Genomic DNA, 144,179 nt, shown 5'->3' with positions numbered 1-144,179 from the left:
TCAATACCAGGGAGCCACCCAGCAGAGGGAAAGGAGAAACTTAGAAAGAAGACAGACACTTTCAAGGCTTCTGGAGGAAATCCGCTTAATACTAGTATGGATGGGGCATGGAAAAGTCGAAACATGGAAAGAGAGGAAAATTAAAACCCTTCGGTGTTTTGTTCCTTTCCTAAAATGAGGTACAACACTGAAAGAGTTTACAAGGTGAAAGCAAAGCATAAGTAACATAGGTTAGCATATGGCACATCTGAAAACATAACCCTCCTAAAATGAATCCCAGGAAAACACTTATGCAGCTTTTGGAAAGCAACATGAAGTGGCTAGAAAGCTTTATATATTTATGTACCTCCTATATCCAGGTAAAAATATGTATTGTTGGCTTAGTAAGAACTAACCTAGAGTTAGGCTCAGGTTAGCTATTTGTTTTTATGGGCTGCGAGGAGGTGAAGAAAGACAAAATCTATAACATTCACAATCCTGCTTGGTTGGCACTTCTGTGGCAGTGATAAGGCATGGCAATGCTGGTGGGAGAGGTAGGGAAGTAGGCAGGTGAAAGGAGAATGGTGGCTTCTGGGAATCAAAAGCCACGAAGCCCTAGGCTTTCTCTGATGGTAAACTAAATGTACATATGTATGTGTGTGTGAAATCCAATTTAGCATTTGGAAATTTTTAAAAAATGTTTTAAATTCCATTCCCATTTGCAAAGTCTGAAAATAAATTGGCAGGGTTGGTTCTGATCCTTAAGCCAGAGAAGGATCCAGTCTGGAAGTTTGCTGAGAAGTCCATCTTCAGTGTGCAGATGAGGAAAGTAAGTTGCTACTTGTTGCCTGACAGGCAACAGGATGAAGATCTGATGCACCATTAGCCCCTGGTGGCTGTCCAACTAACCACAGTAGAGATCCACGGAGACCAGAGAAGGACAGTTTTTCTCTGGTCAGGTCCTCATTTCAGTGACCCTCAAGCTGGATCAGATTCAGAGTCTGCTCAGAGCTCTTGACATTCCTAATGTCCAAATGACAAACTTCCAAACTGCTGAGTGGTTTTTTTTAGTGCTGCAGTGGTCCACAGCCTTGATCATTTTCATACCAAGCCACAATCCTTACAAAGGTAAAATCAGAGGCCCAAAGTGCATCATTAATGACTATGCAGTTGGCATCTGGTGGTTAAAAAGTGATTTGTGATAGTTACTCTTGAAATCATTTCCTTTGTGCCTGTTTTTTTTTTTTTTTTAAACCCTTGGAAAATTTGCTGCATTATCCTCCCTTTTGTTAAAACAAAGAAATACAAAATAACCATGAATTCAACTCCACTCTTTTCATATAGCCACTAAGAAAAAGTCTAGCATTCCCTTAAAAACTGTTAGTGGAGGCTGGTGACTTTGTCAATATCTTTGACAAACTGATGAGTTAAGCTCCATTTATTTCAGTCTTGACCTAATTTAATTCATTCAGCGATTCCTCATAATGGATGATAAATCTGATAAACTACTGATATTCAACAAGCATTTCTTCCTCCCATATGCAGTCTGTGTTACACTGGGAGCAGGACTTTGATATGCTGCCATCCTTGCTGTTGACTATGAGCACGGTGATTTACAGATGTAAACTCTTTACTTCTTACTATAACCATATGAAGTTCATTTCGTTATTCCTGGTTTGTAGATGAGGAAACTAGTGCTTAGGCAATGGTCCAAGTTTCCAAGCTAGTAAGTGACAGTCAGGAACGTAAACTTGAACAATCGGACCCTCTGCCCTGCCATTCTGTTCCAATTCACTCATTAACCAGCATCTCTTAACTTGGCAAGTGCCAAACAGAGTACATGGAAAGAAAAGACCTTAGATGCATCTGGTTGCTTATCCTATTCTTCTCAATGTGTTAGGGCCAGGATGTATAATGTAGATCAAGGTTATGTCCTTCAGGAAGACTTCTTCAGTAAACTCGCTTATTCTCCACTTGAAAAATCTATTTCTTATCCCTTCTTTTCTTGGTAGAATATAAATTTCTTTTAAAGTATCTTTTAGCTGATGGCATATAGTATGTCTTCTTTAAGGAAGTGATATGTTTTTCTTTAAACAGTGGAGAGTTTAGGGGGGAATCCCTGGATGGCTCAGCAGTTTGGCACTTGCCTTTGGCCCAGGGCATGATCCTGGAGTCCTGGGACCAAGTCCCATGTCGGGTTCCCTGCATGAAGCCTGCTTCTCCTCTGCCTGTGTCTCTGTATCTCTCTCTCTCTCTCTCTCTCTCTCTCTGTGTCTCACATGAATAAATTAAAAAAAAATCTTAAAAAAAAAAAAAAAACAGTGGAGAGTTTAGTAGTTAAAAAAATAAAAAATAAAAAGCTTGTTCAATGCCTTCAGATTGAGGCTTTAAGATAGGAAAGTGGATTCCAGAAGTACCAAGTACTAGATATGTTTTGGAGTTCAAGTTGAAGCATAGAAAAAGAGGGTGGATAGGTCAAAAACAGTAGTCAACCTTCTTTTATTATTTCTAAATAAAAATATACTATCATTCTTATCTTTGTCCCTCTGTTTAAAATGTGTTTTCTTTCACTGCTTGTAAGAATTTTCTCTTTATTAATTTTAAGAAAATTTTATCATGATGTTCATTGGTGTCATGATCTTCATAGTTTTATTCTTGTTTTGGATTCTTTGATCTCTTGGATCTATGGATTTACATCGTTCATCAAACTTGAAATGTTTTGACCATTATTTCAGAATTATTTCTTCAAAATGTTTTTCTGTCTCTTCCCTCCTCTTCTTTGGGTACTAGGATTATGTATCAATTAAGTTGCTTAAAGTTACACCACAACTTCCTGAAGATCTGTTTGTTCTTTCCTCAGTACCCTATTTTCCTCCCTGTGATGAATTGTGGATAGTTTCTATTGCTGTCTTCAAGTTCACTACTTCTTTCCTATGTGACATCTAATCTGCACTTAATCTTGTCCAGTGTATTTTTCATTTTTGACATTGTACTTTTCATTTTTTTTTTTTTTTTTTTTTTTTTGTACTTTTCATTTTTATAAGTGCAGTTTGGTTCTCTTTCACATCTTTCATGTCTCTACTTAACATATTCAATCTTTCCTTTAACTTCTTGAACATATATAATGTAGTTATAATTGTTTTAATGTCCTCATCTATTAATTCTATCATGTATCATTTATGATTTGAACTTATTAATTTTTTCCATATTATCAATCATAGTAGTTGCCTGCTTGATAATTTTCGATTGGATGACAGATGTTGTGAATTTTACATTGTTAGTGGCTCAAGAGTTTTTTGTTTGTTTCCTTTGATTGTTTTTACTTCTATAAATAATCTTGAGCTTTATTCTGGGACATTATTAAGTTATTTGGAAATTGATATTTTGGATCTTGCTTTTCTTTTTTTCTTATAAATTTATTTTTTATTGGTGTTCAATTTGCCAACATATAGATTAACACCCAGTGCTCATCCCATCAAGTGCCCACCTCAGTGCCTGTCACCCAGTGACCCCCATCCCCCGCCCACCTCCCCTTCCACCGCCCCGCCCCTAGTTCGTTTCCCAGAGTTAGGAGTCTTTCATGTTCTGTCTCCCTTTCTGTTATTTCCCACTCATTTTTCTCCTTTCCCCTTTATTCCCTTTCACTATTTTTTATATTCCCCAAATGAATGAGACCATATAAAGTTTGTCCTTCTCTGAGGATCTTGCTTTTAAGTTTCATTATACTAGAACCTGGCAACATTGAGTCAAGGACTGATTTTCCTTACCTTGAGACAACACCCTTTAGAATAATTAAAGCTCCATGCATTATAAAGCTTTCCATTCTGATTGGTGGGATTGTTTTCTCTGATCTTTTCAGGTTTTTTTTTTCCCCCTCTCTGTCTTGGGTATTTCATTAAATGGATGTGCTTATCAGTATTTAGCTACATTCTTGAGAAGAATGTTCATGGGTGTCTAGAATTTTCTTTTTTTTTTTTTAAGATTTTACTTATTTATTAGAAAGAGAAAAAGCAGGAAGAGGGGCAGAGGGGGAGAGAGAGATAGAGGGACTCTCAAGTAGACTTCACCCTGAGCAGAGTGTCCAACTGGGGCCTCCATCTCATGACCCTGAGATCGTGACCGGAGCTGAAACCAAGTTGGACGCTCAACCACTGGAGCCACCCAGGCACCCCTAGATGTCTAGAATTTTCTCTGTGCAGGTATCATTTCTGTAGTACTCTGCCTGTAAAATCTAGCCATACTGTACTCCCAGGATCCCGGTTCTGCTTCCTCAGCTTAGGGAGACTGCCACTATCCACCCAAATTGCTCCATCTGTGCCCTGGCTGGAAACTTTGGATTGTAAGCTAGGACAATCGTAGGACTCACCTTGTTTGTCTGCCATCTTTTAAGAATAATTTTCCTTCATTGCCTCATGCCTGGTGTCTTGAAAAGCAATTTTCATATATTTTCTTTGGTTACTTAGTTATTTTATGTGGGATGGTAATCCATTTTGATAAGAAATAGAAATCTCCTTATCTTGAGCAAAATATTACAATGGTCTAAAGCTGCTAGTTTCTTTGGCAATGTAGTTCCTTAAAATCTTGTTAGGGTTAACATTTTAAAAAATGTAGTGGGGTTCTCATCTACTTGCACAACTATATGTGCCAATAACCATATTCTAAATCTTTTTAGGCATAGTTTTCAGATCTGCTTTATGTTTTGCTTTCTTATCTCTACACTTGTCTTTTTCAGATTAACAGTAGCCACCTGGAGCCTTTCAGGCTTGAAGGTGAGATGCTAGAATGTGATCACTTTTGCCAACAGGGAGGTTTTATGGGAGATTTACTCTTAAATTTTTTTGTTTTTACTATCTCATTGAGTTACTACTCTTTGAGTTGATAAAAAGTCAGTTTTCCAACCCTGCATGATCTAAAATCTCTCTTCTCTCTGTAATTCTTTTAATTTATACTTTCAAATTGGCCAATTTTATTCTGAGTTCATCACTTTCTTGCTTTTTTGACAAAGGCAATTAGCAATAGCAATATTCATTTCTAATTATTATGTTTTCTAATCTCTTCAGCTATGCATGTGGTCTGGTCTAATGCTCAAGTTATCACAGATGATAGTCTTACATTTTCTTTTCTTTCTTCCTCTCTTTCTTTCTTTCTCTTTCTTTCTTTCTTTCTTTCTTTCTTTCTTTCTTTCTTTCTTTCTTTCTTTCTTCTTTCTTTTCTTTCCCACTGCATAATATCCATTTCTCTTTTTTTCCCTTGATGTCAGTTTTCTTACTGCTTGCTTCATACTAACAGAAGGCACATATTTTAGATTTTTCATTTCAGCAATACCTCATTTCAAAATATTAATCTCTGGATTAGGATAATTAATATAGCTGCCATAAGGGAGAAATGCCAAAATCTCAAAGGCTTAGTGAAATGGGTTTAATTTTCTCATACAAATCTTAATGTAGATTGGCAGTCTTCCTCTAACTTGTATCTATGCCATCTGGAACATGTGGCCTCCAAGTTTTCCAAGGCAAGGGAAGAGAGAAATGCAGGAGGTACATCATTTCTTAACTGCTTCATTTTTACTCACAATCCATTGGCCAGAACTTGTCATATGGTCCCAACCTAAGTGCAAAGATAGCTGGGAAATTTGGGGAGACACAAGGAAGAAATTGGGAGAAACAACAGAGACACAATTATTTACTAACTCCGCCATACCATTCTAATAACTTAGTACAGTATCATTTGCATCTTCCCTATGGTCATGTCTTCCTATATATAAGTATACATATTCATAGATATCCATATATATAGCATCTTATCATTGTTTGTTTTATAAATGGAATCATATACTTTTCTTTATCTTTCCTTTTATTCAAAACATCAAAACATTCAAAATATCTACTGGATATCTCTCCAAATTAACTTCTAAACCTCTAATTCATTCTTTAAAAAAATTATTTATTGAGAGTGGGGGAGAGCTTGTGAGTAGAGGGAGGAGCAGATGGAAAGGTAAGGAGAGAGAGAATCTCAAGAAGACTCCCCACTGAGCTCAGAGCCCTACACAGGACTCAATCCTGCAACCCTGAGATCATGACCTGAGCCAAGAGGCAGACACTTAAAGGACTGAGCACCCAGGCACCCCTAATTCATTCTTTTTAGTGACTCCCTCCATTATATCCCATGGTATATTTATACCATAATTTACTGTTTATTTGGTCAGGTATATTTATTTAATTTTTTATTTTTATTTGTATCAATTGTGCTTCAATATATAACCAATCATATAAAATCCACTTTTAAAAATTGACCTTTTTTTCTTCTGTGGGATAGATATCCAGGAATGGGATTTACTAGACTAAAGTATACATGTCTTGTTAATTTTAAGATTTTGCCAGATTAATGTCCAAAAAGCTGAACGTATTCACATTTCCACCTGCAATGTAGGAGAACCTATGTCTCCATGAACTTGACAACAATAAATATTTTGACACTTTTTAATTTTAATGAGAAATAAAGAGATTTAGGAAATATAAATTAAATGAGAAAGAGAGTTAGGAAATATAAATTAAAGTAAGAATATCTTCATATGATGGTTGGACATTTTGTTGACTTTTCCTTTGCTATTGGGATTCATGTCTCATTTTTGTCAATAAGTAAGAGCTTTTTATTATTGTAGTTAGTAAACTTCTGGTGATCTTCTGAATTGCAAGTTTTTCCCAAATAAATTCTATAAATGTGTTGGATATATTTATGTGTAAATATTTAATATTATAATATACAATAGATGATAGATAATATTTTATCATTCAAAAAGTTTAATTTTTGTATTGTCAAAATGATTTTTATGCTGCAGAATCTCTCCTGCCCCTGGATTGTTCTTGTTATATACTAGATTTTCTTCTTTGTGTTATTATTTTTTGTATACTTAAGGGTTTTAATCCATATGGACTTAATTTTTGTATAAAGTTGTTCCATTTTTTTCGGGTAGTTTTTTATGCCAGCACTATTTATGAAATAATCCATTAGTTTTCTCCCTTTTCATATATCAAATTGTGTATTTTCTGGGATTATCTATTCTGTTCTATTGGTTTATTTGTTTCTTCCCATGCCTATATCCATACTAATTCAATTTCAACTGTTTTAATAGTATGTTCTGATAAGGCAAGTCCCTATTCATGATTCATCTTTGTCAAAACTTGCTTGTCTATTCTCTAAAATGTTTGCTTCCTTGCAAAGTTTGAAATTTTTCTGTTCATTTCCCCAAAATTTCTGAAATGTTAAAACTGATATTATATTAAATGTAAGCAATAATTTTTGGCAAGTTGACATTTTTATTATACCAGATCTTTTAATCATAAAATGTGGAAAGACTTCATTTGTGAAAATTTTATTTTCTTTCAATTGATTTTGTTTTCTTCATGTAGGTTCTATTCCTTTAAAAAATTATCTACACATATTTAATGGTTTTTTCTAACTGATTTACTTACTAAAGCCTACGTCTACAATAATATTCCATTTTTTTTAAACATTACAAATATGTTCTTATTTGTTACCATTAAATGTCTGAATTTTAAACAGATTCTTGGACTGGTGGTTCATATCCATCAGCTCGTTCAATTTTAGCACCGGTCTCATCCCCTGTAGCTTTTCCAGAACTACTACCTTCACCATGAAGCTTCGTGAGTTTTCCCAATTCAAACTTGGGCTTCTTCAGCATTTTTACTTTTCTAACAAAGACATCATGGAGTGGATAATAGACTGGCAAGCTTTTTCTATATCTTTTCTGATGCTGTCTGGAATCAATTTATTTACCACTTTTTTCAAGTCGTTTGTCTGCGCCTCTCAGGTCATGATTTCCATCATCTTTTTCCGGATTTGGCGGACCTGTTGGTGCTGAGCGTAAGAGGTCTTCCGAATCTGATTATTGCATTTTTTAGTAAAACCAACACAAAATAGACGAAGCAAATAACCATCGGTAGTCTTTACATCCACATGAGCTTCAATCATGGTCTGCCATTTTTTGACCATGGAGCACATTTTGTCACAGATAAGATCCATGCCATGGAAATTAGTCAGGCAGTTTTTGCCCTGCACATCCTCAGTGATTAGCTTGAATTTCCTAAATGCAACTTCATCATTCTGCAGATCAGCAAGGCTAACTTCAAAAACGCGACCCTTGAGACCATTAGATGCAATTTTGGTTCCTTGAGTTCTTGTGACTAGTGTTTTTCCAATATTTCTTATATTGAACATAGCTGGCACTTACACATCATGCCAATCTTTCTTAGAAAATGGATCAACCACTTTCTTCTTGGCTCCCTTTTTTGCCGCCTTTTGTAAGGCACTTGTTCTTGCCGACCGCCATGGCGCTGCTCTCTAATATTCCATTGTTAACCAAGTTTGTACCCACCACTATCTTTTTCTTGATTTTATTGAAATTGCTCTAGTGCTTTGTCATTTAGGATAACCTTAGCTGCTAGGTTTGGATAAATACACTTTTTCAAAATTGGGAAATACTGCCAAATTTATTAAATGACTTCTGAACATCTAGAGATTTAATTATACGGTTTTTTAAAAAATATTTTATTTCTTTATTTGAGAGAGTGAGAGAGCACAATCAGGGGGAGGAACAGAGGGAGAGAAGGATAAGCAGAAGTAGACTCCCCCACTGAGTATGGAACCTGATGTGGAGGCTCGACCCCCTATGATATAGTCATATCACTATTATTTTTCTTTTTAAAAAATCTATTGACTTAATGACTTTTCTTATCAGTCTTTTTAATTTGCAAAATAGACTTTACTTGAACTTGAGGGAAATCTTCTATTATTTTGTTTTTATTGCATCTCCTCTTTTTGTGCCTTCTTCTTCCAGAACTTCTATCATTCACATGTGGGGCTCCTGCTCTATCCTCCAAGACTCTTGTGTGCGTGTATGTGTGTATGTGCACTTTCCATATTTTGGAGATACTATTTTGTGCTTTGAGATATTATCTTTACTTGATTTTTCAGGCCTAATTTGCATCTCAATGGTAACGAACCATTCCATCAACTCATTTACTAAATTGCCTAGTTGAGAAATTACGATTTTACACACAGGAGATATTTGAGGGCTACCTAAATCTTCATGGCTTGTTATCTCTCCATCAACACCTGTGTGGAGTGTACTATGTATTACAATCTATCATGTTCTTGTGAATAGTTGGGTTCTCCTCAACTGATTATTTTTCATTATGAACTCATTGCCTAGTTATTGGAGTATGTCAAGTGACTATAGGCACTTGAATTGTAGAAGGTGAAGCAGACTTTACAAATAAGAGGTTGAGTCCTGTTGAGAGACTATGATGCAGAAAACAAAACAAAACAAAACAAAACAAAAAACCCTGTGTGAGATTTCTCTTCTAGGTGTCCCACGAAACTTGGGTTTAATTAGCACATGAGTGTACATCCATCAGCTTCAGGGGTCTGAAGACTGAAAGCAGAACAGACTGAGGTTAAAATAAAAGGGAAACAGAATACATTCAGGTTACCACTTTCCTAGAAACTTCCTATCATTTTCTGAAAAAATTGTTGCAACTGGAAGAACACAATAACAGTATGATGCAGATTCTGAGAAACTGGGCACTCCATCCAATTATTGCCAAGTAAGAAGGAAGGCCCTGTGTTGCGACATCTTATTTTTAAAAGAGAAATCATAAATCCAGAATTTTATGTATCATCTTTCCATTTAAAATATTGATGATTTGTTAATTTTTTGATAAATATTTTATGAGACAAATCAACTATGTCTTTAGGTTGAATTTAGCCTGTAGGCTCCTAGTTTAGGATTTTCTGGAGCAGATGGTAGATCTCTGGATGATAGATGGCCATCTTGAACTTTGAAGTTCTGCTCATGAGGATAACAATCATGTCTTCTCTTTAGGCAAGCTTCTTGCAAACAGAGCCATGTCCTCTGCTTAGTTTTGTATTGTATTCCCCAAGGTTCCAAGTACAGCATAAGGTATACAGGGGACACAATATATATTTATGGAATGAAGAAAGACAATCATGATGTCACTGTCAGGAACTAGTGAATCATTGGTCTGGCTTTTGTGAATGCAAGCAATATACAGTAAAAGAAGCTGCTAATGTTGGCATTTGAAATGAAAGAGAGTTGAGACATGGGTCATGAAAAAAAATTCTCTGAAATTACTTTTAGTGGAGGTAAGTAGAACATACGCTTATGAATTGTCTAGACTTGATGTTTTTTGAAATCTCAACTGTTCAATTTTTCTGTGGCAAAGAGTTAGCTGGACAGTGAATACTACTTAATGAAAAAGACAGGAAGTTTTGTTCCAGCCATGTGAATTTGAAGATTTCATAGTCCATGACCACCTAAATGTGAAGTCTTATCTGAAAGATAGAGTCTGAGGGATGAACTCAGAACAGTAGATTTTTATTTTTGTCTATCTATCTGCTATACTTCTTTAAGGGAAAGAAAAACAATGAAGTCATTGTGAGGAATCTCTTATAATGCTGAAAAAATTATTGTCTGAGATGAGGACTCAAACATGATTTCAAAATTTAAGGGAGGAAGGCCAAAAATCAAGTTTTGAATTTCAATCCTACTTAACCTCTAATTGGGCTCTGATGATCCATCTCTTCACCACAGGGCTGTCTATAATAACCTGAGCCTTATTCCTAGTTATAACCTGCTTTTGGTGTTCTTAGACAACATCAAAATGTATGGGATTAATAGAGAGTACCATGAATGCTGAGTAACATTTGTGACAAAATACCATTTCCCTTAAGAGTAGGGAGAGAGGTCAAAATATTAATGTCTAGACTTTCAAGGCTGCTGTTACTGTTCTGGAAAAAAAAAAAAAGTGTCATTCTATTGAGTTAGTAAACTTGTCCCGGACTTATCATTGAACCCATCTCATTTTACTCTTTAATTTTAAATTTCTTTGTTAATTTTCTCTCCAAGTTTGAAACATGAGTTTCAAAACATATTATTATTAACCTCAGAGAGTATTGGGTCCACTTATACATGATAAGGAATGTAGAATGTATCATAATACTACTACACATTGATTTATAACCTATCTACTTTCAAAGAAAGTACTTGAGGTGTGCTATTCAGAGTGAATGAAAGAGATTCAATCAGCCCTTTCTGTCTGGGAATTTGAGAATCTGAGTGTACCCAAAGGATACCAAACATGGCAGTTTTCTCCAGGACTGTCACACTGCTGTACTTCCAAAGACTGTGATACCCAAAGAGTTCACAGCTGTGCTGTCATCACAAGTTTAAATTTGACACTGATGATATAATAAGCACAGAAAATAATTTTTTAAAAATATTACAGCTCAGTTTTTAGGTTTCATAAATTGTCATTAAGAAGTGAGCTCCGTATAGAGACTACTGACATTCAAGGATATACAATGAAGAGAATTTACTTTATTAAAGAATCTGCTGTGTCAAATTCTGTGCTAGCCTTTTCAAATCCATGATCTCATTTAGCCTCATCATAACCCTATTAACTAAGTACATTATTATCCTTATTCTATACATGAGCAACTGGAGGTTTGAAGAGGTTAAATACCTTCTCCGAGATCACACAGCTGGTAAGTGACAGAGTGAGGAAGCTTGCCCATGTCTACCTGATTCCAAAGCATGTGCTCTTCCCATTACAATTGGAATGCTTGGAATTCAAATTAAATTCTGTTTGGGCCTGAATTAAAGACCTGCTCTGTGGCATCTCTCAGGAACTGAATAAAATAGAAGCTAATGAAAATAGCTGATTCATCTCCCAGCAAAGCATAACACACCACAGTAGCAAGGGACAGGGTCTCACCACTGACATAAAATTATGCAGGAATGAAAACTCTCTCAGCTATCCCTTCCATAGAGGCCATGATACCTAAATGTCCACTGTGAGTTTTCCTTCCTTATGCCCTCTTTAACACACATACACACACACACACGCAACCTCAGTATTTCTCTGAAAAACAGGAAAGGCTTATACATGAAATAAATTCACATTCTGGTGTTTGCTCTCAGGTGTCAAATATGCCTTCTGTGAGAGGAGAAGAAAATTCAGTCAACATATTTGGTGTGTAGAAGGCAGTAGGGGCAGAAAAGAAGAATGGGAATCCTGAAATGAGAGAACACCATTTTATCTCCTGCTGAGGTCAAATCTCAGAGTACTTGGGAAAAAGGAGAAAATAAGATTCTGGTGTATTTTTCTTTGGGTGATCTAAAAACTTGTAATGGGTTTGAAATGTTTAGCTATGTCCTTTATTTTAAGGAAGCCTGCTGGAAGATAATCATAATTTTTATTCTATTCTAGTATTCACTGATGATTTGCATCATTTTAAAGGTCAAACACTGGCATCTAGATTTTTTTATGAATTATTTGCCTTTATAATTTTTATAATCCTGTACACTGTGAAAACTGAAGTTTCTTCTCCTCAGCCTTGTGAATTTGACCTTTGAACAGTCATTAAGTTTGAAGCACAAATTATGAATTTGACTAAGACAGGTACTACATAGCAAATTATGTAAAACTACAACAACTTTTTTTGTCTCACTGACTTTCCTACTCAACTGAACTTTGAGTACAATGTAACTAAACATAGAATGTACCACAGGCAATAAGGGTTAAAAGACAAGAGACAAATTCTGAGCACTGCCCATAGTTGGTAAAACACAAAGTTCCATTTTTAAACAACTTTTTTCAAAGCTTCTAAAAACTTACCCTACTCTTCATGAAGCTCTGCTGAGCCCTGTCATGATGAGACACAAGCTTATGGGGTTGGCAGCCATCTTGTGCAGTGAAAGACAAAGTATCTGGCTCTGAGCCAAGGAAAGCCAAAGTGATCAATATTACATTCTGAAAGCACCAATGGACCCTTTGTCCCAGGACTAACGCTTCTGGGAGATGTGCCAGAAGATTCACGTGTGCACATATGTGCACACACAGTAACATGATGATTCAGGAAATCCAGTCATATGGGAAGATCAAAAGCACAGCAGGATATTCCTGTGACTCTGGCATTGGTCAGCAATACTTCAATGTCCACATCCAAATATGAAGGCAGTTTAAAGAGTCTACAGATGGAAGATAAACAGAAACTTGAAAAAATGTACTAAGGCAGCTTATTTTTCTCCCGTTGTCCTTCCACCTACCATGAGCAGCCCTGGTGCATTGTCAATCACTCCTTTGCTCCACTTTGAAGTACGACTCTGTCCCTGAATCCTAGAGAGTGGATGCCAGCCTGGCCTGATCTCACCTCTTTAAGCCTTCTGCCCTCCAGTGTGCTCACAAGTGTTTGGAACATATATTGGGAATGGAAGGGAATATGATCCCAGACCCAAGTCCAGACAGCTACTAGAACATGTCATGTGTCTGGCACTGAATAAGATCACATTGCCAATTTAAAACCAACCTAAATGACCTCAGTTTTCTTGGGAAAGAAAAAGACCATGTGGCTGATGAGAGAATAATGAAAAGATATCTTAAACACATACAAAGATTATTTATCTGAAAAATCAAGGCCATATCTGTGGTTGGAAAATATTTATTTATTCATTTTAAAGATTTTATTTATTTATTCATGAGAGACAGAGGCAGAGACATCAACAGAGGGAGAAGCGGGCTCCTTGCAGAGAGCCTGATGTGGGACTTGATCCCGAGACTCGGGATCGTGCCCTGAGCTGAAGGCAGATGCTCAACTGTTGAGCCACCCAGGCATCCCAAAAAACACATATTTAATGGATGGCATTATCAGAAGAGCCTAATGAGACTCTCTTGCTACTGTTGTCCTTACAAATAAATTTTAAGGACACATGGAGCCAGGGAGGAAATGGATATTCAATTAAGAACTTTTTCATACCTTTAATATCTGCATCTCTCATCATGTTCACAATTTTTACAGTCTTTGTTATGAGTAGCTTCTCATCACATTTCTATGAGGGAGATCATCATAATTACAACCTTATGGGAGAGCAGAAAGAAGTGACTTGGCAAAGGTCACGTGGCAATGCAATGTCCTAGACAGGAAGGGAACTGATATATCTGGAAACCATTGTGAATTGCACATTCCAGGGTCCCTGGCAGAAAGCAATGCTCAGGTTGCCCCAGCCAAAGCTTTGAGTTTACTCAGAAACATGACTGCTTGATATGGATGTGATGTCACCAAGAAGAAGAAATCATATTTTAGTAGTAATAACTTGAGCAAAATCTCATTGGGAACAATTTCCAAAATTACCATTGTGAAGCATCAGAAATAAGACTGGGAAAGGATAACTGCCCTTTAAAATTGGGGCATTTGATCTGTCATTTAAATTGCTACAAAATCTACTCTTATCTAACAACTACCCTCTGCAAAATTGTTACATTAACTCTTGTAAGGGTGGGATCTCTTTCCTGAGACTCTCCAATGGGCTACTTGTGTAGTCCACATGACTATAGGATAAACCAAAACTTCACTCTTAAAATGCCCCTTAACAGTAGGGACTAGATGTTTAGTTTTAGAAGGGAAATGTGAAGTTCATAATTTCTGAATGGTGAATGAGCCTTTTTTTCAAATCTTACCAAAACTCATAGCTGTTATTTTCCTAGCAAAAACCTTAAATTAAAAAAAAAATCCCCAGGAAAACAACAACAAAAACAAACAAAAACCTCCCAAATCTCCCACACAACATAGAATAGAGTAAGATTGCAAATCCAAATGAGAGAAACATAAAGAGCCTTATAGTCATTATTGTTCGGAAAGTGCCTAAAAGAAACTGTTGTTAGGTAAGTAAATCTCTTTATAAATATAGTTGATATAAAAACTGCACTTCCTATATGAACTAAATGTTTAAAGTGGGAAAACAAAAATTTTCTATTAATATTAAAATTCTGATTATGGAAATAAACATTTAAATTATAAGGAACAGGACAAGAAGTTCATTGGATACAGAAAAAGTCTACTACAGGAAGATATGACTCAAATTGGATGCTAAACTCCTCTTTCTTGACCATATCTGACAAGCAGCTTTCTCCAGTTGTCTTGTCTTGTCCAAATGTTAATATTCCATACAGTTTGTGTTTCTATTATTTTTACAAATTGCCTATTAAATATTTCAAATAGTATATAGAAAATGGTACACTGTCATCAGCTGCCTTTTACAAACCTTAGCATCTTGACACATTTGCTTTAGATGTAATTTTTTTATAAGGAAGAGGACATAGAAGATACATTTGAACCCCATAATGGAATACCACTCTCCTCACACCACCCTACAACTCAATTTATTCTTCTCTCTCCTTAGCAGTAACCTGAAATTGGTGTGTATTTTTGTGGTTGTTCTCATACTTTATTTGGATGCATCAAAAATTATTATACAGTATCATTTGCACTTTTTTTCATTTGCACATTTTTAACTTTACTATACTATATACTATATACTAAATACTATAATGTTTATGTTCTTTCCTACTTTTCTTTTTTTACCTTCCCCGTTTTTTTTTTTTTAACATTTTTCCAAGTTGAGATATATATATATACAGTTTAACCATTACAGCCATTACAACTGGTCTACTTATGTATCCGTAGGGATGGGGGCAGGGAGATACCATTTAATGATTAGCTATTGTTACTTTTCTTCTGTATTGTACATTTTATTTTTCTCTTTTACTTCGTGTTTCCCTGATCATAATTATGCTGCTTTCTGTGATTTTTCTGTTCATATCCTTTGTCCATTTTTCCACTAGATTGTTTGATTCTTTGAAATCAATTCTTAGGAGTTCTTAATATATTCTAGGTATCAGTTCTTTAACAAGTATGTGCCTTGAAAATAATTTCCTTCTACTATGCCTTTTTCTGTACATAATGTTTAAATATTGGCATGCCCCACCTCTATTCTTTAAGACAGCCCCATCCACCAAAAAGAAATGTAGCAATTTCACTTTGCTTTCCTGTCAACTCCATTCTTGTTCAATTCCAGTTACATCTTGCTTTTGACTCTTGGCTCCATTTACTTTCTCTGGGCCTCAATCTGATCTTTTGTTTGACATTAGAAAAATATTTTGATATTCTATACCCCCTAAAAATGTTTTCCAGCACTTAAACTTTGTCATCTCAATTCTTTTTTTTTAAGGTTTTATTTATTTATTCATAAGGGACGCAGAGAAGCAGAGGTATAGGGAGATGGAGAAGAAGCAGGCTCCATGCAGGGAATCCGATGTGGGACTCAATCCAGGGACTCCAGGATCACGCCCTGAGCTGAAGGCAGATGCTCAACCACTGAGCCACCCAGGGGCCCCTGTCATCTCAATTCTTTTCCCCATTACAAACTTTCTGGATCTTCTGTAACCCGTGTACCATGCTTTCATGATTGTGGTAAGCCAAATCCTTTGGTCTAGCATTGAACTTCTAGAAAATGCTAAATGTTTATCAACCTGGTTTGTTTTCTTTAGAGATGTATCACTATCCTAAATCATCTTGTCCATGTATTATTTTGCTTCTTTATTATGTTTTATTACTCTCCATTCTTCTACCACCATATAAACTTCATGAGATCAAGGATTTAGTCTTTTCACAACCATATTCTCATTATTTGTGGAATGAATAAATGAATCCAGATGTTCTTTGCCCTACTTCTGAATTTTGGAAAGCCATCAGTCTTTCTAATTAAAGCTTTATATCATTCTTACACCATAATGTATAGCTAGGCAATGTTAGTTAATCATTTTTATTATTTTATTCTCACAACACCTTTAATAAGTATGGCACTTTTGAAAACATGGCTGTAAAGCCTTCGGTACTTCTCCCATAAGGAGTCTATGTTTCCTCCCCTTGATTTGAGTGAACTCATGATGTACATGACTTCTCAGGCTAGGTATGAAATTCTTACCTTGCTTGATGGAACACTTGCTCATGGAATCCTGAAACATCAAGAAGCCCTGCTACCCATGCTGTGAGGAAACCCAGGCCATATGGTCACCTAGAGGAGTTCTAGTTGACAGCCTCAACTGAGTCCAGCCTTTGAATTATCCCAGATGAGTTGCCAGACATGTAAGAAGCCCCTACATGATTATGTCCCCTGTCATTCAAGTCATTCCCAGTCATTTTGAATGTCTTCAGTTGAAGCCACATATACTATGGAGCAGAGACAAGCCATATCCACTGTGCTCTGCCTCAATGTCAAAAGATACCTGGATAAGAGGGATACCAAATTAGTTCTTGAGGTCAACATTCTGTTTTTAAAGTGGATAGACCAGATAAACAACATCTTAAATGAAGATTTCTAACCAAGTTGATGATCATGTCAATTTACCACAAATAAAAACTCCACCCCAATAGATCAATCATCCAAAAAAGAAATATTGCATTCAATACTTTTTTTTCTATTATCCTACTTCAGGAGGTATAAAAGGAAAAAATATTTTAAAACAAAAAACAAAAAAACTGAGAAGACTCCAGTAGATCTAGGTCTGCTTCTAAGATTCCTGATTTAAACAAATCACCCTGGAATAATACTTCATCGATTTGATCGACCTGACTATACCCTCCAGTCCAAAAGCACACTAAAGCTTACATAATTTAGGGATAAGAACTCATTATAATGATAGAAACTCACTGTTTATCGACATTAAAAATTCTCAGAAAATTTCCTTAATATATAAATGAATGAAGAGTCAGTATATATGAACCAATATTCAGGTTTTCCTGCTACCTATCTGGGTTATTTTAAGTCTTCTATGGGAAACTCCTTCCTACTCCAAGCCTCCAATGTCTACTCCAAGCACTATTCTCAGCCTTCTGTTTTTCATAAGGTCATTCACATGAGTAGCTTAATTTACCTCCTTTATGCTGATGGACTTCACTTTTCTACACATCCAATTCAGATTCCTCTTTAAGTCAGATACATAATCCAATTCTGGGTCTATTCTCCTAAGGATAGAATCTCTACCCTAGGAGTGACTCGCTGCATGGTTACTGGTCAGAGACCAGAGTCCAAGTTCTAGCCAACATCTGGCTCTGTGTATGAACTTGCCTAGACCGTAGGGATGGTGAATGGAGTCTGAGGCTTATTTCAGCGCTCAATTCTGGACTTGACTGGGCATCTAAAAAGAGGATAATCCTCCAATAAATTTTGGGAGAATCAGCAGGGAAAAAAAACCTATGTACAAAGTTTCTTCCTGGAAACATTTATATTCATGATCTATGGGTACTTCAAAACTTCCAAAAACTGAATTTGCTTTTAGACTATAAGGTGTATGAAAACTTTGTCTAATTTGCTCAGCATTGTATATGCAGCACTCAATAGAATCTCTGATCCAGGGTAGATTGTCAATATTGACTGAACAATTGAATGAATGAAATATTCTCAAAACAGTCTCTGTCCCAATTTTCCCTGTTTTCAGAACGGAGTCATCATCTCATTCAATTTTCCCAAGCCAAGAACCTAAGAGTATTCTAAATCATCCTCTTCTCCTTGTCCTACAATTGATGATCAATTCTGTCAATTCTGTTTTCTGAATATGAATATCTGCCCTTCCTTCCCATCTCCATTACATTGCCACCCCCTTCATCTTCTGCATGGCTGTCAGACTGGTAATTCTAAACATAAGTGTTACTGTGTCACACTTCTACCCAGCTCTGACACTGAGCTACACGACCATGGGCAAGTCATTTACCACATTGTGCCTTGTGGGATGTTGTGGGGCTTAAATGAATTAATAGGTATAAACCATTTAGAACTGAGCATCAAATACTATAATAGTCAGTAAATGTTACCTAGTATTTTGGTTATTATAATTCAGTATTCTGTAATGAACTTGCATTACCTGTAGAAAAACAAAAACAAAACAACATAAAACCCCTTTGCCAGGCAGGCAAGACCTTTCCTATCTGACACTGCCTTCTGGTCTAACCTCATTTCCCATTTTTCTCCTCATTCTGAATTCTAGTAATACCAAATCACTTTACTTTCTCTATACATTTAGTGCAATCTTTGTAACCGCACACACTATTGTCATCCCTTTGCAAAATCCTCTTACCATTAAAGTTTCAGCTTTAATGCTGTGTCCTCTCATGAACCTTGCTGGACAACTCTAGAAAAAGTCAAGCGCTTCCCAGAAAGTACCACTTAACTTTGTGAATATGCCACTTATAGTTATTATCTTACTGTATTATTAAATTTTAAGTAGTATTTCTCTATCTTCATTAAATTGTATACTTCTTTCAGGCAGAAATAGTTCTTTTGATCTTTTTTCCTTTTCTCTAGTACTAGGGTATGACATTTAGTATATGTTCAATAATTATTTGTTGAAGAAACAAATAAATCTCCAGGAATGACCTATAGTATTGATAGGAAATAATATTTTAAACAAAGGGAAAAATCTACTATAATCATTCATGATTCTCTGCTGAAACAAACTCCAGTTCTGCACATTTAGTGAGTTAAGAATATATCTGCATCCTTTGAAGAATCTCATATTTATGATGTAGTTTACCTCCGTATATTTCTTCTCTAACACTTTTCTTTATGTCTGTTTCTGACCTACATTATTTTCTTTTTTTTCTGAAGAATTTATTTTAATACTTCTTAAAAGGCAAGTCTCCTGGCAACAAATTCCCTCAATTTTTTGTTTATATCAGAAAATCTTTATTTCTCTTTCACTTTTGAAGGATAATTTTACTGGGTAAGATTTGTAGATCTTTTCTTTCAACACATTAAATATCCACTTCCACTCTACTTTCTTCTTGCTTGCATGACTTCTGAAGAGAAATTTGATTTAATTCCTACCATTGCTCCTCTGTAGGTAAGGTGGGTTTTTTCCCCCTCTGGTTTCTTTCAAGATTTTATCTTTGTCTATGATTTTCTACAGTTTGTATTAAGTGCTCCTGTATAAATTCTTGTTTTTTATCTTGTTTGGTGTTCTCTGAGCTTTCTGGATCTAAGTTCGATGTCTATTTTTAATTTTAGGAAATTATCAGTCACCATCACTTCAAAAGTTTCTCTATTCCTTTCTGTCTTTATTTTCCTTCTGGTATTCCCATTATCATATATTATATCTTTTACAGTTGCCCCATGGTTCTTGGGTATTCTGTTGTGGTTTTCATTCTTTTTTCTCTTTGCATTTCAGTTTTAGAAATTTCTTTTGACATTTCTTCAATCTCATTGATTCTTTCCTTGGTTATGTACAGTATATTGAAGAGCCCATCAAAGACATTATTCATTCCTGGTATAGTGTGTTTGCCTTCTAGTATTTTCTTTTGATTCTTTCTTCCCGTTCTTCCTTTCTTCCCAATAGAATTACCATTTCCCTGGTTACATCACCCAGCTGTTCTTGCATGTTGTCTACCTTTTACTATAGAGCTCTTTACATAGTAACCATAGTTTTGAATTTTCAGTCTGATGAATTCTAATATCCTTGCCATGTCTGACTCTGATTGTGATGCTTGCTCTGTCTCTTCAAACTGTGTTTTTTGTCTTTCAGTATGCCTCAAAATTTTTTTACTGAATGCAAGACATAATATAGTGGGTAAAAGGAACTGAAGTAAATAGGCCTTTTATGTGAGGTTTTACATTTACCTTACTAGAGTTAGGTTGTGTTTGCTGTATCTGTAGTTGTCAGAAGCTAAAATTTCCTCTGGCATCCTTGTGTTGGTCTCTGCTGCTGACCTTGGGTTTTCCTTATAGATCTTTTCTTAAATAAGGTCTGAGGAATGCTTTCTTTCAGTTGTATTCCCCAGTTATTATGCATGAACCTACTGATGTGGTAGTAAGTTGTGGGGAGAGTGGAAGGGTCTTGTAGTCCTGTGATTAGGTCTCAGCCTTTTAGTGAGGCTATGCCCTTGGGCTGTTACCTTCATAAGTATTTCTTAGTCAAACCCTCACTCTACTTAGGTAAGTCAGGAAATAAAAGTGGACTGGGGTTAGGCTATTTCCTTTCTCCCAGGTCATTTAGGCTCTGATAAAACCCCAGTCAATTAGGTTCTGGTAAAATGGTTTATTTTGAGAGCAAGCCTTTTTGAGAAGTATAGAGTACTCTGGGTAAATTTCAAAATGGTCAATTTTCTGCTCCCCCTCCTAAAAAAACAAAGACATTTTTACTGGATCTTCACTGTGAAAACCTGGTGGGGCTCCTGGAGGTAAAACCTCATGAAGTATGGGGAATCTCCTAAGATCAAGTCCGCTGGAGTTTTTAATGCTCAGACTTGTCCTCCAACACTGAGCCTTCAGCAGTTTGTCAATTACAACTTAAATCTTCTTACCCTACTTGTTCTCACAGAGGTTTTATGTTTCTGGGCTTCTGTTCTGGTAAGCTGTGATTCTCTGTATATACCTGTTTTTCCAATGTGGGGCACAGTGGTTTGCCCTGTGATGTCAGTTTTCTGATGGACCTAAAAAGAGTTGTTTTTTTCTAGTTTGTTCAGTTTTCTTCTTGCTGAGAGGATGGGAATCATGATCTCCAAGCTTCTTACATGTTGGACCAGAAACTGGAAGTCTAATTTGTGATACACAAAAGTGTAAATACATGCTTGTTGCAGCTGGCTAACTGTCCCCTAAGATAAAAGTGAGCACTTATTTGTCCATCTGTGGCTAGATGACATTGTTTCTGAGATGTGAATAGATAATAGTCTAATGTTATCTGCAATTTCTTGCTTAATATCAATTTACTATGTCAGATGAGCATTGTCTTATAGCATCCATGCTTATATTCATTGTGATGTCGTAACAGAGATTCTAAAGTCAGTAACTTCTTAACAATCTAAAAATGGTTTTCATTCTGGTGAGTCAAATGCCATGGGATGACTTTCTGGTAGGTAATGAAGCAGCTAAGGAAGGTGTGGCTTTTATGGGGAAAAGTATGGAAGAAATGAGTGTCCTTATAATGCTGGCATTTTTTCCTTAAAAAATAATATCTTTGAATAGGCACACCTTTCACAGAGTGACTACAATACATACTGAGACATGCAGGTCCCTGAAAAGAAACTATAGTTTCCAATTTACTTCTCTTCTTACTGGAAAATCCAATGCTTTGATAGAATGGAGAGTATTCCATCGGCCCATCCTTTGCAGACGCTATGACCAGGATTTCAGTGATATACAAGCTACTCATAGATACTCATGGATTCTAAAAAGCATTGGGAAATTCTGGAGGCACAAGATTCTAAACTGAAGGAGGTTGGCTCACACTAGTCTTAGAAGATGAAAATAGCTATTGGTAGGTTTTAATCAGGTCAGAGTTCATTGGTTCTTACCCCAGCAAGACAATAAAGAACTTGTTGGCTAACTTTGAATGTGGTCTCCTTGCATGATGTTAGCTTTAGTATTAGTCTTGGTTGTCAATGCATGTGACAACATAACTGGATCAAATAACCTATGCCTTAATTATGTACCTGGACTAATATTTTGTGGTATTAACTAAGTTTTTTTCTCTTTCCATTTTCCAACATTCCTTTCCTACATTCAATGTTGCTAGTCCTGTTCATATTAGTTTAGGGGAGATGACACAGGGCAGGGAAGGAACCAAAAATAAACCAAAAGGCATTTTGCCTATCGTTTTCTAAAAGCCTACACTTCAGCAGAATTAATTGGTTGTGGAGTTTGCTGAAGAGATTGAAAGAAGGAAATTCAATGGCATGGAACATCATGGAACAATGAATATGATTTTCACCAAATGGAAAATTATCTTCCACCCAGCCCACCCCCTGTAAGCTAGGGGATTGAAAAGAAGATAGAGATGTATGAGCTCACAGAGAAGAGACCTACATCCTGCTTCTCAGTAGCAGTACAGGGAATTTGCTGATATCACCAAGAGGAAATGGCTGAGTGAAAGAACAAGTCATGGACGACAAAAGCACAGCCAATCTCACCAAGAAAGGGTATGCCCCAAATATGTGTGGACACAGTAGAAATATGTTGGTACTTTCTGAAAAGGTCATGCAGACATTTTTCAGTGGCTATCAGTGAGGCAGAAAGATTGAAGACAAGATACCCCTCCACTCTATATAAAATTTAAGGACTAATATAACCAAGGATGGAGAAGTCTAGGAAGGACAGGGGCTTGTGTTTTCTGCTTCATGGATTAGAAGTTTAAAACATTAATTACACTAATTTATGTTGGGGAGAGAAGGAAATTGCAACATTTATTTCTGACCCGAATTTATAGACATATTCATACTTTTATTATGTCCTTATGCTCTTCTTTAAAATATAAGGTACACATCTAGCATGTTGCAAATGATTTCAGAAAATTGTTTCTCTAACTTTCTTTGAATAGGATTCACCATTTTTCAGAGTAGTAATAAATATGGAGCACAGAAGCCTTCAGCCAAATAGACCTTCTTGCTGCAAAATCCCCTTTGGATTTAACTCAACCTAAATTAACTCAGTATGAAACTATAGGAACTCAAAAGGAACAAGAGAAAAAATGACAAAATTATAACAAGGAACTGAGAAAGGTCAAACATGCTAATACTGAACAGTATTGTGGTCTCCTAACTATGAATAGCACCACAACTTGGCCTTGCTTATATCACTATTATCGCATTTCCTCCTCTAGTCTAGTGTCTCTCTCTGCCCTTTCAAATGCTCTTGATTCAGACGTTACAGCTGCTATGTGAATCACATTAGAAGTTGTTGTAATCTGACATTTCAACTTAGGAATTATTCCAAATTCTTGATCATTCTGAAATCCTTGAGCCCCCTCACAAATTGGTCATCTTAAATCTCAAATCTCCCCTCCCTTTGGATCTTGGATTTCTGGTCTGTTGGTGATCCAACCTCAAACCATTCTGACTGTTATGGGTTGAATTGTGTCTCAATGTTGCCCCCTCCCAAAGTTAGATTCGAATCTTACCTCCCAGTACCTCAGACAATGACTTTACTTGGAAAGAAAGTCTTTAGAGAGGTAATCAAGTCAAAATGACTGGGGTTGAATATGACTAGGGTTCCTGTAAAAAGGGGAAACTGGGACACAGAGGTGTCTAAAGGTGACACCACCTTTAGTCCAGAAGCTGTAGAAGGAAGTGGGAAGATGCCAAGAGATACAAGGAGAAGATACAGGGAGAAGATGCCATGAGCCAAGGAGAAGACTGGAACACCCATACCATGAGGCTGTGACCCTTCACTTTGTGGATCCTCAAACATGAGAGGAAGGATGATGTTGCTGATAGGAATCAACTATCCAAGGCCCAGACACCCATCAGGTGTATGTTTTAAAATAGTTTTATAGTGTAGCTAAGACAACACTCACCCATACATATGACAGTAATGATAGGCTTCTTATGAATTATTAATATGAAAACTCAGAAGCCTTATTAAACACCCAGAACAAACAAATAGCGTGCACCTGCTTCTGTAATCCTTACATAAGTGAGGGAAGAGCTGTGATTTAGACTGTTTTGTGGTTTCTTTGGCCTCCGTCTGCCCCAAAGAAAACAAATACACACACAGCTGTTATAGCACTTGCTTTCTGCTCCAGAAAAGGGTAAATGTGGAATAGAAATCTTGAGTGCCTGCAGACATTGCCTAATAACTAAAAAGTGACAAAAACAGCAGGTCTCTCCTGGTTCCCAGTAAGGAGGCAGTAATTCATTATAAAAGAATCTCTGCACCTGCAGTGATGGCTGTTTCATGTTCATTTGTGCAGCAGAAGCTATCCTTGCATAACTGTGTGAGCTTGATGCTGAGGAAATAACATCACTACTGTGGGCCTGGAGCATAGCACAATGATGATCCCAAAACTAAAAGAAAAAGGTGTGCCAAGAGTGTCTACAGTTCAGTGGTAGTGGGCAGAGATTAAATAAGTACAGCTTTTAAAAAAATAAATATAAGCCAAAGATTTGGGAATTCCAGACTATGCCCAATTTAAAAACTTTCAAAGGATCATACAACTACGATATGGTATGGTACTTGCCTGAGGTTGGTGATGTCAATAAATTAACCTTTATTTTGACTGTTCTTTCTAATTGTCATTTTTGGTGATATTGGCCAAAGACCATGGATGTTATTTTAACAAATCCCATTGATTTGGAGAAATGAAATGTCCTCTAAAGATTCCTTTGGAAAGCTCTTGTGTTTTTTTCCTACTATAAACTAAATAATCTTGCAGTCATTTTTAATAAGAATCATTTCACATAAAATGAAAGTGTGAATCACAAGTTCTACAAAGCATTTCAGAGAAACTAATTTATGCATTCATCCATTCAGTTCCAATCAATTTCCAAGGGCCAACTACATGTTGTGCTAAACACTGGGAAAATAGAAGTGAGTAAGAGCCAACCCCCACTCAATAGAAATGTACATTCTAGTAGGGCAATTGACATGTGAGCTACTAAAAGCAATCAAATAACAGATTCTGATAAGAGTGTGAACTCTGACTCAGCAGGGCACAAAGATATGTGCAGTCAACTCTACCAGGCTTTCTAAAATAAGTAAACTTGAACTGAGTCATGAAATAGCATATTCACCACATTTCCAGAGAAGAACATGAATGCTTCAGAGAGAGGAAGCCAAACATGTGAAGGTAGAGAGTGAAATAGCTTGGTACATTCAGAAAGCTCAAGCTAGTACCATTTGGAATAAGGGTTCATTCATATATTAATTTATTAAACAAACTCCTTAGAATAGTGAATGAGGTATGCTCAGTGCATACCTGCCCAAAGACTACTTTATAGTGATGGAGACAGATTTTCAAAGTACTGGGTAAACCAATATATAAAATAATTACTAATTATAAGTGCTTATAAAGAAAAAGAGTGAGGGCTAGATGGAGAGTAGAGAAAAGGAGATGAAGAACAGAAATATTTTTAAATTTCAGGAAGTGCTCTTGTGAGAGGTGACTTTGAAACTGATACCTGAAGAATGAGCAAAAGCTAATCTTAAGCAAAGTAGATGCTATCACCATTTTAGGCAAGTAAATGGCATAGGTCCTGATATGTGAAGCAGAAGGTGGAAGGTAAGGTTAATCTAGTTCATGAAACGAAGTGCATGCTATCACTTTACTAAGGTGTTTATCCTCTCTCATAGGCAATAAAGAACCACTGATAATATTAAAAAGGGCAAATATGATCATATTTGCAATTTAGGAAATCCACTTTCTTGGCAGAATAGAGAGGTATTGGTCACAAAATAACCAGTTTGGAAATTGCTGCAGGGGTCCAGGGAGTAGAGAAAAATGGAGGCAAGTGATATTAAGGCAAGAAAGGAAAACTGACACTACTTAGTTTCCTATTGCTATAGAATTATTTCTTTTTATTTACTTTATTTGACTTTTATTTATAGTTTATAATACAAGAAATATATGTAATTTTGAAGAAATAAACAACAACCAAACAAAAAAATAAGACAATTAAAATTGCTAAAAGATACCAAAATATAAAGATGGTGATTCAATATTTTGTGTGCTTTCTTCTGGTCTCATTTTTATGCAAGAAAATATATAGTTTATAAATATTTTTGCCTAATTTTTTTCTAAAACTACTACATGATGGAGAGAGGCTTGGGAAGATAGCAGAGTGGGAGGGCCCTAACCTCATTTCTTCCCATGATGTGAATTAGATACCACTCACATCTGAATAGATAAACCAGAGAGTGATCTGAAGACTGGAAGAACAAATGCCACAACTAAATGTAGAGAAGAAGTTGCATCAAAGAGTTTAAGAAAGACAGAAGTGGTAGTTGGGAGTTACCTGCAAGAGGAAGGGAGCCACAAGTGTGGAGGGAGGGAAGCACCAGGGAGCCCAAATGCAGAGAATGAATCCCTATAACATTTCGCCTTGGAAACCAGAGGGGTTGAATTTTGTGAGTTTGTATATCCAGTGGGACTTGGAGCCCGGAGCTTCTATAAGTCAGCTGACCTAGCCCTGGGTGAGCCAGGAGGGTGATAACTGGGTCCTGCCCATAAAGAGGCAACAGTTTGAGGAGAAGCAACATGGAAGCCACAGTTTGCATAATATGAGAAAGATCTGTTTATACTGATTTTGGACTGACTTAGGGAACTTCTCCAGGAACAAAGGAGCTGGCACGTGTCAGTTTCTCCCCCCACTCCCAACATAAACACAGAGTTGTCTGTGGGAGGTCATGTTACATAAACACTAGTAACCTGCTAACAGTGCACCCCATTTGTGAGTTCTCCCGAGGACTTGCCCACTTCAAGCTTATTTGCCTTGGCCCTGGGCTCAACACAAATTTTGTTAATGTTGTATATGCCCTGCCAAGCTGCTGCCTCTACATCATGCCTGTGGTGGCCACCTTCCTTCAGGGAATCCAGCCTAGAACTAGTGGCTAAGTGCAAATTTTGCTAGCTCACTACATGCACTTTGCTCAGCCACTGGGTGTACAGACAGATACTGCACATATCCCAGCACCAGTGGCCCTGACTGCCAACATTGCTGCTGCATACTGAGCCCCTGGAAACCACCAGCCTGTGAGGTATCTGACCTAGGACTAGGGGCTCAGTACAGTTTTTGTTACACTGCTACCCTGCCCCTGGGCCCTTCTGGTGTCACTCCACACCTCCCAACCCCCCCTCCCCGAGCCAGTCTGCCTGGGCTTCACAACACAGAAAGCAAGCACATCCCACAATAGGCAGATGTCTGGACTGAAAGGAAAAGTGACTCAGAGTGGACATGAGTAACACACATATGAGACACCCCTGACGTGCCAGGTTCTGATGAACAGGGAACACTGCACTGCAGGGCACTACAGGGACTCTTCTTTATGAAACCACTACTTTCAAGAGCAAAAGACATAGCTGAATTTCCTAACACAGAGAAATAGATACAGAGAAGTAGACAAAATGAGGAGATGGACAAATATGTTCCAAATGAAAGAACAGGACAAAATCAAACCAGGAGATCTAAGCAAAACAGAAATAAGTAATATGTCTGACACAGAATTTAAAGTAATGATCATAAAGATACTCACTGGACTTCATAAAAGGGTGGAGGACTTCACTGATATCCTTGACAAAGTGATAAAAAAATCATATAAGAGATGAAGAACTCAATAAATGAAATTAAAGGTACAATAGGTGGAATACATTGTGAGCTACAAGAAGCAAAGGAACATATCAGTGACCTGGAAGTTGGAGTAGTGGAAAGCAAGCTGAACAGATGAGAGACAAAGAAATATTGCATAATGATGATAGACACAGAGAACTCAGTGACTCTATGAATGGTAATAACATTTGTGTTATATAGATCCTGAAAGATGAAGAAAGAGAAAGGGAGGAAAAATGTATTTGAAGGAATACTAGCTGAAAACTTGCCAAATCTAGGGAGAGAAACAGATCTAGATTCAGGAGGCACAACGATCTACAAACAAATACAACCCAAGAAGGTCCACACCAAGACATAGAGTAATTAAATGGGAAAAAATTAGTGATAAAGGATTTGGAAGGTTATAAGAGAAAAGAAGATAGTTACATAAAAGGGAAACTCCATAAGGCTATCAGCTGATTTTTCAGCAGAAACTTTGTAGACCAGAGGAGAGTGGTATGATGTATTCAAAGTACAGAAAGGAAAATATCAGCAACCAAGAATATTTTATCCAGCAAGGCTATCATTCAGACTAGAAGGAAAGATAAAGAGTTTTCCAGACAAAACAAAAGAATTAATGACAACTAAACCAACCCTACAAGAAATGTTAAGGGGGAGTTTGTGAGTAGAAAACAAACCATAAGTAAGAGAAAAATAGGAAGCACAAAAGTAATAATAGGGGTGCCTGGATGGATCAGTCAGCTAAGTAAGCATCTGCCTTTGGCTCAGGTTATGACACCCGGGTCCTGAGATAAGCCCTGCCTGTGGCTTCCTGCTCAGCAGAGTCTGCTTGTCCCTCCCCCCACCCCATTATCTTTCTCTCTGACTCTCAATCTCAAATGAATGAAAAATAAAATATTTTCAAAAGTAACAATACAATAAGTATATCTGCAAAAACATATCAAGAGAAGCATAAAATAAAAGAATATAAAATATGATACCTGAATATCTGAAATGTGGAGGGTAGAAGAGTAAAGAATGAGTTCAAAATTAAGCCACCATCAGCTTACTATAGACTGCTAAATGCAGTTATATGCATCATATACTTTTGATGTTATATACAAACTAAATGATAACCACAAATCAAAAATCAATAACAGATATGCACAAAAAAAGAGTAAGGAATCCAAGCATATCATTAAAGAAAACTAGCAAACCATGAAAGAGAAAAAGAGATGAAAGGATCAGAGAAAACAGCCACAAAACAAGTAACAGCCACAAGACAGATAATTTATTATCTGAAAACAGCCACAAAACAAATAACAAAGTGGCAATAATATATATCTATCAATAATTACTTTGAATATAAATGGACTAAATGCTCCAATCAAAAAACATAGGGTGATAGTGGATTAAAAAACAAGATAGACCTACATGATGCCTACAAGAGACTAATTTCATACCTAAAGACATCTGCAGATTGAAAGGGAGGGGATGAAGAAACATCTATCATGCAAATGGGTGTCAGAAGAAAGCTGGAGTAGCAGTACTTATATTGAACAAAACAGACTTTAAGACAAAGGTCATAAAAAGAGACAAAGAAGGACACTACATAATAATAAAGGGGACAATCCAACAAGAAGTTAATAATGGTAAATATATATGCACCCAACATGGGAGCACCTAAATACATAAAATAGTTACTAACAAACATAACAGAACTAATCAATAATAATACAATAGTAGTAGAGGACATTATACCCCACTTACATCAAGGGACAGTTAATCCAAACAGAAAATCAACAAGGAAATGGTGTCTTTGAATGACATGTTGGACCATATGGATTTAACAGATATATTCAGAACATTCCATCCTAAAACAGCAGAATACACATTATTTTCAGGTGCACATGGAACATTCTCCAGAATAGATCACATGTTAGGCCACAAAGCAAGCTTTAACAAATTCAAAAAGATTAAAGTCATACCATGCATCTTTTCTGACCACATTATGAAATTAGTAATCACCCACAAGAAAAAATCTGGAAAAGCCACATATACATGGAGATTAAATAACATGCTACTAAACAATGAATGGATGAGCCAGGAAATCAAAGAAATCAAAAAAGTACATGGAAACAAATGAAAATGAAAATTCAATGGTCCAAAACCTTTGGAACATAGCAAAAGCAGTTCTAGGAGGGAAGTTTATAGCAATACAGGCCTAACTCAGGAAGCAAGAAAAATCTCAAACAACCTAACTTTACACATGTAAGAGCTAAAAAGGAACAATAAACAAACCCCAAACAAACAGAAGGAAGAGTAGAGCAGAAATAAATGATACAGAAAGTAAAAAAACCAATAGAACAGATTAATGAAACCAGGAGCTGGTTGTTTGAAAAGATCACAAAATTGATAAACCTCTAGCCAGACTCATAAAGAGAGAGAGAGAGATGACTCAAACAAAATCACCAATGAAAGAGGAGAAATAACCAACACCACAGTAATACAAAGTATTGCTAGAGAATATTATTAAAAATTATATAGCAATGGGGCAGCCCAGGTGGCTCAGCAGTTTAGCACCACCTTTAGTCCAGGGCCTGATCCTGGAGACCTGGGATTGAGTCCCACGTCAGGCTCCCTGCATGGAGCCTGCTTCTCCCTCTGCCTATATCTCTGCCTCTCTGTGTGTGTGTCTCTCATGCATAAATAAATAAAATCTTTTTAAAAAATTATATATCAACAAATTGGACAACCTAGAAGAAATGACTATAAATTCCTAGAAATCTATATAATCTACCAAAACTGAAGCAGAAAGAATTTGAACAGACCAGTTTTCAGCAGTGAAATTCAATCAGGAATCAAAAGACTCCCCAAAAAAACAAAAATCCAAGACCAGATGGCTTCACTGGCAAATTCTACCAAATATTTGTAAAAAAGATGATACCTATTCTACTCAAACTATTCCAAAAAACAGAAGAAGGAAAAGTTCCAAATTCATTCTAGGAGGCCAGTATCACCCTGATACCAGCCAAGCACCCTTGACTATATATGAAATGTAGGAAAACTATGGAACTTTTAATATTTAATTTCTAACTGGCTATATTATTGAACTCATTAATTCTAAGGGGTTTTTTTCTGTTGATTTTCACAGGCTATTCAGGTGGACAATCATATCATTTTATAACATTTGATAAATTTGCTTCCTCTTTCCAATATGATTAAATCATTACATAGTTTTCTTATTTAGTTGTGTTAGCTGGCATTTCCTGGACAGTCTTACACAATCTTTGTGATGATAGGCTCTTTTCATTATTCCTGACTTTGATGGGGATTTCTGTGGTGTTACATCATGAGGCATGAAATAATATTGTTCAAATATTTTAAGCTGTGCATATTATCATGTGAAAAAGTTACTCTTTAATCCTATTTTTAAAGCTTTATTGAGAATAGATGCCAAATTTTATTAAATATCTCTTCATTATCTCTTCTGATGCTTTTATTTTGAAGACTAATAGTAATGCATATCCTGATATCAAACCCCTCCTTTCTTAGAACAAATCTTGCTTAGTCATTATAGCTTAGTCTTTTAAGAAATATTTTAGGTTGTTTAGTTAATATTTATTTAGGAAATTGATTAGTCCTTTGGTTTTTGTGCTCTCTTTGTAAAACTTTGGTGACACAGTTAGCTATCAATATAATAAAAGAAATTGGAAATATTCTCTCTTTTTTTACGTTCTGCATGTTTGGGACAACTATTTAATAAATTTTTTGTTTATTGCATGAATTTTGATCTAGTAAATATTTCTACCTCTTTTAGGATTGATATATTTTATTTTTATTTTCCTGAAACATTGTTTACTTCTAGTTATTTGTGTAGAATTATAGGATGAATTATCTTATCTTACCTTTTACATTTTTCTTATCAATTACTATAAGTTCCTTTTATTGTTCTTTTTTTTAAATAAATTATATAATTGATATTATATATGTCTGGCACATAGAATGTACTATTTAATAATAACATACCTATTATTATTACTATTTATTAAATGGTGTTTTTCTAATTATATTTTTTACATTTTCTTATTTTTTGACAAAAAATAAAACACAAAGTTGAAGTTATCTTTGTTTCTTGTTTCATGATACTGTATCTCCTTCCTTTCACTGGGGCAACCATTATTGTGAATCTGATGTGACTCTGTCAATTCTACATTTTTAAATCTTACAAATCTACAAGCTAATGAACAATATACAGTATTATTTTATGTTTTTAAAGCACTTATTGAAGCACTTACTGATACCCTGCTCAGACTGCCACGTTTGCCACAAGTCTCTTACAAAAACTGTTTGAAAAGTTTTTATACTCAATTTTCAAAAACTATGCTAATGGACCTATAGCTAGATGGATATACTTATACATCTTGATATGCATTTGTTTTTAGCAGCTGTGTGGTATTTTGTCATGTGACTAGCCAGATTTTATTAAATCCCTTCCTATAGTAATATTTCCATCCTCTTGATTTTTAGTCTTTAGTTATAATTTACTCTTTGTTAAACTGAGATACAATTGACACATAACACTGTATTCATTTTAGAAATAAAACATAATGATTTGATATAGGTATATACTGTGAATGATCAAACTAAATTTAATTAACATTCATTACCATACTTCAGTTACAATTTTTTTCTTCTGATGGGAACTTTTGAAATTTACTCTTTCAGCAACTTTCAAATACAACATATAATATAATTAGCTATAGTCATCTTGCTACATTCTGTCCTCAGGACTTATTTATCTTGTTGGTATAGTTTGCTTTAAGTGGGTGGCAGGCACTGAGGAGGGCACTTGACGGGATGAGCACTGGGTGTTATTCTGTATGTTGGCAAATTGAACACCAATAAAAAATAAATTTATTATTACAAAAATAAATAAATAAATAAATATTAAAAAATAAAAAATAAATTAAAATAAACCTAAACCAAAAATTAAAAAGTGTATCTTTTGTTGTTATTGTATTTCTGGAGTTTTCCTTTAAATATTGTCTCACCAATTCTGACTTTTAATAATTAATTTAAATCTGTTTGTAATATTTGGAGTACTATATACTTGGTTTTGTGTTTTTATTTACCATGCTTCTCTACATTTTCTTGGGTTTTGTTTTTGTTTTTGCTTTCTATTATGTTATTGAATTTTCTTAATTCTTTATTTTCCTCTAGCGGTTTTGGAATTATACATCTATTTGTATTCTTTTAATGGTTAACCTCAAATTTATAACATGTAAACTCAATTTAGCAGTTTAAAATTAATCATTAACTATATCATCCTACCAAACAGTGCAAAAACATTGGATGATTGAACTCCAGACTCTGATTTTCCAGGTAATTTTTGTCTAGATTTTTGGTCAAGGCTTGATTTTTAATTACAATTTAGTGATTATTTTTGTATTTATTCATAATAACATCGCAAACATCAAAAATGAGCAAACTAACTTTACAGAAGTCATTGGGTGCACAATGGGAAATTTTTTTTTACCATAAAGAAAGATAATAAAGCAATCTAAGGGAGATTAAATAAATATGTTCAGAGTATTTAAAAAAAATAAAAGAGGTGATAGAAATCATTAGACAAGGACAAGAGACAGTGAGAAAGAATCAGTTAGCATAGGTAGTCATTGAAATGAAATCACTCAGTAGATAGGTTGGACAACAGATCAGATCTTGCTGAAGAAAGAACTCACAAAGTGGAAAATAGATCTGAGGAAGTCAAGTCACCCAAAAACACAATACATGGAGATAGATACAATATAGGATATAGAAGTTAGAAACATGAAGGATAGAATCACCAATTCCAATATATGTTGTTTAAAAAAATTCTAGACAGAGATCACATAAAGAATGGGAGAAAGACAATGGTAGAGATAATAACTAAAACTTTTCAGAACTGACAAAGATATGAAAAGGAACGTATCAAATTCTTAGCAGGTGCAAAAAATAAGGGCACACTTACTCAACCCATAATGAAATTTAGAAAATTTACAGCAGAGAGGATCAAAGCTCCAGAGGAAAACTCAGTGCAAGTTATTTTTCATGGGACTCCTTAGGACCTCCTTTCTGGCTCAGGCATTCCTTTTACTTGGTGTGGGGTTTCCCTGCTCAGACTGCCACGTTTGCCACAAGTCTCTATAAATTTCTAAATATTTTGTAATTAGGGTCATATATCCTTATAAATTTAAAATATTAATTTTCTAATAGTTGTAGTTTATTTTCATACTTTTAAAAAAGGTAATTTTTACCTGTGCTGTCTTATTGTCAGAAAAGATTTGTTTTCTTCTGCTTTTCTGTGACTTTCTGTTTTGCATAAACTATGTAATAAATAATTCCTGATTGTAATAACCACAACTAGTCCAAACTTTTGTTTGTTCAACCAATGACAGAAGCCAATGGAATAGTCTTTGACCATCTAAGACTCATCTGTCTTTTGTTAACAGAATAATATAGGCTTATTAACTAGTTCACTCCTGCCTGAAATACAGAGGCAGCTAAACTAAAAGAAAAATAGGCAACATTGTGTCTGTCTACAGTATCCATAAGTTTCAGAAATATTGTCTACCTTTTGGATACTCAACTTGTTTTATCAAAGAGATAGCATCAAAGAGAATTGAAAATTGAAAATCTATTCATGCAACAATGTTTAACCATCTAACTTTATTAGTCAAACTTCTTTCAGGGCAGTATGGTCGAATTGCTTCTTGCACCAAAAGGGAGAACATTGTCAGCTGGGCATAGGATGAGGTGTACAGGGAATCAAAGACTGAATGGGCCACTAGGCCCTACCTGGAATACCAGTCTGTAATCCTTCCCTAGGCCCTTTATGAATGTGTGTGCCTACATGTGTGCATGCACATGCAAACACAAATGTGCTTCTAAATATATTCCAAAATATTCAATGTTAATAATACTATTTGATTTGTGTTGACTTTATGGGTGATAAAAACTTTGTCCCATAGCCACTAAAGGGTCTTCATTAATTTAATTAAATTTGCATTTACGTCCCCATCTGGTTTTCCTTCAGTTTGAATGGTTTATTAGAATAGACTCTAGACATTTTCTGTGGAAAACCTGTGTTCTGTCAGTGAAAATCCTGAGAAATAATAATAGCAAGAAACTTAATTGTATCTCTTGTTCTAGTTTCCCAAAAGAAAATCAATTCTAACAATTTAATTAATGCTCTTTCTGCTTCTTTCACCCTAATCATCTATACAGTTATGTGTTCCTTCCTGGTATTTCCATTGTTGCTTATGGATTTAAAATGGAGATAATATATTTAAAATGTTATATAATAGCATGTAATATATTATAAAACTACAAATATGTAATCTATTTCAGATGTCAGGATATATAATAAATACACATAATATATAATAATTATAAAAATGTAAACCTTTCTTATACACTTCTATAAATGTGACTTTCTAGTTATTTAGAAATATCCATCTGACAGAGATGGCAAATGGGAATGGAAAAGAAAGTAGATGACATTCAACCACTGGTCACCAAAAATGGGATTTTTGAGTGACTTTTATGCTAATATTCTTAGAAGCCAGCCATTGTGGAGAGAGCAAAATAAATCTCTAACTTTTTCTACTCTTTTAAAAAGATCAAGAGTCAGGGCAGGCTGATCTGGGCATCAAATTCCTATGGACAGAGAAAATTCAGAAGACATATGTCCTTTCCACATAGGGAAGTGAAAAAGCCAACCTTTTGAAGTAAGAGACTGTGGAAAGAAAAGGAAAACAAAAGAGACTGGGAAAGGTAAATGGTCAGAATCAGTTTCTCAGGCATTCTCCCATTGAGCGCCCTAGAACTCCAGAAGGAGTTGACCTCACAGAGTTTTATCCTATATCAAGAAGAAAACAAGGGCATTTGGGTGGCTTGGTCAGTTGGGAGTCCAACTCTTGATTTAGGCTCAAGTCATAATCTCATGGTTGTGGGATTGAGCCCTGGGTCAGGCTCCACACTCAGTGAGGAATCTGTTTGAAATTCTCTCTCTCCTCTCTTTCTGCTCCCATACACACACACACTCCTCTCTCTCTCTCTCTCTCTCTCTCAAATAAATAAATAAATAAATAAATAAATAAATCTTAATAAAAAGAAAAAACAAGTAGCCACAAGATGGAAAGGCTTGGTTTGCTTATGAGGCCTGAGTGAGCCCTCTGAAGACTCCTTCCTCTCCTTTAGTGTGTAGAAGAGCTCCAGAAATTCACATGCTCCATTGTGTGGGGAGTAGGAAGTAAAGAAAGTAGTTGAGTTGAACCATTGGACCTGTATGGTATTGCTATGGCAAGGGATGAGGAGACTTGTAAAAAGGATCCCAGTACTGGAGAGCTGAACCCAGGGGGCTGAAACTGAGAGGGGTATACTGGATAGAGTCAAAGTGGGGCTTGGGGAACCAGGGTGAACATTGGCCTAACCATCTAATAGAAAGAAAGCATACCTTCACCAGTAATACTTGCCAAAGGGAGACCAGAAATTGGTCCCAACCAGAAGCCTTATCACAGAGGACCTAGAAATCAAAACAGGACCTATTTATGGATTGTGGATCTTATTTGTGGGTCTTAGAATCTCTCTCCCCAGTCTCTTTGAGACTTGAAACCCCTCCCTGATGTGCTCAGATGCTATCCTAGAGGGAAGCCAGGGAGATGGAAAACTAGTGGAAAGAGGAGCACCAGCATCCCCAAAGAGACTGAGTTATCTTGGAGAGACTATTTGTTCAGCAGGAGTCTGGGATACCATTAAATATTAATCTGAGTTTTTCTTTGCCCTGCTGGGTGAAGGGCTGGGGAACAGATTGATTTTAGAAATTAAAGAAATTACTTTTTTTATTTGAAAAATATGTTTCAATCATTGACTCTGCAAAATCATTTTCTAAATTTCAGTTTGTTTATCTCCTCTCTTAGACAGTGAGCACACCATGGAAAGACCTGGTTTATTGTTTGCCTGCATGCTTGCTTGCTTGTTTGTTTTAATCATGGTCAGTAGGCACTCAATACATATTGAGTGAGTAAGTGAATGAATGAGTATCTGATGCAGAAAGCCCTGAGAGATAAAAAGTGCATATTTTGCTAGTTAAGACTGAGAAAGACAGGCATGAAAAGTACAATGAAGACAGACGCCTTGTTGAGAGGTGAAGTTCTGAATGGAGAGGAAAATAGAATCCGCAAATACAGAAAATCAAGCCTTGCAAGGTCACTGTGTTGAATTCTATTGAACCTTTAATCTCAAATACCATTAAAAGCAATATGAGCAAAAAAGAATGCTGGAATCTTCACTTAATGTGCTGTCTGACTCACTATTCATGCTTTTTATTTGATCTTCAATAAAGCTCTCTTTGTTCTCATACATGAGTAATGGGTTCAAGGTTTTTATTAGTCCTCTTGCTACAGCAGGGTGCAGTAGCTGAAATTCTTCTTCAACCTGTGGAAGTATAGATTCATTTTTCAATGAAACTGTTATCTTCAGGAAGAACATATTTCACCGTCATAGTCCAAGGTCATGATAACAAGTGTTTCCTATGGTCTAAGAAGAGGAGTCTGACTCGTAGTCATGACCGGGGATCATGCTTCTGATAACATTTATGCCAATGTGACATGGCAAAGGAATCTTTCATTACATACAAAAAAAAAAAATGGAGCCTTTCAAACAAGGTCTGGGTAAAAAAATAAAAAGAAAAAATCTAAGTACAGGTGTGCCTTGGTTTAAAGGATATCTAAGCATATGCTTTATAATTCTTTTCCATTGTTCCACCAAGACAAATAGTAAGTCTGAATGCTACTGTACGATTCTTCTCTTTACTCCATTCCCAGGGGAAGAAAGGAAAGACAGAGTTCAAAATACTTAATAGCAACTCTATTTTGGGATATGGAGATAAGCAAAGGGATTAATGTTCTCTTCTTCCTTACGATGTTCCTAGTTTTTTAATTGCTGCTATAGAATACGCAAAAGGGTCAAGTGAGAGTAAAGTAGAGGCCAAGGGAAGGTAAACAGGGGCTCTTGGGGCTAAATTTGTACTAAAACTTACATTTACAGCTTCAGACTATTGAATTGGCACTTCTGTCACTGATGCACACCAGCATGATACACTATCTATCAAGGTCATTGACAGCACATGCCTAATTGTGGTCAAAGAGAATCAGATTCTAATCATGGCTGAGTGCCCTCTCCTACCCTGGGGAAATCACTTAACCTTATTAACAAAAGGGGATAATAAAACCTACTTTCTGGGATTATTGTGAAGATTAAATGAGGCAATGGATACAAAACCCTTAAAAGTATTTGACACATATACTCATCAAATGATAGCAATTATTACTATTATTGCAGTTCCAAAGTTACGACATTGAGGTTGATGTGAATAGCTATATAGCTAGGAGAAAATTTCATGGCCTGTATATTTCAGACATCTGTGTTCAGTGCTATATACTTAGTATAACACTTAACTGAACACACAAAAGTATAGGTAAGATCCTGCTACATAGCAGAAGGCAATTTGTAAAAATATTTGATATTGTTAAAGCAAGTAACATTCTAAATATTTTTTTAACATGCTGCTATTCATCCTCACATAAATTCTCTGTGGAAGGCAAATGGCAGATAAATGGCAAGAACTGAGCCTCCAATATCTTGCTTCAATTATAGTTTCTATAAGAAATATATTATGAGGGGACGCCTGGGTGGCTCAGCAATTGAACATCTGCCTTTAGCTCATGGCATGATCCCGGAGTTCCAGGATCAAGTCCCACATCAGGCTACCTGCATGGAGCCTGTTTCTCCCTCTGCCTATGTCTCTGCCTCTGTGTGTGTGTGTGTGTGTGTGTGTGTGTGTGTGTCATCAATAAATAAATAAAAATCTAAAAAAAAAGAATCATATTATGAGATGTCTTCAGTGTGGGAAGTGGAATATGAAGGGAACCATTTTTTTTTAAATCAAAGAAAGAAAATGTGTTCTTTGTGTCTGACATTTTTATATCAAGAGTATCTCTGTGAGACTCAATTATATTATTGCAAGTATCAGCAAGTAATATTCAATTATATCAACATAACACCATTTATTCAGAATATTGTTGAATAGTTGAGTTGTTTGCACTATAATTTTGTTACAAATAGTATTGCTTATTTAAGAGTCTGTTTATTTTTTAATAATAAATTTATTTTTTTATTGGTGTTCAATTTGCCAAGATACAGAATAACACCCAGTGCTCATCCCGTCAAGTGCCCCCCTCTGTGCCCGTCACCCATTCACCCCCACCCCCCACCCTCCTCCCCTTCCACCGCCCCTCTAAATGTGAGACAAGATTCCATCAAAATCCTAGAGGAGAACACAGGCAACACCCTTTTTGAACTCGGCCACAGTAACTTCTTGCAAGATACATCCATGAAGGCAAAAGAAACAAAAGCAAAAATGAACTATTGGGACTTCATCAAGATGAGAGGCTTTTGCACAGCAAAGGATACAGTCAGCAAAACTAAGACAACCTGCAGAATGGGAGAAGATATTTGCAAATGACTATATCAGATAAAGAGCTAGTTTCCAAGATCTATAAAGAGTCTGTTTAATTTGTGTATTTTTGTTTTACTTCTGTTATTGATTGCTAATTTCATCCTGTTGTGGTCAGAGAAATTTATTTGTATGATATCTGTCTTTTCAATCTACTGAGACTGAATTTGTGGTTAACACATGGTCTAACCTGGAAAATGCCCTATGTGCACTTGAGAAGCATGTGAGTGCTGTTGTGGTCAAGTAGAGTGTTCTGTGATGTTTGTTAGATCTAGCTGCTCTATGATATTGTTTAAGACCTCTGTTATCTCTGTCTCCTTTTTCTATCTGTTATTGAGAGTTAAGTATTAAAGTCTCCTACTATTGAAGGGCTGTCTATGTCTCTCTCTAACTGTCAATTGTTGCTTCCTGTATTTTGCTGGTCTGTCAGTAGGTATATAAATATTTATAATTGTTATATATTCTTGCTGTGTTGAAACTCTTAATATACAGTGTCTTTCTTCATCTCTTTTAACCTATATTGATATAAAGCCTATTTAGTCTAATATTCCTATAGCCACTTTGCTCTCTTTTTACTAATTGCTGGAATATCTTCTTCGGTCCTTTTGCTTTCAGTCTGTGTCTTTGGATTTATTTTTTTTAAATATTGTATTTATTTATTCATGAGAGAGACACACACACAGAGAGGCAGAGACACAGGCAGAGGGAGAAGCAGGCTTCACGCAGGAAGCCCAATGTGGGACTCAATCCTGGGACTCCAGGATCATACCCTGGGCCAAAGGCAGGCGCCAAACCACTGAGCCACCCAGGGATGCCCTATGTCTTTGGATTTAAAGTGAGTCTCTTGTAGACAGCATATGGTTTGAACATGTTTACATCCTTTGCTCCAAATTCCATCTTTTTGATTGGAGAGTGTAATCTGTTTACTGATAGGGAGGGACTTACTTCTGTCATTTTAATATTGTTTTTTCTATAGACTCTACAGCTTTTCATCTCTCATTTCTTCCATTACTATCTTCTTTTGTGTTTAATTGATTTTTTTTTTGTAGTGAAACATTTAAGTTTACTTCTCATTTCTTTTTGTATATATTCTGTAGCTATTTTCTTTGTGGTGACCATAGGGATCACATCTGACATCCTAAAGTTATCACACTTTAATCTGAATTTATACCAGCTTAACTTCAGTAACATAGACAAACATTGTTCCTTTACAATTCTGTCACTACCTCTCCTGGTGGTGGATGTCACAAAATTAGATCATTTACATTGTGTGCCCCAAAAGTTAAACTGATAATTATTTTAAATGCATTAGTCTCATAAATTATATATAAAACAGCATGTGGAGTTACAAACTAAAGTTACAGTGATACTAGCTTTTAGACAATAATCTTTAAAAATACATTAGTCTTTTAAATAATGTGGAACAGGAAAAGTGAAATTGCAAACCACCATTACAATAATACTAGTTTTATAACTGCCTTTGTATTTAACTTCATAAAGATATTTATTTCTGCAAATGGCTTCAATTTACTGTCCAGTTTCTTTTCATTTCACCCTGCAGGATTCCTGTGAGCATTTCTTATAAGGCAGTGCTAGTGAACTCCTTCAGCTTTAACTTATTTGGAAATGTCTTAATTTCTCCCTCACTTTTGAAGGATAGTTTTGCTAGGTGTAGGATCCATGGTTGACAGTGTTTTTGCTTTCCCCTTTGAGCACTTTGAATATGCTGACCCACTGCCTTCTGACCTCCAAAATTTCTGTTGAAAAAATTTACTGATCCTTGTATTGAGGATCCTTTGTATGTGATTAGTTGCTTCTCTTGTGCTGCTTCAAGATTATCGTTTTAGCTTTGGCTTTTGAAAGTTTGATTATAATATGTCCCAGTGTAAGTCTCTTTGAGTTCATCCTATTTGGAGAATGTTGAACTTCTTAGATATATATATATATTCATGTCTTTCCTCAAATTAGAGTGAGGTTTCCAGCCATTATTTCTTCAGATATTCTCTCTGGAACTCTCTTCTCCTAGAACTCTCACAACATGTAAATGGTACACTTGATAGTAACCCACAGGTTACTTAGGCTGTGTTCGGTTTCCTTTGATCTTTTTTTTTGTGTGTCTTCTTTACATTGGATAATTTCTACCATCCTACCTTCAAGTGTGTGGTTTCTTTCCTCTGCCTGCACAAGCCTCCCTTGGAATTTGTCTAGTGAATTTGTCATTTTAGTTACTGTACTTTTCATCTCCAGAATTTATTTTTGGTTCCTTTTTGTATTTTCTAACTCTTTGCTGATATTTCCACTGTATTCATACATCATTTTTTTTCTCCACATCTTCCTGTAGTTCTTTGAACATCTATAAGACAATGACAGTTTTAATGCCTTTTCTAATAGATCTTCTATCAGATCTTTTTCAGGAATATTTTGTTTATTTATTTTTTACTTTGAATAGGCTTTACTTTCTTGTTTCTTTGTATGCCTTAGGATTTGTTGTTGAAAGCCAGACATTTGAATCTAATAATAATGTGGTAACCTGGAAATCAGATATTTTTCCCTTCCTCAAAGTTTCAATTATTGTATTTATTTATTTGTTTGTTTGGTTGGTTGTTTATTATTGTTGCAGACTATCTCTGTTCCAAAGATCAGCCTGAGGTGCAAATTTAAGATCTTCTCAGCTATTTCCTGAGCCTGCACCTTTACTTGGGCATGCATAGGCACTTTCTAATTTTCCTCACATATGCAGTTGCTTTTGGATGTTCTAATTTTTTTATCTTTATTTTATTGTTGTTGTTTTTGAGAGAGAAAGAGGGCATGAGTGGGTCAGGGGGTAGGTAGGAAAGAGGGCAGGGGGAAAGGGAAAGAGAGAATCTTAAGCAGCCTCCACACCCAGCATGGAACCTGCTGTGGAGCTTGATCTCATGACCCTGAGATCATGACCTCAGCTGAAATCAAGAGCTAGATACTTAACCAGATGAGCCACTCAGGCTCCCTGAATGTCATAATCTTTAATGTCTATCTCCCAAATGGGGAAAAAGAGAAAAATGAAGGAGAAGGAAAGGCACTGGCCACTTGAAACTCCTAGAAATCACTTTAGCTTGAAGAGAGGAGCTTGCAGCAAAAGGAAAAGTATAAATAATTGTCCCCCTCCTGTTTGCACCACTGTGCTCAGAAGCAGCAACCAATAATTAGAGCACAGATCCCCAATGTTGGAGAATAGGGTCCTTTTTTAAAAAAAAAAAAAGATTTTATTCATTTATTCATGAGAGACACAGAGAGAGAGAGGCAGAGACACAGGCAGAGGCAGAAGCAGGCTCCATGCAGGGGGCCCGACGTGAGACTCGTGAGACTCGATCCCTAGGTCTCCAGGATCACACCCCAGGCCGAAGGCAGCACTAAACTGCTGAGCCAAAGGGGCTGCCTGAATAGGGTCCTTTTTGCCCACCCTGGGTCTAATAAGCTGCTCATAGCTGCTCCAGAAACATGTGCATAGCTGCCTGCCAGGGGGCTGAGTAACTGAAATTCACCTCAATTTACCATGCAAGCCTTCCCCCTGGAAGTTGCAAGCTTTCAATAGTGTCCGGGGTTTTACATTAATTATGTTAAACAGATTCTACCTGCGTAATTGTTGCCTAGTGGGAAGACCATTTCTGGTGCTTCCTACTCCTCCAGCTTCCCAGAATCCTCTCTGCTTCCCACTATTTATTTCCCTCTGTGCTTCAGTCTGGATATTTTCTTCTGGTCTATTTTTTGACTCACTAATTCTCTTTCTAATTGTGTCAAATATCCATTTAAATCTATCTATTGGATTGTCAAGTTCAGTTGTATTTTTCAGTTCTAGAAATTCAATTTGATTTTTAAAATTCTAATGGTGAAATTCTCATCTTATGATACATTACTTTGGTTATATTAATTATTAATTTTTTAATTCCATGTCTGCTTTCCCTAATATCTGGGCTACCTACCTGTGTTGTGTATTGTTTCTCTTGGTCTTGTTCCTTAATATGTCTTTTCTTTTTGGACGAATAAAACGCTGGACATTTTGTATGAAAATTATAGTGACTCTGGATGTTATATTCCTTTGTAGAGGATTCAATCCGTCTTTGAAGGCAACAGAAGCAAATCAGCTCAATTCAACCTGGCACTGAACTCAATCTTGGTAAGATTCAGTCTACATCTAATTTGTTTTCATTCTTAGGGTATAGTTTGCTAGATCTCCTAACAGAGACCCCAAAGTGTTTCTTGTGGATTCTCCTCCTCAGGATGGCATGAACTACAATTTTGATCTTCCTGCCCCTTGTCAGGTTACCAAAATCTCCAATCTGCTTTTTATTTACATTTTGCTGTGCCTTTTAGCCTTTTGCCTTGTTCAGCTTAATTGGTAAATACCTTGAGGGGAAAAGCTTGTGAATATTGGCTTTATTTGTCTCAGCCTCCCTCCTTTATGAAATCTCAGCAGTCTCAAACTCAAATTTATCTTCCTTCAAGGCTGTACCATTGATAAGAGTCTGCTGGATTTTCTACTTCATAGCAGGTACTTTATTCTTGTTGTTGCTCTATGCCAAAATGTGGCAGATAACCCAAGGATAAAGGGATAATGAACACAATTTGGTTTACTCAAAAAGCATTCTTCTCTGAAACATGATTATTTGAATCCTGGTTGCCTTAGAAGCCCACTGATATCTGGGGTGAGGAGGATATAAATATTTCAGATTTTTCCAGTTGCTCTCAGAAGGAATATTGTTGGTCTGCTACAAGCCTCTGCATCATAGCCCAAAGAGGAAATTCTGAACCGTTATTAAGTATTTACTATTTGGCAGGCACTCTGATGGATCCTTACCTATGTTATCTTACATTTTTTCAGCAGTATAAGTAACGATTGAAATTTTTAAGAGAGAACCAAGGAATATACATAATAGTTTGTCTGGTAATAGTTAAAGATTAATGGTAATTTGGTCCAAAATAACATAAAACTGGATATCTGAGATCCTGTATAATAATTTTTAATGGATAAACTGAGACACCAGACAAATTAGAGAGATCAATAAATCACATCCTTCAAATTCTGAAGGAAATAATTCAGACTTCTGGCTTAAAGGAACAGAAGATACTCAAAAGAAAAATTCCAGAAAGAGGAAAGAATCAAAAGGTGAGTGGCAAAAGGAAGTTTAAAAAACACAAACATGCATGTTGCAAGAGATGGTTCTGGTGTTTGAAATGTGAAGCTGGATACCAGGTTAATGAAAAGCAAAGGTATATATCATATAAAAGAGGTCAATGGTGACTTAGAGTGTTGAAGTTAGTAGTTCATGAGCTGCAAAGTGTTGAAATAATAATTTCAGACTTTAAAAATGTAAAAATGCATAGATCCCATTATATCAATTCTTCTTTCTTCTGTAGTGGTGAAAAGCAAGAAAAGAACTGGTCTTATATGCAGTCATGCCTTTTATACTAAGTTCCTTATACATATTATCTCACAGCATCCTTTTGAGGTGAGCAAGAAAAAAATGTTGCTGAAATTTGTTACTACTATTTCTTGTGGAGCAAAACTTAAAATAAGGCAGATCTGGATGGGTTTAACATTATAAAAATAGGAAAAAGGGGGAATAGTATCTATATACCCAACCTAAAATTATAACTGGCCTATAAGAAGATGTAGTCAGCCTGTTTGTTTACCTGTGTGCTGGTTTTAAAGGAAAAGAGGAGAACTGGGAGAAGAGTGAGCCCTGTTTGGAATTAGAGATTTGTGTAGGGACTTCAGAGAAAAAAGCAGGTGGAGAATGGACTATGCTTGGCTCCAGATTTATGAAAGCAGCAAGCCAAAGAAGGTTATCCAAAGTGACACACCCACTGGGTATGCTATAAATAAGCACTAAAGTCAGCTGAAGGACCTTATGGGTTTCAAATCAGCCAAAGGTACACAGGCCCAAAGCATTTTGTACCTATCCTGGAAGATTCCACCCACTTTTGCTTGGCTTAGAAACAAAGTTCCAGAGCCCAAAAGTTGGGGGGCTTGCAGAGGCAGAAAGCCAGCCTGTAACCTCAGCTCAAATGTCCTGTGCGGGGCCAAGAATCCAGTGAGCATGCAGGTTCTCCAATTCTCAGAGTGTGATACAAAAAACCACCAGATTTTAATTGTTCTGGCTCAGGAGTGAAGGGTCAGCAATGGTTTCCCTGGCAGCTCCGTGTGCTGCCGCTTGCTTAGAACCATTCCCAGTTTTAAGCTTCTTAGTAACATGCATATGCCTACCCTTGAAGGATTTTTCTAAAATAGAAAGATAGCAAGAATTTAGCCTCCTGTGTCTCTGTGGTGCCCAGAGGAACCTGAGCCTGGGCCATCGATCCTAAGGGAAAGAGCAGAAGAAGGAAATGAACATTTGTTGAGTAACGACTATGGTAAGGCGTCTTTCTTTTGTTTTCTTAATCCTTCCAACAGCCATTTGTGCTGCATCTGAATTTTCCTGATGCAAAAGGCTTAAGTGCCTCAAGAGAAAGAAGGTGTAGTCCTGCACATTCATATTTCCTCCGAGGGCATTTGGCAAGACATCTTGACTAATTGTTATGTTTTATATAATGTGAACATACAGTAACATCATAGCTATGCATTCACAAATCATGTCACCTGTTCACTCACTCTGGTATTACTTAGCCTTCAATTCTAATGCAACAGTCCCTTACTGACTATGTAGTGACAGATTTGATGCCAGCGAGATAAAATAGGCAGACCTTAGTGATAATGTGGATATGCTACAGTTGGTCGGTGTCAGAGAGGGAGGAATTTGGAGTGACTCATAGGTTTCCTACTGGGGAAAGAAGAGAAGCATGGAGAGATTAGATGAGTTCAGCTTTGGACATGTTGAGTTTAAGGTTCTTTGATGAGTGAATGAATGTCAGCAAAAAGAAAGCTATTTTCTCTTTCACAGCTTACTATATGCTGAGCCCTGTGTTAAACAGCTTACATACATTCTCATTTAATTCTCACAAATATATGTTGTCAGGGGCCATGATGAGCCCCATTGGAAAGATGAGCAAACTGAGGCTTAGAGAGGTAACTGCCTTGCTCGCTTTGTCCGTAGGTGACAAAGCTTAAGATTTAGATACTAGACTCATTGCCAAACAAGTGGTGGTTAACCCATGAAAATCTATGCGATCTTAGAGTAATACCTGTTTATTGGAAAGGATAGGGAGAATGAAAGAACTCTGGAGAATACCAATATATAAAAAAGTGAAGAAAAAGAATATTCTATGAAGACCAAGAAGAAGTGCTCAGAGCAATAGAGGATCAGGAGAAGAAATTTCAAAAAGAGAATGTTCGATACTTTCAATAACAGCTAAAGCATTTAGCAAAATAAGGTCTAAGAGTATTCATTGCATTTGCCAATGTGCGGATTACAGATGTCTTTTGCTAAAGCTGGCGCAGTGGTGTATGCAAAGTTAGTGTCCAGTGGTTTGAGGAGCAGATAGCCCCTGTGAAACTGCACTAGTTCCCAACCAAGTACGTTGGGCCTCCCAGCCTATCATAGGATGGGCACATTACCAGCGTACTACTTGGAAATGTGTTTTTATAGTCCTACTCTCTTTCATTGTTGCAAAATTTCAAAATAACTCAATAGGGCTATTGGATGGAGGTGGTGGTCAATGGAGAACATTCACCCATGCATGGGAGGAATGTTCCTAAAATGTCACTTATGATTACAAGAACTAGAATTGGAAGAGCAAAGGAGGGTTTCTTTCAGGTCTGGCATAGAGTCTCCTCAGAAACATTAAAATGTGGCAACCCTGCAGAAACTATCTTGCATTCCTCTCTCTTTTCCCCTGTTTCATCATTAGTGAATATATATTAGATTGTCAACCATGAGCAGAAAAGCATTTCTACCCCCAACGCATATTATTTGCCTGAGGGTGGTATTGTCTTGTTTATGTGTCATGGAACCTGTGACCTGTCACATGTGATTATCATGTCAGCTTACTAACATGTCAGGGAGTACAACTCCTGGTTTCCACCTCAGAGGGGAAGCTGCTTAGGGTGGGGGACATTCTGCTAGCCAGATGAGGCAGAGTTTTGCCAGCTTCCAGTGCCAGGGAAACCCTGGACAGTAATCAATACCAAACCTAACTATGAATAGGACCACCCAAGGGCACATGGCTGGAAACCAAACCTCCTTCCTACCTTGGTCTGATCTCTTGGCAAGTTTCCTTTCGAGTCCCAGCTTTGCTCCCACTTACTCCTGGAGGAATCCAAAAACAGGAGTTATTTTTAAAAAGGGTAGGGCAGAAAGAAGGGTTGGAAAGGCACTCTCAGATGCTGGAAGGATCATGAGGAAGAGAGTTCTGGTTGTGTTACATCACCCAGAGCTTCAGATTTTTAATAAATATTGATTGATGGATGGAAGTCAAAGTGAAAGCCAAGGAAAGATCTACACATGTTCAGAGATTTTGAGTTAGAAATGCTCTCCTTCCAACTCTTCCCAAAAGGAAATCACATGGGGAAAGCAAAGTAGTGATTAAGGAACTAAACAGGCCACAGCGTTCTCTGGGGCCTTCTAAGTTCCCAGGCCAGGCCTGCTGCCTGCTTGCGGAGATGAGCATATGCTCCCAGCCACAGCTTCCCTTCTCTTGACATCTTTCTGCCAGATGGTCCTTCTTGAATTCTAGAGGTGCTTGGCCCTCCTGGTTCCTGCAACCTGAGCCGAGAGAACTTTGATCCCCCCCCCCCTCCACCCTTCTAGCAAGAGAGACCTGGCGCCTGGGACAGCAAGGAGAGGCCAGGCCGTGAAGACGTAGGGTGCTCTGAGAAGGCCTCTCCCGCCCGCCTCTGTGCGCCCCAAGTAGAGCACCGCGCTGGCTCAGAGGGCCGCAGAGAGCTTTTTTCCGCCTGGCCAGCTGGCAGCAAGAAACTATCCTTTTCACCATTTACTGGATGAACCCCGCTCTCCAATCGGTCTTGAGTCTCCCTGTAGGGTTATCCCGATGGCTTTTAATTACAATCCAGCAAATCCAGAATCTCAGAAAACTACAAATGTTGTGTAAACATAATCAAGTGTAGATCCAATCCACTACTAATTGTTAATGGAGGGAAGAAAAAAAGGATAAGAAAAAAATCTAAAAAGGTCTAAGCAAGAAAAAAAAAAAAACCTGCAGGGCCTATGTCTTTGGGATTTGCTCGAGGACCCTCCCAGCGGGTTCCTCCAGTCCACCCCGCCGCCCCCACCCCCACCCCCATGCGGTGCTTTGGGGCTGAGGCTGGGGGTGCTCTGGGCCTTGGCCGCAGCAGCGGAGGCTTACGGGACGCCTTGCGGAGTGCTGAAGGACCCGGCGAGCCTCTGGCTCTCCCGCAGCATCCGTAGGATTCCAGAAAAAGCGCTCCGGGTCCGCAGAGGGGGGCCCTGCCTCCTGCCTCAAGATTGTCCCACCAGGGGCCTCTCTCTTTCCCTGGACACTCTGTTAGCTGACCCTAAGTTCCAGCTGCTGGGCTTGCAAGGCATCTGCCCGCCTCTCCCTCCCCAAGGTCCTCAACAGCCACCCCAACTGCTGGAGCAGGACTCCCAGGCTCGGGCCTCTGGAGCAGCCGCGGGAGCTGCGCTGCCGGGGGCTGAACTAGCCCCACACAGTTGGCGGTATCTGAGCTCTCGGTCCCGGAGATATTTTGGGGAAGCGTGCGTAGAAAATTTTATATAATATATATACACACATATACATATTTGGTCGACAAATGTTAAGCAAATGTGTCTGATGTTTTTGTTGAAACCGTTAGCATCCTTGTTGGTATTGGTAGGATTGGTCGATATTATTACACGAATGACAAGTGGGTGATGTTAAGGGAGTGCCTGATTCCTCCCGAGAACACGGCGGAATATAAGTGGAGACGTCCGACTATGTTTCCAAGGGCCCATCTCTGATCTCTCTTCCCTGTCGCTCCCTCTGGGTCACTAACCAGACTGACGGCACATCAGGGGCAAGGCAACTTTCTCTCCCAAGGACGATCTTCCTCCACTGACGGAGATCGCTGGGTCTCCATGCCCCCGGGCGTGTCAGACCCCGGCCTCTTACCCACCAGACCTTTGTCACAAAGGGCAGTTCGGTCAGTGTCGAGAAGAAACGTTAAATTCAACTGTAGATGGGGATGGAGAAGAAGAGAGAGGCTAGGGCCTGTTCCAGGTCTGAGCGGCTCCGGGAGGCTGGAGGAGGCTGACCGGGGCTGCGGGGACAAACCCAGCAGTGCCTCGCTAGGTGAGCAGGGACGGGAGGGCCCCGCGGCCCTCTCACCCAGGCTCATCCAGCAGGACGTCTGGGGGAAGACCTCTCTGTCAGTCGCGTCCATTCGAGCGAGCTGGTGGCACTGCCACGCGTGGCACCCAGCGGAGGCTAGCGGAGGCTGCGGCGTCGGCAATCCCGGCGGAAGGCATCGGCCCTGGCGCTCGCACGCGGTGCGGGCCCACCCGGGTGCGCGTCCGCCTCCCACCAGCGTCCCGCTAGCCCTGCAGCGCGGCTTGCCCCGGCCCAGACGCGGACAGATGTTAGCTGCTTAGAGCCCCGACCGCTGCGGAGACGGAGCTACGGGCGCGGCGCACCGCGCGGCGCTGGCGGGGCTTTGGGCTCCCGGTCAGGGGTGCGAGAGGACGGGAGGGGGGCTGCGGGGGGTGGGGGGTGGAGGGCGAGGGGATGGAAATAGGAAGGGGGGAGTGGGTGGACTAATGATGAAAAAGTCTCCTCCATCCCGGCTCCTTAATTAAATGCATGGAAAGAACCGAGGCGAGCACATCTGGTTTCAATCTGCAGCCCTTTGATGGCATCAAATGTTCTTTTCCCAGATCAGGGCTGGGAGTTCTGGGCTAACTATGGCCGTTTGGAGCCCAGAAACCATTTACACACATTCGGACCCTTCTTTCTCTCCAGTCGAGCCTCTCGGCTACAGGACGGGGAAAAAAAAAATAAATAAATAAATAAAAAGGGAAAAAAAAAGTCTAGTAATCAAGCCAGTGGGAAAGTATGTATATGTGTGTGTATTTATGTTTGGAGACCATAAAATGCCACAAATAAGCACTTAATATTTTACTTACTCGTCATATAGTAACTCATTTCTAATGAGACTATTAAAGCTGTTACCAAATTCCAACAGGTCATGAAAAAATCCCTCAGCACCTCTCTGTTCCTTGTCAAGTTAGGGCTCAGCAGACGGATGGCAGAGCATTATCCGTAGACTTAGGGGTTCCTCTATTCCTTCCTGTCTTTCCTCCTACGCGCCCTCCCCCTCCCGCCCAGGCACCCGGGTAGGACCCTGAACTGCGCAGGACCCTAGCCCGGCCACTCGCCCCAGGAATGCCCCTGCCTCCTGCGCATCTGGGCAACGCGACCCTCTGGCTTAGCGTTGTCGCCTGGGGAAGCGACCTTGGCCGCTCCAAAGAGGTTACGAAATTGGCCAGGGTGGGGGGGAGGAGGGAGCAATTATGCTACACTCCTAGAGTCCTTTCCTCCAGCTAAATAAATATGTAAATTTCCCACTGCCCTGGCCCCGGGATTCCTAGCGGCGCGAGAGACTCGAATCGATTCTGCGCCTTCTAGATCTCCCCTAACCTGCCTTTGGTTCGCGGAAGAAGCGTGGGAGAGCCTCTCATTATTATCGCTCCTGTTATTTTATTACATTATTTAATAGGCTGTCTCTACGGAGCCAAATGTAGCCTTAATTTGCTTGCTCTCTCCTTCGTTCTCTCTCAGACACTCCCCCACCCCCACCCCCCAAAACTGTTAGAATTGCAGGAAACGCTTGGGAGAAAAAAAAAAAAAAAAAGCCGAAAGAGAAGAAAATTTGATTGAGATAGTTGTGGATTTTTTCCAACAAGTTTCCCCACAGCTGTTACCAAAACATGCAAATGAGATTTTCCAACAGGATCTTAAACAAATCTGGAGGAGTTAATGCCCAAGCAAAATAATCGCCCGTTTGAAGTGACTGTGGGTTTCAGTTTGTCTTTTCTCCCCGTGATACTATTGCAGGGGAATGATAATTAGACCTTTACTTAAAAAATCCAAAGGGGCTCTCTCCCTTTCTCTTCCCTCCCTTTTTGCTCCCTCCTCCCTCACTCGCTCCCTCCCTCTCTCTTTCTCTTTGGCTCAGATGTTGGCAAAGGGGGTTTTCTTAATCAGACTGTTTTTTGGTCCGAGGGAAAGGAGGAAGAAGGAGATTGTGATGGAGAAAGGGGGTCTGTAAAACGTCAGGCACCGCACAAAGGCTTTGCCACGTAATTACAGGCTCCTATTAAGTCGAGATCTGCCCTCCCAGGGGTCTCCAATTTTCTTGTATTCCCTACAAAGCCTCCTCTGCATGCCAGTTTGTGCCTTTTGAAGTGCCAGAGAGCTTCTTGATCCAACTGAGAAGGAAAAAGGAGCTCAGCAAGAAGAGGGGGAGAGAGAGAAGGGAAAGGGGGGAAACCCACCACCACCCTCTTTCGGACTCTTGAAGCCCTTTTTTTTTTCTTCTTCTTCTTCTTCTTCTTACGAAAAGTAAAGTGAGAATCCTGCTCTCCAATACATCTGCAAGACATCACCCTCTCCTCCTGAAACTTTAGTCACTCCTGAGAATCCACAGGAGTGCAGAGAGGGGGAACACGTTTTCTTGAAGATGTTTTAAAGCTGGAACAAGCCTTCTTCTGTTGGTGCTTGAACTCTTGCCTGGGAATAACTTTTTTAACCTTGAAAAAAAAAAAACACTTTGATTCTTCTCTCCCACCCCTTCTTCTCTCTTCTTCTGTGTGTCTAACTCCCCCGCCCTGCTGGCCTCCCCTTTCCTTTCTCCCCCTTATTATTATTTTTAGTGTGTGCGTGTGGACGCTTTTGGATAGCTGGAAGGAATTTTTTTCTCCTGACTTGAACATAGGGTGACTTTTTAATTTTATTTTTTGGTGTGGATTATCTCCTTGGATCGCGCCGGACTTGGCCTCAGGAAAGCAGCCGAGGCTGTCGAAGGCTGTTGGTGTAGAACGCTCTGCTCTGCAGAAGGGGGTCCCCCCCCCTTTCCAATTTTTTGTCCTTCCCCTCCTTCTCTCTCTCTCTCTCTCTCCCTCTCTCTCTCTCTCTCCCTCTCTCTCTCCACTCCCCCCTCTCTCTTCCCCACTCGGCTCCTCTCCCCCCTCGCGCCCACAGCGTTTGGTGTTGATTCGAGCGGGAAGAGGGGGGTGGGTGGGATCGGAGGGGGAGACCATGACCTCCAGCTACGGGCACGTTCTGGAGCGGCAACCGGCGCTGGGCGGCCGCTTGGACAGCCCCGGCAACCTCGACACCCTGCAGGCGAAAAAGAACTTCTCCGTCAGTCACCTGCTAGACCTGGAGGAAGCCGGGGACATGGTGGCGGCGCAGGCGGACGAGAGCGTGGGCGAGGCCGGCCGAAGCCTCCTGGAGTCGCCGGGACTCACCAGCGGCAGCGACACCCCCCAGCAAGACAGTGAGTGAGGGACTCATCCCCGCGGGAGTGTGTGTCCGGGACCGGGGTCCCACCCAGTCCAGGGGGAGAAAGTCGGGGGCGAGGAGAGGTGGTGGCGGTAGCCCGAGGAAGGGCCAGTCACAGGCAGGGAGGCTGGATGATGCAAGGGGGGATCTGCCGAGGGGGCAGCCGGGCCGGGCGCTGCAGGGAGGCCCGGAGGCCCGGAGGTCGCGGAACCTCGCTGAAGCCGACCGGGCTGCCCTTCGGTCCCGAGCGAGCACGGCTGCTAGGTCCTCCAGCACGCGGGGCAAGCGGGCTGGCTGGGACGGGGTCCCGGAGGGGTGCAAGCCGGGGAGCCTGCCCTGTTGGGGAAGGCGGCGGATTAGATGCCGAGGTGGGCCGGGAGGGCTTCTCCCGGGCCTCGAGCGTGGGTTCGGGGGTAGGCGGGGCGGAGCGGCGGAGGGCGCAGCGCGCAGCCTCGAGACCCGCGCGGCTTGGGCTGCGTACCCCGCGTGGGTTCCCAGGGCCGCGCTGCGCTCTGTTCTCTGCTCTTGCCGCCCTTCACCTGCGCAAGGCTTTGAGACCCCCCCGGCAGAATCAAAGGCCTGTGCTTCGGGGAGACTCGGGGGCGAAGCAAAGGGAGTGTCCTTTGGGGTGAAACCCGAGCTCCCGCCCCGCTCGATCCCGCACAGGAGAGATGCGCAGGAGCAGCGCGGGCCCCAGAGCCAGCCGAGCCTGGTGTCCCATTCAAGGAGCTCTCCCGATTGGCCCTAACACCTCCAGAAAAGTCCACGCAGTCTCCCTTTGCCGTCCTTCCCGGCGGCCAATCGCGCCCCCATGGAAATCTGGCCTGGTGTTATTAACCGTGCCTTAAAATGTGACTCCAAGTGTATCTGTCCGTTCTGGAGTCTGGAACAGACCTGTCACCTGAATCACCACAGGTGACACTGGGGCGTGATATTTCCTCCCAGAGATTTCAAGAGCCTGAACTTGGCTGGAAGTTTTTTAAACGAGGCAAATTCTTTCACATTTCATTATTTGTTGACTTATTTTGTCTCCGAATTTGGAATCTGTGAAAACAAGAGACCCACTGCCATGCCATCATTGAAATAAATAAATAAACCCTGCCAGTATCAGACTCTCAGGAAATAGATAGACAAAGCAAACAGGACCCAAAACAGCTGGAAGCAAGGCCTGGCAAAGTGGTAGGAGTCCCGCATGCCACAGTGAAGCAGGGGGCAAGGACAGCCCCCCTCTCTTTGGCAGGCTGCCTGCCCCTTGCCCAGCTTCCTTAGTCCAAGCCTAGAATCTCCTCAGTGTTTTTTAGATAAAATCGAACTGGGCTCGATCCCCTCTAGTATTCTCAGAGGCGGAAGGCTATAGGGAATTTGGACTGAACATAATCTGGCCTGGTCTGTCTCTAGAGAGAGGTGGCCAGCTCTGAGGAATGAAGACCCGATGTCCCCAAGTCCTGAGTAACGGGTGGGCAAGTATGCAGAGGCTTCCTTGTTGAAGATATCGGTGCCTGGAGAGGGAGGGAGAGAGGAGGGTTGCTCTTGCTGTACTGTCCCCAGTGTGAGTTAATTGCTTGTGTAGATACTATGAACTTCGAGAAACTGCACGGTGAAATAACGATTATTTTTCAACGTTCAACTAGGGACAATGTAAATATGCAAAGCATAGGGAGTATAGTATCCCGAATCTCCAAGTGCCTATCACCCAGCTTCACTGATTCTGCACCTTCTGCTGGTCTTCTTTCGCCACGGTTAATTATTCACCCCAACATTTATCACTATTTGGAGCGGGAGGATGAACTCACAACAGAAAACAGGATCACGTAAAAGATGAGGGTGGGGCAAGAGAGACCAGCCACTGGTGCTTTACCCCTAAAACAAGCAGAGGGAGATGAAAAGCAGGCCCAGGGCCAGTGGCCTCAGCAAGCCCGGGGCTGTGCTGGCCGCGCCGGGCGCGGGATAGTCCAGGGCTGGAGGGATGCCCACCGTTCCTGCCCTTTGGCTCTGAGGAGATGCCTCTGAGAAGGGAGCTCGGGTTCTTGGTGGGTTTCTAGTGTGAACAAGGAGACTGGGCTTGGAGGCCAGCTGGGAAGCCCCTCGAAGCTGAGGCGGAGGTGGTCTGCGGTGGTGGGGAAGCTGTCCAGGTTGGCTCCTGTGAGACCCAGGCCTGGCGTAGCCAAGATCGCGCTGCGCACCCCGCCTGGGGTCTGCCGAGGACATAAAAAGGGCAGCAGCGATGTTGGGAACTGTGCATCCTGAGGGAAGGGGGTGAAACCTCCAGGAACCTGCCACTATATTCTTGAGGACACACACCTCCGAGTTTCCAGGAGCAAGGAGGCCTAATGGGGAGTGGGCCCCGGAAGGAAATTGAGGTTAGGATGCCAGCCAGGAAATGGATGCTTAAGGAAGGATGGTCCACAGACAGGTCAGAGGGAGGTAGCAGAAATGCAGACCCAGGTGATGGGGACAAAGTGACTGACACTGGGGTTTCTGAAAGTAGCAGAGAAACAGGATAAGGCCTTGCTTTCTTGAGATGGCTGGGGCCTATTCTTCTAACAAATAGTTGTTGCTTTTAGAAGCAAAGTTTCCTCAACCCCCTCACTCATCTCTGAGATAAGAATAGGAAGGTCTGGTAAGTGGGGCGATACTGTCTAGGAGGACTCGTGTCCTTAGTCCTCGGGTCCCCCATCAGGAGTTGCCGAGGACGCTGTTGTGAACTCATTGAGTCAGGACCGGTGGGCCCTGCTGGGCTTCCAGTGTGCAGTGGATAGTGAGGCTCAGACTGAATCAGGGAAGAGAGGAGTCAAAGCAAGGCTCTGAGCCTAAAAGACAGAAAACCACACTGAGAATAAAATGCCCCTCGCAGCCTTCGGGGAGTCTACCCCAGAGTGGGAAAGCATAATCTCCTTCAGAGGCATGGAAACGTAAAAGACAGGGTTTACTCTTCCAGCTCTATAGAAACATGTCCTTCCTAAATTTTCTTTTCAGCTGAAATTAGTAAAACAGGTTCCGTTTACACTAATATTGCAAATTTTCACTTACCATCTGGGCTGACCTTAGCATGGAGGAACTAAGTTGAGTCCAAAGTGAGAGCTTCTCTCTTATCTCCCTCACTCCTCGCCACAATACTATTCCCCCTTGGTTGATGTTCATTGCACTTTCCTCTCTGTAGAATGATTTCTTTTCCCTTTTTCTGATTTTCCCAGCCCAGTAAATGTCTCAGACTTGTGGGTTCAGATGTCTTAAGTGTTTAAAGAAACGGTTCTTTAACAGTTAGGAATCCGGTGGCTAATGGAGGAGTGTGGAGTGCAAAGGGGGGTAGAACAGGGGAAGCCAGGGAGAGGAAAGAGGAACAGGTCATAAAAATAGGCAGACCTACTCTTAGGAGGATGGTGCATCCCGCTGTCATTTCTTAATCCGAACTTCTGCAAACTCTTAAAAAAAAAAAAAAAAAGCGCCTGCCTTCCACGTTCCCAACCTCTAAATTAGTGAAACCAGATTGTCCTAATAAGACCTTTTGTTGGAAACACATGTAGTCATAAAAAGGTAGACGGAAAGTCAATTAGACACGCGTGCACACACGCACACACTCCGAAGCCGGTGGTAAGTGTGCGCTTGGCGCAGCTGGGCCCCGGGCCTCGGCGGGATGCAAATGCAGAACAGCGGCGCGGGAAATCGATTTGTCACAAAGGGAGAGGTGTAAACGCGGCGGGATAGAAACGCCTGCCCAATCCTCCTGCCACACTCCCCCAGCCCAACTCCACCAAATCCCCCACCTCCCCCAACCCCCCCCGCCCCCCCAACCAGTGGTAAGCCCAGGGGGAGCGGGAGCATTCTCTAGGGTGCTCCTAGTTGGAACATGCCTCAGAATATAAAGTTCCCTGGAGTTTCAGCATTTGTAACATCTAGGGCTCCAGAAACTTTTGCCGGCACCACCCTGGGGGCCCTGGAGCCGGTACTCTGAATTTGGGCCTCAATTATCTTGATTCAAAGGGGAGTCAATGAAATATATCATTTTAAGGGTAGCCTGGAAATTTTTTCTCTTTATGGAAGGCAGTGAAATCCAGGATCAAGGTAGGTCACTGAGTCCCCACGGTCGCAAGTCAAGTTCAGAGAAGAGGTGGTAAATCTTGTTTATCCTACAAGCAGGAGCAGGGCACTGGATGGCCTCCTCTTAATATTTTGGAAAAACTGACAGTCTGGTAACTCCCCCCACCGTCTGAGAGAGGAGGGCAGCTTGGAGTGTGAAGGTCAGGGATCTGGGCCTGTATAGTCCGAGGCCCCAGGCATCCAATCCTCGCTGGGGCTCCAGATCCCCCAACTCCGTTAAACGGTGAGCCCCTGCCTCCACCGTTCATTTCTCTGATGGAGCTCTTTCCAAGATTCTGGTACCTCTGCGGCACCTTAGGTGTCATGCAGCCGTGCATTTTGGCACAGTGACTTTGGCGGTCCCCCCACTTGCTTAGGTCAGAACGTAGGAGCGCCAAGCGGACAGCCGTGGATCACCCGGGACGCTGCACTTCCTTCATCTTCCCAGGGGCGTCATTTTAGATTTTACAGCAGGAGTGCGTAAGTCATCTCCAAACCAACAAGATGTCACCCACACCCCTCCCCTGCGAAAAAACCCCAGCGACTTCAGAACCAAGGATACCTTCCTACCCCACTGGCTCTGATCCACTCTGATCGGAGTTTTGAACCCCGCTTCCATCCAGCAGCCACCTCCCAGACCCTTTTTCACTTTTAAATGGTATCTGTGGATTTTCAATTAGAGGTCCATTTGATTTTTTTTGGAAGATGTGTTGCTTTTACAATTCCTCTCCTATAATACCCTGTTTGCCTGCTCCCTCCTTCAGCACCCACGCAGGCCACTCGCTCAAGGAGAACTCTGCTCCTCCATAGGGGCGCCCAGAGGACTCCAGTACAGGGATGTTGCAAGTCTGTGCGCGCCTGTGTGTGCGGGCGATTCCTGCGTGCCTCCTGTTCCTGGTGGTGCCAGCTTTCAATAGTTCTGAGAATAGGTATTTGCTTTTTATTCTTTGAGAGATGGAGTTAGTAGAAGCCAAAGGAAGTTTTCTTTTTCTTTTCTTTTTTTTTTTAATGGGGAGAGGGGAAGTAGTATTTATAGAGAAGGAGATAAGGCTTGCATTTTGCTTTTCTTTCTTTTTCTTTCTTTCTTTCTTTCTTTCTTTCTTTCTTTCTTTCTTTCTTTCTTTCTTTCTTTCTTTCTTTCCTTCCTTCCTTCCTTCCTTCCTTCCTTCCTTCCTTCCTTCCTTCCTTTCTTTCTTTCTTTCTTTTTGCAGAAGGTGGAAGAGTTTTGTGGGGAAGAACTTCACCCCGAAGAGAGAGTAAACTTGGGGGCTCAGCAACCTCTATTTAAGTCAATTTGTAAGGTCAATCAAGAGGATGCTTTGAGTATTTCTCTGAGCTACAGATTAGACATTTACAGGAAATACTTGGATAAGAGGCTAACTTCCTGTGTCCACTTCGTGTCCAAACGTTTACAGAACTACCTGTAAGTCCACCCCATTGTAATCTGATTAGGTGCTCTGCTTGGACTTCTGTTTTAATTTGATGCAGGGCCCAGTACCACCCCACCCCCATAGGTTGGTGTCCTTTAACTCCCTTTGCAACAATACAAAGAGGATTTGTGTGTCAACAGTATTAATATTCATCCACAAGAATTTTGATTCTTATAAATTCAAATAGTTTGATGAACAGGCTAACAACACTCAGTTAAAACTAATTTCAAACAGTAATAACAATATTGACAAACTGCCACCACCTCTTTTTCTCTAAGTGCTGTTTTTTTTTTTTTTAATTAAATCAATAAATGCGGAGATACATTGTCAAGAATTCTGAGGAGAGACAGTCATTGGTGTTTGGGGTCAGAGCGTTTGTTTTCTACCTGGAGAAGTTTTTGAGTAAGATGTCTTCACCTTGGTCCGAATATTAGTAGATTCTTGGTGTGGTATTTTGTCTAATTTAGTGAGGCAGCCTTAAGGAAGTAGTTGTACAGAAAATTATGAACTATGGATTTTAGGTTTCGACTGAAAAAAATCACATTTTACTTGTCCTGGAACCACTTTGCTTGAAAAAATATCTGTGAAGCTGAATACAGGGGTAGTAGTCAATTTAAGGGCTGGATGAGGACGAAAGGCACAAACAGCGGTTGGTGGAGAAAATTTTATGAAAGAAAATAAAGAAAAGTCGTCAGAACAAATCAATCGCACACACAAGTGATGTCTCAGAAGAGTCTAAGGACAATCAGAATCTTAACGATTCTGCTGCTCCTGCAGTTCTCAAATATAGGAACAAAGTCATGACCAGAGTTCAGTCCTCGGGTAATGGATGTGCCAGTCCCTTTGCTGCCCCAGTAATGACAGAGCTCTAATTCCCAAGCACTTTGAGGCTTATTTTTGCCATTATAAGTGAGGAATGAATTTGAAAAATGTGTATTAATTCGGATCCCCAAGATTCGAGTTATTAGAAAGAACAAGGACAGGTCCTCTGGTTCCTATTTTGTCTGCTTGGACCTTTTTGCAAGCGATTGGAAGTTTTCTTAACGGGCGGGCGGACGGGAGAGAAGAGACTACCGAAGCTTCTATGCAGAAATGGAGATCTCACCCGGCCTGGGGAGCTGGCTTTGTGGAATCTCACCACTTTGGGGGGATAGAGGAGGGAGGGAGGAGATGGAGCAAGGGAGTGTTAATACAGAAGTTGAGTGAAAAATACAACGTTAACTTTTAAAACAGAGCTCGACAGTATCTTAGATTTTAGCGTCCTCCATCCCGGCTGGAGCAGAGGTGCAAACAGCCCCAGCGCACCTCGGCTCGCGTGCTCCCAGGTCCCAGGCCCGTGAGGCGCAGCTCTTCGCGGGGTGCAATGTACCCTCGAGCCTTGCCTTCTCCTGCCGAAAGGGGGCGCGTTCTTTCTAAGCCGGGGCGGGACCTGCTCTGGCTTCAGAAAACCTTGGACTCAGCAGGAGAGCGACACGCTGGAAGACCCTTCTACACAAGTAGCAAAAGATAGGACATATCAATGTCATGAAGACACGCCAGGGACTGCAGAAATACATGCTATAGACATGCATTTTCGCAGAAACACGGAGAGAGCTGGTAGGCGTCCCGCCCCTCTTGCCTTTGAAATGAAGGTGGTCAGGATTCCAAGGTGAGCAGGAGGGGAGAGGGGCGCTCTCCCAGGGCTCCCAAGTGGAGCTAGATGACCCTGGGTCGCTGGCGTGTTAGGGAGCTGCTGCAAAGCTGCCACAGACCCCCCACTCTCCCAGTCTTCACAGAAGGCAGGCACTGGCCGTCCCAGAGGTAGGCCCCGGGGCTAGGGGAACCCCCTCTTTCCCTCAAAGCAGGACAAGAACTGCCCCAAGTCTTGTGTGTGTCCCCAGATCTAACTCCTGGCTCCCACTCGACTCCTGCTTTTTGGGCAAGAGTTTCAAGTGATTTACATGAGGAAGATTTATATGAGGCAGATTCTTAACCCCCTTCTGTAAATCTTAGGATTTTCTGCTTCTCTCCCTACCCACACCCTGAATTTCGAGGTCCACAAGGCAAGGCAACAGTGGGAACAACAAACTGGCAGAATGAATACTCTGTCTTCTCAGTAGAAATGGTGGTTAATACACACCTTCCAAGATAATCTGAGCTCGGGGTGTTCATGAGAAACAGAAGTGCCAGGCCAGCGCTGCAAGGGAAATTGCATTCCCACAAACGTTTGTCTGAGCGTAAGAACATTCACCCCATTCACTTAATTTCTCATCATCAGTCATGTCATTATATTTTAAAGGACCTCACAGTGCTGGAAGGTGGTGTAGTTATAAATAAGCATAAAAACAGATGGGCACTCTCCCAGTACTCTAAATATATATGGGGAGGCCAAATCTTTTCAAAGAGGATTCAGATATACAACATAAAGGCCAAGGGGCCCAACTCAATCAAAATTGGAGCCAGGATATGCTAAGTTTAATCAGCTTGACTCAGGGGCAAAGTGGAAGGCCTAGCCAGCACTTCAGTTATATATAGACAACCCCATTTTCTCAAGTTTCCATTGTATGTATCCACATACGTCCATGGTAGTGTGCAAGGGGCTTGGAGGAATTGGCCTGGGCCTGGTGGGTGGTCAGGGAATCAGTGTCCAGCCTCCTGCTCTTGTCAGCCTTGCTTGTCTTCTTTGCCTCAACTGGCTGTCCAAGATATGTGTCTACAGAGAAAACTGGTACTTAGATGCCACGGAAGCCTCCTAAATGCTATTTTCTAGAATCTAGAAAAGGAGAAAGCTGTTGAGCTCAATGGTGTATAGCATAACCAACCATTTTCATGTATTTTTTTCCTCTCTGATAATTCATTTTAGCCCACTCCTTGGGAGTAGAGGTTTTGGGGAACTGGTAACTGTTCTATTTCTCTTTCAGGTAACTCATAAATACCTATAAGTTGAAAGTTCCAGTGGAAGTAGACATTGGATCTAATTCTTTATACCTGGGCATTGACATATTGTCATTAATCCAGCCTGGGAGGTGATGCTCCATAATTGTGTACATTGTGACTTCATTTTCCACTGGGGCGACTTCCCTAAGCACCTGTCTGGATCACGGTAGTCCAGTACCTACCTGTTAGCCTGCTAGCTAGCCGCTAGCTAGCTGCGGATAGCTGCTAGCCTGTTGCCTGGGCTCAGTGAATGCTTAAGTGATAGAACAACCTCCCCATCTTTAGTGGATCCCCTTTCTAATCCAACTAGGCTCTCTCTCCACTCCCCTTCCTACTTTTTACTATTTGCCTAGGAGATGTCCTCCAGGCTCACCATTTCAGCAACCATCTGCATAGTGAGGACTCCCAGGTTACAGCTTCAAGGCCCCCCCTTGGAACTGCAGGTCCATATATGCAGCGACCTATTCAGCATTCCCATGTGAACGTCACAGTTAAATGCTTCAAACTCAGAAATAGTGAAACAGGGCACTAATGAGCTCTCTTTCCCCAATCTGATCCTCTTACAGCTTTTCCTGTTTTTCTGTATCACAACATGGGGATGCAAAACTCAGAAATTTCAGACTCACCCGGACTCCTTCCTTTCCTCCTCTGTCCAGTCCACATTCAAATCTCAACAAGTTTACCTTCTACAATCACCTGAATCCATCTTCCCTTAAAAATCTATGATATCTCACCTGCAGTGCTGTACCAGCCTCCTAACTAACTGAGTCTCCCTGAATCCACACTTGTCTTCCTATCTGTAGGTGGTGCACAGGGGGATATGAATGATAGATCCTAAAGAAATTTTTGCTGAATGAATAAAAAGCATGCTAATGCATTCTTTGACAAACACATTTTTTTAAGATTTTTTTAAATTTACTTATTCATGAGAGATACAGAGAGAGAGGCAGAGACACAGGCAGAGGAAAAAGCAGGCTCCATGCAGGGACCCCGACGTGGGACTCGATCCGGGTACTCCAGGATCACACCCTGGGCTGCAGGCGGCGCTAAACCACTGCACCACCAGGGCTGCCTGACAAACATATTTTTAAAAACATCATGGCTCTCTCCCATTAGAACTCACAATAGCTTTTTATTCTTTTAAAAACTTTTTTAATTTAAATTCAGTTAATATATACAGTATTATTAGTTTTGGAGGTAGAATTTAATGATTCCTCAGTTGCAATTCCCAGTGCTCATTACTTCAAGTGCCCTCCTTAATGCCCATCACCCAGTTACCCCGTCCCCCACCCACCTCCCCTCCAGCAATCCTCAGTTTGTTCCATTAAGAGTCTTTCATGATTTGCCTCTCTCTCTCTCTCTCTCTCTCTGTTTTTGTCTTATTTTATTATACATCAGGACCAAATTATTTGTCCTGTTTGGTTTTTTTTTTTTTTTTTATTTGTTTGTTTTTTTAACCACCTTTTATAGTCTATATTTCCATTCATGTCCCAGCCACCTGCCCATTCACACACAAATCAGAACTGTTCTACGTCTCCCTAGCATGCTAGTTAGGCTGGGACATTTCCCCATGTCCTCTAGTCTTCTTTTCTGACTTCTGATAGGAAATGTCCTTGCTCTGTAACTCTTTTTGCAAACCCACTTATGCTACCTTTCATGGTTCTGCTCCTATCTCACCTCCTTATGACACCTTTCTTGACAGCTTCATTTTAGACCAAGCAAACCCCTTTCAATAGATGCTTACAATGAAATAATCAGCACTTTTTACAAGTATTGCTTAATTATTTTTTAAATGTATTATGGTTGTTAATTTACCTTAAATATTTTCTTAATATTAGAGATTTGGCAGGGGGAGGTGAGCAGGGGAGAGGCATATTCCACAGCATATAGTAAAGCTGCAGTAAACAACTTATATAGATTTTTTTTTCTTTTTGCATAGTGTGGTTCTGCTGTTTTTGCAATTTCTAGCTGCGAGTAATTTTTTTAAAAAAATAATAGCATAATGCCAAAGTACAATACATGCTTATTTTAAAAAACATATTATTTTACATTAAAAAGTTTAAATGAGAAGGTAAAGTCACCTATATTTCACCACCCTGAACTAGACACAGTTCATGATTTGTTGTTAAAATATTTCCTTTTTATTTATTTTTTACACAGTTTTTATATTAACATTCTTCGTTACTGATTTTTAAGTCAATGGAGGAATTTTTAATCATATTTTCAAAGATTGCGTTTCACCCCAAATTAAGAAAATATGCGAACATGTAGCCCATTTGCTTTCATCAGAAAAATGAAACACACACAAACAATAAATAACAGCTCCCCAAGGATTGTGGGAGCTTTGACGTCACAGCCGTTTCCCAGAGTTCTCAGGTTCCAGTGGGTCCTACTCCTTCAGAGTAAACAGTTTCTTTTTCTTTTCTGCTTGTTCTAGCTGGTAACCTTCCCTAGACATGAGCACATGTCTCTTTTTGAAATTGGAAAAGCCTGCATAATACTTAAAGGACATTCCAAGACCACAGTTGGAGAACTACTACTGCTCAAAAAATTAGTTTTTACATGGTTGAGCAGGGAAGAGCTCCACAAAACTGTTGGGGAGAAAATATCTTAAGGGACTGTACGGTTTCTGTTATTACAGATCTCTCAACCTTGACTTTTTGTTTTTTAAGTGTTTTTTCTTTCTTTATAAAAAACGCTTTAAAACTCATACAATGCTTTTGTAAAAAAAGGAGGATGAAAGCGACATGTACTGCTCTGTACCTTGTAGAACAATGATCAGGTATGATAATGACATATTCTGGGACACAGTAGTATATTTTGATAAGAAAAGCACTTATAAAAAAAAAAAAGTAATGCATTTATCTATATGTGAAAATCTATGGTACCACAGCCCTATTTAAAGTGATAATTGAAAAAAAAAATAAAATAAAGTGATAATTGCAGAGAAAATATAAATTGTTATTATGAAGTGTATTTAAAAATTATTCCCCGGCAAACTGATGTTAAAATATTTGCCTGATGAATGTAAATATTTTCTTTAAGGAAAGTATTATCAAATGATGTAAAATCATGTAGAACAAAATTTTTGACTTATGAATTAGATATATCTAAATAACTAATCTTCCTCTCATGGGAAAGGGGGAACAGAGAGAATAATCATAATTTTCAAGGATTAAAAAACCACACTTGCCCAATAAAAGTTTCTGCAGTTCCCCACATTGTCGATTTCTGAGGGAAGAAAGAAGAACCACCCAGAGAGCTCTTTGCCTATAACCAGATGTGCTGTTCAGCAGCTCTACTCAAGTTTGAGGGAAGACCACAGGATGAATCCTCAACACATTTAAGAAATAAAACGTAATTTAGTTCATTAATCATGAAACTGAAATCTGCAGTTTTGCTACACATATTTCAAAAGCTGAATCCCTTCTGACAAGAGGAACAGAACATAATATCACTGCACACTTGACTGTTAGGAGTCTGTTCTTAGCTGCCCTCAGGGAAGAAGAGATTTTTCTGAGTGTGATCATTTTGACTCAGAATATATGAAACATTGTTTAAATTTATGCCTTTTTACCTCTCTTTTACCCCAACAGTCTCCTTCCTCAGGTGGTAAGGATATCTTTTTTTCTGCCCTGTGTTGGATTTTTTTTTTTTTGGTTTGGAGAATCAGAGCTACCTTGAACAGCCAGGAAATTCCAGCTGTATCTGGGTAGGCCTTAAAGTCAATCATTTTAACTGAATTACTATATATACTCAAACTCCTGGTGGATTTAACTCTTTCCCCTGATTACTTATATAAATTAATGTCTTATTTGTCTTAAAGAATTAATAATATGAATAATAAAGTGACATAAAATATGAAACTGCTTCACAAACTGTAAGAACATATACCAGTGCTATTATAGTTTATAAAACCAGTTCTAAGAAATAGGTGGGGATAGCATAAATATTTTCATCTTACAGAGAAGAAAACAGGCTTAGAGATTTTTAGGGAGCTACTGTTAAGTGACTTGAATATTTCTCTCCTGATCCCATTTTATTTATCTATTTTTCATTCTATCCCATCATCTTTGATGTTAACCAAATTCTTATGAGTACATTATAGTCTAATGAAACAATGCTGAATTAAGAACAGGGAGACCAGCATGCCACTTCACAACACATTACCATGCTGCCCAAATCTTTTTTATTTCCTTTGGCTCTTTGTCTTTGTTGTAAAGTGGACATGTACCTGCTGTACCTGTCTTCCTTGTGGGAACACAGCAGGCCAAAAAAGATACTGCCTTATTTAAAATACTTAAGGAATTTGGGGCAAAATTTATTATTATTCCATAGGAATCAAGTGGAAACTTTTCTAAATTATGTTATCAAGCAAAAATTTAAAGCTAAGGATGTGTTTCAATAAATTTATGCCAGCCTGCAAAAAGCAAAAATCTTTAATTTAGATTTAAGAGTATCAGGGGATTCAAAGCATTTGCTTTGTATTTAGACAATTCTATGCTAAGTTATGATTCTACAACTTACTAGTTAACTTTAGATAAATCTCTGGGTCTCCATTTTCTCACCTAAAAAAACTGGCACATTAATATCTTTAGCTTGGAATAAGAGATAATGTGAACAAAGGCTCTAATACCCTACTTGCCCCCATTGAAGACACTCAAATGAAATGTTTGTTCTTTTCCTGCTACCACTTCCATAACATCTCTGACAAATGTCACTTATGCCAGCCTTGGCTATGTATCCAATGTGGTTTCCCAGTCAATGTTGGAGGCCATTTAATGTCACTAAAACTAGGAATATTCCCATACTCCAAAAGTCACGCTCTTACAGCATGTCATTTACCAAGTGACTAAGTAGACACATGTTTTTGATCTACAGTCAGGAACTGATGCCTTATGATTTTTAGTGACGTGCATAAGTCACCCCATGAGTGCCTGGCAGAGCTGGGAATCTGGCTCAGAAGTTCCTGACTGTGGTCATCTCCTTCAGGCCACCCTTCTCCTTGTTAGCATGAACCAGTAATCTGAATCTTCTTAAACTTTGAGATGGCATCAACCTTTCATATTTCCACTTACTCCATCCATTACTACGGACTGTGCAATGACTGAAGAAGACAAATGCCCTTCTTCAATTTAGACACTGAATTTAATGGCGAATAGATGACATATGTTTAGGACATCAGGTGTCAAGATTTTTTGTTTTTGTTTTTTTTGTTTTTTTTAGGTGTCAAGATTTCTTATCCCAGACCTCACACAGCCACTAAGTTTCCTGGACACCAACCATGTTGAATTTTCTACGTAGTATAGTGGCTCTGACATAGCACTGCCTTACCGCTTCTCTGAGATTTCTTTGAGGTCTATTTAATTTTTTATACATGAATAATACTTACCATGCTAACTGTGGTCATACATAAAGTTGCCATTCTTGTGTGAACTTGGGTCTCCTAACCAGTTGAGTAAGATAAACATTCTGTCTCCCAGTTTGATATGTGACCTGCTTTCATATGTATTGCTTTGAAATCTGATAAACCTAGAAGACATACAGACTGCATTTCTATATCATAAAGCATCCGAGACTCTTTATTTTGTTGCTAAGCAATTGACGATTAAATCTCCTTGGCATTCTTTGATAGCAGATGAGCATCACCTGTGGTACATGTGGAGAAACTAGGTCACCGTGGGTGAGGCAATTGGACAAATTTGTTGCATGATTCTGTGCTGGTCTAAAGAAGCAGTTTACCATGCGCCTTATGCAAAAGAGAATCAAAACATCTCCTAAGCATGCTCAGGGGCTGTTGGAGATTAGGAACACAGATCTGTCAGCAACATCAGTTCTGACATATGGAAAAGTGTTTGTGTGTTTGATAAAAATGCTGTGTGTACTTTACAGGATTGTATAATCTCTGGGGGTGTAGGATGGCTGGATTACTGTTCTCCGTTAGAGACTATGGAATCCTTCCTCATGTAGGAAAACGTTCCTTTAGTTCTTGTTTACTTACTTTGTTCCTTTCCTCCTTCTACGGGTCTCCCATGTGCAGTTCATTTCTAACAACTGAGGGGAAAGCGATAAAGAGAAATAATGACTCATCTGATTCTTTCTCTACCGGGCTTACAGTCGAATCCTGTATATCTTAAAGTGTGATGCCTCGTTCGTCTTCATCAGAATGAACTGAAATGTCTTGAAATACAGATTCCAGGACCCCACTTATACCTAGTGAATCAGAATCTCCCAAACATGTGCATTTTTATTGCACACGATTTTCATATACCGTCGTTTGCAAACATAGATGCAGACCATGTTCTTTTAGAGTGATTGGCATCGAATGATGTATTTTTGTGTGCCATCCACTGTGTCCTTTGTGGTCCATTGTTGTTAAACTCTCCCCTGATGGGGCACTTGAATGGCTCAGCGGTTGAGCATCTGCCTTTGGCTCACATCTTGATTCTGAGGGTCCTGGGATCAAGTCCACATTAGGCTCTCCACCAAGAGCCTCTTCTCCCTCTGCCTATGTCTCTGCCTCTCTCTTTCTGTGTCTCTCATGAATAAATAAATAAAATCTTAAAAAAAAAAAAAACCTCTCCCCCAAATAAGCATTAGTCTGATCTCTGCAACCAGGTAAATACAGTTTTGAAGACAAGGGCAGAGAGGCAGATATTTTATGCTTCAGAGCACTGATGATGCTTTTCATATTGTAAATGATTTAATAAGCAGTTACTGAGTAAAGAATGCATGGAGCGCTCACTAGGTGCCTGGCACTGTTTTAAGTGCTTTGTATTTTTTTTAAAGGAAAAAAAAACAATGTAAGACAATTATTGAAGGTTGCAAAAATCCTAACTATGACTAATTTTCAGTGACTGTTATCTCAGCTCTTATTCTGGAAGAAAAAACATGTGCCAAAGAGAGGGCAATCTATCACACAGATGCTAATATTTGCAATTTAACTTTAGTTTTAAGTATGTTTTCAGATGAAGGTATACCACATGTAGAAGTTATAGTTCAGTATTTTGCATTTCTTTTTTTTTACTAAGTCCTTCCTTACTGTCTAATGGTTGGTAAAGCACAGTTTTTTTTTACTTATGCAATTTTGCCTACTTATTTTCTACATGTTTGAAAAGGCAAAGTTGTTTGGGTTTTTTTGCCAGCATATAGAATTTTATTCAAAACCATTCAATGAGTAGGATGCATCTCAGTGTTTTCTAAACAAAACCCTGACTGAAACATGTTTATAAGGTTCTGCATAACTTCATAAACTCATACTACAGAGGAAAAACGTTGTTGGATGTCACATGGTGACACATAGACTATTCATTGTCATGTGGGAAGGCCACCTCCCCCCCCCCAGGGCCTGCAGAAACTCATGGGGTAGAACGGATAAGGGGTAGATGGATAAGGTCCTGCATTACCAAATGAAAGCAAAGTTCAGACTCAACCTTGGGTTGCATTAATTATAGACCAGTGGTTCTCAAACATTAACATGCATCAGAATCACCTAGAGGGTTGTAAAAGCACAAGTTGCTGGACTCCACTCCCAGAACTTTAATTCAGGAGCTTTTGGGTGGGGACACCAAGTTTTAATATACTTTTTCAGATACTGGCTGTCAGAAAGTTGTATTTGAAATTTCAACATAACTTTTCCAACTTTGCCATGTTTAAAGACAAATTTATTCCTTTAGTGGGGTACTAAGCTTGGCACATACTCAAGGTATATCTGAAATATCTCCTTTTATGGTATACTAAAAGGCTTTTGTCCTAAATGGATTTTCTATTAAATATCATGTTTTTTTTTCCCGTAATGATGTATATGAAATTCATAGATTGTTGTCCAAAGAGTGTGTGTCTGGGGTGGGGATAGAAATAGCATCTTAAATGACAGACGATTTAACTCATTAAACATCATTTGGTAAAGCAGGGTTATTGTGACTTTAGAAAGCTCAAAGACAAAGAATAGAAATGGAAGGCCCTTACAGAGATGAGAAGGGCCACAAACTAAGAGGGGAAGGCTTTTCTGGAACCGTATCTGCAGCAGAGACCACTGCTGAGTAACAGGCCTCTAAGCCCATCTGGGATCCTTTGGTGACATGAACTTTGCTCTAGTGGTTTATGACATCACTGGAACCCCCTTGGTGGAATTACAACTTCATAATTCACAGTTAGCTGTTGTTTATTTTATATTTAATCATTTGTGGAGCACACTGGCAGCATACCCAGGGGAACTATGTGGTTATGCTCCTGCAAATCTTGTTGTTGCATAATTAAGTACGTCAGAAGTAATTCACCAAGTGTCATAACATCCCATATTTCAGACTTGCAGATGCTGGCCTTGGTTGTGATTGTCCTGAAAGTTATCCTGGCTGACTTACCTTCTCAATGAGTTTTCCTTTTGGAGGAGCAGTTACCAGACAGCTGGGTTTCCGGGTGTAAATACAATTTTCTGAGTAGCAGGCATAATGCTTCCATAGAAAGATAATCCCGGATGTGATATTGACTTCTATAATGTAACTGTAAAATGTGGTTTTATTTCTATTATCCCATAAGGATATAAAATGAATCAATCAAATTAACAAAGAAGGTTTCTGGGTTACCAAAGGGAATGGGGATTAGTCTCCATATTTCTTTGTGTTTGGCCCCTGCTGCTCAGAAATGACCCTACTTTATCTAGTGCCTTTGGGTCTTTCAATGGGAGAAGGGAGAAAGGGAAGGAAATTAAATTTTCCTCAATCTTACCTAGAGGAAAAAAATTAAGATTTATTGAGCACCCAACATGACCAGGTAATGTGCTGGATGATTTATACTACTTATGTTGTTTAAATTCTCGCAATAATGTTGAGTGGTAGATATTGTCACCCTCAATTTACAAATAGGGCTTTGAGACTCCAAGGAGGCTTATCGACTTGCCTGAAGCCTCAAAGTTGGTCTTGATGAAACCAGAACTAGTCTTGACCCCTCTGGAACTCTGTATTCCATTATCCTCTCATTTACCTTCCAGTGGCTAGAAAATTGGAATGCTGAATGGCTTTTCTGCCACATTTATTTAGTGGAACACAGAACTCCAGTAACTATAGTCCTGGACTGGGTATTGGGATTGCAAATGGAAAAATGCAAATAATCCATCAGGAAATTATATCTTTGTAAAGAAAATCCCCTGATGGCACCGGATACTTTAATACCAGTTGAACTGCAAAATTGAGATTAATTATGGGGCTCAGTGAACTTGAATGAAAGAATGAATTGGAAGATAGTACTAAAGAAGAAACTAGGTGAGCCAGAGAGCTTTTCTGAAGGTGAAGAATTATCTTTGATCATGGTTTTGACCTTGAACATGCCACCAAGCCTCTCTGAGAAACTGGAAGAATAGCAATGTATTTTTGACAAGTCTGTTGAAGATTAAATCAGGTATATGCGCATATTCCTTACCTTACCTCACAGGTGGTACAAAGCTTCTAAATTGTGTCAGTTCTAATACTGGATTAGAATATTGAGGGGGAAAAAACCCCAAATCTAAAATTTCTGGTTAAATTTCCTCCTTCTATGAGAATGAGTTGTGTTTGGTTGTTTTTTACGTTAAGAATAGGATTTTATTTGAAATATTCAGACAGTCTGATTTGGTTGTTTGGGGCTGGAAATTCATTTTCCAGATGCAATGTTATAAAGGTTCCCTGGAAGCCTCCAAAAGACTGGTAAATGTATGAGACAGATTGAAATATAGTGACAATGGAGGCAGCCAGTGTGTTGTTTCTGGAAGGAAGTGGCTTAGTGGGATGTCTTGCCCTCTTTATTGGTGTAGGACCAGTGCTGGGCAAAATTTAGAACCAAATGAATTTAATCTCTGGGCAGCCTTCTGCAACACCCACTCCTGGCCACCAGTGTCTGAATTTGGTACTCCTCCTGTGTGCTTTCATGTCATCCTTCATGGCATAGACACATTACATGGCTTCTTTAAGAATGCCACTGAGGTCTTGGTGTCTCTGTGATCCCATTCACCCCTCTTCTTTGGAGTTCCCAGTGAGGAAAATAAACACATAGAGCAATAGTTGAATGGGAAATAAGGTGCTGAATTGTCATCATCTGGGCAAACACACAATAAGCCTTGGGCACTCCAAGGCCCCATCCTCTGGGATTTGCTGATAAAACGAAGTTGGAGGCTTTGTTTAAGTCCATTATGATTGCAAAACATACTCCCACTCTACTCTTTCTCTCACTCAGTTTCTCATACATCCAGCAAATCTGTATGGAGTACTGGCTGTGCCCCAGTCACTATTCTAGGTGCTGGGGATTCAGCAGTGAAAAACACAACTTGCTCCTTCTCATTAAACTTACTTTTTCCAGAGAAAGAGAGGCAATAAACAAGTAAATAAACAACTACATAAATAATTTAATTATAAATAATGATAAGTCTGATAAAGGAAATTAACCAGGCTTATTTGAGCAGAGATAGGAATGAAAAGGAGGTGCTAATGATGTGGACATCAGAGTAACGGCTATTGGAGTATTTTACCTACCAAGCAAAATCAGGCAGCTGAAGTGAACTAGTGTGAGGGCCACTAGGCAATAACAAACTTGGGAATTCCAAGGAACAGAATGAAGTACAGTGTGGCTGGAAGATAGCAAGTGATGGAAGTTGGTGGATGAGGTCAGAGACTATGAAGGGGTCAGATAATAGGGACTTTGTAGATCATAGTGAGGAGTTGGGCTTACAGCCTAGAATGATGGCCGTGGGTAGCCATGGGAGAGATTTAAACTGGGGATCTGACTTATGTAGTTAAAAGGATGATTTGCTATATTGAGAATATATATAAATTGGAAGAGAAAGGAGATGTGGTTAAAAGGTTCTTGCGATGGGCCAGGTGAGGGGTTATGTTATTTTGAATAACCTTATGGGTGAGGCGCTGAGCAGTGGTGGTGGGCACCCAGACTGGGCTTGCTATAGGGGCTAAGTAGGCTGATGAGCCAGCTGGCTTTGTAGATGCCTTGCCTAGAAGATTCACCCAGGGCACTTACTTTTCTTAGCCTTGTCTTTTCTGCGTTTCCATACCCAGGTTTTCTCTCAAACTTGCAAGCCTTTCCGTGAGGGATCCCTGGAAGCAGTTGACAGGAGAAGGAGTGGTTGGGTGCAGCGGGGTGTGAAATGGGAGCAATTTTTTCTTGAGTTTGTTATTTGAAAAGTTAGAGCCTGTAATTCAGGTACTGTCTATAATTTTCCCAGAAAGGAAGGGTTCTGTTTTAAGTTCTGCAAAAGCAACCTCTTTGTAATTTAGCAAAACATCAGAAGGCAACATTGCTAACAACTACAATTCAGAGATGTGAAGGCTTGTGTAGCTGAAATGCCTCAAGAAGTGATTTGTATTTCCTAGGTCAGAGTTCCTCCCCTTTAGCGTGTCTGTGTTAATGCCGCCAAAGGTCAGAAATCAGTCAGGTCTTTTCTCCAAACAATGGAATAGTAATCACAGTTCCAATGAGCTGCAGTCAGAGCATTTTACCTACCACCAGTCATTCATCTAACAAATTTTTATGGTGTTCAACACTGTGCCAAGCACTGAGGATACTAAAGAAACAGAGCCAGTCATCTAATTGGTGAGATGAGTCTAATACTGGCTCTCACATGGCTCACCTCCATGTAATTTTAACCTGTCCAATCCTGAAATCATCAATCTTGCAAACAGCTCCTCCTCTTTTCCCTATTATTCAATAGACCTCAAGCCTGGCTGGAAAGGGGGTGGGGGGAACCAGCTCAAAATCTCAACAGCAGTGCCACCCCCTTCTTATCTTTCATTCTTCATGCCTGTTTCTCAGGGCAGACATTTTGTGTCATGGGGCCTGAATGAGATCTTTTCCTGGTCGTTCCTCACAGATGGAAGTTTCTCTGACCTAGAGGAGGAATTTCAAACCTGTAAGACACCACTAGTTGGAAAACTATCAGGAGAAATTTTGAATAGATCCATCTTGCTTTTAAAGAAGATTTTGAATCCCAAGTAGTTTAAGCATTCTGCAGCTTGTAGCACCCTGAGAGTTGAGAAATGTCTTCTGGCTTATCTTCCAGAGTGTTCTGTCTGCCAACACTTCTCATGCGGTTTCAAGTAATTTGGCAAATGACAAGTTATAGTCAGCATAAACTTATAATTATGCAATTGATTAAGCAGACCATGCAGGAAAGCTCGGTATTTGAGCAGAAAAACTGGTCTTCATAGAAACTGGACCTTGGAATAAGACAGCAGGCCCCCCGACTTCCACACTAGAACTCAGAGGCAATCAGTTTCTTAATTTCTTCTCACAGGGTATGGAATCAGTATTTTTCCTGAGGCTGAAATATTGGCTTTATAATTGGGTTTATTTGAGGTTTTATTAGGCTTATCTCTTCTGAGCTTCCACTATTATCTTCATCAATGTTCTGGAAAAAAAAATTAAAGCAGAGAAAATCGAGTCAGGATAGACCAGTTTACACCGGATGTGGCTGAAACCAGCAGCCTTGCACACCTCCTGATACCAAGGGACACACAAGACAGTGCGAGGTGAGGAAGGCCTGTGGTCTGGGGAGGCTGGTCAGAGTCAGCTCAGGCGTGGGAAGTGCTGTCAAAGGATGATTCAAGTCTGGATGAGCAGCTGACTAAGAACAACTCAGCAGCCCTCAAAAGCCTGACTCCCCGCCAGGGGGTTTATGAAGGCAATCTGCAAGACACATTTAGAGGGAAGATGATTTGAGAATTACTGTACTTTCACTCAGACTAGGAAGTTTACAGAAATATTTGTTTCAATCAATGAAGAATAAAGAATTTGGAATCAGAAAAATCTAGATTTCAAGTCTGCTTTTATTTCTGCCTACATGCAACACTTTTGGACTCTATCACCTGTCTATAAAATGTCTGCTTATTTTTATTATCATGGAATCTTGGGGGTATAGCGTGGAAGAAAGAATGCATATGGTCCCGGATCCAAGCAGTACTACTCTAACGCTCTAGTATATCAACTGGGTGATACTCTGCTAGGAATTCAGAGGGCAGATTTTTCACACCTGGCAGGGACACGTGAGGAAAGATTTCATGGAAGATGTGACATTGAACAGGACTTAAGTTTATTAGATTTTTTTTTTTTTTTTTTTTTTTTTTTTGCCAGTCAGAGTATTGTGAGTTAAGAACAATATAAACACTAAGCAAGGACATTTCAAATGGATGTGTGTATACCTGTTCAATCTCACAAGAACCCCTCCCAGCAGAAGGGCGAGGCCAGGGAGTTGCCTTGCCAGTAGTTGACACTCCTCTCCGTGATAGTTAAAAACTCCGCCTCCAGGCTGTCAATCTGTTACCTTTCACCAGCATTAAACTCATTTATTTTTTTTTAAAACTCATTTAAAAATGATCTGAAACATTACAAAAAGAAAAAGAAAAAGAAAAAAAAAGCCTGATAGATTTTTATAGTCAAGAGTACCAAAAACAAGTTGCTGTTTGAGTTCCAGAGATTTTTTTTTTTTAAAACATCATCTGCCTAGTGGAAGATGGCAGTTTGGAAAACAGGCTAGCTTAGGGGAGCAAAAGTCTAAGGCTTTTCATACTCCAGTTTTTCTTTAAAAGGATATATGGTGGCCTTGGAGTGGGGGAAGCAGAAGGGGAAGGAACAGAGGTGGAGAAAAGAATTCCTCATTCAAATAATCCCATGATTTTCAGCAAGGTCAAAAGTCTTAGAGTTCTGTGGTGCCTCGGGGAGTAGGACTAAGGAAAATGTGATTTGCCAAGGTCAGCAATTTCTGACACTCATTCAAATTCTAGCCTTAGGGGGGTAGCTGTTTGATGAGAGCAGAGGAAGAGGTGGCATGAATAGATGACATTTAACATCGGTAGGAGACAGGCTGCTGCAGCAGCTTGTGCACTCAATGCCTTGGGAGGCATTTCCAGAACAAACAGAGTCACCTCTTAATTGCCTGCATATGGATTTCCCACTTGGTGGATTCTCTTTAAAATCTGCAGTTGATGTTTCTAAGACTCATGCTCGCTCCAGAGTTACTTCATTATCAGAGAGAGAGAGAGAGAGAGAGAGGCTACACTTGGAGAATCCAAGGTCATCTGGAAATTCAACTTAGGTAAAACTTGTTGGAAGTGTATAACTCCTAGGTAAATGAAAGCAAGGAGACCATATAATTTTCTAAGCATAAATATAGGCTTTTGCACCACCTTTTGTTTTGGGAAATAGAGCTAACATTCATCAGGTACCTTGTAAATGGTTGTACTTTGCTTCTTTCCATTAATTAGAATAATCAAGAATTGATTGGCCACTTCCCCCATCTCCATCCCAAATCCAAGTCATTTAAGTTTTCCTACTAATGACAGCCTGTTTTAAGAGTAGCACAAGATTAAACAGAAAGCAAGATTTCTATGCTATTAAGGGCTTTTTTAAAAAAGGGTCACCTTGACCGTTTAGAATTGTGCTTTGGTTTTTACAACTCAAAATATTGAGTGAAGAACAATATAAACACTAAACAGGCAACTTTTAAACCCCATATGTGAAAGCTGGTTCTTAAATAATGAGAAGCTTTTGGCATCATACATTTGCCATCTACTGAAGTTCTATTTGGTGAACAATTCTGTTGGAGGTACTGACAACTGAACAAGAACTCTTGGCCTACAAACTTTCTTCTGCAGTGTCTTACAGGGAATTTCTTTAAAAAAAAAAAAAAGATTTTATTTATTTGAGAGAGAGAGTGAGCGAGGGTGAGAGAGTATGAGGGGGGAGAGGCAGAGGGAGAGCTGAGCAGGCACCTCAATGCAGGGCTCAATCCCAGGACCCCAGGACAGACTTGGTTCTAGAACCCTGGGATTCTGACCTAAGCCAAAGGCAGATGCTTAACCTACTGAGCCACCCAGGTGCACCAGGAAATTTCTTTGGATGCTCAGCAATACCCTATGACTTTCATGAATTCTTTCTGTCCTTTTCTGTTCTAAGCTACTGGAGTTTTGCTCTGAGGGAGCAGTGAGACCCCCAGGGCTGGACTCTGGAGCAAGTCATCTCTTTCACTTGCTTGTTCTGTGCAGTTTCTCTTAAGCCTCACCTTTCTTTTCTCTGAAATGAGGATCACACTGCCTCCTATATGGGGTTGCTGTGAGCATTCAGTGGGATATTGTATTGAACATGGTTATCATTGTGCCTGGCATGTAGCAAATACCTACCGAATGGAAGTTATTTTATAATAAGTACTTGGTTCTTATTTTACAATTGAGCAGACACTGTGGAGTCCTTTATCACTCAGCCATAAAAACTGTGTGGATATTTCCTTGAAATATTCGCAAACATCTGGAAACAATTTAGTCTGAGGACACTTTAGGTAACTAAAGGGACTCATTCTTAAAATGAATATATAGTCTCAGGAGACTCTGGGGTCAAAGAGCAAGTGACCAAATACTTTTACTCAACCCAGAAAGTTTTGTGGTGAGAGAAAGGGGGAGAGAAAGAGGGTGAAAGAGAAGAGGTGGGAGAGAAATAGATTTTGCTTAAAGCTAAGCAACATATTGAGAAGCAATGTGGCGTTCACTGTCATGCAGAAGTCAGAGTATCTATGCTATACCTTCATGTATTTGCGGAGTGACTTTTAAGTCTGTTGTCACACTTCTCTAAAAGTTTGTGTAGTTATTATTATTTTACCTATTAACCAGGAAATCTTGGAAAGTAAAACCTCGAACCCCCTACTAACTTTGAACCCAGAAAGCCATAGAAAATAACTTGAGAAAACACTAGCACTCAAGCTACAGTGTGGATCAGGAAAATGTGATGTTACATAGCGTTAGTAAGTATCTCTGGAATTGGCCTATACTTGTGGCAAAATTAAGATATCTGATTTTTTTTGTATTTTTCTTAAAAATTGTTTTTATTTAACAATCCATTTGAAAAAGCAATTAGATTTTTAAATTTGATCTAACAATAACATAAAGTCAGGTATGTTACAAGGGTTCCAACTTTTAGCTCTTCAAAATTAATTTCAAATTTATGCTCAGAGTTATCCAGTCTTTAAAAATATTTTTTTACCCAGTAAATTTTTTTTTTTTAAATCTAGGTATCCTTATTTGTTTAGCCAAGTAAGGATATTAAATAAACTTCCTACCATTTTCTGTGTATATTGTTTTAGAAAAGAAAGGACATTATGGCCCCCAAATAACAAAATGACTGTAATCTTTAAAAAATGGGTGCATTTAACTCAAGAAGAAACTCATTATGTTGTTCTTATTCCTCCTGCCCATTTTATTTTGGAGTCTTGAAAACTTTGTCTTCATCCTGAAAATTGTTGACTGGGAATCTCTGATTGAGGCATTTTTTTGCTTCCTATACTTTACTTTCATTGCTGATTTCACTAATGAAACACATTTGATGATTTAGTGGTGACACAAGTTCAAGTAAATTGTATTATTCTTTAGCTATACATCTTTTGGTTCCTAGTTCCATGACAGTAAAATTATCATTAATGTACATTAATGACCAACTGCACAGTTAAAACGAGATGAAAGATAATCTGAGCTAAAAGTAGACATTTGAGACATGAATTATTAATTTGGAGTTGTACTGAATCCATCAGGACATATTTTTTCCTAATCAACTTGTATCCAATTTCATATTTCCAAATTCCTTGGGGGCAATAAAGGAAGTCTTTACTAATTTTCAGTATTTCAAGGCACCTAATAATAAAATATGTTTGTACTCTACAAACAACAACAATAAAAACTTTAAGATTGTTTATTCCATCAATTTGAATTTAAAGTGACTTTGTGGAGCCTTGTACAGTTCTTAGAATATAGTAGGGACTCATTAAAGAGCTGAATGAATGCAAGAATGAATGATGATAATTCTTGGCTGTCACAGGCTAAGTTGTACCATAGCCAGACAATTTTGAATTTACTTAATCCAAATGACAAAATATAGTGTACTTGGTAGAAGTTGTAAAACGTGGAATCTATGGGGAGAAGGAAGTCCATGGAGCTGAAAAGATGAACAGCATTTATATTTTTTTTATGAAGATAAGAGTGGAAACAAGGCTGTACTTTGAGGGAGGTTTGTGCACTTAATCTTTATGTTTGTGACCAGAAGTCTATGTCAAGAGGGACATGGGAGGTTTTTTTTTGTTTTTTGTTTTTGTTTTTGTTTTTTTTTAACATTCAGTATATAGTTCCAGGGTCCTGATATTTATCAGCTTAAATTTTAAAAAAAAAATTTCTTAGGTATTTTTCTTGCTTTAGGACACCAGGTGGCGATATGGGGTGAAGTGTGGGGAGCTTGGGGCACTGAGATTGGATCATGTCATATGAAAGGGGAAGCATGTGGATGGAGATTTGGAGAGCAGATTGAGCGTGTGTTTGACAGACAACTATATCAAAAAAGGAAAACTTTTTAAGGATTTGGTTATCTTTTGACTGAGAAAGATGAGGTTGGCATTCATCATCTGTTATGAAACACTTTTCTCATGAGATTCCAGACGATATTCCACTTGGAAAATTCAGGAGCTACCAAAAAGTCTCTAGCTCCTGATAGCCATCTTTTTTAAATGTTTCATTATATATAAGATGTTCCCTCCTCTCTTCCCTTCCATTCATTCAATTGCAGAGCATCTATAATTTTTCCATTCACAACGCTAGAAATACTGGGTCATGTAAGGTCTGGTCCCTGACCCCTATAAGCTCATAGTTTAAAAGAAGCAGACCTGTGAATCCTAAGTCAGCAGTATGTTTTGAGTTCTAGAGTGGAGTCACAATCAGGGCATGATCAAAAAGGATTGCAAAGGATGGAGTTGTCATCCAGTGGCCAAGGAAAACCTTCATGGAAGATATAAACTTTGAGCTTGAAAGTGAGAGATGAATAGATGTCCATCACTTAGAATAGATCAGGGAAGGGAGATTATTATAATAGTCAATTTTGCCACCATGAACAGTTCAAGTGTGTGTGTGGTATGTATGAGAAAAGTTAATTGGTTCTTAGTATTTATTCATAATTATATTAGAGGGATGCCTGGGTGGCTCAGTCGGTTAAGCATCTGCCTTTGGCTTAGGTCATGATCCCAGGGTCCTGGGATCGAGCCCCATTTAGGACTCTTTGCTCAGGGAGGAGTTTCCTTTTCCCTCTCCCTCTGTTGCTCCCCCTACTCAAGTGCATTCTCTGTCTCTCTCTCATGCTCTCTCTCTCTCAAATACATACATAAAATCTTTTAAAAAAAACAATTGTATTTGAAAGCACAATCAGTAGTTACTATTAGTAGACTAGTTTTTGGTTTTGAAAATGGGAGAGAGTACATGTTTGGCAAAACTTGACTTCCCCACTACCCCTCAGATATGAGAATTTGTTCGATAAGAGTAGTTATAATATAAATTGAGCTTTAACTATTCAAATATTTTTATGAGTCAGGATAGATATACATGAGCTAGCTAGATTATGTTCCAGAGAGGTCCTAGAATTATGCTTCCAGGAAGAGTACGAATAAAAAATTTAGAAACTATTCAAACAGATGGAAATTTCAGAAAATATAAGAGGCTGGAGAGAGAAGAGTAAGTTGATTTGATGTGAGTAGAGTAGTGCCTTTGGCAGCAGAACAAAGGGCTGCATAAAATGCTCAGAGGAAATCCTTTAGAAAAGGCTTGATTGCAGGGAGAAGTTTTTGTCTAGGTAGACAAAATGAGTCTAGTGAAGATAATGTGATGAAAAGGTGTTTGCTTGACAAAATTTGGGAATGGATGATAGCACTAATCTGGGTTTCGGGTGGCTGTGGAGAAAGCAGGTAAGCCTTTCAAGTGAGAGACATATTTTATTCACCATTGTTTCTTCAGGGCTAATCCACACCTGGAAAATTGTTGCTCAAAAAGTGTTTGTTGAATGAATAGTGAAATTAAGCAGATGGGTTGAGTGTCAGCCAGCAAGCAAAGATTGGGTTAAAATGTTTATCAATCAAGGAGTGAAATATAAAGTACCGTCTCTTAGAGATTGCTGATGGATTTAATCAGGTCAAACATAAATAGTGAGAACCAACTTGTCTTTATTGAGTTGCCACTCAAATGGATTCTGACATCACTGAGAAGAAATTTCCTCCCTCCTTTCCTTCCTTTCTTCCTCTTGTCCTTCCTCTCTCTTTTTTTCTTTTTCATGTTTTTGTTTTTATTTCAGGTATATTGAATTATATTTTCCTCAGCTTTCCTCTTTCCTCCTTCTCTCCCTTTCCTTTTCCCTCTCCTTTCTTCTATTTCTCCCCCTTCTGCATCCTGCATCCAACTCCCTACTTTCCCCTCCCTCCTTCCCCCTTCCCCCTCTTGTCCCTCCCCTGTTCTCCTGTGAGTGACAAGTATAGTATTGAAAATAAATAAAGTAAAGGAGCATAGTCCCAAGGGTTTAACATAAAGTGGGAAAACTTTAACCCTTGTGCCCTCGGTGGCTCACAGTGTTCTAGCAGTAGGTTTCAAGGGACTGTGGGACCTTCTGTTGCAATGGGGGGCACAGTGCCTCAGTACAACACTTGAGCCTACCTTATTGCAACATTTATTCAAGAAATATTTATTGTACATCTGTGTTTACGTGGTACTATGTTAAGCACTTCGAGGGGTTTAAAATCCTTTGTTCTCCAGGAAATTTAAGAGTTGGTTGATGGGTCTAGAATCTGGACTCTAGATTAGCTATATAATCAAATAAATGCAGTATCAAATGGAAAGAGATACTGCAGAGAGGAATAGATTATATGATACAGTAGTTATCTTTATCTTGGCAGTTAAAAATTGGAGTAGGAACTATTCAGGAAGCACATCTCTAGAAAAAATATTTCTATGTATTTCCAGGAAAGAATATGTGTTTATAGTAATAATTGTCCATAATCAGAAAATCCTTCCAATAGCTAAAATTAATCCTTATGGGTTAAGAATTAGTTTCTTATTTTTCCATAGTTTTAACACTTTTGATTAAATTACTATTTTGAAGCATTTAACTCCAGAGATGAGCCTTAACAATCTTAATAAGTGAGGGTTAGTAAATGCGTTGGAATATCCTTCCTGGAGTCACTGTTGAACTGTATCTTGGGATATAGCTAACTCTTTAGAAGGTAATTAAAGGAAGACCTTGCATTATTATTGAGTATAACCTTGTATTATAATAAGCATTGTAACCCTACCTTATTATGAAGTTGCTGTATTACATGTATTTAATGAAAAACTAAAACTTTTTATTTCAGACCACTAGCATTCTCTTATTACTTAATAGATTTGTCCTAGATGTAGAATCATTTTTTTCAAGATAAGAAATGATAATCTACATCAAGTAATGAGGATTGATATGGGTCCAAAAAAGAATTTTTGTGGAAATAAGTGAAAAAAACCCTTAATTCCCATTCCCTCCTTCCCTCTCTCCCTGTTTCTCTCCCTCTCTCTCTCTCTCTTACACACACACACACACACACACACACACCCCACACACACTTACCTCTCTTACATTTTTCTGCATCTGGGGCTTTTGAAATCTTTATATCATCAAGAAGGCTTACCTTCTGCACAAAGCCCTTGACCCTGAGGTACCTTGGGAAATTTTAGGAGCTGGCCTAATCCTATATATATTCCAGGCAAATTTTGACAGCCTTATTGCTTTTCATCATTAACTGATCCTGGAACTTTTCCTAAATAGTTGGGCATATTAACACCGGCATCTTGATTCAGTTCCAACCCAACCTTCAATTTATTCCACTTTGGCTAGTCACAGCATTCTTCCCTACTCCTCCTGTGACCTGAGCCATTCTGGGAGACCGATGTGCGTGTTGTTAATATATGTAGAGTTCTCAGGAGACAGAAGCTACAGAAAAGCCAAATACCATGGTTTTGTTATTATTACTAATCACAGGGCTCTGCCTCAGAGGAATGAAGGTGAGAAGAGATGAATTAGCATTGATAAATGACTTGCAAAATAGAATATGCTGTAGAAAGGTTCTAAATATTACTATAAAGAGTGGAGACAGCATGCAAATGTGATTAAGGATGTGGGGTCAGAGGGCAAATGCTGGAATATGGGTGCACTTAGGGTCAGTGTGACCGAATTCTGCAATGATGTAATTTCCTGCACATACCAATCTCAGAGGCAGGCTTTCAGGAAACAGGATATTTGATATGGCAGTGCTGCCTTACTTATGAAGGGACCAGGAAAGAATAACAGTTGACTTTCTTGCTGGGCTGCGATCCCCTACATCTCCCATCCCCCACACCCACTAAACTCAACAATCTCCATCATAAATAATCTGAAAATGTTTGTTGCTGGGTAAAACTTGCTCAGCCAGACTCTTAAAAGGAAAACTTTTTGAAATACGAAGTTCAATAGAATGGATAGTATGATGGAAGATGGGTAATAAGGTTGGTGGGTCAATTTATTACTTGCAATTTCTTAGAGACTGAATTAAACTGTTTAGAAACTCAAATCTCGAATTGGATTAAATTTCAAGGTGAGATGAGCGATCAAGGAAAATGTTTTCTCTCAGAAATCTGACCATACTGAAGGCAAGATGTAATGGCAAAGCAATGCTTCTATATAGTGTAGAACTCAGGTGCGTTTTTGCCCATGAAGTAAAATGATTGGGAGTTATAATTCAATCTTATTTGATTCTTAATTTTTATGTTTTCTGCTTGAGAAAAGTGGGAATAGTATCATCCAGCACACAGAGATTCCATGAGGCAAATACAATTTTAGTTTTCTAAAGCACTTAGCAGTTTTCTTGGAGGAAGGCTACTACCATGAAGGACTGTATTCCACACACTATGGTTTTCATGTGCAAGTGTCTAAAATCCAAATTTCAGTACCACAGAGTTTCAGTTTCTCACTTGGATTTATTATAGTGGAGGCCAATGCATGAAACACAGGAGAAAGGTTAGATCAGATTTTAAACGAAGTTAGGGAAAAAATAGTAACTTCAGAGAGTCTCTGAATTCAGAACTGAGAGAATTTATAAGTTGTCAAATCAAATCTGTTCTGGGATCTGGAAATTCCTTCTCTGTCCTACTGGCAAACAATCCAGGCTTGCTTAAAGATCTTCACAGATAGGGAGTATATCATCTCACAGAACAGCTGTTCTCTTTGTAGGGTACAAATTATTTTTTTGAAGTTTATATGAAGGTTGTGTGTGTATATATGCTTGTGTGCTTGTATAATGCATATGCCCTCTAAGAGATATATTTTTAATGTAACTCATTTTCTCTTTCAAAAGCCAGTCACATGAGCTAAGAAGTGTGAGCATATTTATGGGGAAAATAAGAGGATTGTAATAGTACTTCAAATCTGGGAAATGTGCCCATAATATTTACCAGTGTTTTAAGAAAGCATATTTATACTTTTAGAAACAAGCACATCTTTTTATTGACTCAGGGACTTCTACTATTTCACAATGAAAGCAGACTATAAATAAAACTTAACTGATTTTCTTTTTTCCTTTTCCTGTAGTAACCAAATGCTCAGCGACTGGGGTCTAATGAATAATGGCTATGGTTCAAGTGTTTCTATAGATAAAAATTAAAGTAGAGTAACATCTAAGATTTTTTTTGTGGTTGGAGTAACAACAGGTATAGGAATTAAAGGGTAGCTAAAGGCATCAGCTCTTCTAATTTGTCCTTCGGGCTCTTCATGCAATAAATGAAGAAACTGGCAGGGCCTGAGAATCCGTTGCATTGGGAAAGAGGCTGAAGTGCTCTGAACTGGCATGCGGTTATAAGAACCTGCAATAGAAGGGTCTAGTTCACCCACTGGGATGTCTTTGGAGGCCTGATTTATAAGATTTCTGATTTTAGAACGGCTAACTGCATTAATTGCACCTGATGGACTGGCAGAGCTGAGAAGGGGCCAGAGAGGCTGTCCTTCCAAACCTTTTATTTGCAGAACAAGGAAACTGAGGTTATTTACACAAGATCAGCTAGCTAGTTGCAGAACTGGAACTGGAAAGTGAGCTCCTGTTCAATGCCTGCTGTGTTCCACTGATGGCTTCCCATAGCAATGGTTGTAACCACTCGGAATGAGATGCTATATCAATATTACATACCTATGCGTTCATGCCTCCATCCTCTCCCTTCTTTTGGCAAAGCCTTTATAGGCTAGTCTCATCTGTCTGTCTCATTTGATGCTAGTCTCATCTGTCTGTCCATATATGGACATATAGTGTTCTTGAGTGGAAAGGTCACTCTTTCATACTGGGAATGTGTAAATGCATGAGAGTCACAGCCACAGTTAGGTAGAGGAGAGTGTTTCTGAGTCAGGACCAGAAGCTACCCGTTGTGCTTGAGTTCTTTTCACTTGGACATATCAGCTCCCAACCAATGGTAGTTTCTGTTCACATCACCTCAAACTCGTTTCTCTGGTCAACAAGAAATCCATAAAAAATCCAACCAAACAAAAAGCCCAAGACATCCATCAGAGGTATGAACTTGCATCTTTCCCCTCAACTATCCTGACCCCATCTTCCCTTCTCACTTCTTTCTCTGGGTATACTCTTTTACTCTCTATTCTCTAGGACTGTCACAAACCTCAGTTGAACCCAGCACAGGCTTAGACTCGCTTAGGATAATTTTTCTGGGACCTTCTAGATGTGCAGCATGGAGGACAAAATGTAGATATACTGTCCTCTAGACTTTAGCATAGAAGGCTTTGGCATTTTAGTTTGCTTCGTTGGCAGTGGTGTGCATGTCCAAAATCCAGTGCAAAAGAAAGACAGAAGATCAACACCTCACACCTGGACTGGTCACTCATTCACAGTACAAGGTAGGCAGAAGCAGAGGAGAGAGTGACACATGAAAAGTCCCAGGGCCATATGGCAGTAAGACAAGCCTGGCATGCCTGTCTGTGGCTATTTAGAAACTCAGTGGGTGTTAGTTCCACAATGGAGAAGTGGGGGTAAATGCATCATTAGCCATGACCAGCAGTGACATGTCCATATTAGAGAAAAAGAGGCGACCTTGAATCTCAATATCATATTTTAAGCCTTTGGTTGCCCGTCCCCTAGTGTGCAGTTCCCAGAGAGGAATGAACCACGGTATTCCTAGTTATGAAAAGATAACACGAGGTGCAGCTGGCAGTCCAGAAGGGATGTGGTTAAGATTTGTCAAGCCATTTGAAATTCTTTATAAGTAAAAATACTGCCCCTAATGACTCTTACGAATCCAATTTTCCAGTTTAAAAAGGGCAAAGAACACATTTTGCCATTTGTGCGAGAGATTACTATCTTTATTTACATGCAAATTACTTTAAAAGCTAGGAAAACCTATAAAATTTTAAATGTCCCACACCAGGGGCTTAAACTAAGAGTCTTTGTCAAATAAAATGAATTCTCCAAGATCTGCTTTGAGCTACTTTCTTTGCATCTAAGCACAGCCTCTCTTAGAGGAAGGAAACAGTAAAGTTCTCACAGAGAGAGAAAACTTTTACCACTCAGTAAAAATCCCTGGGTTTCCCCCGTATGAAAGCTTTAATTTAGCTCAGCCCACTCCTCCATGAGTTAATTTAGAGCACCAATAAAAGGAGATTATTTTTGGACTGAGAATCTGCCTGGCACATTCTTTGAACCTAATAGAACTAAATAAAGCTATCCAAACTCCTGTGATTTTTAAAGGAGGTCTCCCACAAGCAATAGCCTTGTGATAGTTTTTATGCACAGAGCACACGAAATGTGGAGGAACATGCTCTTATTGGAGAGATGAGGAGCTTCATATATGAATAGACCCACTCCTTAAACACACATCACCTGGAAAAGATATGGAATGTGAACAGGCAAGTGTGTGTGAGTGCACACGTGTTAGTGCATGCGCACATACACACACACACACACACACACACACACTCATCAGTCCAGGAGGCAGCAAGCAGCAAGGAGAAAAAAAGCACACAGGCCCAGAAGTAAAATAAGCTAAGCTAGGTCTCAGGTTTGGCTGTGGCACTGGGCAAATCATTTACTCTCTTAGACTCTCAGTTACTTTCCATGATTGCATTGCTCAGAAGTGAATGCTCTTCACCTTTGGTTTTATTTCCTTCTGTTTTTTTTTTTTTTTTTCCTAATCTGGTTTTATATAGTTAAGAATATGACATATCTGTAACTTGTATTCATGTATATGGATACATGTATACATTATACATATATTCACAAGTGTTCTTTAATATCATTAAAAGCCTTTATAAACAACTTTTCATACAGCATATTCTCCCCTCCTCATCTCTATAAACATCTCCAATATCATTTATTGAGCATTCTGTACCAAACTGTAAGTCGTTTACATATATTCTTATTTTATTTCATACTCATGAAATATTGATATAGCCAATAAAGACAAAATATGGAAGAGAATAATAATATTAAGCTGTAAGCCTCTGAGAAAAACTCCAGGATGCTTTAAACTAATTCAACTGGCAGCAAGAGGATAGTAACGCTGGTAATGCCCTCACACTTTGGAAAGTTAAAGCCAAGTAAGGATATAAACATGTATTTCTTGCCACTTAGGGGCACCTGGATGATTCAGTTGATTAAGCGACCGACTCTTGATTACGGCTCAAGTCATGTCAGGATCCTGGGATTGAGTCCTCCATTGAGCCATTGGGCTCTGTGCTCAGCACAGAATCTGTGTGAGAGTCTCTCTCTCCCCTTCTGCCCCACTCCCCCCCCCACCGCTAAAATAAATAAATAAAATCTTTTTAAAAAGGAAAGATCTCTTGCCACTTATATAAGTACTTGAGAATAATTTTTTCTTTAATTTTAAGGTCTGGAGAACAAAGCATCTCTTTGTTTTTCTGTTCCTAGGGGATGAAATCATTTAAAGATGGGCTGATGCCTCAGTGAAATGCAAAAAACCTTCTTCCAAGAATACATAGCACCATTCAGTGTTTAGGAGGGTTTTTTAGCGTCACATTGGAGGCCTTTGGCTTATTAAAATCCACTATTTTTCTGACCATTGAGCCTCCAAATGAAGCAGCTGAGAGGAATAACACCATATTATTTCTTTAGCTTTCAAAAATCAAACTTGTAATTTCCATTTTTATCAACAGAACACATTCAGAACAGAATTGGAGCAAAGTCGCTACTGACCTGACTTGGCCAATGATTCTTAAGCACCAACTTCTGTAACTATGGCATCTTTCTGGGGAAAGCTTGCTGGTCTACCAGCCTCTGCTGGCAGATGTGAAGGGAGAGTGAGTGCTAGAGGCAGGAGAGTTAGCCTGCAGAGGGGAGCAGGGTGGGCAAGGAAGGGTTGGGGGCGGGGGTCCCTGGAGAAGGGGCTCCTGGCCGTTAACTTTCTAATCGTCCCTTCTGAGAGGCCCACTGGCCCCCAAGACTGTTGTTCTCCTGTGTGCGGTGTTGATGGTCTGTAATCTTTTGTCAGAGTAATTGACGGTGAAGTCTGCACTTTTGCAGCTAATGATAAATAGGGCTTTTAAAGGTTGTAATTTCTTGTTTAACCAATGCCAGTTGCAAATACTTTGTGCCGAGGAATAATTCCTCTCTGCCAAATAAAATACAGTGGAAGTCTGTGGCGTGTTTTTCAGCGTATTGTTAGTCACAGCTTGCCTGACAGAGCACTTTCTGTGCAGGAGATAAATGTTCAGGCCGTCTGGCTGCCAATTTCAGTACAGAAAGGACTTTTCTTGTGGAGAAAGCTTTTCTGTTCCCCAGGCAAACATTAATAAGGTTTTGTGTTTTTTTTTTTTCACTTTTAATTTTTATTCTTCCACAAAACTCTTACAGAGAGGTAAATGTTTGGTTCCTTGAAATGAGAAAGATTCTTTGAGTTCTTCAGTGTATCCAGCTTCTTTCTCTGTTCCGTTTCTGGAGCTCTGGCTTGCACACAGCTCCTCCAGATAAATGGCAAGGAGGAGACCATGGTCAGTTTGCAGAAAACTGTTATTATGAGCATGGCCATGGGGAAGGGAATCTCAGGGAGTCTGTTCATCACAAGACCGGAAGGAAAATTATAGTAAAAGGGGCTTCAGAGTGGCAAAGAAGAGAGAAAGAAGGTTCCTGTGGGCTCTAAAGGAGACAGCCTTGCCTAGATTTGAATGGGGATTACTATGTTTAAAAATGAAGCAAAGCAACACAAAAATACAATGAAAAATACCAGTTTGCCTCAAAGTACAAATGGATGTGTTTCTAGGGCTTTCATATATATGCAATTATATTTTAAATGCACCAGTGGAGTTAGCAATTTAAAAATATCCTAAGGCCAATTTTTGTAGTATCTGATACTGTGGTTTTGGAAATACTCCTTTTTGATGAATCAAGTGGCTTCAAGTGAGGCTCCTCAGGATCCTGGAAAGTTCATCAGGTCTCAGGTGGAAGGTTGGAAGATAGGAGGCACTTCCACCAGGGATAGAGTCTTTAGTGGGTTGTGTTCTGCAAGTTTCTGACATAGAGGTGCATGGAATTTTCAGATATATATTTGGACTATTTGGAAAGACCTTTAGAGCACTCCCATGTGCTAAAAAGTTATACTTCTTCATGTCTTGAATTTGTACTTTGTATCCTTAGTAATTACATACATAGGTACTTCATAGGTAGAAAGAAAGTTGAGCAGAAGAGTTAAAAACAGGCCCAGGTCGGGGAGATAGTGGAAGATCATGGACAGATATGATGGTGGAAGCTTAAGAATCAGAGAAGGATCAAGCATCCTGACCACAAAAAATAACAGGATGGTCCACATTATTTGTGCTGACCTTCTGAATCTGTACAATGCTGAAATTTGTCTCATACCCAGTCAAAACCAAGCTTCATGCAATTACCAGGATGCTCTCTGAAAGGCAAAAAGATTCCTGTCACCCACTCCCCTGCTGAAAAATCCATTACTGACTCCCTTGCACTAAAAAATGAAGTCCAAAGGCACAATGTAAGAGGCCCGCCACCATCTGGCCCTGCTTCCCCAGCAGCTTCGGCTGTCTCCTCTCTCCCCAGAGCTCCCAAATGCTCAGCTGTGGCAACACGGGACAGTCAAGATCGTATCACTTACCAGCCCTACATTCTTGAGACATCGACTTCTGTGAGCCTCTAAAATTAGGACAATGACATCCTTCTACATGGTGCTGTAGTGAGGAATGAATGAGGTGACAATCCACTATTAGGAATGAGTCATACTGCTTTTATCGCTCTGCTCCATCCATTCCAGACTTTCCCCCTTGGTCAAAATGTGTATTTTTCCTTCAAAACTCAGTGCAATTACTTCTTCTTTTTCTGTGACTCTTTTCTCACAAAGTAAGATACAGTTGAGCCATCCATTGTGCCACAACTTGACAATATATGCCTCCATTATTTTAGTTAGTCCATTTAAAGAACTTACTTGTTTATATATCTGTTTTTCTCACTAAACTGCGAGCTCCTTGTGGAGGTGGAGGCCACTGACCTTTCATACCCACCAGCCAGTAGGGGAGCAGTAAACATACATTGTGTTGAATAGAAAGAAAACACTAGATAAGGAATCTGAATGGATTCATCAATGCAATTTAATTTCAATTCCAGGGCTTAAAGGCTCAAATAAGCCTTGGGCATGAACTCATTTTAATCTGTGGCCATCTGATCATTCTGTCTCTACTCAGGCCAAATGCTTTGCTTACTTTGTTCAAGAATTACACATTTGTCAGACTCCCCCCTACGGAGTTGGCATGTGTGTGAGGTGTGTGTGAGGGAAAAGCAGACCCACATTTCTGCTAACAAATGTAATGTTCATCACAAAAGGACTAAAAAGAGAATTACCCACTTAGTTTCCTAATTTCTTAACCAGATCCTTAGATTGAGGTGCTTGCTCAAGTTCACATCAAAAGATACCAAATTTTGATTTGTTTTCTCATGTTGCCAGTGTTCTATCACATGAGCACCCTCTGAAGGGTAAACACTCAAATTTTACATTTTATTTCGATAGCCCTAAGGCAAAGACAGTATAATATGGTTCTTCCATAAATGGCAGTCGTAGAGTGATTCAAACAACTTGGGGATTCCAGAAAGCTGAGGTTGTGGCAGTTCAGTGATTTATGATGCCGCATGTAATGGATGGGTACTAGATCTATGCAATTATCTTGTTCCCATTGGCCTTGTGCATAATCGGATTTATGCTCCCACGATTAGGGTAGGGATCTGTAACTAGATGATCAGGAGAAGAATAGAAATAGTTTGCAGACTGTAACTTCAATTCTCAATTTGTTGCCAAATCAAATGCTTAGAAGCATTTCTCTGAATGAAACACCTCTTATAAAAATCATACAATTGCAACCCAATCATGTCAAGAAATTGGTCTCTTTATCTATTTCAATTTCTGGATTAAAATGATACCCAACACACACTCTCAAATTCCTATCCACTCCTTAAAAGTTCTTCCCCTTTTTAATAGTTTAAGAAGCAGATTTAATAACCTCTACATCCTTTCGGGATCTCTGATTCTATGAAAAGCAAGAGGAGTAAAGAGTTTCAGAAGTTGGGCTTTGTAGCCAAAATGCCAGGAGTCAGGGAGCCTTTGCTACATGTCTTTGGTCAGGTTGCTCATCCTCTCTCAACCTCAGCCTCTTCATCTGTAGCATGAGGATAGCTATAACATGACCTCTTAGGGGAATGAAATATGAAATATTCCATGTAATGCACCTAACAATGGTTCCTGGCAAGCAATAAGTACTCTAATTGTTATCAAGGAATGTTTATTAAGCACTTAATATTCATCCAGTGTTAGATCCTAGAAAGTATGCGAAAGAGGTACAAAATATTGTCTCTGCCTTCACAAAGTTTACAACGATAATGCCTTTCATATATGTCTAGTATTTTTAGAAAAGTCATCTTATCTGAACCTCACAATCCTTTAAGACACACTTATTTTAAATGTTATTAGATGTTAGTTTCCCCTATATATGAAATTAGATAAAGGTTACTTTGCTTAGTTTTGCTAACCACTATTAAATTGTTAGTTTTTTTTTTTTGTTAAAACTGTATTGCATTCTTTTCTTATACCATAAAGAGATTTGAAATATAAATGAAATAGCATATGTGAGGTATTTTATGATCTTTGGAAGAAAGGAATCATATAAATGCAACCTTTCAACTCTGAAGTTATGAACACAATTACATTGTCTCTCTCTAATGGAATTCTGTTCTCTCCAAATACATTGAAAATAGAGTTGGGAACATAGATTTCTTGTTATTTTCCTGAGGTTCAATGATCTCTAGGCTGCGGTTAACTTTTGGCTTGAGACCACAAAAACACACTCCAAATATTCATCATCTCCAAAGGTTATGTAGGGTGCACAAGATGTAATTGATTCATTGGTCATCGGTCACCACGGTCATTGTACAGGGACTGTATGTATGCAAACTTGCCTTTTCAGCTGTACTGTATTCTTAAATGAACCTTTAAAGGCAGCATAGGCTTTGGAAAGCCAGGGACATATATCTTCCTATTTTTTGTTTTAAGCTCCCACAAGGGATGATCTTGGAGAAACTTACCTTTATGATTGTATTTGTTGAAGGAAATAAAATGGTAAACAGATTTGCATCAACAGATCTTAACCCTGATATAATTGAGTTATATACCAAACTTTTCCTAATTCTAAACATTGGACTTGCTCACCTAGTCTAGGGAATATATTGTTTTTCTGGATGCTTTCCTTTTGGAAGAGGCATCAACTTGGAATCTAACTAACAGGCCTAGATTCTGTTGTTACTGGATCCTTTGTAACATTATTTTTCCAGCCCTGTCAAAAAAACTGCTTTCTAGAGGGACCAATAAAACTTACCTAGTAGCTTTGGTCTGGACTTTGAAACATATATTGCATATGGCTCCAACTACTTGGGTTGGAGTGGGATGGTGTCACTTTGTAAGCTCTCAGAGTTTAATGGAAGAGTATCCTTAGGGATTCACCTTTAATGCACTCTCACTCTTTTTATTTTTTTGTCACCTTTCCCTCCTCCTACATGTCTGCATTATGCAGCAATTTATGACTCCATTGATACAGTACGTGGTTGTACCAACCAACACAACTTGGCAATTGACTTCACTTGGAACGTTACACACTCTGCCTTGTTTTATTTAAATTTTAAACATCTGAAATATCTATTTAAAATACTGTGGAGATTTTTGCTTGCAGCTAACTCCAACTGGCATTGATATCACATGAGCCATTGTCTTGGAGCTTCTACCTAGAAACTGATATGTCAAAGTGAGTTACCAGATATAGTTGGCATGAGACTAGGTAATGGTGATAGCTCTCAGCAGTTTTAGTGGGCTCTACAGAAAGCCCAAACGAGTAAGATCTTTCACAATGCCACAGGTTTGTCCTTTACACTGTGAGCAATTGGATCTGCTTCTAGTTCTCATGTTTATAGCACTGTTATAGTTCAACCCAGGATTCTCTGAGCTGAGTCACACATACACCCATGCAGACACCCACACATACCATGTACACACACACGCACACATACATTTTATGAGAAATATGTCCTCCATCTTTAGGTATAAAATTATTTTAAAATTCTACAACTTGTCAAAACTGTTTTTCAATCTTGCTGTCTTCTCAATTGTTTATATAACTGCCAAATCTGATCATTTTCTTTAAAAATTACTGAAAATAAAAATAAGCATCCATATGATGTTCAAATAACTCTGATATCCACAAAAATAATCAGTAATGTAACTTAAAACACTAAGAACATTACACATTTGACTATAGAAATCTGTATCCATGGAGTTATATAAACTCTAGTCAATCCATTGTTAAATTAATAGATTATAAAAATGGAGATAATTCATAAATAAATATATTGTTATTTACTCTACAAGAGTACAGATTTATCCATTCATCAAGTATTTGAAGAGGACTTTGTAAGAAGAGATATTTAAGTCTAATGCAATGCCCTATTTGACAGCAATAGAAATGGAAACCCGTTTGGCAAAGTTACCTTTTTTTAAGGTTTATTTATTTATTTGAGAGAGAGAGATAGAGAGAGAGAGCACATGAGCAAGAATGGGAGAGCGAGAGAGAATTTCAGGCAGACTCCATGCTGAGTGTAGAGCCTGATTCAGGGTTCAACTCAGGGCTCAATCTCCCAACCCTGAGATCATGACCTGAGCTGAAACCAAGAGTCTCATGTTTAACAGAATGCATACCCAGGCACCCCAGGCAAAGTTACATTCTTAAGATTACATGACTGGAGGGGGGCAGATCATGTGACTTTTTAGGGACAGAAAGGATGAAAAACCACATTGTCTGATTTCTAATCCACTGGAGCTACCCCCCATTATATAAAGTTGTCTTAATGATACAATTCTATGAAAAAACTTCTTAAAATATTGAATTGTGGAACATGTGGAGAAAGTATAAAGTCACTATTGTATAAATCTGGTCTGGGGCTATGACTAATTAGAGAAAAGATTTGCTATTTAAAAAAGGGGGGGGGCTGTCTCCAATCAAGAAGTTAACTATCTAATATTATTTGACCACCCATCTGCAGTGACTGACAAAGCTAGGGTCCCTGGGCCTTGGGAAGAGCTGGGACTAATTCTAAAGCTGAAGTCTCCAGGAAGGAAAATCATAATCCTAATAAATCACCCACCAACTAACAGATCTGTAATAGAGGAAGAAAATTACTATCAAAGGAGGTGTGATCACTATCCCTGGAAGATTTTAGAAATAACCAAATGGATAAAGTGAAGGAGGAACCCAACAAGAGTCTGCAAAACATGCTGAGTAGCCAAAAAGGGGCAGATTTCCTTGTAAATAACTTATTTGATTAGATAAAAAAATTGTAATCTGTAGTTTAGGATGTCCCTCCCCACTTCTGCCTAAATCCACTATCACACATTTAATTTCCTTTAACCAATTTATGGCAAACATTTTATTTATAAAATCTGATTTTCCAAAATCTCTTCTCCCACCTGATCAGTTTATGTTTTTATAGGGGTCCCCTGAGTTCATAAAATCTTACGGTTTATTCCTAAGATACTTTATTTTATTTATTTTTTTAAAGATTTTATTTATTTATTCATGAGAGACACAGAGAGAGAGGCAGAGACACAGAGAGAGAGGCAGAGACACAGGCAGAGCAAGAAGCAGGCTCCATGCAGGGAGCCCGATGTGGGACTCAATCCCGGGTCTCCAGGATCACACCCTGGGCTGAAGGCGGCGCTAAACTCCTGAGCTATCTGGGCTGCCCAAGATACTTTATTTTAAAAGTGTTGGCTTCCCAGTAAGTTAATCAGGTCACTGAACTCTATACCATTTGAATTGGAATTGCAAAGGAATAGAGACTAAGAAGAAAGCTGGCAAACGGAATTTCTATCAGTGTTTGGGGAGTGGCTCTGTCCTGGAATGACACACCAGCCTGCTCCTGTGTGTCCTTCCTCTTGCTTCAGCATATTGCTATCAAAGTCCTTTAAAGAAAATAATTTACAAATTTGGAAAAAATTTAAAAATGAGGGAAATCTGAAAATTAATAAATAAATAAAAAGACTCCAGGAGGTAGAAGGAAGAATGTCTGCACTGGCTCTGAAAGTACATTAGAAACAGATGCCAAGGACGAGAATAATTTGGGTAGTGACTAGGAAACCATTGTCCTTACCTTGGTTATCCTCCTTTTCTGTTTTTTTTTTGTTTTTTTTTTTTAAGTAGGTTCCAAGTCTAGTGTGGAGCCCAACTAGGGGGTTGAACAACATCTTTGAGATTAGACCTGAGCTGAGATCAAGAGTCAGAAGCTCAAGGGACTGAGCCACCAAGGCACCCCTGGTTATCTTTCCTTTTAATCAATAAAATTTGTTATTAGGTCTTTCCTCCATCCTGGCTTCTGCCTGTTGAGCAGTATGAACTCTTCCTGCCAACTTTCAGATGATGGGGAATTGGAAGTGGTGGCCATGACATGAGTCATAGTGACACATAGATTACTCATAGGTTTCCACTCCAGGCGGACAGAATCACCTATTGACAAGGGGTTCTTTAGGGCTGTTCAACAACAAGGGACATGATTCAGTGGAATAAGATTATTCCACTTGGGTCTTTGAGTATTTTGCCCAAAACCTTTTTTTTTTCTGCTCATGTGACCTTAGTGCATCGGCTTCCTTACTCGTTAAAACAGTCACACATCCTTGAAGAGGAAATCACCATATAATTAAGGTTTAGGTGTGGTTGGCAAGTGGTCATGTTGCTGTACGGTGGAGAATGAAGCAGCTAGGTTTTTGCCCCAGCTCTTTTGCCAATGAAAGGGAACAGAAAACACAGTGACTAGAAATGACGAATTAGAAGAAAATATAACCTGAAGCTAAACATAATTTTTGGCACAAAGAAATGACCACGCCAGGGCATGTCTAAAGTGGTCAGTAATTCCATATGTGTCATCATTATCAAAGCCCAACATTTATTGGTGCTGCTGAGAGGTAGGGACTCTGCCTTACAGGATTGGCTCAACTGCCTTCGAGGCTTGCCTTCTTATTTGGGGAGATAATTACTGATGAAAAGTCCTCTACAGAGAAAGTGAGTGAAAAGCCTGATAACACATCTCCTGGAATTTACATGCATTGTAAACAATGCAGTAAACCTTCATTTCAGGAAAATTTGTGTGCCAAGATTTTCCAGAAACTCATCCTGGAAAAGGCTGTCAGGTTTGGTGGCTGAATGTGAGTTGACCAGGTTATGCCAAATAGGCATTTTCTTTTTTCTTTTGCTTTAGATTTTATTTATTTATTTGAGAGAAAGCAAGCATGAACAGGGGGAAGGGCAGAGAGTGGGAAAAACAGGCTTCCTATCAAGCAAGGAGCTTGGTGTGGGGCTCAATCACAGGATCTCAGGATCATGACCTGAGTTGAAAGCAGATTCTTAACCAACTGAGCCGCCCAGGTGCCCCTTAAATAGGCATTTTCACCAAGCACCATTAACAAATTTTCTGTCATTCCAAGAAAAGTACCTAAAATGTACTAGGCACTAATGCTGGGTGCTGAGACATATAGTTAACAAGTCAGATAAGATTCCTTATGGAGCTCATATTCTAGTGAGGCAAACAGCAGGAATAATTATATTTGGTCAGAAATGCTGTTAGAAGGCAAATGGTTCAGATGCTGGAAGAGAATAATGAGGGCAAGGCTGCTTCCGGTTGGTGATCAGAGAAGGTCCTGTAAACTGCTGACAAGTAAACTGAGGCTTGGAGGAGGACAAGCCGCCATTGATATAAAGAGTCAGTGGAGGGACACCTGGGTGACTCAGCAGTTGAGCATCTGCCTTCAGCTCAGGGTGTGATCCCAGAGTTCCAGGATCAAGTCCCATATCAGGCTCCCTGAATGGAGCCTGATTCTCTCTCTGCCTCTCTCTCTGTGTGTGTGTGTGTGTGTGTGTGTCTCATGAATAAATAAATAAAATCTTAAAAATAAATAAAAATAAACACCTTTAAAAAAAAAAAGAGGGATCCCTGGGTGGCGCAGCGGTTTGGCGCCTGCCTTTGGCCCAGGGCACGATCCTGGAGACCCGGGATCGAATCCCATATCAGGCTCCCGGTGCATGGAGCCTGCTTCTCCCTCTGCCTGTGTCTCTGCCTCTCTCTCTCTCTGTGACTATCATAAGTAAATAAATAAAAATTTAAAAAAAATTAAAAAAAAAAAAGAGTCCATGGAAACAGTAAAGGCCTAGACATTTTTACAAAAAATCAAAGCCAAAGAACAAAAACAAAGGACAAGGAAACTGTCACCACCATCTGTAATGCAACCAGAGTTGGGTGAATGGAGTGACATGTCACAGTGTGGCTGAGAGAGGGATGCTGGACTTCAATAGGACAGAGAAAGCCTCTGCAGACTGTGTTTTGACCTACCACCCATTCTGTGATCTCTGCCCTCCCCCCTTGCCTGTTACAGGCTCTGATGTCTGCCCCCCTACTGGAATATCTTTTTATTGCTGTAACTTTACTTTGTGTGACTTCTTTCCTCAAACTGGTTATAGAGTTCTTGAAGTCAGACTACACATAATATTTCCTTGTATATCTCAGAGTGTTTGCCCGGCATGTATGTAGCACATGCTCAATAAATATTTATTCAAATGAATGAATAAGGTGATAGGTCAGGAGTGTGACCATTGTTAGTGATGACCCTTTGGGGAGTAGCCTAAGCTGGTTGATAAAAACACTATTTTCAGTATGGCTACTGTCAGCTAACCCGTGGTTAGGGGGTCAAAACTATTAGAAGAAAGAAAAGAAATAGCAATCTCATTTCTGTTTGCTAAATTTAAAGTCTCTTAGAAACATTCAGGTTTCCTCTTTCATCTGTGCTGACAGGTGAACTAATTTCTTTAAACTAAAGAGTCACATTCCAGTTTGAGACTGATCTCTGTAGAGTGCTCTGAGTATGGTGGAAGAAGTCAGTCTTCTGACTGGGTCAGTCAGTCTGGGTTTTCTCCAGTCATGGGTAATTACAGTATAGTTCTCATCCAATATATCATCTAGCCAAAGGTGTTCTAAAACAAAGACAAAACAAAACAAAACAAAAAACACAACAATAATAACAAAAGGACAAGACTCAGATTATTGCCTTAAGCAATTATTGAAAGTTTTCTATTCGGCTAGATACAAAAAATAAATAAATAAATAAAACAATCCTAAAAGTCCACAATGCTGGATTTGAAAGAGATCTTAGTCATCTAGTCCAACCTGTAATTTTGCCAGTGAGGACACTGAGGCCTTAACATCATAGATGTGACCAGCAATCATGCTGAGTTAGAATCTAGGCCTCCTGATTGTTGATCCAAAGCCCTTAATATAATTGTTCTATAATAGAATTTAAAACACAATAGAAGGAAATGTGTATGCATAATTGTTGCGATTTTTAAAGCATGTATTGTTTATATCTTACATCTTACTACCCATTTTACAGACAGGATTGAAATGAAAAGATGTTATAGTGTGGCATATTCCTCCAAAACATATTAAGCTTTAGATCACTGTTTACATTTGGCTTTTCTTACTCCTAAAGAAGAATTTTATGGGTGCCTGGATAGCACAGTCGGGTAAGTGTCCAACTCTTGGTTTTAGCTCAAGTCTTGATCTTATGGTCCTGGGATTGAACCCAGCATTGGAATCCACACTCAGTGGGGAGTCTGCTTGAGATTCTCTCTCTCTCTCTCTCTCTCTCTCTCTCTCTTTCTCTTTCTCTCTCCCTCCCTCTCTCCCTCTGCCTCTCCTCCCATTCATGTGTGTGCCGTCTCTGAAATAAATATATAAACCTTAAAAAAGAGAGAATTTTAATTTCCTTTCACTTAAACATCATTTAAAAATATCAAGCTTCTTATGTTGACCATTTTAACATATTTGAGTCTTTGTATAGGTCTGTTGTCAATGACTAGAGCAACATCTCAGAGGGGCTTTACCTTTCTCTTCAGGCCCCCTCTTTTACTCTATATGGTGTTGTTACAGAATTATCTTGACTCTGCCTCTTATTGCAATGAAAATTCTGTTCCTTGTGGCTTTCTGTGTTGTAAGCTTCCTGTCCTACAGCTAAAACTTGAGATGAAAAAAAAAGAGAAAAAATAACTTGAGATGAAAAAGGTAAGGAGTGAGGTCATACCTCTCTTCTTGAGTACTTAAATGCCTCAAGATAGCCTCTTAATTGTCTTTTACCCAACTAAGAGTCATGTTCTTCATTGCTGTCCTTCCAGGAGCTGAGCTTCCTCATTAATGATGTACATCTCTTTCATTGCTCTCTGCTTTCAGTTGTGCTTTTTTTAAAACCTTTTTTCCCCCAGATTTTTCTTTAGAACATTAAAGTTTATTACAAAAAAAAATTAAAAAAAGACAATTTAGAGTGCATACCTCCCATGAAGACACCAATTTCTGCTGCTAATGTCAAGATTGATGTTGTGTCTCTTACAAAATGACAACAGTCCCACTACAAAGGAAAAATGCCACCAGCAGAAGGCAGAAGCTTATGGCTCATCTAGAGCTCTGTTTGTAATCCTACTCAAATACCAGTACTTTCACAGGGACCACACACCTGGAATATGGCAAATTTAGAAAGCTTTTAAAATCTCAGTCAGAACTCACTCTTTTCCCAGAACTTTGCCTTTCTTGGTTTTCTTTTTATCCCTTTGGCATTTACCAACGTGCTCAGACATTTAGAAAAAAAAGTCACTGAATAAATATTGAGTAACATGACCTAAGTTTTGTGTTTTTAGACATGTGGCAACTGAATTAGTCAACCCAAGGCACACAGACTGGGAAATCACTGAATTTTCATAGCCTGACTTTAGCCCTTGGCCTTCTTCCTTTTTCTTGTCTTTTTTTTTTTTTTAATTCATTTCTAGTGAGGTTACTTGTTAAAGGTGCCAGCGTCTTTACCTGTCTGTGAGTGTAGAATCTGCCTGCTTTCTGAATGTTTCCTCAAAATCTGAATTGAGAAAGGAAAATTGTCTTGTTAGAAAGCCAGGGGTTGACTAGGAGCAAAAAATGTCCCAAATGGGACTTTTCAGACAAACATCTGTGCCTGACTTCCATGGCACAATTTTGGATCAACCACCGTGTCTCAGATCTTGACTTTTAAAGCTTTTATTTATTTGTCAAGCTCCTGAGGTTTCAATCCTGCACTCCATCGTACTAATGAAGTCATATCACACATGAGAGTGGTTCTCTCACTTTCTCTATAGTTATACTGTGATAGAAATCTTACTGATTAAATACCAACAAACAGCGAAACAGCAGGAAAAAAAAAAGAAATAACAGCAGTGGTTTTGAGCAGTCTGTCTCTGAAAAGAAACTGAAAGCAGTGGTGGGTGTGAAACCCAACACTTACCAAATGCCTACTATGTGCCAGACTATATGCCTACGATGTGTTCATTACATTGTCAAATGACCCTAGGAAGTAAGTAAGTAATCTTACTTCTGTTTTACTGTTTTGTAAACGGAGTCTCAGAGAAGGAAGGTGCCTTATCTAGGGCCACACAGCCAGTAGGTAGCAGGGCCTGTGGGAGAGCACAGGTCATCGTGATTTCCAAGCCAATTCATCTTCTACTCCCTCCTCCACTATGCCCACTTCCCAGTGGCAGTTCAGTTGGGTCTGATGGGAACATTCTCATTTTCTGTTTTTTTTTTCTTTTTTTTTGACATCTAGAAATGAATTGAAAAATAGGTAAGTAAGTGATTCATCCACAGGGAAATTGGGAGTAGGTTACATATTTGAAGCCAAAATTTTATTTTATTTTTCATCAAAGAGAAGGTATTTGTTCAGCAATTGAATTCCTATAATAATAATAATTCCAATATATGAATATTTTACATCTGATCACTAATTTGTATTATTGAGCATCAAATGCACACATAAACTTTGTACCCCAAGGTTATAGTCGAAAATAGACCCAGAGTCACCTGGAAGATACCAGCATGGGGAAAATTATGCATATAGTTCCAAAAGAGAGTGAGGGTTCCAGCATGGAACTGCATGAAGATGCTCACTTTGTATTGGGTCTCCATGGGGGTTCTGATTAGGAATCCTTTCAAAAATATGTCTCAAGAGAGTTAAAGTTAAGATAAGGTGATTCAGAGTTTTGGCTCTCTGGGAAAGTATCTGTCCTGGGGAGGTGCAAGGAACTATGCCAGATGAAGAGTCAAAAGTAGTACAAGTCCCATGAGGAAACCTCAGACTCTTCGGTGTTCTGTCTTTCAAAGAAGAGTCAGCTATCATGAGAGAGATCAACATTGAGCTACCTCTACAGAAAGCTGCTGTAGCTTTACACAGAACTACTGGCTCAGCTTTTGGGTCAAAACTATTAAAAATAATATTACCTCATAAGAGCATTTCATTCTCCAAAAGATGTATGTCCCCAAAATTACATTTGAGGTATTTTCATGCTTTTTCTAAGGTTTAGGACTGATACTCAACTAAGAATAAGTAGTGTTACTTGCCAAGTTAACAGTAAAGAAAAAATATGCACATCAAGAACCATCGTGTGAAGTTGAAGGTCTGGCAGCTGCAGTGTGCCGATGTACCTGGAGGTGGATGTAGCTGCATAGCTGGGCATCTGTTTGGCAGAGACCTGGTCAGTCTTGACAGTTGCTGGGATTCAGTGCTGGAGGATCCCAGGTATGCTGTTGAGAAGGTGCGGATGTGCTGTTAAACTTGGCTTTTGTCATTGTGATGCGCTAGGCTCAGTCTACATGGCAACAGTGTTGCCAGTGAAATGACCCATGTGCCATTTATCAGGGCACATATTAAAAGGATGCTGTCCTAATTGCAATTGGAGCTTAGTGTAACCAAAGAAACTCAAATGCATGCCACAGTTGTATCTTGCTGCTTTTCATAGGCCTTGCAATAAAAGCTAAACAGTTTTTAGTGGCTTTTGCAATTATACTTCCCTTCAATTTTCCAAAAGTTGCAGGGCCCGAACCACACAAATCCCATTAAAGTAAGTAGTTGTTGTGCAATGTAAGTCCCTTTGAAAACATTCTTCAATGCCCATAAAATGATCAGCGGGCTGCTCTTTAGATCCGCTTGCCTGCCATGTTTTCAACCAAAAGGAAGAAGGCAAGCTTTGATGTGGTGGTTGGTCTCTGCTACTGAAGCTGGCGTTTTATCTTCTTGCATCAGATTTCTTTCCAAATTGATGTGACTCAGGCATACGAAACACATTTTTCTTCAGATTTTATTCCTAAAATATGTTCTTCTGTACCTTTAAATTATATTTGGCTGACCTATTTGGAATCTCCAAGGCTTCTCCCACCATATGCAGAGCAGAAGAGGGTTGGGGTCTTTGGGAGTTAACTGGAGCCTGTCTGGCGAGTGCAAAGCTGCAGTGAGTAAGGGGTCTCATGTGCTGCCTGGTCCTGCCATTTGAGGATGGCCCTCCTCATATTGTCTTCTCCACCCACCCTTCAGTGCAGTTTTGGCAGCCAGATGTGGAGTCCATAGTGAATTCCAGCCCAGAGCCAAGGACAGAGCTATTGTTCCCCTTAACTTGTATTTGAATGCGCAAGGGTCATCCTGCGCATCCCTGAAAAGAAGATTCAGGCTCCTTTTCCTGGAGCAGTGCTCACATGTGTCCTAATATCCCAATCCATCACAGACACATTCTCTGTAGCATCTCATTCTCACCTGTGTTTCTGCTTCTTTAAACTGTTCCTTTATCTTGGAGCTGCTTTTCTACTAAGGAATAAAAATGAAGGACCAATTCCTGCATTTACAAGGGAATCAGAACCACACAGCTTCTCCCATCTGTAAATCTGAGTACTAACATATTTGAAAAAGAAATGGTGAAAGTTCTTTCTTCTACAAGTAAAGTTTTCCAGTCAAAAAAGATACTGTTAACCTAATTATTTACTGTGGACTGTTAGAAAGCATAATTGGAATTCAGAAATTATTCAGCCCCTTAAAACTTCAGATGAATCACCAAAGTTCTAATTTTCTAGGACTGCTCCTATGCCACAGTACTATCATGACTCTTTCAAGATTTTATTGTCATGTAATTTATCAAGGGACCCATCAGGGGAGCTGGTGGTTTGTAGTGGACAGTTGGTGGGATATGAGTGAACGGTGGAAGATTTCAAAGAACTAAATCTTTTCTATAGGAATAGATGAGTCCACTGAGGTGACAAACATTTGCACAGATAGAACTGAACCATACTTTTTTAAAGTATTTGATTATACACTAAAACATATGCAGGGATCAAGAGACTAAAAGATCAATATGGATAGAAATTATTAGCAAAGTCTTAGAGGAGGTAACATTTGGGATGTGTCACAGAAAACAGAGATTATGAACTGTGTCCTAAAATGAAAGAAAGTGAAGGACTAATATGGTGATGTGGAAAGAAGATGGAAGATGGGGTTTGCTACTGTGCAAAAATCACCCTGCACATATTTAATTGATGAAGCAGAGACTTATGGAGGCCACTGAAAAAGAAAATTCAAGAACATCTGGATCAAAGTAGCTATTCTAGATGAGAATGTTTACATTTTTTAAAAGACTATTCTGGTAGGAATGACAGCATGTGATACACACAGACCCTCCATCTTAGACCCTCTTTATATAGCTCGTTTGGAAAAACTTGTATTTCCCATAAAATTTCCCCAGGGTAGTTGTTTTTTATTTGTATCTCTGATGCTTCATACAGCATGACTATTGTCATTTGCACTTGAGACTGGAGTGGAATTAGGAGTGCTGGCTTCTAGCTCTGGCTCAGGCATAGCTGGTATTGTGATTTGGGGAGAAGTCACTTCATTCTTTGAGGTTTCATTTACCTCATCTATAAAATAAGAGGGTGGAATTAGACAATTTCTCTGGCTTCATTTGATGCCAGTGTTTTATGACGCATGATTCCAAGTGAAAATACACCTGTGTTCACAAGGCCATTTTGCTGGTTTTTATTAGAAATCGTGGCCGTAACTATATACTTGCAATTTACTCAATCATCCATGACATACATAAAAATACATAATCATTCATAAAATCCATAAACACCTTGGATTAGAAATATTACAATTTTGATAAAAATACATCCACATCTTCTGGTTATTTTGCAGCTTGGTGACTCCTACCCACTTCAGAATTCCAAAGTATGAGATGCTTCCTGATGTCCAATTGGATATCAGTATTCTTGGACAGCATGTGTTAAAATCAGCCTTCTCCGTAATTGATTTTACAAAAAAGATGACCCGCCTGCAATAATAAAAACACACTGAATTCTCTCCCCTCTATTCAACCAGACTCTAGAATCTGCTAAAAGTGCTTATCACAGGCCCTTCATACGCCCCACATTTGTAAACCTCTGCAATGTTTATGTCTCCTCTCATGCAGCCCAGGAGACTGTGTTGGGTCCCGTCTTCTGTGTTCTTGGAGGAAAACAGAGAGTGCACAATTTGTGGTTAGCAAGCAAAGACAGCCGAGCCCAAGGGCTGCTGCTCAAACTGTCTCAGTTGCCCGCTCATTGTCTCCTCCCATTATACTTGCACTTTGGAGGACATTTGCCAGATCCAGACTCCTTGAACCCCTGTTATTTGTGTGTCTTTTCTCACCTTCAACATGATCCGGACTGGTGTTTTCATTTCTTAAAAACAACAAGAACAGTCACTGGGAAACTTTTGCTGGCCTCGTTTCAGGTCATCATAGCTATTTATTCTGTGTCATAAACTATAATTCTCCATTTCCCTTACTCCCACGTCAGGGGAGCTGGTGGTTTATAGTGGACAGTTGGTGGGATCTGAGTGAACGGTGGAAGATTTCAAAGAACTACCAAGAGACTGTGTAGCAGGTTGTAGTACTGAGAACAAAACATAAAACACTCTTGTTCTTGATCACAGTTTGGCCGTACAATAAGAAAAGGCTCATAAAACAGCATAAAGGCTTTGGAATTTGTGGTTATACCTGAGAAAGACTTTTCTTGAGGGAAGAAAACAAATCATAGGATTGGTTTAATAAAGTGTTTCCTTTATATGAATAAACATAATAGCCTAGGTTCTGTCTAATTGGTCTCAGTCCTGGGCAGGTATGGAATCTATGGATTTTTTTCCAGAGCTCTTCTCTGTTTAATAGGTGCATAAAATGCAGGTTGTAGTGCTATCAAAAAGGCCTGGATGACCTAGAGAGACCTCAGGTCAAGGCAGGTAGAACTCTAGACAAAAAGATTTGGGAAAGGGAGTGAGAACAACATGAAAGCCTCCAAATATTTAAATTGGAAGGAGAACTCAGACGTAAGGCAACTGCTGAGTGTTGTTTGACCCCAGGTGTTTGAATTCTAGTGTGGATGTAATTGTAAATGAATTTTTCTGATAGGTGAATAGTGGTATAACCAGGATATCGGCTGGAATATTCCAGGCTTTGATAGATCCCAGAAATCATGATAATTAAATTGGCTCCATTCTCAGGATGCCACAGACCTGACATTCTTACTAAAAGTGTCATAGCAACTTCTTCAAAGCAATGCTCCTGGTTGAGATGGTCAACTGTGAACACAACACTAAAACTGAAAGAATGAGTGTCAGCACTTTCTTAGCTGGAGGAATGGAATTGGAATCATATGGGATTTTTCAACAAAAATGACAAGAAAAATTTCACATTCAACAAGCACTTACTATATCTGGGTATTTTAAATATCCAGAGGAAACGTCCATTCTAAACTTCTATTCTGGAAAGGCAGTATTCATAAAGAAGGAGTCTCTGATCAAAAGCACTTAGAGGCCTCATTGTCAGGCACTAAGAGATCTGGGCCACGAGCTCCTGGATTTAAGCTGCACTTTGAATCCCCACCCAAATTTGGAACATGCCCTCAATTTGTGATAAGAATAATATTACAGCTCAGGTAGGTATTACTTTTCCTTAGGATAGCTCTACGCCTTGCATAGAGCCCAATGTGGGGCTTGAACTAAGATCAAGACCCAAACTGAAATCAAGAGTCGGATGCTTAACCAACTGAGCACCAAGGCACCCCCAGTTGCTTTCTTGAGTGTGTTTTGCATTTATAGTTAGAGGGGATCAGAATGCCTCACATGTTTGAAAAAAATGGCTGAGACCTACTCTCTATTGAATGTGGAGCAAGGGACCAAGCCCTGCTTTTCCCTGTCCTCACTCTCATTTCCCTGTTTTGCTTTGAGCACAGAGTCTGAAGGGAGGGCCATCGGAAGTAGAAGTTCAGTTCATCAGGTAGAGCATGTGTCTTGGGCCTCGGCACTTCCCTGCTCTAAATCTCTGGGCACTGCATGGCCTCTGTAGTGGCTGAGACCTCATGGGGATGGTTTGATGTGGGTGGTAGCACAGTTGGTGTTCCGCTCAGCTTCACACCACCATCATTCCTACCAACACTGACACGGGCAGCAGGACTAGAGCATGCTACCCTCTTACTTCTGTGGGCAGGCTAGATGAGCAGCTTGCCAAGGTGTCTTTGGGGGAACTGAGAGGAAAGCAAGGAGGGGAACTTCACAGGTGAAAACTTGGGTTCATGATTCTCCAAAGGTTCTGGGTAAAAGTGTTTCAGAGACCTTTCAGTACTGTTCCCTGTACTTGTGTTCTCACAGGGCAAGTCCCAGGCCAGTGCTGGCTTGGGCTGATGGTGTCGGAGCACGATCCCTGATCTAGGCTGGGGCCTCTGAAGCATGCCTTAGCAAGAGCATGGAGCCTTGAGCAAATGTAGCTAGGAATGACTTGGTGTTTCCAGGGAAATGCGTGATAAAATAGGAGTCCCTCTAATCAGTTTGAACACATTTTTTCCTCTCTAACTCTGCCTTTGTGTTTATGTGGGTATGTTGAGGAGAAGGAACCAGGAAATAGTTGGTTTCTTTGCTTATGAAACTATAAATGAACATAATATAACATAAAACAAATAAGGTCCAAAGCAATTTACTCGTCTTCCCCTTCTTCTTCCAGAGAACGTGGTTAGGAGTAAAAATTTCCTTTAGCCATCTTTGCAAAAACAAGCCTCAAGAGTCATGCAAGAAATGTCTCCCTATCAACTCAGACCTGCTCCCAGATTTAGAAGCAGCAGCCGGAGATGGGGGGGGTCCTTGGCCTGTGATGTCAAAAGCACCAATGCCCCCATCTGAACACTGAAAGTGACATTTGCTCTAACACTTTATTAAGAATGTGAGCAAAAGAAACAACCTCTTACTGTAGATGTTCAGCAAATGAGTGTAAACGGGGACCCCTGACGTGACTTTCGCTCCTTAGCATCTATTTCTCTTGCTCCAGATGATCAGCTGAACTCTGAGGAGAAGAAGAAGAGAAAGCAGCGGAGGAATAGGACAACCTTCAACAGCAGCCAGCTGCAGGCTCTGGAGCGCGTCTTTGAGAGAACACACTACCCAGACGCCTTCGTGCGAGAGGACCTTGCCCGCCGGGTGAACCTCACCGAGGCCAGAGTGCAGGTAACCCAAGTACCGTATCAGGGGCGTGTCTCTGCAGACTGCTCACAACCACCAGTCATTGGTTTCAGGCAGGTGCTCCTACTAAGAAAGATGACAAAGAGTCAGCATGAGGACAGAATCAGACCCTAACTGGGTTTCTTTGGGCAGCATAGTATTTTTAAAAATCAACTCTAAGCCCTTAGGTGGGCAGAATAGGCCCTGCTACGAGTCTCCCCCCTCGTAGCTACCTGCCCTTGCACATTCCCGGTGCAGACATTGTCCTTCTGAGCATTTGACTCTGCATCTTCCACCCCAGCTTTCGATTTGACCTTTAGGATGGCCACAGAGATGAATTCTCTGCTCCCACCTCAGTTTTCCTTCCCTGACTTTGGGAGTGTACAAACCTGCAAGAAATTTATTATAAATGCATATAATCGTGGACGGGGGTGGGAATGGAAATGAGTACATCAAAGACCTCACATTTGGGAACTGCGTGAAGACCTCCTTCCAGTAGATGGTTTTGTGTTTCTGTGAAGTGAAGAAGGACAAGGGCATATAGGACAGTGTAGAAAGAGAACAGCCTTTCTTTCCAACATTCATGCCATGACACATCAACTTCAATACAGATATCTAGAAACAATACAACCTGGGATGAGTTATAATGATGATAATCATAGAATTAACTAGCACTACTTGAACCCTTATATGCCAAGAGCTCTACATGAGGTAGTCTGTTTAATCATCATGCCAGTTCAGTGAAGTGGATGGTATTCTTCATCTTGCAAATGTGGAAACTGAGGCCCAATGAGTTTCCAGTGTTCTGCCCAGTGTCACATAGCCAGCAAGAAGCTCAGCTGGGATTTGATTGCAGATATGCAAAGTTCACCCTTTTAAGCACTAGAGAGACTTTGGATAAGTAAGAGTCTCTTGGCTCAGTACTTCCTCAAGAAGTGCCTTCCTCTCCCTGCTGAAAGTAGAGAGAGAGATTCATTGTCTTCTATAGAGCTGGTGGTAGGCTGCCATTATGATAGGGGAGGGGTGGATTAGGCCAATCTGTCTTGTCTTCTTGATGAAATTATTTTTTTGTATATTTGTGCTCAGTCTGGACTTGAGGGACTTCTTTCTGCAACTGACAAATCTCTTGGCCAACAGGGACCTAAGCTAGACCCCGTGGGCATTGGGGTGGGAACCATGTCTGTGCCATGAGATGGGGCATACAATAAGGGACACTTGTTGAGTTGATGGAGAGGGGCCTGAAGATCCCTTCAGCCTGTTGAGAAAGTTTGTGGGGGTTCTGCCCATAGGGAAGCAATGACCTCACCTAGAAGTGCTCTGTAGGGGAAAACAAGAGGTCAGCAACAAAAGGGAAAGTTGCCTAGACTCCTAACCCACATGGGTTAGGAGAAAGTGTGAGGCACTCAGCACTGTTTGGCAATCCCTCACGGCTCAGGTGAGAATGACCCACAGGATCTGCAGGGACAAGACTCAGTTTTGCTGTCTGGATTCCGCCATCCAAAGCAAAACCCTGAGGTTTGCCTTCCCACATCCTCTTCTCCCATGCTGCTAACCACAGCTCTCCAAACATGCTCTGGATTTCCACTCTTAAATCCCTTCCTCTCCCTTCAAACCCCCCATATCTTCTATGCCCCAAGTCTGGCCTGCTGCAGTGCAATGAGTAATTTTAGACCAATAACCCACAGTACCTAGAAGCACCACTTTTACCCTGATGATTTGAATTGTAAATACAGATACCTGGACTGGGCAGTGCTGGAATCTTTTTTTTTTTTTTTTAATGTGAAAGAGCAGTTTGTGAGCTGGTCTTACCCTACATTACAACGATAAACAAATGCTTTCTTATATGTGGAAACTATTTTCTCCTCGTTTCTCACCCTACTATGTTCTAATCCCTCGGACCTGTGGACATTTTGTATGTGAGCAGGACAGAGTTCTCCCTCCACAACTCTATTCCTCCTCCATGAAGTTCACCTTCCCCTAGTCTGCATTGCTCTCTTCTGGCCCTGGCCTTCTTTATGGCATTTATCACAACAGGACACCTATTATATTGAGTTGTATGTGAGCCAACTTCCCCAACTAGAATCCTCTTGGATGGAGGCCATATCTTATCATTTTTGCAAAGTTCATTTTTTTTCCTCTCTTTCTTTTTCCTCTCCTTTCTTGCCTCTCACCCCCAAACATCTATCAAGCATCTATTAGACTCTTGGAACTGTTCTGATTTACTGGGGGTGAGTAAGACACTGGCCCTCTCCTTAAGGGTATTGTAGACTGGAGGCAGAGAAGATGGATGCACCTGCCATACTGTTATGATATAGTAAGATGATTCCTACACTAAAGGAATATATGAGAATTGGCGATAGACCAGAGGCGGGAATATGCCCAGGGAAAAGGGGAGAAAATACACATATATTAAGCACCCATTCTGTGCCAACTCTCATGACAGCCCTGTGAGTATTATTTTCTCCATGTGGTTAGGAGACAAAGGATCAGAGGCATTAAATAACTATTCAATGACAAATTTTTTAAGTAGTGGGGCCAGTATTTCAATCCAACTCTGTTAGACTTTAAAGTCACGTTCTTTCCACTACAACTCTTTACAGAGGAGGCAATATTAAAGTCCAATATTGACAAGCAAGTCTTTGAACACCTGAGCGGAGAGCGGGGGGAGTGGGAGACTACCACAGGCAGAGGGAACATTCGGTGTGAGTACGAAAGGGGGAATAACTGAATACATCTGGTAGTCTCGAGCCCACGGGAGGAGCTGAAGTGATGGAGGGCCAGTGCATGAGGTCCAAGTGATGCAGAATGTGGCTGGGTTGGTGGACCAAGAACTAATTCCTGAACAGCCTGTGTTCTATGGTAAGAAGTTTTGACTTTATCCTGTGAGTGATGGAGAGCCAGTGGATGATATACAGCAGGTGTGAACATGATCCCTTTGAATTTAAAATGATAAATGTAATAGTAATGCCAGGAACATGTGAGAAACAAAAGAGCTGGGCATGTGTGAAGCCTGAAATCGAGGTCCAAACTCTCCTTTCCTGTTTTCTGCCTGGGCCCTTCCATGGACTCAACTCCAAGGGGTACCAGCCTCATGGTATTTTATACCAATGTTGCTCCCAGGAGTCCTGCAACTATCCTCAACTCCAAACCATACAATTCCTTTCTCCCATGCCTTGTTATGCATTTCTGTAATTGTACCTAAAAGACTTGTTCTGTAGTTTTTCAAACTTACATGTCTGTCTTCTTTTAATAGACTGTGAGCTGCTTATGAAGAAAGACTAAGTCTCATCTCTCTATTCCTGGCAATTAGCACAGTCTGGAACAGGACAGGGACCCCATAAAGATTTCTTGAATGAGTAAACGGTAGTATAAAATTCCATGGCATTTTGGAAGACTTGTATGACCATGAGTCAGATGTCCTTGAGCACAGAAACTCAGCCATTTATTATTTGAGTGAACTTCCAGATTACTTAATCTCATCAAACCTTGTTTCTTCAACTCTGAAATAGAACAAATAAAACCTAATGTATGGAATGGCCATGACAAGTAGAAGTAATAATGTATGCAATGTGCTTATGGGAGTTCCTGGCCCTAGTAGCACTTGATAAATGCTATATGTGTTATGAGCTATAGCTGACACGGTCTCTAGCTGCTCTTCCCTGTTATCTCTTTGCTCTTCCCCTGGTGCTCCTTGCATCTTCCAAATGAGCCACTTGCTTTGTCAATTCTTGCCGCAGGCACCATTTGTGAGATGAGGAATTTTCTTTTAATGTGTGATAAGTTTTTTGAAAGTAGATGATATTTTCACCTTTTGAAGAATTTTGAAAAACAAACAAACAAAAACATTTTAAGTCATGGTATCCATGGCAGAAGTCTAATAAGGTTTCTCTCTTTTCCTTGATGACAAAACAACAGGATCTTAACCCATATTTTGCTGCTCTGTGGGTTAGTGGTGGATCTCATCTCTGGAGGCATGATTATGGAAGTCCCTCTAGGTTCTGTTTCATAGTCTTCTCTGCTGATAGAATAACTCACTACTGTGGCCCAGCAGGGAAGGACTGTGGCATCTTTGTATTGTTGTGGGAAGAATTCTGTACCTGCATCTTCCTTGGGGAGGGGTTATACAGTAACATTGGCCAGGGCATTGTTCCTTATTTGTGTAACCTCTTCATCTTTGTTTTCCTCTTCCTCCTTGTGCCCTGCTGCCCTCCTGACACTCTTCCAGGTGTGGTTTCAGAACCGAAGAGCCAAATTCCGAAGGAATGAGAGAGCCATGCTGGCCAATAAAAACGCTTCCCTCCTCAAATCCTACTCAGGGGACGTGACTGCTGTGGAGCAGCCCATCGTACCTCGTCCTGCTCCACGACCCACCGATTATCTCTCCTGGGGGACGGCCTCTCCGTACAGGTGAATGACTGGCCCAACCCCCTTGCTCCACTTCCACACGTTTCTCAGCGGTCGGTCACATTCAAAGCTGCTGGTGCGGCTGGCTGACATTTCTTACTGGGTTAACCTCTTCAGAGACATTCAACTTGCTGACACCCCCAGATTTTCACGGGAGATCACTAGTTGCCCCAGGAGCAGGGTTTGGGGCAGAAGATAGAGGGCAGGCCATCAGCAATCTTCTCTTGGACTCAGGAACTCTTGCAAAGGTTTCAAAGATGGGGAAGAATCTAAAAGAAAAGATCATTAAGCTATGTCCCAAGTCCCTCTTGCAACCATTCAGGACAAAACTTGACTCCATTTCCAAATTTAAGATAGATGTGTTTCGTCATGCTCAAGTAGAAATTTAACTTGTAAGGCTCCAAGTGTAGGCTTGAAGGCAAACTTTACAGTAAAACTGATTTTGAATTAAAAGAAGAAAAGGAGGAAAGATAAAGGAAGGGAAGAAGGAAGGAGAGAGAGAGAGACAGACAGACAGAGAGGGAAGGAAGGGAAATCCACGACCATTCTGATCACGCTCATGGCCACAGTCCATTATTAGCAGGTGGGGATGTCTTATGATCCAAAAATACCTTCCTGTTCTATTGTAAATTCTTACCTATGCATCTGAAGTTCTTTGGGGTCAGTTTGTCTGTGCGGGGCATTTAAAATATAAAAGCAATGTATAATTTACACAAAATTTTTATATTAAAAGGTGAAGAATTTTAAAGAAGCAAATAACAGAGTACTATTTCAATATCTTGGAGAGGCTTTTAATCTCCATTTATTATGATGTTCAGATAATACAAGTTAATGTCCAGGGGAAGCTGAGACCCAAGTGCCTAAAGCATCCTCATTGTTCGAAAGTGCCTTTCTTTGAACCTAAACCTGAGTACTCTTAGAAACCAGGTCAAGGCTGTGTGCTCTCTCTGGCCAATCACAGTGGAGGAAGTATTCACAGATTCATTTATTATGCTTTTATTTGCCTTTTTTATTGCTAAAGTTAATTAATGCTTTAAGGAAAGGTCTAAAACTAATTATAGGAGATTATCTTCCAGCTAAAGCTGAACTCCTAATGTGAAATACCACATTTGTAAAATGCAAATATTTTACAGAAATTAATGGTTTTAATCAAAACATAAGGCCTCACCTAAATGTTCTTTCTGTTCCAAATCAATTCCTTGAAAGAAATGCCATGAATGTACTTGGATTTTTTTCTTTTAAATCCCCCATTGTGAAATTAGCCTGAATTACATTGGTTTTGGTACTTAGAGACCCCATGCCTGAGAAATTGGAAATTTCTATAGCTCTCAGATATAGTAAGCCTCGCTGATTTCAAAAGATCAGTCCTATCTAAATATCTAATTTAAAATTTAGACTCTTTTCCCATAGGACTTACCAAAAACACATTTTGGAGACCATTGTGAAATCACATATTCTTTAATATTTTCAATACGTAGAAGACTGCTCTGTTTCTCGATAAATATTGGTAGCTCACAGACTCACTAAATGGCTTGGGAAATGGATGTGGTTCAAAGCTTGATGTTTCAAGGTCTCTGGTTTGAATTTGGTCATGACCAGAAAGTATTGCTCCTTTTCCTGCCTGGGTCCCAATTAGGAACTTTTCACACCAGCTCTAAACCATCCAGATGGCTGCCACATAGTCTTTACCAGTGGAAGCCTGAGGGCGGTACAGTGTGTGGGTAGGGCTGAAATCCTCCCTGATTAATATTGGATCAGACTGCCTGCATCTCAGCGAAAGGTGAAGCCCTGGTGCCTGCATCACACATATTTTGTATGTGTGAATCTAACTGTAATTATTAACATGCAGTTTATGTGTGCCTTTTTTTGAAAATGTTCTATTTTATTTTGAAAGATTATGTAGAAATACTAGATACTTTAAAAAAATTCATAATGCCACCATCTTGACATAACTAGTTTGTTTATTTTTGCAATTAGAGTTCAGTATTTTATATAGTGTAGCTTTAGTGTACATATTTTGTATTCTGCTGTTTTCATTTAAAAGTCATATAAACTAGTGCTTTTTATGCATTTCATGGTATATACTTTTATATAATTTTTTCTCTTAGATACAGAGTTTGTAAAAAAAATAATTAAAAGTCGCATAGAATCTGATTGTTCATATTCTGTATGAGGAATAAATTAATCTCCAGATAGAAGTAGAAGAATGATGGTTTAAAGCAGTAATTTAATCAATATCAATGTTTTTGACCCAATGTTTACTGAAGTGTTTATATTTTGGTTAATTTCTAAAAGTGGCAAGCTCTTCTGTTACCCGGAGATTTTTCTGCTATGTTTAGAACCAGAATACATTACGGTTTCACATTTTGAAGCTTGGTAGGAAACATGTCTTGTTTAGGAAACATAAAAGAGAAACAAGTGATGAAAAGCAAAGGAAATGATAGACCTTCTGTGTTATAAAAAAAATAATAACTGGCTATTTCTTTTGGTACATTGATGTCAAGTTAGTTATCTCACATGTGACATTCATTAAAAGGCATTTCTTTTGGTTAATCCTTGGAACGCTCCTGTGTGCTAGCTCCGTCCTTGCTCTGGTTTCAAAGAAGAAACTGAACACTAAGCCTTCAGCAAGCAGAATGAGACCCAGTGCTCGTGATCCTTGTTTCTGTTCAGCAATTAGGCCACATCACCATATTTTCATTCGAATTAAACTTGCATTCCATTGAACATAGTAAAAAGTGTAAGACTTGGAACCTATGTAAACATGCCCTTTGGATTCACTGTCTATCTCAGATCAGTGAAGCACGCCTGTGGCTAAGAGTCACCTTCTGGGGTGTTTCACCCCCTGGGATGACTGATGTGGCTTGGTCATACAACCCAGGGACAGTGAGCAAACAGTTTTGCCAGAGAGGACAGTTTGCTGACTTCCACAGCTCTCCCCTGGAAGAGGAGAGGAGGAAACCAAGACTCAAAGCAATTGTTTGCATATGGTCAGAATTATGAGATGGGATATTAGCCAACACATTTTTTGCTGGGTGTCTTTTATATCCAGAGTGGTGGCTGTATAATTTATCATTCAAGCTGGAACACGTTTAAGAGTGAAAGGGGGGTGCTATTAATAATGACACCAGAACAACAGGCGTAACTGGGGACATATGGTTCATCCTGTTTATAGCATGACATGGCCTCGTCTGTTCCCTTGAGCATCTTGTAGGTGATGACGTCAGGCAGGCAACTGAGTCACCAGGAGGAGTAAACATTCTCTCACAGACACTACTGTCCTGGCAGGTGCCCTCTTCATCTACCCATAGCCAGTTGAGGGAAGCTCGTTTCTGGCACATATGCCCATTGCTTAGCTCAACTGTTTTCCATAGACAAAGGAGAACACGCACAGCACCAGAGGTATTAAGACTCACGGATCTTGTGGTGCTTTGCCTCTTGGGGAGTGGTGATCAACCAAATCCCAGGCTTTTAACTGTTATTCTAGATGAAGTAGTCAAGAAGCCTCTCCCTAGAGACATCCGTTCCTATGGGAGCTAGGAAATGGCCTGGATCTGCACTGTTGGTCTGCAGTGCCAATTCCAGAGGGAGGACTGGGCTTCAAAGAAAACTAGTGACAGGCAAAAGAGCAGCCAGCTGTCCTTGTCCACAGCTCCCCTCCCCATCCTTCTCCTCCTCCCCCATTTGATCGTGGTCACGGTGCTGCCTGACATCCACTGAACGCATTTGGCTCATTTCTCCCTTTCACGCTTTCAAAAATAGATCCTCGTCCCTCCCAAGATGTTGTTTACACGAGGGGCTTCATAACGGATTCTAACGGAAGACACTGAAAAGGTAACTTGTCAGAGGGGGAAGAGGGTGGCTGCTGGGGGTAGGGTTTAAGTGGGAATTAAGTGTGTTCAAGAAAGCGGGTCTTGCAGTTTTAGTGATGCCAGTAGTGAAATCCTCAAGTGGGGAATACTCTGGGAAATCGGATCTGCAAGCATATGTGCCCATAAAGTTAAGGGTAGTATGATACCCTAAGGTAGAGCAGGACTCCTCAGAGATTACTGAGCATGTGAATCACTTGGGATTGTGTTGCAATGCAGACTCATTCTGTAAGTCTGGAGCAGGACTTGGGGTCTGCATTTTTAAGTTGCTTCCCTGTGATGCTGACGCTACTGACACTCAGGATTACATGACTGTAGGACATAGGGCAGGGGTCAGAAGAACTGTGTTCTTGTCCTGGCTCCTGCTGCTTCCCAGGCTGGTTGGAGCATCAATCTCTTATGTAGCCTTGCATCTAAGGTTGAATTAGCAATGTTTCCCCACTACATATCTCACAGGGGCATTTGATTCCAGGCAGTCAATGTGCATTTCAAAAAAAAAAAAAAGATAGGAAAGTCCTAGAGAAAAGAGAAAGATGCAAGTCTCCGTGTATAAAAACATTTCTAGAAAGAAAAGTTAAATATAGCAGAAGGATCACTGAAACTACAGTGTAAACTGGAATGTGGTCCAAGTGGATCTACTTTAAAAGCTAAACTGCATTTGAAAAATCGACTTCTGCATTTGAAAAACAGAAGTCAGAAATACTTATTTACTTCATGAAAGATCACTTCCAAAAGGATTTATGGAGTCTCTCTTTACAAGTAAATGTGCAGAGGAAAACTGAGATGGGGTTGTCTTAGATGAAGCAGATATACCTCTGTTCTCACAGGGACAAAAGAACAATCCAGAAAGATGGTCTCCAACCTCTGCACATCACAGGCAGAGTCGCAAAAGCCTTAACAGCCTTTGGAAAAATCCCAAGCTGGTGAAACCGTAGGATCTCAGGATGACACAGACTCTCGGGCTGACAGATTTGTCTTTGGGGGGAAATTTTCAACAGCTTGTCATCATTTGTCCAAGAGGGCCAAAGAGAAAACAAAGTTAGAGTTGAAAACTGAGGCAGGCATTATTTTTCCTGAGTGTTCCTCGATTGTTTTGTGATTTGTGGGACATACACCACGGGTGATTCGAAAACAGAGCGGCAGATGCCCATAAGTTTCTTGGCTTTAAATTCATACCGTATATAGAATTTTCCATGCTTCCTTGGAGTTTGGCAGTCATCTGAACATGTTCCTCCTCCCGACAACCTTCCGGGTAGGTTGAAATGATCAAAAATGATTTGTCCCCAGTGCAAATGGAACTCGAACCCTGCCGGTGGTTAGCATTCTGCTGTCTGTGGCTAAGCTCCATCTGTTAAGAATCTCCAAATAAGGAGATGGAAAAATTTCAAGCTTACTTAAATGTGTCAGCTCTGTACAAGTCCCCGTGCAGAGCTGCTGAATCAACAGATGGGATACAAGCTTTTCTTTTCCATCTCCAATTCCTCAATGCACTTTATTTGGCAGTGCAGTTTCTCGGACACAGACATTCTTAAAAACTCAAGAGAAATGATGCTTTTGCCAAATCCAATAAACCCAGTCCCTGAACTCATCTCATGTCTGCCTCCTGTTAGAGGAGCAGGTGGTTCTCAGAAGGCAGGACCAATGGGCAGGATCTCTTAGTGTTGGTAAGCAGGCTCTTGGCGTTATCCTGTGCTTAATTGATACAAATCACTTAGTTTCTGTTTCACGTTCTGATCTTGGTAAGCTTAATCCTGTGTAGGAATGAGTGGTCATTTTGCATTCTGAATGGCCCTAGAAAATTGGCCGAAAACAGCTAATCAATCCTCCTTGGTTTCATCTTGTAAGAAAATGTTTCAAGGTTCTCTCTCCTTTCCTAACACAGACCTTCATAAGCTTTGGTGCCATGGAAAACAGGTGGTCACAAACAATCTTTCGCATTGGCAGCCAGTCAAGGCTCTCTTGCATCTGTTGTCACTTTAGGAAATGGGTCCTCTCCAACTTTTCATGCTGTTTTTAAAGCATGACTAAGCTGCTCTAGAGTACCCACTCATTAATCCTGCCTTCTCTGACCTGTCACAAGTCTTGCTTGTCACTGGTATGTCAAAGGACTGCTCACTGCATGCCTCTATGGCTCTTTTAGTGCAAGCTGAGAAACTAGAACCATGTCCAACTACCAGAAGGAGCACAAACTCATAATTCTTTAGTATGTGCACAAAATATCCCTATGGTCTCTACTTGCAGGGTTATATATTGTAAACATTGGTTAAGAGGCTATGAAGTAAGACTGGCTCTGTTCTTTTATCCTACTTCTTATCGCTATGCAATGTGCTGGAGTAAGTTAGATCCATTTTTGAAAATGTATAACTTTCCTAAACATTTATCAGGTGAAAATGTTATCATTTAATGAGCTCCTAGAGAATTGCAAAACTCACTCATTAAGATCGGCTGCTTTTTTAATCTTTATGTCCCATTAACTTGAGCGCTACCTATAAGGCATTGTCACAGTGTCACTAATGCAGTGGTGTTCTTATGATGGCACCACAGTACAATTGGACAAGGATTCTTTCTCAACTCTAGAAACTCAGGCTACCATTTAAGGGAGAGTGTCCCAGTGAAAATCCAATTTTCTGTGCAGTATATAACTAATTTACATTGATTTGGGTTTGAGATGGAAAATGGATCAACATTTATCTCATTTGGGAAGAGATATCTGTTCTGCACTAAAGGGAGAATCTCAGGATCTCCAAGAGACGTGTTACCATATGAATAACAGACTAGAATATCAGATGAAGTTAGTAAACTATGAGGTAACTATAGCAAAAAAAAGTCTAGTATAATAGATAATATTGAAGTCACAATTAGAGTAGACATTTCTAGAAAACAGCGATACCTGTCTTCAGTAAATGAAAATAATACCCCAAGGTTACATTCCCCTTTGTCTACTATGGAAAATGGACTATCAAAAAAACGAGGAATCTCTATTAAGTAGATTTTGCTTGTTTAAAGTCTCAAAGACTTGACCCCTTGGAAAATTAGGTCAAGTACTTAAAAGAGTACTCCATGACACTCTATAGTTTACCATCAGATAATTTTTTTTCTTTATGCTCTCTCATAAAGTTTTAGCCTTCTGTTTCCAGAAGCTACTCAATTTTACTCCCAGTGTTTAACAAATAATACAGAGAACTCACCATTTCAGCTTCTCTCTTATGCATTTTAAATGGTACTATGTACCATATTCAGAACTTAATTCTCTCACGAAAACTGGTTGAGAAAAGCTGACCTGGTTTATTTCATAATCTATAACTTAGGAACATTTCCTAAATCCAAATGTCTCTTTTCTTAACTATTTACATCTTTGATTTTATTGAGATCTTAGATTTCAGTATATCCTAGCAATTTCTTCAGTGTAGGATTTATAGGTTTGCATATATTTCTGATAGTTTCTTGAATGGAAGCAAGTAATTCATATAGGAATTAAATGGTGATATGTATATGGGTTTTGAAAATAAATGACTTTTTTTTAATATATTACCAAAAACAGAACAAAACAAACGGACAAAAACCTTGTCCCATTTTAAAAGATTGTTCTGATCCTTTATCTCACTCCTAATTAAAACTTACCTTAACTGGGGACTCTTTTTCTTCCTCTTTTGGTAGACAGTGGTAGAAGTGATAGTCCGTTGTATAAATCTAATTTGCACTAATATTTGTTCATTTTTTACTACCAAAAGATATTTTGATGGGTCAAGAATATGTCGTCATCAGCCCCTGCTTTTGTCCTAGCCCTTTGATTTTGCTCATTCTGTTAAGAGACCAAAATTAATACAAAGGACTACTTCCTAAGGATGAAAGCATATTGATAAAACATTTTTAAAAAAATCATTACTCACAACAGGATGACAGAGATCAATGACACTGAGCAGGAACCCATTTAATCATACTAGATATTTCTCAGTTATCTATTCAATAAATGCTTTCTTGAATGTCAAATACGTGCCAGATATGATGTTAGCTCTACCTGGGGATATGGTGGTGAACAGGGTCAGGTGTGGTGTCTGATCTATGACCTTCAGTCGAGGAATTGAAATAAGTGCTAAATGGAAAATTACAGGGTGCCCTATGAGAACCTAACTTTGCATAGATGGTTAAGAGCATCTATCCAGAAATGGGTAAGAGTGAAGCGGGCAAAAATAAAATGGAAGAACATAGGATTCTCTTGGAACCCTTCTTCCTCCTTCTGCCTTAAGACACACACACAGGCACACTCACACCAGTGCTATAAGGTTTTAAATTAAGGATGTGTATTTCTGGAAAGACCTAGTGATCTGGGACTAATTACATTTCATTAACCTAATTTTCCTGGGTTAATTGCTAGTAACTGAGCTGAAATAGGCTATTGTGAGTCTTGACTATAAGTCTCGACTCTGTGGTCTCCCAAATAAGGATTCATGACACAGGCTCTCTATTTGTAGAGTAGCTTTAGTTTTCTCTCTTTCTAGTCTGTCACTTGATCCCCAGAACCACAAACTCCTGTGTGGCTGGTAAAATTGCACTGGAATGCAGGCAACAGCGGAGCACATGTCATTCCATTTAGAAGTCTATCTCATTTCAGGCCTCAGTTGAAAGGGATTTTGCTAATCTTAGAAACAACTAGAAACATTTTCATTTAATTAAAATGGGTTCCCTTTTAACTGTTTAGTAGACAGTAATGAATAATTTGCATCCAAGTCTAAGAGACTATTACTTTTTCCTTTAAAAGAAATTCATGGATTTGATTAACAGAAAACCACCAAATGCCCATTTCTGTCTGGCCGCATTTCTAGGTCTTAATTACAATCTCTGACAATGAAAAACAACTTCAGATTTTTTCTCAGGAGTAAGGACAAAAAGAAACGGTTACCTCTGAGGTCTGAAATCCTGAAACTGGCTGGAGCGTTTGGTAGTTTATCTAAGGGATTTAAACATTTCCCAAATAAGTGAACCCAAAAGGCATCTTGAGCTGCTCAAGTACTTTTGAGAAGAAGCTATAAACTCAAGGCCAGTCGGTATAGGAAGCTCTGGATTTGGCAGTACTTAGTGCTACCAACCATTGAATCAAGAATGAGTTGCTCAACTGGTTCTCAAGTACCCTATTTAGTATGGTATCCATTGATCACCTAAAATGTGTTAGACTTAAAGTCAGCTATTTAGTGTGAAGAGGGCAAAATGCCGTTTCCTTTTCAAATTCCTGCTTCTCTTGCTCACTGCTCCCACAGGCTGGTGATGGAGGCAGGAAGAGAGATTAAATAGTGTTTCAGTTGGTCGGCTGATGAAACATCCTGCTATTCAACATAAGCAGCTTTCTTCTCTCACCCTAGAAATAAATTATTATTCACTGTGTCCAACACAGCAAACACCTCTGCCCGCCCTGTATCACTCTCCCGTGCTTTCCCCTGTCCTTCCAAGCACTGCCATCTTTTCCCAAGTGCCTTAGACCAGTGGAGATCTGGGGCTGAAAGGGACCTCAGAGGTCATCCATCCAACCCACCTGCCCCTACCTGCCCCATGCTGAGAGTTGCATCCATCTGGGGCACAGACTTGCAGCTTTGTGAAACTAATGCCTGTTATTCTCCCTGCTTTCTCCTTTGTCCCTACAGCGCCATGGCTACTTATTCTGCCACATGTGCCAACAATAGCCCTGCACAGGGCATCAACATGGCCAACAGCATTGCCAACCTGAGACTGAAGGCCAAGGAATATAGTTTACAGAGGAACCAGGTGCCAACAGTCAACTGAGGAAAAAAAAAAATTAAACAGGCCTAAGAAGAAATCAAAAACCATAAGACACCTATCCTGCTCTGTCATTTCTTCATCTGCTGGAAAAAAATAAATAAATAAAAACAAACAAACAAAAAACCTGAACTAAAAATATTGGGACCATGGCAGAGAAAAGCAGGAGAGGAGCAAAATGAAAATTAGTTAACCAATGTTTCTCCTCCCTCTGGGATACCACCACCAGTTGTTTCTGTGTGTTAATTTTGTTTTTTTCTTCTATTCATGCGCTTTGCTTTAATGTACTCCAAGCTTCTTCAGTTAGGTTCAGCCCACCCACCCCCATGATCGTATGGGTTTTAAAAAACCTACAGCAGCCAAAGAAACCATATATATATATATATATATATATATATATATATATATTCAGAATAATTGTCTAATGTCTCTCAGTGACCTGTTTGAACCTCAGTGCCTTGCCCGATCCTTCTTCCCAATTCTCCGTATAGAAGCTCTAGGAACTTCTGAAAAGCCAAAGTCTTTCTGAAGAATCTGTGCCAGACATGATTTCCTGTCTCACTGTCTCCATGTCTGTTGGTCATGGTAAGGTTTTTCCATCAGCTACTGTTAAAAAAAGCAATTGTGTACAACATCTGGTGACTGGGTTGTCTAATCCAATGTGATTGGCTGTGTCTGGCTAATTCTAAGCTCTAAGCTGTAGATCTAAGCTCTTCATATAAACTATAGATTTAAGCTCTAAGCTGTAGATGATAATATTACCATCACCACCACCCCTCACCCCCATCCAACCAATCTGCCATCTTAAGTTAAAGATGTTTGTTGTTTTTGAATGATTTGCTGTCACGGGCTATTTGACAGAAGAAATATATTTCACTTGAGAGAGGGAGAGAAATTTCTTTAGGAAAACAAAGACTGAGTTGTGAAAGGCATGGCCTACATCTCTTTAGTGCCTTAAGGATAGTCAGATGCACACTTATATATATACTGTATATATTTATATATTTTATATATATATATATAAAATATTCTTGCAAGCTTGAGTTTGCAGTTTCTCAAACACTACAAAAAGCAAATTTCACAGCATCACCACTGCCCTTAATCTCTAGTGATGAGATGTTTTTAGGGATTTTGTTTCCTTTCTTTCTCAACACAAAATTCTCATTAAGGCCACAGAGCAATTAATAGGACATCTATTTGAGAACAGGTCTCATTTTCACATTTGGACTTTAAATAAATTGGAACCTATTTGAGGCTGTAAAAATGTTCTTGAGTTTGGAGACTGAGCTCTGGTGGAATGGGAATATATCGTGACACATTATAGGAATTACACTTAGAGGAGGGAAAACCATGTCGTCATCTGCCCCTCCTCCACTTAACAGAAATCTGAAAGACACGTGTTTAAAGGGAATACTTAAAGTCTTGTCTAAATTCCAAAAATTTAAAAGGCAACTGTGGGCTATTCTAATATTTTGAAATAAAGTTTAGTACCTAGGGCTGTGAGCCAGGACTGACCTGTCTTTGTTTCTTTCTTTTTGTCTCCAGCTGTGCTTTTGTAACTTGTCAGGTGGACTAGACCAAACCACACCACCATGCTGTGCCTCAGTTTACCTTTTTGTAAAATGGGTTTAACAATACTTACCTACCTCACAGGGGTGTTGTGAGGCTCTATTCATTTGCTCCTTCATTCTTTACCTGTATTCTCTGTTTGTGCAGCACTTTGTAGCCATGGGAGGAAAGGGACTATAAAAGAATACAACATTAATGGAAGGATACGTTACCTGGAGGCCTTGTTTTCTAGCAAGGAAATGTTACCTTGCTGTAAATACTTATAGCCTTGTATTTGGAAATGAGAAATAGGTTTATATTAACAGACTTCTCAAAAATCACATCACTTGACCAAAGAATAATTTAAGATACACAGAACAGACTATTTTTGACATATTTTTATCCTGTCCAGGTTGGTTCTAAGAACTTAATTATCAGTAATTAAAAAGCTTTAGATTGATTTTGGCCAAATATGCCAACTCTGAGTGACAGGCAAGGACTGTTGAGTTTAAGATGCACTTTCAGCACACCTGTGTTCCCCCCCCTTGGCCTATCAAGTTGAGCTAACGGTGGTATTTTTTCAGCCAAACAGCCACCATTCTGAAAATATATTTTAAATGTTGAATCTGTACTTCTTTTAATAACAAGAAGAAAGCCCATCTTATGCATTTTGCTTTCATCCACTGATTCTCTCTTCTTTTAACATACTATTAAAATATTTCTTACCAATGTTTTATGTAGGCTGGCTGAACACCACATATTACTTGCTTCCTAAGGAGTCCTTTGACTAATTCTTTTGTCCTACTAGCTGCTGTGGATTATCCAGATTCAAAGGAACAGTGTAGTCTAACAGATTAAAATGTTCTTCATAAAATGAGTGCAATCTAAGGAATTGGTGAACTTTTGGAGTTTGGACTTCCAGGAATAGCTAAAAGTGAGTTTGGGTTATGGTACAGGGAACAGAAATCATACATGACAAGATGTTGCTAGGAAGGAGGAATTTTCAAAGATGGAGGAAAGGGATAGAAGGTCATATAAAACAAAATCATTTGAAGCTTTCATCCTGACATCCGTTTTCAGTAGTGAACAGAAAAGACTGAACCCAAAACCTAAGCACTACATGAAACTGGGCAATTTTGCCACAGATGCATGGGAAGCAATGTCTGGGAAAATCAGAGAGTAGCCAGCGCTGGTCAGCCATAGGAATTTTCATTGCTAAACAACACTACAAACATTTATTATCTAAGCACCTGATCAAATATACACATGAGACAAGCACTCAGTATTGTTCATTTATTATTGATTTTTTTAAAGTAGAAGTTTGATATATGATTTAGAGGAATAGACTTTTGGCTTCTATGCCAAGTCTCAACAGAGGGCCTCAGGCCAACAAAGTTCCAAGGCATATCCCCTATTCCTCACCTTCATTATACCCAGATGCAGATGAATACATGCAAACTGTCTGTCACCCCAATCCCTCCCCAAATAAGATGCTGATTTGTAGGATACTTGCAGGTTAAGTCAAACCAGAAGAGGTAATTGAATAAAAAAGGGAATGACACTTAGGGTATAAAGATCTCATAAGAAATGTAATATGTAAATTATATCTTGCTTTATGATGTAAAATATACATTGTTTGCGTTAGAATAGAAATGATTCCTTTTCAATAAAAAGAAGGATACTACTATGCGGTCTTTTGTTATACACATTTGAGTCTGCTGATTCTTTTCTCTTTGAACTTCAAAAATAGATCTGCTAGGACCTAAGGGTACATGCAGAAAAGAGTGAAAGTAAGAGGGATTTGTGAATAGAACTTTTATTGGAGTGGGATAGTATTTTCTAAAAAGGAAAGTAATCCATGCCTCAAAAGCAAAGACAATGGTAGGAGGTAGAGGGGGCATTTATTGGTATAACGGGTACACATAAAGTGGAACTTTTATGAGAATTTAGTTATTTTTTTACCCACATCTTTAACATCCACAATACCAGCTATATATGGCAAAACAGACCAAATATAAAGCACAGAACTTTATTTTAGAATAAAAAAGAGAGTTAAATTTACGTACCTATTGTATTTAGTGCTGGGTGTATGGTAATAGGGGAGGAAATAGAAAACCAAACTGGGAGATATGGATTCTGTTTTCATACAGATTAAGATCTGATTTATAAGAGAACTCTATGATGAACCAATGTATGCAACAGCTCAAGACAATGAATGAATGTGTCAAACAAATAAGGTAGATGAGAGACCAGAGAGGAAGAAAGAAACATGGAGCTGAAGTGGGAGAGGTTTCACAGAAGAACTGGACTAGGAGAAGTCCAGCTAGGACTGGGAGAAGAGGAGGTGCTGGCCTTCCAAGTCGGAGAGCAGAGAAGGGATGAAGGCAGAATTTGTGTTCAGGGACCATAGCAATATAAGCCCAGATGGGTTGGAGAGTTTATTTTGAAGCCATGTGGAAGAAAACACTGGAAATTGAAATTGAGCCTTCATCTTGCAGAGTATGGTGTGTCAGGACATAGGAGTTTGGAATTTTGCTCAGGCCAGAGAAATCCATTGAAAGTCATTGAGCAGGAAAAAAAAAAAAAAAAAAAAAAGGTCATGCAAAAAATACTACTTTAGCAGGATTATTGTGGTAAAAGAAGGAAGGTAAGCCAGAGCAGAACGGGAACTACAAGCAGAACAGTTAGAAGAGGGACAAAAAGCAAAGGTTGAATAGGAAACATCTCATAAAGAAAGAATCAATAGGACTTTATGGCAGGAAAAAGAGAATGAGTCTTAGATAATCCTGGTTTGAAATCTGGGAACTAGGAGAATGAATCACAGACAAAACTGACAGAAATAAACAGAAGCAGGGAGACCCAGTGACAAAAGACAATTATTGCAGTTTAGTTATTTAGTGTTACTGAATTTGAAAACCGAAATGTAAGTCAAAATATGAAATCTCAGCTTGAAACCAAGGTTGAGATCAGAGATAGAACTTTGGGACTCATCTATAGGGAGGTGATAAGGTGTTCCTACCTTGAGGAACAAGGATGAATGAGTTCCTCAAGAGGAGAGGGCATCATTGTGCTTCCATTGGATGTGTAGTTGACCCTTGAACTGTGCAGGTTTACTAATATGTGGATTTTTTTACAGTACAGTACTGTAAAAATATTTTCTCTTCCTTATTCTTTCTTTTTTTTAAAAGACTTTATTTATTTGAAAGAGGGAGAGCACAAGCAGCGGGAAGGAGGTGGCAGAGGCAGAAGGAGACCCAAACTGCCTGCTGAGCAGGGAGCCCAACACAGGGCTCAATCTCAGGCCCCTGAGATCAGGACCTGAGCTGAAAGCAGATGCTTAATCAACTAAGCCACCCTAGCACCCCCTTATGATTTTCTTAATAACATTTTCCTTTTTCTAGCTTACTTTATTGTAAAGATACAGCATATAATACATATGCAAAATTTGTCTCAATAGACTTCTTATGTCATTGATAAGGCTCTGGTCACGTTTTGGGGGATTTGAAAGTTTTACATGGATTTTTGACTGCACCGGGGGCGGTGTGTCTAACTCCATGTTGTTTAGAGGGTCAACTGTAGTTTCAGCCCAGGGAGGAAGATCAGCTTCTTTATTATCCCAGAGTTAAGCGAAGAGGAGTTTTCAAGGAGAAGGGAATTTTTAATATACTCAATGCTGTAGAGTAGACAGCTTAATTGGGGGTGTAGGAAAGGCCATTGGATGTGTGATTTTTTTCAAGTACAGTTTACTACAGTACTGGAGGAAGAAGGTACACTTTGACAAGTCATGGTAAGAATGAGTGCTTTAAAAAATGGAAATGGAAGCAGTGGCTTATAGACCACTTGTTTGAGACACTTCAGCATTGAAAGTTTATTAAAGAGGATTCTTTCAGCTTCAGGTGACAGAGACCCACCAACTGGTTCAAATTACAACGGCTTTTATTTTTTATTTTTTAAGATTTATTTATTTATTCATGAGAGACACACACAGAGAGGCAGAGACATAGGCAGAGGGAGAAGCAGGCTCCCCATAGGGAGCCCAATGCGGAACTCAATCCCAGGTCCTGGGATCACACCCTGAGCCGAAGGCAGACACTCAGCTATTGAGCCACCCAGGTATCCCACAAGGGCTTTTATTTAAAACCCACTAGGATTGCCCCCTGAACCCAAAGAAGTTGCTTTGCTGGAGTTAGAACAGCTCCCAGGATGCTAGACCCTGGCATGAGGCTCCTAGACCTGACAAGGTCCATACACCCTGCCCTGGAGCCCTCTAGAACTCTTCTGACTATGTCCTCCTCTGGACAACAAGTTTGCAGGGCCAAAGGATGTGTTCACCTGGAACCTGCACTCCTCATTGTAGGCCATCTTTCAGACACTTGGGATTTAGAATTCCCTGTCCCAATAATCTGGAGCCCATTTTCAAAGCCCCCATGGGCCTCTCTTCCTGAGACCACTGTTTGTGGGGATCAGGGTATGTAGATGGATCTTGGATATACACAATGCAGTTGCCACCTTTGCGTATGTTGACCTACTTTTGGTGCCAGGATAGGCTGATGTGAAAAGGGAAGTAGGCAGGCCACAGGCTGGGGTTCCAGGGTCTGACCATTCCCACACTGCCATATGCTGGAAAGGAACTCCAAAAGTTTGAGAGTTCTACATGTAAACTTGAATTTCTAGGTCATTATGAAAGTACATTCAATAAGATAAGAGTGTAGAATATAATTTGTTGAATAGTTAGCTTGATTTATAACAGAAATGTATGGACATAAACATGTGGACTTTCATTTGTACTCCTGCCCAGGCACTGCCCAGTGGATGAGCACCATATAACTCTTTTAAGATCTGACTTGGCTTTCTTTCTGGAGATCCCATTAGACAGAAATCCATGCCAGAAATCTTATTGAGACATAATTCTTGAATGTGGATCTATCCTGGCCCTACTTTGTTTTTGTTTTGTTTTGTTTTTTTCTTGTAGAAACAGGGCTGAGAGCTCTGCTCACCCCTAAGGCCTTGGTTTAAAGGTTTTAGTTAGTCTTCTCCCTTGGGACATGCTCACAGAAGAGTTTTGAACAAAGTTAACCTGTCGCCTCTCCTCAGCAGCATCTCAGTAAGGTGCTTTACAGTGGATGGGGCTTGGAAACTTTGCATCAGGCTTGAGGGGAGAAAGGAAAGCAGAGAAGTTTGAGGAGGGGCTAAGATTCCTAGTCATTTCTCTAGCTTCTTTTAAGCACTGTGTCTCAAACTCCCAATACCACTTGAAAAGGGGGAAATCTTATATTTTCCAGAGTTTGTTATTGTCTGACCCTTGGGAGTCTTGGACATTTGGCGTTGGGTAGAGATCCTCCCTGTTCTACAAAGTACCTCAGGTCATCTGGTTCTAGATTTCAAGGTCTATAAGAAGCAATGCTTTATGTTTACCTATTAGTTTCTACACTGTCAGGTACATTTCAGTTGCAAGTGGCAGAAACTCAACTTAAATTAGGCTGAAATGGTTTAATTAGGGGATTTTTTATATGGATAGGGGGTAGGTCAAAGAATGAAAAGAATTCGAATTCTTCTAATTCTAGAAGAATTAGAGTGGTTCTGAAAATCACAGACACTAGAACTATAGAACTGAGACTTGACATCACGAGAACTCTCTGTCTGCCTCTCATCTCTGCAGGCAAGTTTTCTCCAGGTAGCAGGGAAAGTGGTTACTGATTGATGCATACCTCCACTATCTCACTTTAGAAAAAAAGATCAGAGGAACAAGCTCCTGTTACAAACATCCTGGGAGAGGACTCTATTGTCCTGATTTGTTTTGTTGATGCCCATGACCCAGACGCTGTGTCCTGCAGGTAGAGGGTTACAGAGCATCCAGAGGAGGGTGCCTGCCTATATCAGGCACCACTTGGGCAACAACACAATTCCTCTTTCTTCCATCTCTAGTTCTAGGCACAATGTAGCACTCAGTCCCCAGGATATTTCAACTTTGGAGGCCATATTTAAAAAATGGTAAAGCAGCAGGCAACCTTGAACTATGAAAAATGACTGCAGGAAGCAAACTACAACTCTTGCTGACCAGGAATCATCTTGGAGTGTTATTGTATGACAGAGAAATAAAGTTCTATTATGTTTAACCACTATACAAGGTCTATTTATTGTGCAACCTAGCTCAGCCTGACTAATGCACCTCCTTCCTTCTTTCCTTTCTTCCTTCCTTCCTTTCTTCCATCCTTCCTTTCTTCTATACTATCTACATTTCAAGCTAATTGTTGTATATTATAGATTTATAGCTCTCAATGACCACATATTCTAATTCTCCCAAGCTAGATATTATATGGATATCCATATTGTGGATCTTGCATCTTTTGGATTCTCCCTAATAAAGTAATTGAATGTTATAGTAAATTAATACACTAAACAACACTTTCAGTAAATTAATGCCTAACACTCTGGACTTCCTGGAAAAGATCTCTCAAGATGTTATTCTAGTTATAAAGAAAAAAAAGGCAGCATTCCTGAAAGGAAGATAGCCAGATCATCTACAAATTGAAGGCATCTGAAAACAATTTCTTAGAGTCATATATTTATTGCTTAGTGTCATTCAGTTAAGAAGAGGTAAATTCAGGCTAACAAAACTGGACTGCTAGAGAAACTCACACAAGTGCACAGGAAGACATGAACAAAAATGTTCATAGCAGAATAGTTTATCATAACAAAATATTGGAAACAAAATGTCCATCAATGGGCAAGTAAATAAATTGTGATATATTCACATAACAGAATATATTCAGAAATAAAAAATGAATGAATGAACCATGGCTATACATATCCACTTGGATACCTCTCAGAAACATAACTTTGAGGGGAAATAAATAAGTTCTAGAAGGCTGTATGACACTATTTATATGAAGCTTAAAAATGCACTCTAAAATATTTATTGTTTGTAAAAATGAATGTATGTGGTAAAAATATAAAAAGATGCATAGGAATGAAAATTTCAGAATAATAATTTCAGAAAAAGTAACTTCTGAGTAAGGATATAGGGGAGAGGATTGGAAAGGGCACCCTGGGTCCTTCAAACACATCTAAAATATCTAATTCCTTAAAAAAATAGGAGAAGCAAATATGACAAGTACTAAAGTTTGACAAAACTATGTGGTAAGTACAGTATTCTCATGATATTGATCTCTGTACTTTTCTATGCATATTATATTTCAGAATTTGTTAAATGTGGGAAGAAAAGAATGTGCATATATATCTTACCACCTCAGCTGGGGGTGGGGGTTAGGGAGGGAGATGGGAGACTGAGGTGGGTGTGCTTGTGTAATCCTAGATTTTGTTGTAGCCAAGTGGAGAGGAAAGATGTTATAATACATTTTTTAGAAGACAAAAAAAAAAAAAAAGAATCTTGCATATAACTTAATTCACCCAATCAAGCTTCTAGGCCTAGAAGTATCAATGTCTCTGAAAGATTTCTACCAAAAATATCTCCCTCAGTTTACTATTATATCTAATTTGTACCTTCAGAGTACAGGTTTCCAGGAGACTTCCGTTAACTGAGCTGTATGAGGTAACCCATGCCTTGAAGTTATTATTAGCTATTATCATTCTGCATGATCTTGAAAGAATAAGACATAGTTTTGATACATGTGATGGAGGAAGAATAGTATGTGTGTGAGGTATGAGAGTCCTAGTGCAGAATAGCAAACTGACAAGAACTATATGGAAGGGAATTTAAGGGGATAACATGATGTAATGAGACAAGCATGGACCTTGTTTCCAGTCCCTGCTTAGTAACTTATTTGCAGCATAATCTCAGGAAGTTGCTTATGCCTTATGTGTATTTTTTCTTCTTTTGTAAAACAATAACCTAACCCATAGATTGGTGGGGGGATTAAATAAGACAACATACATAAAGCATTAACATCCTACTTGAATCATGTTGTGGATTTCCTTTTCCTTATATACTATCAAGGAACAACTCAGATATAGTGAAAAAAGTCCTGGGGTGTTGGTCAGGAAGCCCATGGGATTAAAACAGAAAGATGAGGGAAGTGTGGCAGCAAGAGAAGGAGGAAAAATGCAGAAAGGAAAAGAGGGAACATGTAGAATGTGTGTGACTGCCTCTCTCTTCCTAAAAGTATACACAAGCTGTTTTTCCTGTTGCCTAGCTACTCTTAAAATTGACGTGTCTTTACAGGCAGTAACGACTTTGACATTGGCTGCAGCAACTTCTTTCTAGATATGTCTCCTGAGGTAAGAGAAACAAAATAAAAAATAAACAATCGGGACTATATCAAAATAAAAAGCTTCTGCACAGTGAAGGAAACAATAAAACTAAAAGGCAACCTACAGAATGAGTGAAGATATTTGCAAATGACATATCTGATAAAGGATTAGTATACAAAATATATAAAGAGCTTATAGAACTCAACATCCAAGAAACAAATAATCCAATTAAAAAAGTGGACAGAAAAAAAAAGTGGACAGAAGACATGAATAGACATTTCTCCAAAGAAGACATATAGATAGCCAACAGACACATGAAAAGATGCTCAGCATCACTCATCATCAGGCAACGCAAATGAAAACTACAATGAGATATCACCTTACACCTGTCAAAGTGGCTAAAATCAACAATACATGAAACAACAGGTAAGGCTGTGGAGAGTGGGAAACACTCTTGCACTGTTAATGGGAATGAAAACTGGTGCAGCCACTCTTGAAAACAGTATATAGGTTCCCTAAAAAATTTAAAAATAGAACGACCCTACAATCCAGCAATTACACTCAAAGAATACAAAATACTAATTCAAAGGGATACATGTACCCTGATATTTATAGAAACATTATCTACAACAGTCAAATTATGGAAACAGCCCAGGTATCCATCAATTGATGAATGGATAAAAAAGATATGGTATGTATACATGCACACACATATACACATATATGCATATATACACATAAAATATTTCACTGTATAAGTATATACAATGGAATATTACTCAGCCATAAAAAAGAATGAAATCTTGCCATTTGCATCGACATGGATAGAGCTGGAGAGTATTATGCTAAGTGAAATAAGTCAGTCAGAAAAAGACAATTACCCTATGATTTCACTTATATTGGAATTTAAGAAACAAAACAAATGCACAAAAGGGTAAAAAAGAGAGAGAGACAAACAAAAACCAGACTCTTAATTATAGAGAACAAACTGATGGTTATCAGAGGGGAGGTGAGTGAGAGGGTTGAGATGGGCTAGATAGGTGATGGAGATTAAGGAGTGTGCTTGTGATGAGCACAGAGTGATGTAAGCAAGTGTTGAATCTTTGTATTGTACATCTGAAATTAATATTACACTGTATGCTAACTAACTGAAATTTAAAAACTTTTTAAAAATTGAGGTGTGTTTGTGTGTGTTTTGTTTTTGTTTTTTGGATTTTTTTGCCTTGAATACAAAAATGGCACCAAAAGTTTAGAAGCCCTTTCTTCTACCTCAGTGGAAATTCTACAGAACAATGATTGAGGAGTTTCTTTCCTTTTTTTTTTTTTTTAAGATTTTATTTGTTTATTTGTTTTGAGACAGAGACTAAGAGAGAGAGAGAGGCAGAGACCCAGGCAGAGGAAGAAGCAGGCTCCATGCAGTAAGCCCAATGTGGGACTCAATTCTGGCACTCCGTGATCACTCCCTGAGCCAAAGGCAGACGCTCAACTGCTGAGCCACCCAGGCGTCCCTGATTGAGGAGTTTCAATGAATTGTTCTTTTCTCTTTGGTAACACAAAAGAACTCAGACACAAAGCAGTAGGGCACAGAGTTAATTTTTGAGTGAAGACAAAGCCCTGTGTTTTACTTCAGTTTTACTTTTCATCAGGGATGAGGTGTTTGATGCCAGTCTGCTAGAGAACTTCTCTCAGCCTGGATGGCATTTCCTTATTTCTCCTGTCTCTCAACCTCTCCATTATTGGCTCCATGTGAGAAGACTTCAAAGAGTCTTTTTGGAATTAACTGTTTTTGGATCAGTGAAGGAAAAAGCAGTCACCATGGAGGGCTAAGAATGATTGCAGAATGTCCTTTTCCAAACATCAAAAATATGAAGTCTGGGCTGGTTCTCACATGACCTGCTGTTTCTATCACTGGGTTCCTAACTAGGCTCTGCCCTACAAGGGAAAGAATGTGCCTCCTTCCCCATCTCACCTCAACACCAAATAAATTGCTAGTGGTCGGATGGGACTGAACATCCTACAAATATATGCTATTGACAGAAGATGCATAAAACAAAAGGATGTTTTGAAGAGAATATAAATTGAATGAATATTAGACCAAAGAAACTTGGTCTTTCCATATAAATAAGAGATAACATAGACATTAAGGCAAAGACTCCATTAGGAATAGGGAGGATCATTACACAATGATAAAAGGAACAATTCAACATGAAGTCATAACAGTTTTAAATAACACTTAACAATATTTAATGATATAGCCTTAAAATTTATGGAATATAAAATGACAGAACTACAAAAAGAAATTTAAAAATCCACAATGACAATTTTAACATACTTCCCTCAGTAAATGATAAAGTTAAAAACTAGAAAGCTCATAAAGAGTTAACATGATAGTTAACAAGCTTGATCTTTATGAATATTGATAATATATTTTTTAAATATCAAAGAACTCATTATATGGACCACCTTTTTGTTTATTTACTAGAAATTGATTAAATACAATATCATTAACCAAAAAAAAAAAAATATGGTGGGGAAACATCGCAAGCCATGTATGAAAGCCATAGACAGCAGAAGTTATTACAGAAGCGTAAGTTCAGGAAGATATTTCAAAGTTTTAAGGAAAGGAGATAACAGATATTATACCTATATGTGTATAGGAGATAAAACCCTACAGGCAATCTAAGATCCTGTTGGTCTGGCTCTTGGAGATGTCAGCAAATCACCCTTTTTTTCCATTGTATTGAGTTCTGGAACATACCTGGACTGAACTCATGTTGACCAATGGAGGCTGAGGGAGATGTCTAAATGGACTATGTGAAACTGTACCTAGTAATAATATATTGTATAATAATAAGTTTGATGAAAAAAATAATAATAAGTTTGATGATCTCAGGCATGTATTCGGGCTAGCCTATGCTCAGGCCTGCTCTGGCCTATGCAGACTAAGGCAGCAGAGCAGCTGAGCTTCATGAAGGCTGATATGACCCTCATTTATTAAGATGTTATCATCTGTAACTGTGCAGGATCTTAGGGTGTAGAAATTTGCCCATCCATCTGTCCTGGAAAACACGCTATGTATTCTGACAGCACTAACCTCCTTAAGGATCCTTTCAAAAAGTAAACCTAACTTGATTTACTGAAGTAATGTCTGTGTTTGGTCTTTCAGTCAATCCAAACCCCCAGCTAAAATTTATTCTTTTGTTTTACTTTGAGTTCCAGAAAACTACTGAATCAATGCTTTTTTGAGAAAAAGAATAAAGTGAACTTGCCCACAAGAGGATAGGATGTATTGCTTATGTTCCTTTAAATTGGTAGGATTATCTTGCAAGAAGTTGCTGTGGCCACGTTCAAAAAGGGTGTTGCCTGTGTTCTCCTCTAGGATTTTGATGAATTCTTGTCTCACATTTAGATCTTTCATCCATTTTGAGTTTATCTTTGTGTATGGTGTAAGAGAATGGTCTAGTTTCATTCTTCTGCATGTGGCTGTCCAATTTTCCCAGCACCATTTATTGAAGAGATTGTCTTTTTTCCAGTCGATAGTCTTTCCTGCTTTGTTGAATATTAGTTGGCCATAGAGTTAAGGGCTCATTTCTGGGTTCTCTATTCTGTTCCATTAATCTATGTGTCTGTTTTTGTGCCAGTACCACACTGCCTTGATGATCACAGTTTTGTAGTACAACTTGAAATCCAGCATTGTGATGCCCCCCGGCTCTGGTTTTCTTTTTCAATATTCCTCTACTACTGGGGATTTACCCCAAAGATACAGATGCAGTGAAAAGCCAAGATACCTGCACCCCAATGTTTATAGCAGCAATGTCCATAGTGGCCAAACTATGGAAGGAGCCTCAGTGTCCATCGAAAGATGAATGGATAAAGAAGATGTGGTATATGTGTATATATATATATATATATATATATATATATATATATACACAATGCAATATCACTCAGCCATTAGAAACGATGAATACCCACCATTTGGTTCCATGTAGTTAGAACTGCAGGGTATTATGCTGAGTGAAGTAAGTCAATCGGAGAAGGACAATCATTATATGGTTTCACCCATACAGGGAATATTAAAAAATAGTGAAAGGATTGGAGGGGAAAGGAGAGAAAATGAGTAGGAAAAATCGGAGAGGGTGACAAAGTATGAGAGACTCCTAACTCTGGGAAATGAACAGGGGGTAGTAAAAGGGGAGCTGGGCGGGGGGATTGGGTGATTGGGTGAAGGGCACTGAGGGGGACACTTGATGGCATGAGCACTGGGTGTTATACTATATGTTGGCAAATCAAACTCCAATAAAAAAATAAACAAAAAATTTTTTAAAAATTTAAAAAGTAAAATAAATAAATTTGTAGGATTAGTAAACTGGTGGATTAGGATATTCTAAGTACTTGTTCACTTTCCTGTTTGGAGACCTTTTAAATATAAGAAACTTATTATGGCAGGGATTCTGTACTCTTCTAATTGATGGCTTTATCCTCAAACTGATAGCCGGAAAGTTGGAGATATCCAAAAGGATTTTTGAGTAAGTTTCTCATTTCTCAACAACAACAACAACAACAAACAGAGAAATCTGAGATAGAACATGATATAGTACAGTTGGATATGATTTTCGACTGGCTGAATAACCATATCCAAAGGTTATCTTCCTTTATTAGCTTACCTCAGAACTTGGTAGTATGTCCACTTTTGCTTAATATTTTAGTCAGTTACTTGTACAAAGGTAAAAAATTTTATGCCTTGTCAAAACTTCAAATGACACAAACCTTGAAAGAAAGCTAATGCATTTGAATCACAGAATCTATTTCTCAGTGGTCCTCTTTTTATATATATTTTAGATAATAAGTCAGTGGGCTCCTAAATCCAAAGGAACAAAATCTATGGAAAGGAATATCTTTCACTAGTCTAATTATCACTACACACTCCCTAGAATGGCTAAAATTAAAGAGATTGTCAGTATCAACTGTTGCTGAGGATATGGAGCAACTGGAAATCTTATACATTGCTTGTGGACATGAAAAATGATATAATCATTTTGTAGAACAGTGTGTTAGTTTCTAATCAAGCTGAAAATGCAGTACTCTATGACCAAGAAATTCCATTCCTAGATATTTATCCAAGAGAAATGAAAACATTTGTGTATAAAAAAAAACTATACACAAATATTTATGGCCATTTGACTCATAATAGCCCCAGATGGAAACAACTCAAAAGCTCACAATAGGTGAATGAATAAACATGTGTGGCATATTCATAAAATCAAATACTACTCGGCAGGGGAAAGACAGACTATTGATTCATGCAATAACATGGATGAACCTTAAAAACATGTTGAGTATAAGAAGATATAGATAAAAGAGTATATATGTTTGCTTCCATTACATGAGATTCTAGAAAAGACAAATCCAATCTGTAGGAGTATAAGCTCAGTTCCCTGGGGCTGGCATTGGAAGGATTGACTATAAAGGCTATGAAGTTTCTTTCCTTTTTTTTTTTTTTTTTAAGATTTTTTATTTATTTATTCATGAGAGACACAGAGAGAGGCAGAGACACAGGCCAGAGGGAGAAGCAGGCTCCCTGCGGGGTGCCTGATGCAGGACTTGATCCCAGGACCCTGGGATCATGCCCTGAGCCAAAAGCAGACACTCAACTACTGAGCCATCCAGGCATCCCTATAAAGGTTCTTTCCTGAGGCGATGGAACTGTTCTATGTTGACTGAGATGATGGCTACATGATCGCACACATTTGTTGAAGCTCATCCAGCCACACACATAAAATATGCATATTTTCTTGTATGTAAACCTTGCTTCAATAAAGTTGACTTAAAAAGTAGTATGGTTGTAGAATTCTACAAGAATTCTAAGAAAAAGCTGGAGACACTAATAAAGTATGTAGTAGCAGAAACAGAAGCTTCTTGAATAATTCTGTGATGAAGGGTTTGAGTTGTAGGAAATGGGATCTAAGAACAGTTGATCAATGGCCTGAGCTGAAAAGTAACAAACAAACTTTTGGTGCATGTTGATTAATTGATTGAGCATCCATACTCAAAACAAACTTCCTGCTATTACTTCAGAAAATATTATATGTTCAGGGTTACCCTCAAGACCTAAAGAATTAGGATCTGCAAATAAGCAATGATAATTGTTATTACAATCTTTATTATTATATTTATACTTCTCTTTTTTTTTATTTTTTATTGGTGTTCAATTTACTAACATACAGAATAACCCCCAGTGCCCGTCACCCATTCACTCCCACCCCCCGCCCTCCTCCCCTTCTACCACCCCTAGTTCGTTTCCCAGAGTTAGCAGTCTTTACGTTCTGTCTCCCTTTCTGATATTTCCCACACATTTCTTCTCCCTTCCCTTCTATTCCCTTTCACTATTATTTATATTCCCCAAATGAATGAGAACATATAATGTTTGTCCTTCTCCAACTGACTTACTTCACTCAGCATAATACCCTCCAGTTCCATCCACGTTGAAGCAAATGGTGGGTATTTGTCATTTCTAATAGCTGAGTAATATTCCATTGTATACATAAACCACATCTTCTTTATCCATTCATCTTTCGTTGGACACCGAGGCTCCTTCCACAGTTTGGCTATCGTGGCCATTGCTGCTATAAACATCGGGGTGCAGGTGTCCCGGCGTTTCATTGCATTTGTATCTTTGGGGTAAATCCCCAACAGTGCAATTGCTGGGTCGTAGGGCAGGTATATTTTTAACTGTTTGAGGAACCTCCACACAGTTTTCCAGAGTGGCTGCACCAGTTCACATTCCCACCAACAGTGTATGAGGGTTCCCTTTTCTCCACATCCTCTCCAACATTTGTTGTTTCCTGCCTTGTTAATTTTCCCCATTCTCACTGGTGTGAGGTGGTATCTCATTGTGGTTTTGATTTGTATTTCCCTGATGGCAAGTGATGCAGAGCATTTTCTCATGTGCATGTTGGCCATGTCTATGTCTTCCTCTGAGATTTCTGTTCATGTCTTTTGCCCATTTCATGATTGGATTGTTTGTTTCTTTGGTGTTGAGTTTAATAAGTTCTTTATAGATCTTGGAAACTAGCCCTTTATCTGATATGTCATTTGCAAATACCTTCTCCCATTCTGTAGGTTGTCTCTGAGTTTTGTTGACTGTATCCTTTGCTGTGCAAAAGCTTCTTACCTTGATGAAGTCCCAATAGTTCATTTTTGCTTTTGTTTCTTTTGCCTTCGTGGATGTATCTTGCAAGAAGTTACTGTGGCCGAGTTCAAAAAGGGTGTTGCCTGTGTTCTTCTCTAGGATTTTGATGGAATCTTGTCTCACATTTAGATCTTTCATCCATTTTGAGTTTATCTTTGTGTATGGTGCAAGAGAGTGGTCTAGTTTCATTCTTCTGCATGTGGATGTCCAATTTTCCCAGCACCATTTATTGAAGAGACTGTCTTTCTTCCAATGGATAGTCTTTCCTCCTTTATCGAATATTAGTTGCCCATAAAGTTCAGGGTCCACTTCTGGATTCTCTATTTTGTTCCACTGATCTATGTGTCTGTTTTTGTGCCAGTACCACACTGTCTTGATGACCACAGCTTTGTAGTACAACCTGAAATCTGGCATTGTGATGCCCCCAGATATGGTTTTCTTTTTTAAAATTCCCCTGGCTATTCGGGGTCTTTTCTGATTCCACACAAATCTTAAAATAATTTGTTCTAACTCTCTGAAGAAAGTCCATGGTATTTTGATAGGGATTGCATTAAACGTGTATATTGCCCTGGGTAACATTGACATTTTCACAATATTAATTCTGCCAATCCATGAGCATGGAATATTTTTCCATCTCTTTGTGTCTTCCTCAATTTCTTTCAGAAGTGTTCTATAGTTTTGAGGGTATAGATCCTTTACATCTTTGGTTAGGTTTATTCCTAGGTATCTTATGCTTTTGGGTGCAATTGTAAATGGGATTGACTCCTTAATTTCTCTTTCTTCAGTCTCATTGTTAGTGTATAGAAATGCCACTGACTTCTGGGCATTGATTTTGTATCCTGCCACGCTACCGAATTGCTGTATGAGTTCTAGCAATCTTGGGGTGGAGACTTTTGGGTTTTCTATGTAGAGTATCATGTCATCGGCGAAGAGGGAGAGTTTGACTTCTTCTTTGCCAATTTGAATGCCTTTAATGTCTTTTTGTTGTCTGATTGCTGAGGCTAGGACTTCCAGTACTATGTTGAACAGCAGTGGTGAGAGTGGACATCCCTGTCTTGTTCCTGATCTTAGGGGAAAGGCTCCCAGTGCTTCCCCATTGAGAATGATATTTGCTGTGGGCTTTTCATAGATGGCTTTTAAGATGTCGAGGAATGTTCCCTCTATCCCTTCACTCTGAAGAGTTTTGATCAGGAATGGATGCTGTATTTTGTCAAATGCTTTCTCTGCATCCAATGAGAGGATCATATGGTTCTTGGCTTTTCTCTTGCTGATATGATGAATCACATTCATTGTTTTACGGGTGTTGAACCAGCCTTGTGTCCCAGGGATAAATCCTACTTGGTCATGGTGAATAATTTTCTTAATGTAATGTTGGATCCTATTGGCCAGTATCTTGTTGAGAATTTTTGCGTCCATGTTCATCAGGGATATTGGTCTGTAATTCTCCTTTTTGGTTGGGTCTTTGTCTGGTTTTGGAATTAAGGTGATGCAGGCCTCATAGAACGAATTTGGAAGTACTCCATCTCTTTCTATCTTTCCAAACAGCTTTAGGAGAATAGGTATGGTTTCTTCTTTAAACGTTTGATAAAATTCCCCTGGGAAGCCATCTGGCCCTGGACTCTTGTGTCTTGGGAGGTTTTTGATGACTGCTTCAATTTTCTCCCTGGTTATTGGCCTGTTCAGGTTTTCTGTTTCTTCCTGTTCCAGTTTTGGTAGTTTGTGGCTTTCCAGGAATGCGTCCATTTCTTCTAGATTGCCTAATTTATTGGCGTATAGCTGTTCATAATATGTTTTTTAAAATCGTTTGTATTTCCTTGGTGTTGGTAGTGATCTCTCCTTTCTCATTCATGATTTTATTAATTTGAGTCTTCTCTCTCTTCTTTTTAATAAGGCTGGCTAATGGTTTATCTCTCTTATTAATTCTTTCAAAGAACCAACTCCTGGTTCTGTTGATCTGTTCCACAGTTCTTCTGGTCTCGATTTCATTGAGTTCTGCTCGAATCTTTATTAACTCTCATCTTCTCCTGGGTGTAGGATCTATTTGCTGTTTTTTCTCTAGCTCCTTTATGTGTAAGGTTAGCTTTTGTATTTGAGTTCTTTCCAGTTTTTGAATGGATGCTTGTATTGCGATGTATTTCCCCCTTAGGACTGCTTTTGCTGCATCCCAAAGATTTTGAACAGTTGTATCTTCATTCTCATTAGTGTCCATGAACCTTTTTAATTCTTCCTTAATTTCCTGGTTGACCCTTTTATCTTTTAGCAGGATGGTCCTTAACCTCCACGTGTTTGAGGTCCTTCCAAACTTCTTGTTGTGATTTAGTTCTAATTTCAAGGCATTATGGTCTGAGAATATGCAGGGGACAATCCCAATCTTTTGGTATCGGTTCAGACCCGATTTGTGACCCAATATGTGGTCTATTCTGGAGAAAGTTCCATGTGCGCTTGAGAAGAATGTGTATTCAGTTGAGTTTGGATGTAAAGTTCTGTAGATATCTGTGAAATCCATCTGGTCCAGTGTATCATTTAAAGCTCTCGTTTCTTTGGAGATGTTGTGCTTAGAAGACCTATCGAGTATAGAAAGAGCTAGATTGAAGTCACCAAGTATAAGTGTATTATTATCTAAGTATTTCTTCACTTTGGTTAATAATTGATTTATATATTTGGCAGCTCCCACATTCGGGGCATATATATTGAGGATTGTTAAGTCCTCTTGTTGAATAGATCCTTTAAGTATGATATAGTGTCCCTCTTCATCTCTCACTACAGTCTTTGGGGTAAATTTTAGTTTATCTGATATAAGGATGGCTACCCCTGCTTTCTTTTGAGGACCATTCGAATGGTAAATGGTTCTCCAACCTTTTATTTTCAGGCTGTAGGTGTCCCTTCTGTCTAAAATGAGTCTCTTGTAGACAGAAAATAGATGGGTCCTGCTTTTTTATCCAGTCTGAAACCCTGCGCCTTTTGATGGGGTCATTAAGCCCGTTCACATTCAGAGTTACTATTGAGAGATATGAGTTTAGTGTCATCATGATATCTATTCAGTCCTTGTTTTTGTGGACTGTTCCACTAAACTTCTTCTTAAAGGGGAATTTTAAGAGTCCCCCTTAAAATTTCTTGCAGAGCTGGTTTGGAGGTCACATATTCTTTTAGTTGCTGCCTGTCTTGGAAGCTCTTTATCTCTCCTTCCATTTTGAATGAGAGCCTTGCTGGATAAAGTATTCTTGGTTGCATGTTCTTCTCATTTAGGACCCTGAATATATCCTGCCAGCCCTTTGTGGCCTGCCAGGTCTCTGTGGAGAGGTCTGCTGGTACCCTAATACTCCTCCCCATAAAAGTCAGGGATTTCTTGTCTCTTGCTGCTTTAAGGATCTTCTCTTTATCTTTGGAATTTGCAAGCTTAACTATTAAATGTCGAGGTGTTGAACGGTTTTTATTGATTTTAGGGGGGGGATCTCTCTATTTCCTGGATCTGAATGCCTGTTTCCCTTCCCAGATTAGGAAAGTTTTCAGCTAGAATTTGTTCAAATACATATTCTGGCCCTCTGTCCCTTATGGCGCCCTCGGGAACCCCAATTAAACGTAGGTTTTTCTTCCTCAGGCTGTCGTTTATTTCCCTTAATCTATCTTCATGGTCTTTTAATTGTTTGTCTCTTTTTTCCTCAGTTTCCCTCTTTGCTATCAACTTGTCTTCTATGTCACTCACTCGTTCTTCCACCTCGTTAACCCTCGTCGTTAGGACTTCTAGTTTGGATTGCATCTCATTCAATTGATTTTTAATTTCTGCCTGATTAGCTCTAAATTCTGCAGTCATGAAGTCTCTTGAGTCCTTTATACTTTTTTCTAGAGCCACCAGTAGCTGTATAATAGTGCTTCTGAATTGGCTTTCTGACAGTGAATTGTAATCCCGATTTTGTAACTCTGTGGGAGAGAGGACTGTTTCTGATTCTTTCTTTTGAGGTGAGGTTTTCCTTCTAGTCATTTTGCTCAGTGCAGAGTGGCCAAAAGCAAGTTGTATTGGGAAAGAGAGAAAACGAGAGGAGAGAAAGAAGGAAAGAAAAGAGAAAGAGAAAAAAAAGGGAAGAAGAAAAAAAGAGAAAAAAAAGAAAAAAAACGAAAAAAAAAAGAAGAAAAAGAGAAAGAAAAAGAAAGGAGAAAAAAGGGGGTGGGGGAAGGAAACAAATCAAAAAGCAAAAAAAAAAAAAAAAAAAGAACCACGGGGGAGTATCTTCTGATTCTGTGTACTTTAAGTCCCCTGACTTCCCCTGGATCTTGTCCGTCTAGCTGGTCTTCTGGGGGAGGGGCCTGTTGTGCTGGTTTTCAGGTGTTAGCAGTTGTGGGAGCTGCTGTGCCCCTGCCTGGTGCAGGGCTCAGTGGGGGTTGTTTACCCCGTGAGGCCGCAGGAGGAACAGCCCCAGTGGCGGGGCAGCTCTGGAGCCCTGGATTCAGCTCCGGCAGGAACTCCGTCTGCAGGGCCTGGAGGCTCCGGGGCGGGGCCGCTGATCTGCTCAGCTGGGGCAGGAGCGTCCTTGCTGTCCTGGGCCCTCCCGGCCTCTGCCTGTCCCGGGGAGGCCGGATCCTGGGCTGTGTCCCGGCGCCCTGTGCTCCGGAGCCTGCGCTGTTGGATTCACACTCCCGGGCCGCGCAACCCCCTCCGCGGAGCCGCCCCCGAGTACCCCGAGCTGCTCCTGGAACCGCGCGGCCCCCTCCGGATGGAGCCTCTTCCTCTGCCCGAGCCCCTCCGAGCTGCTCCCGCCCCGCAGCCCCCTCCGGGGAGCCGCCGCCCGAGCCCCCCCGAGCTGCTCCGGGTCCCGCCGGGTCCCGCCGTGCGCGCTGCAGCCCTTAGGGAGCTCGGCGCACTCTCCCGGGGCGCAGGTGTCTGTTAGTGTCTCCGGGAGCCCGAGGGCATCCCCGCCCTCCTGGGTCCTGCTCCAACTCCCCGCGAGCCCCTTTCCGCCCGGGAAGGTCGGTGCAGCTCCTGCTTCTCCCGGACGGGGCTCTCCTGTCCTCTATACTTCTCTTGATAAATAAAATATCTGTATGTACACATTGAAATTTCCTGAAATTTAAGTATAATCTATTATTGGAAGGCAATAATGCTGGTACCAAATACAAACTGAATAATATTTTTTTCAGTATGAGATAATATGCTTACATTTCACAGGAATACAAATCATCTTGTCTAAGGTCTCATTTTGTATCACAGAACAATTACAAAGAAAATCTAGTGTCTTGCTTACAAACATTAAAATTCAAAAAGATAGACATCATACAATGGAATATGAAAGCCAGAAGTCAATTTAGGTAAAACCATAGACTGATCCCTATTTATTCTGCTAAAATTTTCTCTGCTAAGAGACAGTCAGGTTGGTTCTAGGAGCAAGCCCCAAACAAGAAGTGTGCTTTTATACTATCTCCAGATGGAGGCTTACCAATTTGAGTGATATTTATTGTTGTAAGTGATTTCTACATTTCATTTTAAGTTTGAATTAGATATCTACATGAGGATAATTTTTAAATATATTTTTACACTACTCTGACCTATTTCCACTATTTGAGTGGCGTGGCACCAAAACAAGCAAGGTGCCAGCTTCTAGTTAGCTAGCTGTTCTTTGGGTACACCAGAGGGCATGCCAGCTCTCAAGTTTCTTTGAGTTTCCAAGCCTTTTATGGCAAAATGAAACTCAGAAAAGAAAAAGAAACTAACATATTTTGCTGGCTGGGCAGCCTCATCACACAGATCTCAGAATAAAGCCATGAGTGTTGATGAATTTCACTAATTATGCTTCAGACCCTGACATACCGTTTTGAGAATGGCTCCACATTGTGCTGGCCAGTTTGAACTCTAAAAGTTGCTCAATTGCTAAACCAAACATACTCCAGGTTTTCCAAGGAAAATAACCTATTTTCCGATTTCCTGTGCTCCATCAGGGTACAAAACACAAAATAAGCCAAAATTCCTCCACAGTGGGCTTGCAGTCTTAAGAAGACCATTATTTTCTACACAGAAAGTCAAATATTTTTTCCAGAACCAATTTTCTTGCTGACCACATTGAGTATTGAGAAATCAGG

The 144,179-nt window shown here is 39.5% G+C and overlaps 1 protein-coding gene, 1 long non-coding RNA gene and 1 pseudogene across 5 annotated transcripts; 1 reads left to right on the top strand and 2 right to left on the bottom strand.

The window, feature by feature from the left end:
• Window positions 1–7,518: 7,518 nt before the first annotated feature.
• Window positions 7,519–8,329, bottom strand: LOC112648639 (40S ribosomal protein S3a-like; annotated as a pseudogene).
• Window positions 8,330–51,444: 43,115 nt separating this feature from the next.
• PRRX1 (paired related homeobox 1) lies at window positions 51,445–124,394 on the top strand. 2 transcript variants are annotated; one of them, XM_025430384.3, is made up of 5 exons: window positions 51,445–52,916; window positions 106,948–107,123; window positions 111,343–111,524; window positions 115,284–115,355; window positions 121,027–121,164. In XM_025430384.3, the coding sequence occupies exons 1-4, from the start codon at window positions 52,676–52,678 to the stop codon at window positions 115,336–115,338; spliced, it is 654 nt and encodes a 217-aa protein (XP_025286169.1). In that variant the 5' UTR covers window positions 51,445–52,675; the 3' UTR covers window positions 115,339–115,355; window positions 121,027–121,164. The 2 variants fall into 2 exon arrangements, with proteins under 2 accessions (XP_025286169.1, XP_025286167.1); XM_025430382.3 differs by lacking the exon at window positions 115,284–115,355 and having other exon boundaries at window positions 51,449–52,916; window positions 121,027–124,394.
• On the bottom strand, window positions 73,481–101,389 carry LOC112648636 (uncharacterized). Of its 3 annotated transcripts, XR_003129180.3 has the most exons (4): window positions 101,261–101,389; window positions 100,155–100,381; window positions 99,617–99,665; window positions 73,481–73,732 (listed from the first exon to the last, which is right to left on the bottom strand). It is a non-coding gene; the product is annotated as an uncharacterized LOC112648636 (long non-coding RNA). The 3 variants fall into 3 exon arrangements; XR_003129182.3 differs by lacking the exon at window positions 99,617–99,665 and having other exon boundaries at window positions 73,484–73,732; XR_003129181.3 differs by lacking the exons at window positions 73,481–73,732; window positions 99,617–99,665 and having other exon boundaries at window positions 100,146–100,381.
• Window positions 124,395–144,179: the final 19,785 nt, after the last annotated feature.

Source organism: Canis lupus, chromosome 7 (genome assembly GCF_003254725.2).
Source record: "Canis lupus dingo isolate Sandy chromosome 7, ASM325472v2, whole genome shotgun sequence".
NCBI lineage: Eukaryota > Metazoa > Chordata > Mammalia > Carnivora > Canidae > Canis > Canis lupus.
This window is presented reverse-complemented; position numbering and strand designations above follow the sequence as displayed.

Excerpts from the sequence above, each read along its gene's own strand:
- PRRX1 (XM_025430382.3), top strand. The coding sequence starts at position 52,676 with ATGACCTCCAGCTACGGGCACGTTCTGGAGCGGCAACCGGCGCTGGGC. Across the intron at positions 52,917-106,947 it reads CGACACCCCCCAGCAAGACA|ATGATCAGCTGAACTCTGAG; the intron begins GTGAGTGAGGGA and ends CTCTTGCTCCAG. Across the intron at positions 111,525-121,026 it reads GGGACGGCCTCTCCGTACAG|CGCCATGGCTACTTATTCTG; the intron begins GTGAATGACTGG and ends TTGTCCCTACAG.